At 47.8% G+C, this 140,615-nt stretch overlaps 3 protein-coding genes across 3 annotated transcripts; 1 reads left to right on the top strand and 2 right to left on the bottom strand.

Moving 5' to 3' along the window:
* Window positions 1-11,933: 11,933 nt before the first annotated feature.
* LOC128047432 (ubiquitin carboxyl-terminal hydrolase 17-like protein 6) lies at window positions 11,934-26,057 on the bottom strand. The gene is made up of 2 exons (XM_052639634.1): window positions 25,882-26,057; window positions 11,934-13,281 (listed from the first exon to the last, which is right to left on the bottom strand). The coding sequence occupies exons 1-2, from the start codon at window positions 26,055-26,057 to the stop codon at window positions 11,934-11,936; spliced, it is 1,524 nt and encodes a 507-aa protein (XP_052495594.1).
* Window positions 26,058-26,091: 34 nt separating this feature from the next.
* Window positions 26,092-70,007, top strand: COG2 (component of oligomeric golgi complex 2). The gene is made up of 18 exons (XM_052639798.1): window positions 26,092-26,255; window positions 35,885-36,046; window positions 37,157-37,222; window positions 41,059-41,139; window positions 42,914-43,017; window positions 44,528-44,636; window positions 45,650-45,829; window positions 47,481-47,605; window positions 51,400-51,526; window positions 55,535-55,674; window positions 59,923-59,984; window positions 61,218-61,369; window positions 62,963-63,160; window positions 63,958-64,030; window positions 64,289-64,431; window positions 65,920-66,059; window positions 67,256-67,439; window positions 69,203-70,007. Exons 1-18 carry the CDS (start codon window positions 26,184-26,186, stop codon window positions 69,302-69,304), a joined length of 2,220 nt encoding a protein of 739 aa, XP_052495758.1. The 5' UTR covers window positions 26,092-26,183; the 3' UTR covers window positions 69,305-70,007.
* Window positions 70,008-73,504: 3,497 nt separating this feature from the next.
* On the bottom strand, window positions 73,505-84,992 carry AGT (angiotensinogen). Its single transcript, XM_052640691.1, has 5 exons — window positions 84,962-84,992; window positions 79,569-80,425; window positions 76,436-76,703; window positions 74,893-75,037; window positions 73,505-74,161 (listed from the first exon to the last, which is right to left on the bottom strand). Exons 2-5 carry the CDS (start codon window positions 80,395-80,397, stop codon window positions 73,973-73,975), a joined length of 1,431 nt encoding a protein of 476 aa, XP_052496651.1. The 5' UTR covers window positions 80,398-80,425; window positions 84,962-84,992; the 3' UTR covers window positions 73,505-73,972.
* Window positions 84,993-140,615: the final 55,623 nt, after the last annotated feature.

A 140,615-nucleotide genomic window follows, 5' to 3' on the forward strand; every position in this document is an offset into this window, starting at 1 on the left:
TGCATATCTCCAGTTTTCTCAATGAGCTCTCTAGTCTTTCCTAATCTATTGCTTTTCTCTATTTCTTTGCGTTGTTCAGTTAAGATTTTCTTACCTCTCCTTTCTATTCTTTGGAACTCTGCATTCAGAAGGGTATATCTCTCCTTTTTTCTTTTGCCTTTCACGTCTCTTCTTTTCTCAGCTCTTTGTAAGGCCTCCTCTGACAACCATTTCTTTCTTTGGGGGATGGTTTTGGTCACTGCCTCCTGTAAAATTTTATGAACTTCCATCCGCAGTTCTTCAGACACTCTACCAGACCTAAATCCCTTGAATTTATTTGTCACCTCCACTGTATAACCATAGGGATTTGAGTACATCATACCTGAATGGCCTAATGGTTTTCCCTACTTTCTTCAATTTAAGTTTGCATTTTACAATAATGAGCTCATTATCTGAGCCATAGATAACTCCTGGTCTTGTTTTTGCTGACTGTACAGAGCTTTTCCATCTTTGGATGCAAAGAATATCAGTTCAATTCAGTTCAGTCGCTCAGTCATGTCCGACTTTCTGCGACCCCATGAATCGCAGCACGCTAGGCCTCCCTGCCCATCACCACCTCCCGGAGTTCACTCAGACTCACGTCCATCGAGTCCGTGATGCCATCCAGGCATCTCATCCTCGGTCGTCCCCTTCAATCTGATTTTGGTACTGACAATCTGGTGATGTCCATGTGTAGCCATCTCTTGTGTTGTTGGAAGAGGGTGTTTGCTATGACCGGCATGTTCTCTTGGCAAAACTCTGTTAGCCTTTGCCCTGCTTCATTTTGTATTCCAAGACCAAACCTGCCTTTTACTCCAGGCATCTCTTGACTTCCTACTTTTGCATTCCAGTCACTACAAACAAAGCTAGTGGAGGTGATGGATTTCCAACTGAACTATTTCAAATCCTAAAAGATGATGCTGTGAAAATGCTGCACTCAATATGCCCCCCAAATTTGGAAAACTCAGCAGTGGCCACAGGACTAGAAAAAGTCAGTTTTCATTCCAATCCCAAAGAAGGGCAATGCCAAAGAATGTTCAAACTACTGCACAATGGCACTTATTTCACATGCTAGCAAAGTAATACTCAAAATTATCCAAGCCAGGCTCAACAGTATGTGAACCAAGAATTTCCAGATGTTCAAGCTGGATTTGGAAAAGGCAGAGAAACCAGAGATCAAATTTCCAACATCCATTGGATCATAGAAAAAGCAAGAGAGTCCTAGAAAGACATCTACTTCTGCTTCCTTGAGTATGCTAAAGGCTTCGACTGTGTGGATCACAACAAACTGTGCAAAATTCTTCAAGAGATGGGAATACCAGGTCATGTTACCTGCCTCCTGAGATACCTGTATGCAGGTCAAGAAGCAACAGTTAGAACATGAAATGGAACCAACTGACTGGTTCAAAATTGGGAAAGGAGTATGTCAAGGCTGTATATTGTCACCCTGCTTATTTAACTTATATGCAGAATACATCATGCGAAATGCTAGGCTGGATGAATCACAAGGTGGAATCAAGATTGCTGGGAGAAATATCAATAACCTCAGATATGCAGATGACACCACCCTTATGGCAGAAAGCAAAGAGGAACAAAAGAGTCTCCTGATGAAGGTGAAAGAGGAGAGTGAAAAAGCTGGCTTAAAGCTCAACAAAAAATAAAAATGAAGATCATGGCATCCAGTCCCATCACTTCATGGCAAATAGAATGGAAAACAGACACACTAACAGACTTTATTTTCTTGGTTTCCCAAATCACTGTAGTTTGACTGCAGCCATGAAGTTAAAAGATGCTTGCTCCTTAGAAGAAAAGCTAGGATGAACCTAGACAGCATATTAAAAAGCAGAGAGACTTTGCCTACAAAGGTCCATAGAGTCAAATCTGTGGTTTTTCCAGGAGTCGTGTATGGACGTGAGAGTTGGACAATAAAAAAGACTGAGCACAAAAGAACTGACGCCTTGGAACTGTTGTGCTGGAGGAGACTGTAGAGAGTCCCCTGGACAGCAAGGACATGAAACCAGTCAACCTGACAGGAAATCAACCCGGAATGTTCACGGGAAGGACTAATGCTAAAACTGAACCTCCAGTGCTCTGGCCCTGATGCGGACGGCTGGCTCGTTAGAGAAGACCCTGATGCTGGGACAGGCTGACGGCACCTGATGTGGAGAGCTGGCTCATTAGAAAAGACCCTGATGCTGGGACAGGCTGACGGCACCTGATGTGGAGAGCTGGCTCATTAGAGAAGACCCTGATGCAGGGAAGGACTGAGGGCACCTGATGTGGAGAGCTGGCTCATTAGAAAAGACCCTGATGCTGGGAAGGACTGAGGGCACCTGAGGCGGAGAGCTGGCTCATTAGAAAAGACCCTGATGCTGGGAAGGACTGTGGCCACCTGATGCAAAAAGCTGACTCATTAGAAAAGACCCTGATGCTGGGACAGACTGAGGGCACCTGATGCGGAGGGCTGGGTCATTAGAGAAGACCCTGATGCTGGGAAGGACTGAGGGCACCTGATGCGGAGGGCTGGCTCATTAGAGAAGACCCTGATGCTGGGACAGGCTGAGGGCACCTAAGGCAGACAGCTGGCTCATTAGAAAAGACCCTGATGCTGGGAAGGACTGAGGGCAGGAGGAGGAGGGGATGGCGGAGGATGAGGCAGTTGGATGGCATCACCGACTCAGTGGACATGAGTTTGAGCAAACTCTGGGCGATGTTGAAGGACAGAGAGTCTGTACTTCAGTCCATCGGGTCACAAGAGTCAGACACGACTGAGCGACTGAACAACAACCCCTATGATGAAAAGAACTTTTTTTTTTTGGCGTTAATTCTAGAAGGTGTTGTTCTTCTCCAGCATTAGTGGTTGGGGCACAGACTTGAATTATTTCGATGCTGAATGGTTTGCCTTGGAAATGAACCGAGATCATTCTGTCATTTTTGAGATTGCGCCCAAGTACTGCATTTCAGACTCTTTTGTTGACCTTGAGGACTACTCCATTTCTCCTAAGGGATTCTTGCCCACGGTAATAAATATAATGGTCATCTGAATTAAATTCGTCCATTCCCATCCATTTTAGTTCACTGATTAAAATGTCGATGTTCACTGTTGCCGTCTCCTGTTTGACCACTTCCAATGTACCTTGATTCATGGACCTAACATTACAGGTTCCTATGCAATATCGTTCTTTACAGCATCCAACTTTACTTTCTCCATGAGACACCTCCACAACTGGGCGCCGGTTCCACTTTGGCTCAGCCTCTTCATTCATTCTGGAGCTATTTCTCCACTCTTCTCCAGTAGCACACTGGACTCCCACTGACCTGAGCGGGTTTTCAGTGTCATATCTTTTTGCTTTTTCGTACTGTTCATGAATGCCAAGTCACGGAAAATCTCAGTGCTCAGCCTATCTGCAGAGTGCACTTGTGATGCTCTGATCCAGCCGTGCCTGCTCTCATGCCTAGGGTGTGCCCGACTCCTTGGAGCCATGCTTGAAGAATAAGAGGGTCACCTGGCTTTTAGGTCTTCGGGGGGGTGGGTGGAGATGCCTCTATTCTGTGCCACAGTGACCATATCCATTTCAATTCCTAGAAAAGAGCCCCCAATATCCACCATCAGATTCTCCACTGGATGTTTAACCCATTAGACACAGAGGACAGCTGCTGTGCTTGGAATAAAATTTTCTAAACTACTATACAGCCTTGATCACAACCACAAATAACTGAAACAGAAGGTGGGAGTGGAAAATCTATGGACTTTTCACCATTTGAAAATAGGAGTCCAAAGTTAATTCCAAGGAATCAATAGCTATCTGAAGCAATGGGATACAGCCGGTATACCTTGGAGCTTGTCAGGTAGGGAATCAAAGTGTGCTTTTCCCTCATTTAGCGAATCAGCTGTAGCCACGCGTTCTGGGAAACAAACTCACTCAGAAGGACAATGCAGATAGTTCAGTTCAGTTGCTCAGTCGTGTTCAACTCTTTGCAATCCCATGAACCGCAGCACGTCAGGCCTCCCTGTCCATAACCAACTCCCAGGTCTACCCAAACCCATGTTCATTGAGTTGGTGATGCCATCCAACCATCACATCCTCTGTCGTCCTCTTTTCCTGCTGCCCTCAATCTTTCCCCGCATCAGGGTCTTTTCAAATGACTCACCTCTTCGCAACTGGTGGCCAAAGTACTGGAGTTTCAGCATGAACATCAGTCCTTCCAATAAGCACCCAGGAGTGATCTCCTTTAGGATGGAATGGTTGGATCTCCTTGCAGTCCAAGGGACTGTCAAGAGCCTTCTCCAACACCACAGTTCAAAAGCATTAATTCTTCAGCGCTCAGCTTTCTTTATAGTCCAACTCTCACCTCCATACATGAATACTGGAAAAACCATAGGCTTGACTAGATGGACCTTTGTTGACAAAGTAATGTCTCTGCTTTTTAATAATGCTCTCTAGGTTGGTCGTAACTTTCCTTCCAGGAGTAAGCATCTTTTAATTTCATGGCTGCAGTCACCATCTGCAGTGATTTTGGACCCCCCCCCCCCCCAAAAAAGTCTGACACTGTTTCCACTGTTTCCCCATCTATTTGCCATGAAGTGATGGGACCGGATGCCATGATCTTCGTTTTCTGAATGTTGAGCTTTACGCAAACTTTTTCACTCTCCTCTTTCACTTTCATCAAGAGCTCTTTAGGTCCTCTTCACTTTCTGCCATAAGGGTGGTGTCATCTGCATATTTGAGGTTATTGATATTTCTCCCGACAATCTTGATTCCAGCTTGTGCTTCTTCCAGCTCAGCATTTCTCATGATGTACTCTGCATATAAGTTAAATAAGCAGGGTGACAATATACAGCCTTGACGTACTCCTTTTCCTATTTGGAGCCAGTCTGTTGTTCCATGTCCGGTTTTTTTTGTTGTTGTTTTTTGTTTTTTGTTTTTTTTTCCCGTGTCCAGTTCTAACTGTTGCTTCCTGACCTTCATACAGGTGTCTCAAGGGCAGGGCAAGTGGTCTGGTATTCCCATCTCCTTCAGAATTTTCCACAGTTTATTGTGATCCACACAGTCAAAGGCTTTGGCATGCAGATAGTGGAGTGCAGTTTATTACACCGGCAGGCCCAAGGCAGAGTCTCCTCTTAGCCAAGGACCCCGACCTACTTTTGTGAAAACCTTATATACCTTAAGTGTACTCATCCCCAAATTCCTTAAACCTAGCCTGGGAAGTGTTAAAGGGAGATACAGTCAGGTTACAGCCATGATTCGTAACCAGAAGCCAGCTGGTGAGACATTGCAGCCTACACCAGTGGGTGCCATAAAGCTTACAAAGGTGACTGACTGTAGAGGGGAGTATTACAATCTTTTTGGCAATGGGAAATCTTGGTATGGAATCTCATGTTTGTCAGTCTGGGAGGCCAGTTCGGCCAAAGGCGTCTTATTCCCATGGCTACCAGGTACATAGTCCTGAGAGAAGAGGACTCTTGAGAGTCCCTTGGACTGCAAGGAGATCCAACCAGTCCATCCTAAAGGAAATCAGTCCTGAATATCCATTGGAAGGACTGATGCTGAAGGTGAAACTCCAATACTTTGGCCACCTGATGCAAAGAGCTGACTCATTTGAAAAGTCCCTGATGCTGGGAAAGATAGATTGAGGGCAGGAGGGGATGACAGAGGATGTGATGGTTGGATGGCATCACCGACTCAATGGACATGGGTTTGGGCAGACTTCATCTCAGGTAGAGAGATGCCTCCAGGCTGAGGGAATTTCACCAGGCCCCTCTCCCACAATAAGCATTTTTGAGATAGAATGGCACAAGGTGTGTCATCCCCAGCCAGAAAACAATTGACATGAATACTGATTTGTTGAGCCATTATCAGCCCAAGGTTTGAGACAAAAGTTAGTCTTAGGCAGAATGACTTGAAGAAAGTGAGATCCCAAAGCAAGTACATAGTTTCATTAGCATAGCTTAAGAAAAACATTTCCATAAGAAAAACGCATTGGTTAGCTCAAGGTTTGAGAAAAGTTAAGTTCAGACAGAACCAGGTGTCACTTGCAGCTTATTTCTTCCTGCTGCTTTGGGGCCCCTGGCCTCCCTACCGAGGCTGCTAACACTCTCAGTTGTTACCATTAGCACCACCTGGTAAGCTCTCTTCGTTTAACAGCTCAATAAAAATAAAATAAAAATCACTTTCAAATGGCAAGTGATTCTTCTTGTTGATTTTCCTCCAGTCAGAGATTCTGGGACCAGCAATCTTTAATTTGTGGATTTTCCATCATCAACATGTGCGTTCAAACACAGGTATGTTCCTTGGGCTTATTTCACTCGGTCGTAAAGGGGAAATGTATGGCACATCACGGGGCGTGTTTCCATAGCCTGAGCGTATACACGGCAAACACCCCTTTCACATTCCATTTACTTGCTGGGAACCACTTCCATGTGAATTATCTGTCCTTAGGGCTCCAGAAAATGTGTGCCTTTTAGAGGCTGCAGGTGGGGTATCCGAAAGAACTCACCTTCTGAGCAGAGCCCTTGGTCCAGTGTTGGTGCCTGTGCGGGGAGGCGGGGCACAGGTGCGCTCACTGTCCCCGGGCCTGCACACGCCCTCTGGCTGGTGCTGGGACGGGGCAGGTGTCCTGGCCATCCTGCTACAAGCTCGCCTGCCTCTGCCCACATCAGGAGCACAGGCCTCCTGAGACCACCCGGGCCAACGACCCATCTATTGTTGCTGGAGTCAGAGGACACGTTTGCCTGTGCCTGCGCTTATGCAGCTTCTGATCCAAGCCCTCTCGGTACAGTTTGAAAACTAAAGCCTAGAAAGAGGCAGATTGTCCGGAACACAGTGTGTGAGCAGAGGCCGGTAGGAAGGCGAGGACCCCAGCTCCCTAAGCCAGTTCGCAGTCCTATCCTTCATGCTTGCTTTGGAAGTGAGAGACCCTAAGTTCCTGGTGAACTCTACCAACCTGGCCCCATTTGGGCCATTATTCTCTGTGCATTTTCATGCTCACACAAGCAGGCACAAACAGAAACAGGGTCCATGGTGGGGGACGATGTGAGATGGTAAAGGAAGAGAGCACACAGTGTCAGTGCTGGGAGCGCAGGAAGGGCTGGAGGCAGCTCTGCCATGGAGCAGGGGCCTGCACACCCCGCGCCTGGCAATGGGCGAAGCGTCCAGAAGCCCAAAGCGCGAGGGGATTCTCCACGCTCCCTGAGTCCTGCCGGGGCGTGGGCCCTCTCCACAGTGTTCTCCAGTGAACACTGGCTCAGTCCCACAGTCCACCTTTCCGGGCTTTGAAACCCAGGCCGAGCACACACCCCGTTCCCCAGTATAGACGGTGCTACAGAACAGAGGACTTGCTTTCCTTTCCTAAACATTGTGTGCTTGCTATTGCACCCCCCAAGGGTTCACTCAGTACGCTTGGGAAATCTGTCGACCTCGGTTCTCCACCTTTGACCCCTGTGTTCTGAGAGCTTGGAAAAATGCTTTCCACTCACAGAGGCCCCTCAGACGAGAGAGGAGCTGAAGGAACAAGGGCTTGTGGTGGGCAGGAGAGGGCACAGTTGTGGACTCCGAGTCAGGGTTCCAGAAAGGAGACCAGCCCTAGCCGGGTTCTAGAGGTTCTCATCTGAAAGCAGGAGGAAATGATTGCCCTGTGTGAGCCGAGGATGCAACAGAACGAACTAAACGCCAAAGAGAGGAGAGGAAATGAAACATCAGAAGGCGATTCCTGAGTCTCTCCACAGCCCTGGAAGCCTGCCTGAAGCACACTTTCATCTCTGGAACTCTGGAGCGCCTCCGCCTTGAAGACTCAAATGAAGGTTCCGGTTAGTCCTGCAATGCTAGCGCGGCCACCAGGAGGCACCGGGTCGGGGCTGCTGGCTGAGCTTTGCTGGAGCAACTGGAGAGAGAAAAAGGATGGCGGAGGTCATTGTGGCCATGCTCCCGCCTCAGAAACAGCATGTGCTTCCTAGTAAGAGTGATCATCTCAAGAAACTGACCTGGACCGAAGGGGAAGGGGAGCCCCAGGACCTCCCGTTTATTTACTCAGCACCCAGGCTGTGAGTACTCACTATGCCAGGTGACTCAGTGGTACCGAGGACAGTGCTGAAAATGACCAGCGGCCCCTGCCTTTCAAGGAGCTCTCGGTCTGGAGTGAAGAAAGAGAAAAGTATGGAACCCAGACAGGGGAAGGAAAAGAACAAGAGCTCTACAGAAAATAAAAAAGGGCGTTGTGAGGGAGGGCTTGGAGTCACTGGTCAGGAGGGTCTAAAGCGCCTTGCTGCGGGGACCAGGCTGAAGGGAAGGCGCTGGGCCGGCACAGTTCTAGGAGAGGCGCGTCTGAGAGCAGGCGGCCCTCACACAGAGACATGGGGGCCGCAGTGAGCCGCCAGCTGAGGCTGGGAATGTGGGCGTTGTGTCTGGAGGGAGGCTGGTGGGCGATGGTGCTCGGGGGTGGGGTCAGTTCCTGGTTCCTGGTAGACTGTGCTTTCTGTTCCTCTCTGACAGCATTACTCCAAGACTGCACTCTTCAACCTTGCCTATTAAACTGCTCACAGTCTGTGAGCCAGAAATGGCTTATTTGGGGGTTTCTGCCTCAACGTCTCCTTGCTGCTGTGGCGGAGAACTCAGCTTATATTATTTTGGAGCTTCAAAATGATTGCAGACGGTGACTGTAGCCAGGAAATTAAAAGATGCTTGCTCCTTGGAAAAAGAGTTATGACTAACCAACACAGCATATGAAAAAGCAGAGACATTATTTGCCAACAAAGGTTCTTTGAGTTAAGGCTATGGTTTGCCCAATAGGCATGTATGAATGAGAGAAATGGACTACAAAGAAAGCTGAGAACTGAAGAACTGATGCTTGAAAACTGTTGTGTTGGAGAAGACTCTTGAGAGTACCTTGGCGGCAAAGAGGTAAAACCAGTCCATCCTAAAGGAAATCAGTCCTGGATGCTTACTGGAAGGACTGATACTGAAGGTGAAACGCCAATAATGTGGAAATCTGATGAAAAGAAATGACTAATTTGAAAAGACCCTGATGTTGGGAAAGATTGAGGCAGGAAAAGAAGAAAACAGATGATGAGACCGAAGGATGGAGCCAACAACACCAAGAATATTAGACTGAAAACTCTGAGACTGTGCGAAGGATATGGAAGCCTGCCGAGCGGCAGTCCATGGGGTTGCCAAGAGAGGAACACTAGTTACTACATAACTGAAATGAAATGAATGAATTCATGCATGCAGGGGAATTCCGAGGGCTCACCATTCACATCCTAAGACACTTCTGGAAACATATGTCCGCCCACCTACCCTCTCCCCGTTAGGGGTCTCCCCACCCCAGACCCCTGCCTGAGGACAACCCCTCCCCAGACAACAAGAAACCCTTGCCTCAGTTTTGCTCTCCAGTGACGTCCACTCTGAATTCTATGCTTTCTCACTGGACACTCTTCGAGCGTTCAGGGTCCTAGAACCAAAAGCTGCCAGGAGACGGACACATATGCTTCTCTCCCTTCAGGGCCGTTGGTCAAGCCCCAAAGCGAGCTTGTTCCGAAAGGCATAGGCTTGCTGCAACTCTGGATTCATTGCTTCAGCTCCTTTTGTGTCTCCGTTGCCTATTTTCCTTCCTTTTCCTTCTTCCATTTGTTCTGATTGTTGTTGTTGTTGTTGCTGCTGTTTGTTTTGGGTTTTTTGAGGGGTTTTTTTTTTTTGGTTTTCCATTTATTTTTATTATTTTTTTTAATTTTGTGTTCATTTTGTTATTTTTTTGTTGCTTTTATTCTCTTTTTCTATTTTATATACACTAGTGGACTCATACAGTCGTCTTTCCCATTCCAGGGCTCAAGACGCCTTATAACTCAAGGTATACAAAAGGTTTCCCTCCTGGAGGAGGATGACTGTCGCTTTCCTTCTCGGTGTGGGACAGGTGTGTTTGTTTGCTCTCCCGTCCTGGACATTATGCTTGCCTTCCAGGACGATGGGGGTTTCACGGTCCACGTGTTTCACATACTTAGCTGAAGCGTTGATTCCGTTGATCCTTCCTAGGAGAGAACGGCCCTGACCCCGCTTTCTTCCTTAGCCTCTTGCACCCCTCCCACGTCCCGCTTCCCCATCCCATCCCAGGACCCTACCACTTTGTGCTTTATCGTCCAAGTGCTCACACCCTTGCTGTCCCCTTGCCTCTTTCCCTTGGCACAGAGAAGCGAGATCAGCCAGTGTCTTTCTCGCTTTGGCACGGATTTGCCCCAGCGTAAGGCCACCTTCCCACTCGCTCTGCCACGCCGCTCCAGTCGCCACTCTTCTCCTTTTCCTCCTTCTCCTCCTTCCTCTTCTCCAGAGGGGGTGGGTGGGGCAAGCAGCAAGTGCGTTGGAGACGATGGGGCGGAGGAAGATGGGTGGTGATGATGAGGGAGGGCTGTGGGTGGCTCCACGTCCTCGCGCGGGGCACGCTTGTTCGTGTTCTTGGGGGAAGATACCGCTCATCATTCTTTCTCCTCTCCGCGTGTGGAGGGCATGGCGCGCTGTAGGGAACCATGCGGGGAAAACGAGCCATCGGAACGTTCTCTGTTCCTTGCCACGCCGACTCGCGCAGTCAGCAGCCAGAGTTGTCCCTCGAGGTCTGAGATGTTAAACCGCACATTCCCGGTCTGCCCTTTGCTGGAGGGTTTGGGGTTCGCAGCCGTCAGCCAAGAAACAGAAATAAAACGCAAGAGGTGATCGATAAAGGTCCTCAGGCCCCCCTCCACCGGGTCACGGGAATCATGAGGCAGTCGAGAAAGCAGCTAGGGGAGGAGAGTTTCCCCCTCCGCCCCGGGCACTTTGGAGGCCGGCCGCATCTCCTCGCGTCCAGCGGCGTTTGTCCGGGGCCCAGCTGGAAGAGACAACTGACTGCCAGGCAGGACGGGCAGAGTCGGAAGTCCAGTTGTCTTGCTATCCCAATCTAGGGTAGGCTCGGGTCTTTCCTCAGTGCGGGGAGGACCTTTGCTTTCAGAAATGAACGCTGCGCGACGGATCTCCACCTAGGCCCCGGTGCAATGCTGGTGGAGAGGTTTCTTTGGGACTAGCTGGCTCGCCTTTCTCCCCTCGACCTTCGTGTCGGTGCTGGCGGTGCCGTCGGTGGTGCTCATGGCATCGTGGATCGCTTCTCCTGTTTGGCACTCGGCGCTTCTCCAGCATACTCCTTGCACCGGAAATGGAGCCCCAGGGAACTTTGCGGATGAGCGTCCTGTCGGGGACACACGGATCCCCGCCTCATTCCTGCCGGACACTCTGCCTAGGAGCACGAGGCCTCCCGAGGGCAGCCACCCATAAAGACCGCCTGCCCATCTTCTCCGCAGACGCTGCTCGACGTTTGGGGCATTTTCGAGAGCCTGGCCGGCCGGAAGGACACGGTTCGTGGACCTGCATCCGCTCTTCCCTGCACCTCCCCCACCCCCCCACCCCTCCACCCCCACCCCCCGCCCCTCCCAGCCCCGAAGGGCTCCGGAGATCGTCTCCTTGCTCGGCTGGCTGTGAGCGTTCTGTGAGGCGTCTCCAGGCCGCGTCACTCACCAGAGGCCAGCGGCGCGGCCAGGGACTGGAGACGGGGGAAGAAAGGCAAAGCCACACCCAAAGTCCCATCCCCGGAGGACTCTCCCAGGCTCGCAGAAGTGGGAGGCCCTCGCACCGTGCTCAGACCCGCTCACGCACCCCATTCGCTCCGGCGACTTCCCAGCAGAGCCAGCCCTCGAGAGCTGAGCCGCTCGGGCACGAACCCGTTCCCCGGGAACGCCGAGACCCCGGGCTCACTGCAGGCCCCGCCTTTTCCCCGGAGGCCGCATCGTCCTCACCGCCAGAGAGGAACTCGCTCCTCGTCGGCACTCTTGCTGCGTCGCCCAGGGCGTGCCGCACACAGAGTGTGCCTGGGCGTCTGCACGCATGTGCATCGGAGCCGGCCTACCGCCACAGCCCCAGAGATGGCCGCGGCTTCTTGTTCCTCCCCTTGGTCGCTCTGGCCCTCCCGCTGGCACCAGGGCCCTGGCCGACGTCCGTCGGCCCCGGAGGCGGGGTGTCCGTGCTGGGCCGGTCGAGCCGGTGGTGCTCCTGTGCGGGCGGCGGGCGGTTTCTCCCTCCTCCGTGTCTGGACCGGTGAATCACGACTGCGCCGGCAGGCAGGGCAGCCTGGATCTCGCGGAGCTCCAAGGCCGGCTTCGGTCGGTCGTGTTCTTGCAGGCGTCTCCACTGCTCTAAGCTCATCCCTTCGGCCTCTGTGTCCCCCGGGGACTCCTGCGACCCAGGAGCTCTGCCGCTGGCGTCTCCTGCAGGCTGCCCGGGGTCTGTGGGGTCAGCCCCGAGGGGGGCCGCCGCCCCTCGCCCAGCGCCCCCTTCCCACGCACCCTCCCGGGCGTAGAACAGGACGTAGGCGCCCTGGCTCAGGGCAGCAGTCTCGGCACAGGCGGTCACCTTGGCATCGTCCATCTCATACCATTGGCCGTTGCCCGCTCGGACGTAACAAAAGTAGTGTCCTCGCTCACAGCTCCACCCGGAGTGCACCAGCACGGCATAGAGCACGTAGCCCAGGGGCCCTGCCTTCCGCTCAGACGTGTAGGGCTGCACGTCCAGGCACTGGGGATAGCGCACCTCCTCAGCCCTTTTGGCCCCGCTCAGCTGTGTGAACCGCTTCAGCACCAGCACCAGGACCTGGGACGTGCTGTGCAAAGTCAACCTCTTGGTGGCAGGCACCTTCCGGAGACAAACGCCACAGTCATAGGCATTTTCCGCCTCCAGCTTCTCGGGCTTGACCAGCTCTCTCAGAGCTTGCTCCGCACTCGGAGCCGCCGTGATATCCAGGCTGATGTCCAGATAAGGGTCGAACGTGTCCGAGACACCGAGGCAGTGGAGACACTGGATCCGAGACCTCCACGTCCCGCCGAAGATCTGACGGACGACGCTGGTGTCCTCGGAGGCGTGGCCCGACAGCTGGGATGCACTCAGGCACCCTTGCTGCATGCCATCCAGAGTGAACATCAGAAACTCGTGGGCATCTTCCTGCTGGTGTCTGTGGAAGCCCGCCAGCAGGTCCTTGCGGGGCCGGATCACCTCTCCCGCGTGAAGGAGGGCTCGGGTCACGTGAGCTCGCATGGCACAGAGCGTGCAGCAGCCGCCGGCCGGACAGAGGGTGGCGGGCTGCCGGGACACCAGCCAGCTGGCCAGGGGCGGCGTGTGGCTCAGACACTGCAGCGCCGCATTCACGTAGCAGGTGTTCCCCAGATTCTGAAGCCCAGCGCCCACCCCCCCACGGCCCCTAAGCAAAACACATAGGAGAAAGGAAAGTTATAAGCATCTGAATGCAGACTTCAAAAGAATAGCAAGGAGAGATAAGAAAGCCTTCCTCAGTGATCAATGCAAAGAAATAAAGGAAAACAATAAAATGGGAATGACTAGAGATCTCTTCATGAAAACTAGGGATATCAAGGGAACATTTCATGCAAAGATCGGCTCAATAAAGGACAGAAATGGTATGCCCCTAACACAAGCAGAAGATATTTTAAGAAGAGGTGGAGAGAATACATAGATCTGCACAAAAAAGATGTTCATTGCCCAGATAATCACGATGGTGTGATCACTCACCTAGAGCCGGACATCCTGGAATGCGAAGTCAAGTGGGCCTTAGGAAGTATCACTACAAACAAAGCTACTGGAGGTGATGGAATTCTAGTTGAGCTATTTCAAACCCTAAAAGATGATGCTGTGAAAGTGCTGTACTCAATATGCCAGCAAATTTGGAAAACTCAGCAGTGGCCACAGGACTGGAAAAGTCCGTTTCCATTCCAATCCCAAAGAAAGGCAATGCCAAAGAATGTCTAAACTGCTACACAGTTGCACTCATCTCACACGCTAGTAAAGTAATGCTCAAAATTCTCCAAGCCAGGCTTCAGCAATACATGCACCATGAAATTCCAGATGTTCAAGCTGGTTTTAGAAAAGGCAGAGGAACCAGAGATCAAATTGCCAACATCTGCTGGCTCATCAAAAAAGCAAGAGAGTTCCAGAAAAACATCTGTTTCTGCTTTATTGACTATGCCAAAGCCTATGACAGTGTGGATCACAATCAGTTCAGTTCAGTCACTGTCATGTCCGACTCTTTGCGACCCCATGAATCAGAGCACACCAAGCCTCCCTGTCCATCACTAACTCCCGGAGTTCACTCAAACTCATGTGCATCGAGTCGGTGATGCCATCCAGCCATCTCATCCTCTACTGTCCCCTCCTCCTCCTGCCCCAATCCCTCCCAGGGTTAGGGTCTTTTCCAATGAATCAGCTCTTCGCATGAGGTGGCCAAAGCATTGGAGTTTCAGCTTCAACATCAGTCCTACCAATGAATATTTAGGACTGATTTCCTTTAGGAAACCCTTTGATCTCTTTGCAGTCCAAGGGACTCTCAAGAGCCTTTTCCAACACCACAGTTCAAAAGCATCAATTCTTCAGCGCTCAGCTTTCTTTATGGTCCAACTCTCACATCCATACAAAACAACTGGAAAAACCATAGCCTTAACTAGATGGAGTTCTGTTGACAAACTAATGTCTCTGCTTTTGAATATACTATGTAGGTTGGTCATAACTTTCCTTCCAAGGAGGAAGCAGCTTTTTATTTCATGGCTCTGCAGTCGCCATCTGCAGTGATTTTGGAGCCCCCCAAAATAAAGTCTGTCACTGTTTCCACTGTTTCTCCTTCTATTTGCCATGAAGTGATGGGACCAGAGGCCATGATCTTTCTTTTCTGAATGCTGAGCTTTAAGCCAACTTTTTCGCTCTCCTCTTTCACTTTCATCAAGAGGTTCTTTAGTTCCTCTTCACTTTCTGCCATAAGAGTAGTGTCATCTACATATCTGAGGTTATTGATATTTCTCCCTGCAGTCTTGATTCCAGCTTGTGCTTCATCCAGTCCAGCGTTTCTCATGATGTACTCTGCATTTAATTTAAATAAGCAGGGTGACAATATACAGCCTTGATGTACTCCTTTTCCTATTTGGAAACAGTCTGTTGTTCCATGTCTCGTTCTAATTGTTGCTTCCTAACCTGCATATAGATTTCTCAAGAGGCAGGTCAGGTGGTCTGGTATTCCCATTTCTTTCAGAATTCTCCACAGTTTATTGTGATCCACACAGTCAAAGGCTTTGGCATAGTCAATAAAGCAGAAATAGATGTTTTTCTGGAAGTCTCTTGCTTTTTCCATGATCCAGCGGATGAAGGCAACTTAATCTCTGGTTCCCCTGCCTTTTGTAAAACCAGCTTGAACATCTGAAAGTTCATGGTTCATGTACTGTTGAAGCCTGGCTTGGAGAATTTTGAGCATTACTTTACTAGCACGTGAGACGAGTGTAATTGTGTAGTAGTTTGGGCATTCTTTGCCTTCGTCTTTCCTAGGGATTGGAATGAAAACTGACCTTTTCCAGTCCTGTGGCCACTGCTGAGATTTCCAAATTTTCTCGCATATTGAGTGCCACACTTTCAGAGCATCATCTTTGAGGATTTGAAATAGCTCAGCTGAAATTCCAACACCTCCACTAGCTTAGTTTGTAGTGATGCTTCCTAAGACCCACTTGACTTCACATTTTAGGATGTCTGGCTCAAGGTGAGTGTTTACACCATCATGATTATGTGGGGCATGAAGATCTTTTTTGTACAGTTCTTCTGTGTATTCTTGCCACCTCTTCTTAATATCTTCTTCTGTTAGGTCCATACAATTTCTTTTCTTTATCGAGCCCATCTTTGCATGAAATGTTCCCTTGGCATCTCTAGTTTTCTTGAAGAAATCTCTAGTCTTTCCCATTCTGTTGTTTTCCTGTTTCTTTTCATTGATCAGTGAGGAAGGCTTTTTTCTCTCCTTGCTATTCTTTGGAACTCTGCATTCAAATGGATATATCTTTCCTTTCCTCCTTTGCTTTTTGCTTCTCTTCTTTTCACAGCTATTTGTAAGGCCTCCTCAGACAGCCATTTTGCTTTCTTGCATTTCTTTTTCTTCAGGATGGTCTTGATCCCTGTCTCCTGTACACTGTCATGAACCTCCATCCATAGTTCATCAGATAGTCTATCAGGTGTAGGCCCTTAAATCTATTTCTAACTTTCACTGTATAATCATAAGTGATTTGGGTTAGGTCATACCTGAATGGTCTAGTGGTTTTCCCCACTTTCTTCAATTTAAGTCTGAATTTGGCAATAGAGATTTTATGATCTAAGCCACAGTCAGCTTCTGTTCTTGATTTTGCTGACTGTATAGAGCTTCTCCAACTTTGGCTCCAAAGAATATAGTCAATCTGATTTTGGTGTTGACCATCTGGTGATGTCCACATGTAGAATCTTCTCTTGTGTTCTTGGAAGAGGGTGTTTGCTGTGACCAGTGCGTTCTCTTGGCAAAACTCTATTAGCCTTTGCCCTACTTCCTTCTGTGCTCCAAGGCCAAATTTGACTGTTACTCCAGGTGTATCTTGACTTTCTACTTTGGCATTCCAGTCACCTATAATGAAAAGGACATCTTTTGGGGGTGTTAGTTCTGGAAGATCTTGTAGATCTTCATAAAACTGTTCAGCTTCAGCTTCTTCAGCATTACTTGTCAGGGCATAGACTTGGATTACTGTGATATTGAATGGTTTGCCTTGGAAACGAACAGAGATCATGCTGTCGTTTTTGAGATTGCATCCAAGTACTGCATTTAGCACTCTTGTTGACCATGATGGCTACTCCATTTCTTCTGAGGGATTCCTGCCTGCAGTAGTAGATGTAATGGTCATCTGAGTTAAATTCACCCATTCCAGTCCATTTTAGTTCGCTGATTCCTAGAAAGTCGATGTTTACTCTTGCCATCTCCTGTTACACCACTTCCAATTTGCCTTGATTCATGGACCTAACATTCCAGGTTCCTATGCCATATTGCTCTTTACAGCATCAGACCTTTTTCCATCACCAGTCACACCCACAACTGGGTGTTGTTTTTTTTTTTGCTTTGGCTCCATCTCTGCATTCTTTCTGGAGTTATTTCCCCACTGATCTCCAGTAGCATATTGGGCACCTACCAACCTGAGGGATGTATCTTTCAGTGTCCTATCTTATTGCCTCTTCGTGCTGTTCATGGGGTTCTCAAGGCAAGAACACTGAAGTGGTTTACCATTCCCTTCTCCAGTGGGCCACTTTTTGTCAGAACTCTCCACTATGACCTGTCCATCTTGGATGGCCCTACACAGCATGGCTCATAGTTTCATTGAGTTAGATAAGGCTGTGGTCCATGTGATTAGATTGGTTAGTTTTCTGTGATTATGGTTTTCAATCTGACTCCTCTCTGATGGGCAAGGATAAGAGGCTTATGGACACTTCCTGATGGGATAGACTGACTGAGGGAGAAATTGGGTCTTGTTCTGATGGCCAGGGCCATGCTCAGTAACTCTTTAATCCATTTTTCTATTGATGGCTGGTGCTGTGTTCCCTCCCTGCTATTTACTTGGGGCCAAATTGCCAACGTCCGCTGGATCATCAAAAAAGCAAGAGAGTTCCAGAAAAACATCGATTTATGCTTTGTTGACTATGCCAAAGCCTTTGACTGTATGAATCACAATAAACTGTGGAGAATTCTGAAAGAGATGGGAATACCAGGCCACCTGATCTGCCTCTTGAGGAACCTATTTGCAGGTCAGGAAGCAACAGTTAGAACGGGACATGGAACAACAGACTGGTTCCAAATAGGAAAAGGAGTACGTCAAGGCTGTATATTGTCACCCTGCTTATTTAACTTATATGCAGAGTACATCATGAGAAACACTGGGCTGGAAGAAGCACAAGCTGGAATCAAGACTGCAGGGAGAAATATCAATAACCTCAGATATGCAGATGACACCATCCTTATGGCAGAAAGTGAAGAGGAACTCAAAAGCCTCCTGATGAAAGTGAAAGACAAGAGTGAAAAAGTTGGCTTAAAGCTCAACATTCAGAAAACGAAGATCATGGCATCTGGTCCCATCACTTCACGGGAAATAGATGGGGAAACAGTGAAAACAGTGTCAGACTTTATTTTTGGGGGGGCTCCAAAATCACTGCAGATGGTGACTGCAGCCATGAAATTAAAAGACGCTTCGTCCTTGAAAGGAAAGTTATGACCAACCTAGGTAGCATATTGAAAAGAAGAGATATTACTTTGCCAACAAAGGTCCATCTAGTCAAGGCTATAGTTTTTCCAGTGGTCATGTATGCATGTGAGAGTTGGACTGTGAAGAAAGCTGTGCGCCGAAGAATTGATGTTTTTGAACTGTGGTGTTGGAGAAGACTCTTGAGAGCCCTTGGACTGCACGGAGATCCAACCAGTCCATTCTGAAGGAGATCAGTCCTGGGTGTTCATTGGAAGGACTGATGCTAAAGCTGAAACTCCCGTACTTTGGCCACCTCATGTGAAGAGTTGACTCATTAGAAAAGACTCTGATGCTGGGAGGGATTGGGGGCAGGAGGAGAAGGGGACAACAGAGGATGAGCTTGCTGGACGGCATCAGCGACTTGATGGACATGAGTATGGGTGAACTCCGGGAGTTGGTGATGGACTGGAGGCCTGACGTGCTGCAATTCATGTTGTCGCAGAGTCGGACATGACTGAGTGACTGCACTGAACTGACTGAAACTATGGTGGAGGTAATGATGATAATGGTGACCTCTCTAAAGATCCCATGCGTATACTGCTACACTCAATGTCCCCGACCCTGCAGCAGGCCAATACCAACCCACACCTCCACTGGAGACTCCTGGATGTCCGGGACAGTCTTTTGTGGGGTCACTGCCCCTTTCTCGCGGGTCCTGGTGCACAAGGTTCTGTTGTGCCGTCCAAGGGTCCATTTCCTGGTGCGGTGTAAGTTCTGGCAGCTGAACGGTGGGCTAATCACAGCATCCTCAAGAGGGCTCCTGCCACTCCCAGCCCTGCTGCACCCAGAGCCTCTGCCCCTGTGGCAGACCACAGCGGGCCCGCATGTCCAAAGCAGACGCTCAGACACTGGAGAGTGCAACGGTTGTCAAATCACTAATCACGCAATCAAACTCTCTTTGGCATACATCTTCAGTATTCTAATACAGTCTTCTATTAGAACCTGACAGCAGTCTCCTTTAAGATTGTCTAAGCCATCCCCACATTTTTTGTTTGTTTGTTTGTTTTTTGCTGTATTTCACATCCGTCTCTATCATAGTGAACATGTTTGGTTCAGCTTGACTATTTCACATAATGTGTCCCCATCTCTGCCTCCTAGAATGAGCACATCTTTTCCAGTGTAATCTTCTTTTCCACTGTCCCTGATACCCTGAAAAGTGAAGAATGAAAGTGGTTCAGTCATGTCCGACTCTTTGTGACCCCATGGACTATACAGTCCATGGAATTCTCCAGGCCAGAATCCTGGAATGGGTAGCCTTTCTCTTCTCCAGGGGATCTTCCCAACCCAGGTCTCCTGCATTGCAGGAGGATTCTTTACCAGTTGAACCACAAGGGAATCCCACAATGATAGCCTGGGGTATATGCCAAATCACTTTCCACCAAATTAACAACCCCACTGAGGATAAGAATATTTCCAAATTGTTTTATTTTTTCATTTTTATTAATTTATTTTTTTATTGAAGGATAATTGCTTTACAGAATTTTGTTGTTTTCTGTCAGACTTCAACATGAATCAACCATAGGTACACATATAACCCCTCCCTTTTGAACCTCCCTCCCATCTCCCACCCCATCTCACCCTTCTAGATTGATACAGTGCCCCTGGCTTGGAGAATTTTGAGCACAACTTTATTAGTGTGAGATGAGGGCAATTGTGTGATAGTTTGACCATTCTTTGGCATTGCCTTTCTTTGAAATTGCAATGAAAAGTGACCTTTCCCAGTCCTGTGTGGCCACTGCTGAGTTTTCCAAATTTTCTGGCATATTGAGTGCAGCACTTTCACAGCATCATCTTTGAGGATTTGAAATAGCTCAGCTGGAATTCCATCACCTCCAGTAGCTTTGTTTGCAATGATACTTCATAAAACCAGTTGATTCACACTCCAGGATGTCTGGCTCTAGGCGAGTGATCACGCCATTATGTTTATCTGGGTCGTGAAGATCCTTTTTGTATAGCTCTTCTGTGGATTTTCGCCACCTCTTGTTAATACCTTCTGCTTCTGTTAGGTCTATACTGTTTCTGTCCTTTATTGAGCCCATCTTTGCATGAAATGTTCCCTTGGCAACTCTAATCTTCTTGGAGAGAGCTCTAGTCTTTCCCATTGTACGGTTTTCCTCTGTGTCTTTGCACTGATCACTGAGGAAGGCTTTCTTCTCTCTCCTTGCTACTCTTTGGAACTCTGCATTCAGATGGGTATATCTCTCCTTTTCTCCTTTGCCTTTCACTTCTCTTCTTTTCTCAGCTATTTGTAAGGCCTCCTCAGACAACCATTTTGCCTTTTTGCATTTCTTCTTCTTGGGGATGGTCTTGATCCCTGTCTCCTGTACAATGTTAGAAATCTCTGTCCATACTTTTTCAGGTTTAATTCCTTGAATCTATTTGTCACTTACACTGTACAATTCTCCTTGGAGGGGGAAAGGCTGCCCACCTCAATATTCTGGCCTGGAGAACTCCATGGATTCCAGAGGACTGCAAAGAGTCAGACACGACTGAGCAGCATTCACTTTCACTTTTTATTGTGTAATCGTAAGGGATTTGATTTAGGTCATACCTGAATGGTCTAGTGGTTTTCCCTACTTTCTTAAATTTAAGTCTGAATTTGGCAATAAGGAGTTCATGATCTGAGCCATAACCAGCTCCAGGTCTTGTTTTTGCTGACTGTATAGAGCTTCTTCATCTTCGGCTGCAAAAAACTATAATCAATTTGATTTCAGTATTGGCCATCTGGTGATGTTCATGTGTAGCGTCATTTCTTGTGTTGTGGGAAGAGGATGTTTACTATGACCAGCGGATCCTCATGGAAAAACTCTGTTAGCCTTTGCCCTGCTTAATTTTACACTCCAAGGCCCTAACTTGCCTGTCACTGTAGCATCTCTTACTTCTTACTTTTGCATTCCGGCCCCTATGATGAAAAGGACACCATTTTTATTGTTGTTAGTTCCGAAGGTCTCATAGGTCTTCATAGAACTGTTCAGCTTCCGCTTCTTCAGCGTTAGCGGTCGGACATAGTCTTGGATTGTGGTGATCTGACTGGTCAGCCTTGGACACGAACAAAAATCTCTTTGTCACTTTTGAGATTGCACCCAAGCACTGCACTTTGCACTCTTTTGTTGACCCTGAGGGCTACTCCATTTCTTCTAAGGGATTCTTGCCCACAGTAGTAGATTAATGGTCCTCTGAATTAAATTTGCCCATTCCAGTCCATTTTAGTTCACTGATTCCTAAAATGTTGATGTTCACTCTTGCCATCTCCTGCTTGACCACTTCCAATTTACCTTGATTCATGGACCTAACATTCCAGTTTTCTATGCAATATTATTCTTTTCAGTATCAGAATTTACTTCCATCACCAGTCAAATCCACGATTGGGCATTGTTTTCACTTTGGCTCAGCCTCTTCATTCTTTCTGGAGCTATTTCTCCACCCTTCTCCAGTAGCATATTGGGCACTTACTGACCTGGGGAGATCATCTTTCAGTGTCATATCTTTTTGCCTTTTTTTTTTTTTTTAACTGTTCATGGGATTCTTAAGGCAAGAATACTGAAGTGGTTTGCCATTCCCTTCTCCAGTGAACCACGTTTTGTCAGAACTCTCCACCATGACCCATCCATCATGGGTGGCCCTACGTGGCATGCTCATGGTCTAACTGAGTTAGACAAGGTTGTGATCCAAGTGATTAGTTTGGTTAATTTTCTGTAATTTTGGTTTTCATTCTGTCTGCCCTCTGGTGGATGAGGATAAGAGACTTGTGGAAGCTTCCTGATTGGAGGGATTGGCTGTGAGGGAATCTGGGTCTTGCTTTGACATGCTTAGTAAATCTTTAATCTAATTTTCTGTTGACGGGTGGGGCTGTGTTCCCTCCCTGTAGTTGGCTTGAGGCTGAACTATGGTGGGGTGATGGCAACCTCCTTCAAAATGGTTTATGCCAGGACTGTTGTACTCAGTGTCCCTGACCCCGCAATAGCCATGTTGGCCCGTGCCTCCCCTGGGGACTCTGGACACTCACAGGCGAGTCTGCCTCAGCCTTGTGAGGGTCACTGCTCCTTTCTCCTCATCACTAGTGTGCTCAAGGTTTCGTCTGTGCCCCCTAAGAGTCTCTTCCACCAGTCCCATGGAAGTTCTGTAATCAAACCCCACTGGCCTTCAAGGTCAAATTCCCTGAGGGTTCTCAGTCCCTTTGCTGGATCCTCATGTTGGGAAATCTGTTGTGGGCCTTAGAACGTTCTTTGGAATAATTGATGTCCAGTGTGTGAGTTGTCTACTCGGTGGCTCTATGGTGGGGCTCACATACTGTGCTTCCCCAGTCTGCTGAAGCCACAGCCCCGGTCCCCGCAGCAGGCCACTGCTGACCCATGCACCTGCAGGAGACACTCAGACACTCACAGGCAGGTCTGGCCCAGATCTGCATCCGTGTTTTAAAAATGTGACAAGTTTCCTTTTTGCACTAACTTGAATGCAAGAACCTCATTTTGAGGTGTTGTCTTCCTCTGTCCCACTCTTCCTTAAGGACTGTTAGGGGTTAACGTTATCTCCAAGGTAGGAGCAGCCCACACCTGGTGCATAAAGGCAGAGTCTGCAGGAAGAAGAGTTGCAGGGTGGAGAGTGTCGAGTGGGGTTTGTAGTCTGAGTTATCAGTCCCAAGGAGGAAAAAAGAAAAGCGGACCCTCACCATTTGATCATGGTCTTCAGAGCCAGAGGCAGGGACCTTGGGAAAGTGAAAAAGAGAAAAGGAAAGAAAACTGTCAAAATAAAATTGGGATGTACGGGGGCAAGAGGAGGGAGAAAGTCTGAGAAGACGGGGTTGGGTGTATGATCGCATTGACTCGCCCCTGTTGTTTAGTCTCCAAGTCGGGTCCAACTCTTTTGCGACCCCACGGACTGAAGCCCACCAGGCTCCTCTGTTCATGGGATTTCCCAGGCGAGAATACTGGAGTGGGTTGCCATTTCCTTCTCCAGGGGAATCTTTCCAACCCAAGGATCAAACCTACCTCTCCTTCATTAGCAGATGGATTCTTTATTGCTGAGCCACCAGGGAAGCCCAATCACATGGTTACTGGCCTCAAACACAAAAATTTGTTATTCCTAGTGAAAAATGGAATCAGCTCATTTGAGTCACTCAGTCCTGCCTGACTCTTTGCAACCCCATGGACTGCAGCACGCCAAGCCTCCCTGTCCATCACCAACTCCCGGAGTTTATTCAAAGTCATGTCCATTGAGTGGGTGATGCCACCCAACCATCTAATCCTCTGTCGTCCCCTTCTCCTCCAGTCTTCAATCTTTCCCAGCGTCAGGGTCTTTTCCAATGAGTCAGTTCTTCGCATCAGGTGGCCAGAGCATTGGAGCTTCAGTTTCAGCATCAGTCCTTCCAGTGAATATTCAGGACTGATCTCCTTTAGGACGGACTGGTTGGATCGTGCTGTCCAAGGGACTCTCAAGAGTCTTCTCCACGACACAGTTCACAAAGCATCAGTTCTTTGGCACTCGACTTTCTTCGTAGTCTAATTCTCACATCCATACCTGACCACTGGAAAAACCATAGCGTTGACTAGATGGACCTTTGTAGGCAAAGTAATGTCTCTGCCTTTTAATATGCTGTCTAGGTTGCTCATAACTTTTCTTCCAAGCACCAAGTGTCTTTTAATTTCATGGCTGCAGTCACCATAGATAGTGATTTTGGAGCCCCCCCCCCCCCCCCCCAAATAAAGTCTGTCACTGTTTCCATTGCTTCCCCATCTATTTGCCATAAAGTCATGGGACCAGATGCCATGATGTTAGTTTTCTGATTGTTTAATTTTAAGCCGACTTTTTCGCTCTCCTCTTTCACTTTCATCAAGAGGCTCTTTAGTTCTTCACTTTCTGTCATAAGAGTGGTGTCACCTACGTATCTGAGGTTATTCATATTTCTCTCGGCAATCTTGATTCCACCTTGTGCTTCATCCAACCCAGCATTTCTTATGACGTACTCTGCATAGAAGTTAAATAAGCAGGGTGACAAAATACAGCCTTGATGTACTCCTTTCCCAGTTTGGAACCAGTCTGTTGTTCCATGTTCAGTTCTAACTGTTGCTTCCTGATCTGCATACAGATTTCTCAAGAGGCAGGTCAGGTGGTCTGGTATTCCCATCTCTTTCAAAATTTTCCACAGTTGATTGTGATCCACACAGTCAAAGGTGTTGGCACAGTCAATAAAGCAGAAATAGACGTTTTTCTGGAATTCTCTTCCTTTTTTGATGAGCCAGTGGATGTTGACAATTTGATCTCTGGTTCCTCTGCCTTTTGTAAAACCAGCTTGAACATCTGACAGTTCATGTTTCATGTACTGTTGAAGCCTGGCTTGGAGAATTTTGAGCATTACTTTACTAGTGTGTGAGATGAGTGCAATTGTGCAGTAGTTTGAGCATTCTTTGCCATTGCCTTTCTTAAGAATTGAAATGAAAACTGACCTTTTCCAGTCCTGTGGCCACTGCTGAGTTTTCCAATTTTGCTGACATGTTGAGTGCAGCACTTTCATAGCATCATTTTTGAGGATTTGAAATAGCTCAACTAGAATTCCATCACCTCCAGTAGCTTTGTTTGTAGTGGTGCTTCCTAAGGCCCACTTGACTTCACATTCCAGGATGTCTGGCTCTAGGTGAGTGATCACACCATCGTGATTATCTGAGTTGTGAAGATCTTTTTTGTATAGTTCTGTGTATTCTTGCCACCTCTTCTTAATATCTTCTGCATCTGTTAGGTCCATACCATTTCTGTACTTTGTTGTGCCCATTGTTGCATGAAATGTTCCCTTGGTATCCCTAATTTTCTTGAAGAGATCTCTAGTCTTTCCCATTGTATTGTTTTCCTCTATTTCTTTGCATTGATCACTAAGGAAGGCTTTTTTTTTTTAATTTGATCACTGAGGAAGGAGATATGGAATAGTTTCTGTCATATCAATAAACAAAGGATATCGCAGTCATCAGCAATTGCAGCCACCATGGAAGGTGAGCTAGTGAGCCCTGAGGGTAGTCAGGATGGAAATAGTGCCCGCCGTCTAGCAGCCATTAAACTGCAGCCTTTCCCTATGGTGAGTCCTGAGGGAGCACAGACGTGTAAACAGACTGCTGGCCCCAGGTAGTTGAGGGGCGTATCAAAGGAATAACCTCAGTAAGCCTAGTCTCTTGCATCCTCCTTTACGTAGAAAAGCACTAAATTTCTCAACTTGGGACATCTGGTTTTCTTTAAGTTACAAAACATTTTTGACGTTCAGACTACCTACACTTGGTTGCAAAACTTCTGTGTAACCTGTCCCCCACCTCCCTGCCTCCTCACAGCAGTTCTCTCACGGTCACTTGAGCTGCTATCTCCCGGACTTGAAGTCCTAAAAATTCTCACCGAATAAAACATAACTCTCAACTTTAAGGTTGTGAATGGTTTTAAGTAGATACTGGCTTAGATTAAAAATAAGTATGCATGCACATGTATTTGTGTGCTATGTTCTGACTAGGTAGGTGATGAGATGCTCTTTAAGAAGAGTGAAGACCAAAGTTATTCAAAGGTGCTCCCTTAAGAAGAGTGAAGGCCCAAGGGTACTCCGACCTCCCAGCTGGGTCTGAGCCAGACCTGGAGCAAGATCAGGGAGAAGATCCTGGAAGAATGCTGCAGGTACATTTTTCCCAGTGGAAACGGTGGCTGGAGAGGAAGCCGCAGACTCCTCCAGCCAGTGCCCTTCAGCCTCAGACCTGCCTCACTGGGAGCCAGACTGCCCAGCCCAGCTTGCCTGAGCTGCAGTGCCGCCCTCCGCCGAACGGAGGCAGCGTGACCTGCGGCGCGGCGGCGCGGCGGCGCCCTCGCCCCTCTTGGCGGCGGCGGGCGGAGGCCGGCCCGCGGCGCCCTCGCTGATTGGCCCCGGCGCGGCCGCTGCCATGTTGGCGGAAGTGGCGCTCTCCGCGCCGCGGCAACCGGCTGCGGCCGCGGCCCCCGGGTCGGTGCGCGCCGGGTCTGCCTTCTTCCCCTCGCCCGGGGTTGGCGCTGAGAGGCGGCGTCCGGCGGGATGGAGAAAAGTCGGATGAACCTGCCCAAGGGGCCGGACACGCTGTGCTTCGACAAGGACGAGTTCATGAAGGTGCGCGCCGGGGCTGCGCTCCCCGAGCCGAGGCGGGTGGCCTGCCTGCCTTTCCCTCCGGGGCCTCCTCGGGCTGCTCTTGCTGGGTCCTGGGCCGCGCACACCCCGGATCAGCTCCCGGCGGGACCTCGCTGCCTTCGCAGTGAGTCTTCGGGCCTCAGGTGTGGCCGGGGCAGCCTTCTGTGAGAAGGCACTTCTGTGAAATTGTGCATAGTGACGAAAAGGCCTGAAGTTGTGAGCAAGTGGTTTCGAGCCAGGTGTAAAAGCTCCTGTTATTACCCGAGCCCGTTACCATGCAGTGCAGTCGGAATTGCCAGATCCTGGGCAGACAGAAGTTTGTCGACCGCCGCCTTGCACCTAGAAGCTCAGTACCAATGTATTGACCAAATCTCTGGACCCACGTCCCTACCCAGGGATTCAGTTCACTTCAGTTCAGTCGCTCAGTCGTGTCCGACTCTTTGCGACCCCATGAGATTAGGTGGGTGGAAAAGGCAATCGAAAGTTTTTCCTTAACGTTCGCCTAAAGTTTCTGAATGCGATATTTAAAAGATTAGAATCTTATTACTGATTTTGTTGCAGTACAACAAAACAAACCCCAGAAACAGAATTGCTGGATCGGATGGTAGGCCTATTTTTTAAAAGGTATATACACTTAAGGAGTATAGCATTATACTTCAACATCTGTATAACTACAAAGTGAGCACCATCACAAATTTAGTCACCAGTCATCACCATACAGTTGGCCCCTTTCTCCTCTGGTAACCACTAATCTAATCTCTGTATCTAGGAGCTTGTACTGTTTATAAGGTGAACTTGAAGTTGGTCTGCAGGTAAATATAGGACATAAGCTTACATAAACAGAATTGAAATATTATGGATATTAAAGGTTTATCAGGCACAGCCTTGACAATGTCCAAGATTTGAATCAGAGCTGGGTGGAACTTTGCATATTTTTTTGGTGTAATGCTCTGGGACTGTACATACACTGTCAAGAAATACAGTTATGCTTTATTTCTAAGGACTGAGGTTTTTGATACCACTTAGTGGCTGCTTTCAGTGTTAAGAAGTTAAACGTTTTGGCTCAGTAGACACTTAAACTTTTGAGCAACTGAATTTAAGTCTTACTTTTCTTGTTTTTTTGATGACTTCAAGTCATAGTATGTTTTTTTCTTTTTAGCTTCATGAGTTTATCTTTTTGATACTTGCATTCAGTTCACAGTATCTGGTTTTAGAAAGTATTTACATGTGTTCTTTTTTATAGCTGAGTAGTATGTACCACCAGAGAAGGCGATGGCACCCACTCCAGTACTCTTGCCTGGAAAATCCCATGGATGGAGAAGCCTATTGGGCTGCAGTCCATGGGGTCATGAAGAGTCGGACACAACTGAGTGACTTCACTTTCACTTTTCACTTTCATGAATTGGAGAAGGAAATGGCAACCCACTCCAGTGTTCTTGCCTGGAGAATCCCAGGGACGGGGGAGCTTGGTGGGCTGCCGTCTATGGGGTCGCACAGAGTCGGACACGACTGAAGCAACTTAGCAGCAGCAGTATGTACCACATGGACATGAGCTTGGGCAAACCTGGGGAGACGGTGAAGGCCAGGGAAGCCGGCGGTGCTGCACCTCCATGGGGTCGCAAAGAGTCAGGTGTGACTTGGGGACTGAACAACACCGCATCTTCTTTATCCATTCCTGTGAACTTTTAGGTTGTTTCCATGTCTTTGCATCTCAAATAGTGCTGCAGTGAATATTAGGGTGTGTGTATCTTTTCAAATGATGAGTTTCTTCAGATACATGCCCAGGAGTGGGGTTGCTGAATGATGTGGTAGTTCTGTATTTAGTTTTTAAAGGAGCTTCCATGTTGTTCATAAAAAAGAGAAGGATGATGCCATTTGCAGCTACGTGGATGGACCTGGAGATCATCATACTAAGTGAAGTAAGAGAAAGACAAGCACGCCATTGACGTCCGGGCTCTAATAAAGGCGACGCGTGTGCGCGTGCATGCCCAGTCGTAAGCGACGCTTTGCAACCTCATGGACTGTTGCCCGCCAGGCTCCTCTGTCCATGGGATTCTCCAGGAAGGAACCCTGGGGTAGTTTGCCGTTTCTTTATCCAGGGGGTATTCTTAACCCAGGGGTGACACTCAGGTCTCCCATGTTTCCTTGCTTTGGCAGGTAGTTGATTTACTACAGAGCCACCTGGGAAGCCTGAGAAGTGATAACAAAGGAACTTATTCACGAAGCAGACGCGCAGATCTCAGCATTAGATGTATGGTCCAGTTCAGTTCAGTCGCTCTGTCGTGTCTGACTCTTTGCGACCCAATGGAGTGCAGCACACCAGGCCTCCCTGTCCCAGAGCTTACTCAAAGTCATGTCCATTGAGTCGGCGATACCATCCAACCATCTCATCCTCTGTCGTCCCCTTCTCCTCCCACCTTCAATCTTTCCCAGCATCAGGGTCTTTTCCAACGAGTTAGTTCTTTGCATCAGGTGGCCAAAGTATTGGAGTTTCAGTTTCAGCATCAGTCCTTCCAGAGAATATTCAGGACCAATCTCCTTTAGGACGGACTGATTGGATCTCCTTGCAGTCCAAGGGACTCTCAAGAGTCTTCTCCAACACCACAGTTCAAATGCGTCAGTTCTTCAGTGCTCAGCTTTCTTTATGGTCCAGCTCTCACATCCATACATGACTACTGGAGAAACCATAGCCTTGACTAGACCTTTATGGTTAACAAAGGGGACACATGGGGAGAGGTGATAAATTAGGAGATTGGGATTAACATATACACATTACTATAGATAAAATAGATTAGCAAAGGCTTACTATATAGCACAGGGAACCCTACTCCGCACTCTGTAGTGACCTACATGGGGAAGAACCCAACAAAGAGTGGATTCATGTCTGCATCGAAACGACCTACTTTGCAGTACATCTGGAACTAGCACAACGTTGTATGTCAACTAGAATAAAAAAAATGAAGTGATGTAGTTTTTTTTAAAAAAGCGTTTCCACCTGGCTCTTCTCCAGGGTGGCCATGCCGTCTTTTTTATGCAGGCCATCTAGACCCAGGAATGATGTGCTCTTGTTCTTGTACAGTGATGTTCCTGCTTAGCCTCTGTAACGAAGGGCGTAATTTGAAAGGGAGTGCAGAGTGAACTTGCTGATCTAGAAACACTTTGTTCCATGTCCTGGCTGAGGGCTGTCCTAGAGCAAGGGGTAGAAGGAGAGCGTGATGAGGAGAGGTGTGATGGACGAAGCCGAGGCACAAGCAGTGATTAGGGGTTTGGCCTGTTCAGGAATCTCGGAACACAGAGAGCTTAACGTGAGCAACTGTTGCCTCCTTCAAGGCTTCCTTCAGGCTCAGCACCAGCATTCTTTCTGACTTGCTAGCCCCACCATATTTCTTGCTCTGAACTGATAGAATGCCTTTGGGAAGAGAGGCTTCAGAAAGTAGAAACCTCAGAATAAGTTCGAAAGTAGAACCTGATGAAGGAGAGAGCAGACTGGGGAGGTGGCTGAAATGGCAGCAGTTTCACATTCTTTCATGCCTCTGAGTGTGCTCTGTAATTTGTGGTGCTAATAAATGTGACCACTTCACATGTAAAAGAAAAATACACAGGACAGCTGCCCTGTGTTAAATGTTCGTTTCCTAGGTGAGACTTGGAGATAAAGGTTACTTGCAATTTATGTTTCCTTCAGAGAGACATTTTAAAAGTTTTGGTCACATGGCAGAAATGATAGAGAGTATGCCTTCGGGGTTATATTTCTTAAGTCTGTCTGATTCAAAGCATATTGTAATTTGTGTCTGTGAGAAAGTTAGAGAATGTCCGATTTGCATTAGCAGAGTGGAGTTTACTCAAAAAAAATCCAGTCATTGGAAACTTCGTTTCCAGTCAAAGGAAACTTTGTCACACACACGTGATGAGGCCCTGTTGGGACAATGGCAGCAATCATTCATTTAATAAACAGGCACTCATTGATCACCTTGGAGAAGGAAATGGCAGCCCACTCCAGTATTCTTGCCTGGAGAATCCCATGGACGGAGGAGCCTGGTGGGGTACAGTCCACCGGGTCGAAAGAGTTGGAGACGACTGAGCGACTTCACTTGACTTCACTTCAGATAAGATTTAGGCTTTTGAGTATGGTCACAGAAAGACCACAGTGTGTGCTGAGAAACTGGACTTAGTCCAGAGAAGCTGGGAGGATGACCAGAACTGAGACGGGAAAAGTAGGACAGCTGGGTGGGCCGCGAGTTGCTCTTGTGTGCTGCACTGAGGGGCTTGCGCTGGATGAGCTGCACTCAGGTGTGATGCAGGGAATGACGTAGTCATGTCTGCTGCATTGAAGCCGTGTTAGAGGATGCCGTGCCACTGGTTACTTCAAGTTAATATAGGGTTCTGTTTCAAGGGGAAATTATGGTGCATTTGAACTGATGAGCTAGTATTTTGGTTTGGGCCATTCTTGCACATGTGTTTCAGCCCTAACTCAATGTCGTAGTGGTATCTCAGACTTTTAGGAAGTTGTTTAATAAAAGCTTAAGAAACAACCAACTACCTTTCTGAACTCAGAAAAAAGAGGCTGCTGAAAATGCTTCAGTGGTCCTTGTAAGATCTAATGAGAAACACAGAGCAGAGGACGGACTTGTGAAAGCTGTAGTGTGATCAGAAGACGAGAGTGGCAGATGGTGGTAGGCTTCTATCGCTTGGTGATAGAGGTGGTGACAACATCACAGCATTAGTTTTGTCAGCTTAAAAAATACAAAAGTCCTTAGCGAGGGTTGATAGCCAACTAATACATGAAATAGGACCTAAGATACTAGTAGTACGGGAGAGAAGAGGCTGCTGACAAAGACAAGTTAGACCCATTCACCTAGGGGTGCTGTTGAAATCTATCCTTCTATCCCAGCATATGATTTCTATTTTATAGAAAAAATAGTGCCATCGGGTGGGAACGTCTTCATCTTAACTGATGACAGCTCCATTCCTGTGTGTGTGCCCATCCCCTTTCTCCTCCTCACCTGTTTAGGAAGGGGTTTCCTTCCTGAGGTTGGTCCTTCCCACCCCACTCCTCCCCGTGCTTGCAGCCCAGACCCCCTGGTGCTCTCCTCTGACCTCACCCCCAGGGGCTTTTAAACACGCTCCTGCTTTGGTCTCTTCCTCTTGGCCCTCCTGCCTCTAGTCACTTCCATATCACTCTCTTCCGCATCACAGCCAAACTCTTGAGTAGTTTTTAATTTCTTATATGCTGATCGGCTATTTGTATGTCTTCTTTGGAGAAATGTCTATTCAGATCCTTCGCTAATTTTTTAATTGGTCTGTTTGTCTTTTAACTGTTGAGTTGTAAGAGTTTTTATATTCTGGATATTAGACCCGTGTCAGATACATGATTTGCAGATATTTTCTCCCTTTCACTGGGTTGTCTTTTCACTTTTTAAATAATGTGTTTTGACACACAAGTTTTAGTTTTGATTGCGTTCAGTTTATCTGTTATCTTGATGCTTTTTGTGTCAATGACTGCCTAATTCAAGGTCACACATATTCTCACCTGTTTTCTTCTTAGAGTTTTATTGTTTTAGCTCTTCTATTTGTCTTTTAATCTATCTTGAGTTAAATTTTTGTGTATAGTGTGAGGTTGGTATCTAAATCCACTCTTCCATATGGATATTTTCTGGATAATAATATCAATTGCTGGATGTTTAGTAAATCTACAGTATAAAGTGAAACTTTCTGGTAAATGAAATGTGGCAGTTATTATATGCCACTGTGAGTTTGAAGTTGTTTGCTTTCATAGCAGAAGCTGCCTCATCCAATATCCACACGTGTTCTAAGTCATTTTCTCCTGTGTAGTGCAACATTTGTCTATCCAGGAACAAACAGATAAATGGCAAATCGAGCACTAATATTGGCTAGTAGCATGTGTTAGAGCTCAGGTTCTGTGATCTAGAATGCCGCCATGAAGCTCAGATCTGAACTCCATCCATCTGGAGTTCATGCTTTCAGAGTAACAGGCCGAGTGCTCCGCGCAGTCATGCGGCGGGTCAGTACCTAGGCCGAGATGTCAGGCTGAGCCCTGCCCCCACATTCTTTCTGTGATTGTTGTGTAACTGTGAGTCTAAGGTGTTATCTGAGGTAGTCTCAAGAAGTAAAAGAAACAGATGGTTTTTCACTAGGTGGCTGTGAAATTATAGTTTGGTAAGAAATTGCTTATCTGACACTGTTACAGCAAGTGTTTGGGTGATTAGTTAAGAAAGTCCGTTTTTGTAAGTACTCTTACAGAATGGTGCATGTTGTCCTTAACATATGCATACATCTGTTCTACATTGATGTGGCATGAAATTCTTTTCTCTGAAAATCTGTCAGTGAATTGGACTTTTTTTGTTGTGCTTCAAGTTGAATGAGAACCCTAAGGCATTTGCAGAGAATCTGGTGGAGAATCCTTCAAGATCCGTGTGATCCTCCTTCCCACAGCGCTGCCTGGCTCGTGGTCATCTCGTATATCTAATGTGATTCAGCAAAGACTGTCTTATCAGTTTCTCAGCATCAGGTCTTTGCAAAGCATCTGCCTTAGTTTTCATGAAAACAGTTATCATTTTGTACTTATATTTTGTTGGTTTATACAATGTTTAATAAAATTATGTAATTTTGGTGATAAGTATAAGTGGCCTTAACAAGTTTGGGAATCATCATACCTGATACTTGATAACCAAACAGCTCAGTTAGTACCGAAGTCATAAGTAGACAGTGATTTGCTGTCTGTGTGCCTGTGTGCCTACCAGGGGCATCAGAATGTTATAGAGGGAAACCGGGCATAATGATTCTGTGAACAATGCTTGGAAGTTGGTTTTGAAAGATTTTGAACATCTGTTCAGTTGAATACTCAACATCCATATAAAATGTCAATACCAATTAATATGTATTATGAAAAGACATTGGAGTTATATGTAAAAGGAGAAAAATAGCTTAGAAAAGGTTCATTAAGATTCTGTGTATGTGTGTGATTGTGCGTGTGTGTGTGAACATAAAGGTCAAGGGTTTCATTCAAGGAGGATCCTACAACACTTACCTGCTCCCGTGGACACATGAAATCAGTAGCTAAACCTGGAATAGTTTCCTCCTCTGAGCAACTCCTGCACATCTGGCCAACAGCCCACATCAAAGTGGATAGGAAAGGCTGAGACATGGTCTCACCGTCCACCCAACTCTCAGCATGGTGACCCACAATTGGAAGGAAGCTACCATCCCCAGCTGCTGCCTGAGAAGTGAAGGGTGTGAACCCTAAGCTTGGCACCCCTCCTGTAAAGACTTGCATCTGGGAGCTGAGCCCCCAGACGTCTACCTTTGAAAGTCAGTGGAACTGGCATCTGCAGGACCCACCAGGCTCATGGTCGGAGAAACCGCTTTTGAAGGGCAGCGTGAATTTGGTCACCCTCCTGGGGCCTGGCACGGAGACGGCAGCTGAAAAGGGCCCAGACTTTCTGTGAAAGAGGCTTGTTTATCTCAAAGCATCATCAGCCTGAGGAGCCGACCTCTAATTTAACACTCTCTAGGGGCTTGGCGGCGGGCAGGAGCCGTCTTTGCGCTCTCTGCCTTGTTCCAGCTGGACAGTATCTCCTAGAAAGGAGCTTGAGTACTTGTCTGGTGCCCTGATGTTTGCAGTTGCTGCCCGGAGACAACTCTAGGTCACCCGGCTTTGGTGGCCAGTGAGGCTTACACTTGTAGGTCCCCAGTGTTCACTGCAGGATTATTTGCAATAGTCAAGACATGGAAGCAGGCTTAGCATCCATTGACAGATGAATAGATAAAGAAACCATGATCTATACACTCCGCACACACAGAGGAATATCATTCAGCCATGAAAAGGAGATAAACCTAGACTCCCCTGGTGGTACTGAAAAGGAAAAGTCACAATTTTACATAACCTCCTGCTCGTTCTGCCTGTGTAACTCAGCTTGCTCCTTGCAAAGTCGATCACGTAGGTCACGTAGTCTCAGAAAGTGGGGACTCAAAACACTAGGAACTGGAGCTTATCTCGCCACCCTTGCCCTGCTGTCTGCAATTCCCCAGCCCCTGTAAACCTGCTTAATCATGCCTGTCCATGTAAAGGTCAGGCATTCCCCCCCCCCCATCTTGACTGCTGTTCCCATGCACACAGAACTGCTTAGTTTAAACCAGCCTATTAGCAGCTAGTGTAGCCCGCCGTAGTCTCTCTGTGGAAACTGTGTAACCCCTTTGTTTGGGGCCCAGAGCTTGGAGTGTTAACTGCTCTGGGCCCGCTGGCGTCATAAAGCTGAGCTCTCAGCTCTCTGAGTGTGCTGCTTGGTCTCTCGATGACTGGTTTCTGCAACAGTCCAGTGGCTAAGAATCTGCCTGCCAGTGCAGGGACGCAGGTTTGACCCCTGGTCCGGGAAGATTCCGCCTGCCACGGAGCACAGGAGCCTCTGAGCCACAGCGGCTATGCCTGTGCGCTGGAGTCCATTGCCCACAACAAGGGAAACCACCACAGTGAGGAGTCTGCAGACGGCAATGCAGAGCAGCCCCTGCTCGCCACAGCTAGAGAAAGCCCGCCCGCGGCAGTGAAGGTGCAGCACCGTCAGGAACAGTAAACAAAGGTGTTTTTAAACAAGAAAGAAATCTTGCCATTTGTGGCAACGTGGATGGACCTTGAGGGCATTAATGCTACGTGACATAAGTTAGGGAAAGGTGATCATGATCTCACTTTTATGTGAAATATAAAAAACAAAACAAACGTTAACTCAAAGGTACTGAGGACAGATTGGTGGTTGCCAGAGCAGGGGTTGGGGAATGGACGAAATGGGTGCAGGGGTCAAATGGTACAGACTTACAGTCCATTAGTTAAATGACTCATGGGGATGAGATGTGAAGCATGGTGACTGTAGTTAATAATACTGTACTGTATATTTGAAAGTGTAAGAGAGTAAATCTTAAAATTTATCATAGCAAGAAAAGGAAATTTGTAACTGTGTGATAGATGTTACCTCATCGATCCTCACAGTGAAAATATTTGGGAAAAAAAATTCCAGAAAGTTTCAAAACACAAAATTTGAATTTGCTGCAACAAATAGTTGGCAACTATTTACATAGTATTTTCCATTATCTATGTGACATTTACATTTTATTAGGTGTTATGTAATCTAGAGATGATTTAAAGTGCATGTAAGTACTGTGCCATTTTATATTAGAGACTAGGACATACTAGATTTTGGTGTCCTCGGAGGTCCTGTAAACAGGCCCCCATGGATGCTGAGGGATGGCTTTATTTATAGGTTGAAATTGTCACAGTGAATATTTGTTACTTTTAAAACTTGAGGGAAAATAAACTATTTCTGTTTTGAGAAGAGCCTATTTAATGTGTGTAGTTAAAAACGAATGAAATCCCTTTTAGGATTTAGGCAGCAGGAGAGAATGCTCTTGGTCAGGGGCCTCCCTCTGGGCACCTTGATCGTGTGCAAGCGCCTTTATGTCCTGTGTGTTTAAAGGGCTTTATCCTGACAGCAGTTAACCTTTCAAATGAACAGAATGGTGTTTCTCTGTTATTCTCTCTCCTTTTATTTTTATATGTAAGATGTGATGTTGTTGCGATAATTCTTTTTTTCTGGCTTTATTTTCAGGAAGACTTCGACGTCGATCACTTTGTGTCTGACTGTCGGAAGCGAGTCCAGCTGGAAGCGCTTAGAGACGACCTGGAGCTCTACTATAAGCTGCTCAAAGCAGCCATGGTCGAGCTCATCAACAAGGACTACGCAGACTTTGTCAACCTGTCAACAAACCTGGTAACCCTGGCATGCGCAGCCCTGCCCGCCAGTGTGCTTACACAGGCGCTGCACACTTCCTTCCTCAGTCATGTTCATTCTTAGCAGCTCTGAGTCGTTTTAGAAACCTTTTAGTTATTTTTTTTCCCCAGAAACTTGAAGGGATTGCTAATCTTATTAATAAAGGAACGAAACTTTCTTGATACACATTTCTTGTTTTTAGTTTAGTTTGATTATTTTTTGAATGACTTACTAAGAAGTGTTAAAAAGTAAAGGATAGCAATACCAAGAATGTTTGATTTTGTTAGTTGCTAATTGATTACCATGAAATCTCACCAGTTTAGACTAATTTCCGAGAGCAGATATCAACTCTTCTTAAGGAAATGTTTAATTTACTTTCAGGTACATGTGCTAGCCAGAGGTAGGTTGAGAAGACATTGGCCAATATTAATCATTAAGAAGCCTATTTTTACACATTTTAGAAAAGTGTAGGAATTGTTTATAAGAAGCATATCAATTGCTTGGAAAAGTTGCTTAGAAATACTTGAGTTCTCATGGTTGTGAAAGTCTTCTTCATATTTTAAGTCTGTTTGTCAAAAGACAAATGGAAAATAGCCATCTCTATGGGAATTTCAAGAAGCATTGAGAATAACGAGCCATAGTTGCTTTTGAGAAATACACCACTAAGATAAATGTTCCAGTAGGATTAGAAACCCTGAAAATTTTATTTCCATCCTGTTTAATTTGGATTTTTCTGAAGGGTTGTAATAATGCTTAGGAAAAATGTAGTCCATCAGACTTTCATATCAGTTGGTTGAATATCATAAACAACAGATATAGCTATTTTTCCTGTTAGTTTTTTAAGTCATTTAAAATTTCATCCAAAGGCAAATTGTGCATAGGAATTTTTGATTTATTATGACTTTCCTTATTTTTATAGTTCTTATATATCAACAGGTTTTTCACATTCAATGAGCAATATTTATGGCAGAGTAACATTTTTGTTACGTGGTTGCTAGCAGCGTATAATTGTGCAGAAAGAATAGCCTAAGTCTGGTACAGCTCTGATCGTTAAGCGTAGGCTTCACTGTTAGTCCTGGCCCTGATGTGTTTGTGCCAACTTGCCTTTAGGTCGGCATGGACAAGGCCCTCAATCAGCTTTCTGTGCCTTTGGGACAGTTACGAGAAGAGGTTCTGGTAAGTCCCCAAATAACAGTGAACAATCTGCCATAAGGCGTATTACACTTGTTTGCCTTCTCCAAGAATTCTTTTATTAATCTGTTAGATTGTTGTCGTTGGTGTTTTTTAATGTTCCATGATTATAGTATAATACTTTCAAAATGTAAATGATTTGCATGTGATCTTACAGCCTAAGAAACATATTTGGTTTGAAGACGGCAAATTCTCAAGAGTAGACACTTTTAAATGTCGGAGAGGAGGAGAAGGGTATTTCAAAATTTAAATTTGTTAATACCACCTCACCCAGTGGTCTCCAGCTTAGAACTGGCTTACTTATATTTTAAAATTTGTCATTTTACAAGTATTTTCCCAGGCAATATTTTATATGTAGTTAGATTCGTGGACCAGTTTATACCAGCCATTTAACCCCTGATGTAACTGAAGGATAATATAAATGTCATGTAATGCCCAGTTTCTCTGAGAAAATCTCCCCCTTGGGAATGGAACTGTCTGCCTCTAAGCCGTGAGAACAAGGGCTTCATCCAGATGAACAGTGGAGAGGGAGTTTTGGTATCATCTCCGACAGAAAACTGTGCCGCCCTGTCCCCCTCACCCTCTAAGCTGTGCTGGGCACCTGGACCTCCATCCTCCCTTAGCTGTGAAGCGCTGCGCCGTCACTTCCTGTGTGTGTCAGCGCTGGACCATGCCGGACCAAATGGCCTTACGCACCTTGCCTCGAGACAGCAGCTGGCACACGCAAGGCTCTCAGCAGATAGTGTGATAAAGAGGCTTTGCTTAGATAAAGCTGCAGGAAATGCAGGACAATGGGAATGTCAGGGGCTGAGAAGTCCCGAGGAGGCTAGGCAAGAAAAAATTCGTAAAAGAGGTTAAGTTGTGAGCTGTGCCTTGAACTAGCAGGTTGTTTGAAAGTTTGTGTCTTGTTTGAAGTTTACAAAGCTTATTACAGTGCCTTTTGTTGGAATGGAAAAGAAAGAAGTTCTTGGTCTGCTGCTGGATTCCACACCAGCCTCTGTGTGGCCTTCCTGCCTCCTTTTCAGGACTCCTCTTCCTTCTCCTAACCTGTAGCCATGACAGTTCCCGAACCCCGTCCTTTATTAACCTTCCACTCTTCTCTGAACTCTCTCCACTCTGGTGACCTGTGCTTGAACTTCCTCGACGGCTCTCATACCTTCAGGCTCTTGTCCTACACTGCCAGCTGCCAGCCCCACCTCCCGTCCCTTACTCTGCAGCTGTCTTTATAACCTTCCTTCTCCTCATCAACCATAGACCTCACCTGCCTTTTTATTCTCAACTCAAGAAGCTTCTCTGGGATTCTGAAATCATTGAGAGAGAAGACTGTTTCTGTCCAATTCATCAAGTATCCTCATTGGCTGACAGTTGGTAGACATTTCATGGTTGCTGAATGAATTAATTCACTTTTCTGTAAAATCTTTGTGATTTGGCTGGTGGTGGTGGTTTAGCCACTAAGTCGTGTCTGACTTGCGACCCCGTGGACTGTAGCCGCCAGGCTCCTCTGTCCATGGGATTCTCCAGGCAAGAATACTGGAGGGGCTGCCATGTCTAGTTTATTCTAATTGTTTTTTTTACCTTTGTTTTGGCCTGATTCTTCATATATTGTTTAATTTATTAGCTTCTGGACATGTTTCTCCACCTGTGAGCTGCCTTTTCCTGGCCCTTCTGTCCCTTACTCCTTGATTCTTAATATCCTTAGAACAGCATGGCATCGTGGTGTATCAGTGCTTAAGGATTGCTTAATTCCTGATAGAATCTAGTCTAACATTCTCCTAAATCAGCCCCCCACCCATTTATTTCTGCTTCTCTCCTAAAGGAAGCCTGCTGTGCACGCGGGTGTACCCTGCAGCCCCGCGTGTGCCCTGGAAGCTCTGCCCCTTCACCCTCTGTCTTCTAACGACTCCTCCCCTCCACCGTCGGCCTCCTCAGCTCTCCACGGCAGACTCGAGCTCCATCCCCTGTGCCAGATCCTGCTGTTCTTTGATTCAGATGATTCTTTCTGTTCTCTGACCAAGTATGACGGTGATCGTATATGTATTGGGTTGGCGAGCAAGTCCCACTGGTTTTTAGGTAAAAATGAAAGCACGGTTTTCGTTCCGACCAAGAACCTTACTGGACAGTTGTGTTCACAGCTTTGCTCCACTACCTCCTGCTGCCTTTGCCAGGCAGCTTCATAATTCCATCTCCCCAAAACTTCTCATATTTTTGAGCAAAGAACTGTTGCGAGTGTCTCTTATGGTCTTCCAGGGAATTGAAATTTTTCCATTAAGAGAATTTTGTAAAGACCAAAATAAGTGAAAATCTGAAGGTGCAGTGTCTGGTGACTGTGATGGATGAATCAGAACTTGCCAGCCAAGCTGTAACTGTTTTTGCCTGGTCATCAAAGAAACGTGGTCTTGAGTTATCCTGATGCGAGACTGTGCGTTTTCTGTTGACTAATTCCAGATGCTTTTCATCTAGTGCTGCCTTCAGTTTGTCTGATTGGGAGCAAGCACTTGTTAGAATTAATCATTTGGTTTTCCAGAAGGAGCTCATAATAGAGAGTTCCCTTCCAATCCCACCATGTACACAGCATCACTTTTGGATGAAGAGCAGCCTTTCGTATGATTGTGGTGGTTCGTTTTGCTTGCCCCACGAGTGCTTCCATTCCGCACAGTTGTACAGTATCCACAGGGGAAGAGATGGTTGGATGGCATCATCGACTCAATGGACATGAGTTTGAGCAAACTCTGGGAGATAGTGAAGGACAGGGAAACCTGGCGTGCTGCAGTCCACGGGGTCACAAAGACGGACACAACTGAGCCACTGAGCAACAACAGCAGTCCAGTTTTCTCTCTCTTGTCACAATTTGTTTTATTTTTTAAAATATTTAATTATTTTAATTGGAGGTTAATTACTTTACAATATTGTATTGATTTGCCATACATCAACATGAATCCGCCACAGGTATACTCGTGTTCCCCATCCTAAACCCCCCTCCCACCTCACAATTTGTTTTTAAAAATTTTTTTTGTTACTTTTAAGTAGAGAATTACCTGTGGAAATACGGTCAAGAAGGTTCTTTTTTCACTTCACTTATGTGGAACCCAAACATCAAAATGATTCACATAACCAAACTGGTACAAATGGTATTCAGCAGTTGATTTGAATGTTTTGAGTATGTTGGCCATCTCCTGCATGGTATAATATTGAGTGTTCTCAGTTAAGGTCTCAGTTTGATTGCTGTCAACTTCAACTGCTCATCTCAACCGTGGCGAAATCTATCCAGTTAGAAGCCTCCAGCACAGAACTTGGCAAGGCATTCTGACACTTGAGTCAGTCACAGCGGCTTCTCCATACGCTGCACAAACCTTCCTTGCATTTCAGTTGCGTTTTTACCTTTCTTGAAATAATAAAGCATGACGCGCAGAAAATGTTTATTTTTTTCCTCCTTTGATGTTAAAATGACTACACAAAAATTCAGTAGTCTTGATTTTTTTTTAGTGCACATTGATATGACAGCTGTCACAATACAGTCTTACAAAATTATTTCTAATGAAATTAAAGACAGCCAAGCACTACTAGAGCCATCTTATGATAAGTAAACTAACTTTTTGCCAACCCAATATTATTATTCTTTTGGCCGTTAATCCTAGCTTTATATGTCATTTTGCCCTCAATTCATGAGTACCCTCAACAGCAGTTGTATTTGATATTATGTATTTTTGTCAATATCTACATAATACTGGCCCAAAGATAATTAAGTTACTTGGAATTTAATGTATAAGTTTCGTAATGCCACAAAACAGTTTCTGCAGTACGTTTTCTTTATTCTTTTAAAGAGTCTTCGGTCATCTGTCAGTGAAGGGATTCGGGCAGTAGACGAACGACTGTCTAAGCAAGAGGACATTAGGAAGAAGAAGGTATCCTTGAGCGTCAGACTGGTGAACATGGGCTTATGGTAGCACCTTGGCGCTAGCGGCACTGTCATGGATGCGGTGTGGTATACTCCTCTTGGTACCTTTGCAGAGAGGAGTGTGGGACCTCCCTTTCTCTTTAGGCATCAGCATTCAGCCAGGCTCCTGAGGGGTTCAGCCGGAGCTGGAGCCCAGGTCTCCTCATTCCTTGGCTGATTAAAGTCCTATTAAGAAGGGTGTGGTGAGGTGACTAATTGAAGAAAAAGACACAGAACATTGCATATTCTTCTTGTGCTTTATTAATGATAGCGTTAAGATTTAAATGTAGATTTCTCATGCTACATGCCAGCTAAAAGCCTCATGTCTTCTCAACTTCTCACCATATGAAACTTTTTTTTTTCTTCCCAAAACTGTTTCTATGCTTCTAATGTCATGTCAACTGTCTGAAATAAAGCAGAATTTTAGAGGTACCCAAATGGGCACAAAATTAACATTCCTCAATTTTTCCAGAATAAGAAACAGTAATAACTGGTATCAGTGAAGCATTTTACAGTTTAACAGGCATGAAACTAATTTCTCAGCACCCTCAGCAATTTTAGTGATTAGGGAGCAAGTAGGCCTCTACGGCCAGCTCTCCCGCTGCTCTGCTGCAGGTTGAATGGCTAGTGAGTCGCTCTCTCTTTCTGCCACGTTCGCTGCTTTTGTTTCCACTTCGTAACTGCGCCTCTGCATGCACTGCTTTTAATTTTTAGCAGTCTTACGTTTTGGTTTTATTTTCTGACTTTAATGGATATATAGCATTATATATCCGTTATTCTATATATTATAATAATATATAATATGTATCATATATATCCATTACTATTGGATATAATAGGATTAGAATTTGAGACAATTATCAGCTTTTGTCCAGAGATGTCAAGCATGTAGTGCCTTTCTAGAAAGGCTGTGAGCTCTATGAGAGCAGGGACTCTCTGACTGTTCCATTCCGTCGTGTCCTCCCTGTCTGGAACAATGTCTGGTGCACAATAGGTGCTCAGTAACTATTTACATGTTTTATTTTGTCTTTTTTTAAATTAATTTCTATTGGCGTATGCTTGCTTTACCATGTTTTAGTTTCTGCTGCACAGCAAAGTGAATCAGTCACACAGTGTGTCGCATATGTCCCCTCGTCTCTAGGTTTCTCCCCATTCGGGCCACCGCAGAGCACTGACTAGAGTCCCCTGTGCTCTGCAGTAGGTGCTGGCAACTGTCTGTCTAATGAGTGACTTCATATCTTTCTGTTCTTTTAAGGATGGGTGTTTTCATACTGCTCAACTTCTTCGATAATGTTGTGTAATAGTGTCAGTAATGAGTTGGTGCTTAAGCATATACTTGTGTCATATACCTGTAAACAGGGTAAAGATGATCAGAAGCTACAGTTACAATGTGAAAAAGGCTCATAAGAGGAAAAATGTAGCACCTATAGAGAGGGTCGTTTAAGACAGGAAGAGAAAGGAATAAAAGTGTGGGAAATGAGAAGACAAACAGCCTGGTTTTCTTCTTTTTTAACTATAAACTTGCAGCAGAATATTGAAAATGTGCTTCTTCTTGACACCTGAAATTAAGATTTGCATTCTTGGGAATTCAGTTTTATGTAGAAATATTCAAAATATAGAATGCCCTACATGCCCTAAGTTGACTTTTTGCTTTGTATTTCCCTGTATTTAGAATGGGGAAATAAGATGATTAAGATTAAATATCGTGATAACTTTTTTTTTGCTTAATTATTATTTTATAGATATGTGTATTGCGGCTTATACAGGTTATTCGATCAGTTGAGAAAATTGAAAAAATCTTAAATTCTCAACATTCTAAAGAAACAGCTGCTCTAGAAGCAAGCAGGTAAGTATTTTCTTTACTAAATATTACATAAATTAATACTTCACATCTAGCCTAATTTTTCTTTTTTTTTTCCTTCAGTTAAAATTCATTTCTGAAAGAGAAGAAAAGCCAAGTCTGTGGTTCAGTGTTTTTGAGTGTAGCTTGTGGAAAGTGGAGGGTGTGAGATGGTTAAGTTTGTAATACATCCTTATAAAGCCTTTATGGTTATGGGCCACAGTTCCAATACATCACTTCACAGGGAATCAGAGGAGTGTGTTTTATTGCAATAATTTTATCTTTGGAATTGCCTTGTAGAAGCACTGGCAAAATTTTGTTGATCTTCAAGGTGTGAAATAGCTTTCCTCCTTCCTAAAGTCGTTTAGACCAGAGTGATGCCCAGAGTGTTGCCACTTAAGTGTCTAACCCTAGCATCACATCATTAAGAAGCAGGATAGGCACGTTTAGTTAGCATTTGTCAACAAGGAAAAAAAAGCTTGTGAAATTAGAAAAAGATGACCATTTTCTTTTTGTTATATACTGCGACTGTCTTATCTTTCTAGTCTGAATTTTAAATCAGCCAGGTAGGTGAGTGACTCGGAAAACGAGCAGCTCACACCAGCGCCATGGGAAGCGCCGTGGTGCCGGGGGCAGGTCCGTGCTGTGTATTCCACTGGGCGGCCTGAGCCTTGGAGCCCAGCTCCTGGTGTCGTTGACAGTGGGAGGCCAATGGGAGCTCCTCTGGCAGGGCTGTGACACTGAGATACCACCAGCCCCTACCTGGCACACAGTAGGCCCTCAGTTCAGTGTCGTTGCCCAGTCATGGTTGGCTGTTTGTGACCCTGTTTGATGGGTCATCCCTCCTGGCCCATCCAGGGGCGCTGTTGGTCTCAAACTGTTCCAGGTCTCTCGCCCTCAGCCGCCTTGGCAGCTCCTGCCGGCTTATCCTCACTCGGCGTCCGCCGTGCCTGCCTTGCTGTTTCCTCTCCGTTTTTGCCCATTCCTGCTCTTCCTTTGATAGAAGTGCGTCACCAGGTCTTTTTCTGTAATGCTGTCCCTTAGTGATACTCCATCTTTAATGTAATAGATACCATGCTGGTTCTTGCTCAGAATCACCTTCGAGGACTTTTTAAAAATTCAGATCAGCAACTTTGGGTCGTAGAGGAGGGAAACCAGGGCAGTGTGATGAGAATAACAGGGCAGAGCTAGAGGGGAGGAAGTTAGAGTGACGAAGGCCCGAGCGGGAGAGGCTGGGGCAGCGGACGTAGACACCCACGCTGGCCTGGCCACTCTTGCTTCTCGGCTGGACCTGTGGTGGGGCTGGCAGTGGCGGGCGTATGCTTAACTGTTAGAGTTTTCCGCTGCCCTAGAACAAGCTGTAAAAGCTCATGGCACAAAGGATGCTATAGCTACTACCTTATAACAGGGGGGCTATGGAAAAGCACAGTGAAAGCATCAGGATTGCTGATCATGTGATGTATTCTTGGAAATTAAAAACCTTTAGGAATTAACTCTTTTCAATTGTCTCCACTAGCCCACTTTTGACTGGACAAATTTTGGAGAGAATTGCCACAGAATTTAATCAGTTACAGTTTCATGCTGTTCAAAGCAAAGGCTTGCCTCTTTTGGACAAAATAAGACCAGTAAGTGTTGTTTTAGATTTTCACACTTTAGTATTTAGGAATTTGCTAAATGGTACAGGCAGACCTTGTTTTATTGCCCTTAGATTTATTGTGTTTCACAGATATTGCACTTTTTTTAAACAATTGAAGGTTTATTCAGCTCTGCGTCAAGGAGATCTATCACCATGCCAGTACCCTTTTAACAGCACTTGCTCACTTCATGGGCTGTTATCTCTGTATCTCATTCTGGTAATTTTCACAGTATTTCAAACCTCCACCAGCAAAATGATTATAGCTTACTGAAGGTTCACATGACGATGGCATTTTTTAGCAATAAAGCATTTCTTAATTAAGGTAAGGTCTGTATCTTGTTTTTCTACATATAATGCTTTTGCAAACTCGGTATGCTACCTGTAGTACAGTATAAACATCCCCTTTATATCTACTTGGAATCCAAGAAGCCCCATAACTGGCTCTATTGAGGTAGTCGTCGGCTCACTGCGGTGGCCTGGAGCCGCCCCTGCAGTATTGCCAGGGCGTGCCTGTGTTGTTCTGACAGTTGTGGTCTGCAGCATTTTGAAACTAGCTTTGAATTTTCTCTTTCAGTTTTTGTTTTTAGGCCCCTGCCTCCTAATGTGTCACACATTATAGATTTTGTGTAAAGACACAGGCATATTCTCTGAATTATAAGGGTAAAATTAACTCTAAATTTCATGTCATTGACACACTATATGATTTAGTCAGAATTAATTTATCCAAAACTCTTGACTGGACTTTAGAATCATGATGTTTGTCAGATTTACTCTGTAACTTAAAAGAACCTCATTCTGAAGTGATATCTAAATCCTCCTTTGATACAGCCAAGATTAACTTACAAAGAGATGTGAGGAGGAGGAGAGATTCATTGTTACTCTCCAGAAAATGTTAATATATAATTTTACGTATCTTCTGTTGGAATAAGAAATGTGTTATGTATGTGTTTGGATCTTTAGAAATTATTTCAACTGGAGCTTTTTAACCTGTCTGTCTTGCAGCGTATAGCTGGTATTACAGCCATGTTACAACAGTCACTGGAAGGCCTCCTACTAGAAGGTCTTCAGACTTCCAGTGTTGATATTATTCGGCACTGCTTACGGACTTACGCCACAATTGACAAGACCCGGGATGCAGAGGCTTTAGTTGGTCAAGTCCTCGTGAAACCATACGTAGATGAGGTTTGTGTACTGTTGGATAAGGCCTTCATTCAGCAGATGTTTGTGGAGCATCTGCTCTGTCTTAGATGCTTTACTGGGTGTAAGGGGTAGCTTAGAGGCCTTTCTGTAAAGATTCTCAGTTACTGTAGTACCATCAGTTGTGAGAAAAGGTTGGTCCCTGGTGGTTACAACCAGCATGCCGGAGTCAGGCACCTTCTCAAGTGTTTTTAGTGATGCTATAGCCCAGGGGTCATGTTAATTTAGTGGGAGGAGGGTCTTGTCTAGGGAGAAGGAATGTATCAAAACATTTTTAGGTCAGTTTTATGGTATGTAAATTATTTGCCACTAAATTCTTAAAATGAATTTTTAACTACTGGTCTAGTGGGTAAAATGGAACGAGTAAGCAGATACCAAACCTACAGTGTTGCTGGTAAAGGAGCCTGCTGAACCCCGACCATGGAAAGCCTGTGCTGAAGGGCGTCTTCACAGAGCTGTGGCCTAAGTCTTGAATACTGAGGAGTCTCTTAGCCAGGAAGGTGGGAGGGAGGAAACAGTCACTCACGCAGGCCTTTCATAGGCAGATGAGCGGCACAATACCCTAAGTCCAGAGCTTGCCTATCCAGTGTCCTTCATCTGCAAGGATACAGTTCAGCTTTGGAAAGTGAGCATATTCTTCCTTTGAGCAGCCAGAATATAAACTGTACCACACGAAGCTGCCAATACTCAACATTTTCTGACACACAAAAATGGCAGCTGCATCTGGTCCAAACTGGTGAGAGTCGCAAGCCCGCCCTCAGTGTCTGCGGGCTTCTCCAGTCCTCCGTCGGTGCGGACGCTCTTTCTGCCCAGTAAGCAAAAGCCCTGCTCTCCGTGACTTTGGGTGAAAGTCTCCCATCTATAAATGGGGGAAATTGAATCTCACTGATAAAAATGAAATTTGAGGATTAACGTCAGTAATCCTCTCAGCTTTTACTAAAAATAAATGATCTGTCAGACTCCTCTCTTCCTATCCTGTTATGTTTCATATCTAACTTGATAAGAACGAAAAAGACAAATTACCTACATTATTTCTTTATCAGTAAGTGAAAATCGTTACTAACTTATGCCTTTGTTTTTCATTGAACTGAACCTAATGTGCTAACTTAGAGAAACATATGATGTTTCAGTGGCATATTATATAAACTAAGGCCACATTTTAATTTTTTTTTTAATTCATATGCTTATCTTGTCATTAACCTTTTAACTCTCAACCTTAACTCAAAAGATAAAATAATAAACTAAAATATATATTTCCATCTTTCTCTGTCTCACACCTTCCCCTGATCTAAATTATGGTAGAAGAAAAGGCCAAGGTCAGTACAGGGAGGGGCTGTTGTTATGGGAAATTGTCATTTTATTTTGTTTTCAATCTCGGGAGGGAAGGAGGCAAATGTGCTTGGCTTCCCAGCTTCAGGCCAGTCTCTGTCACCCAGCCTGTGTCTCCCCTGGGTCAGAGCTGTGCTTCCAAATCCTGAAACTAGTTCTGAGTATAGCTGTTACTGTTAGAAAGCATGTTAGCTGGGGAGGAGGGGCATGAGGAAGCATACTTTTGAGGTTTTCTCTATTTTTCCTGTAGTGTGTAATTCATACCTCTCTTTTAGATGCTTTTTAAAAAATGCTGTTTGTTTAATAGGTGATTCTAGAGCAGATTGTTGACAGTCATCTGAGTGACCTCCAGCTCATGTATGATAAGCTCTTGGAGTTCGTTCCCCATCACTGCCGCCTTCTTCGAGAGGTCACAGGAGGAGCCATCTCAAGGTAGTGTAAGCAGCTGTACTTAGAGCTTGCGCCGGCTGATTACCGCTGCCTTGTTTGGGGCGGGTTCCTCTGCACTCCCCTAGTGAATTGTTAACGTGGCACTGCGAGGTGGGTGTGGGTCATCCCCTCAGAAGGTCATCGTCTTAGAAGGGAGCTGTAATGAGCAGGGCAGAGGTGAAGGGAGCATCTTTCTGAATTCACGACCCATACTTTCCCCTTTTCTATACTTTTTCCTAAATTACTTGTGAAATAAAAGTTGGTTTCCTTACATTATTCTAATGTTGTAATCTGTTTATAAATATCAGTTCAGTTTAATTCAACAAGTTTTACATTAATTGTGGTTGAAGTCATCTTCAGTGTTCCCTCCTCTTGCCTGATTTCCATACTTTTAGCTTTGTTTCATAAATACCCGACTGCCTTTTACCATCACCACTGGCCTGATCTGGGCCTTTGTCATAGTTTTATCCAGAATAACAGGATCTGCCCACCTCTTCTCCCTGCCTCCACCCTCTCCCTTCTCACCCTTTCCCTCTGCCCTTCGGCTGTCGGATTTACCCGCAGTTCTGATACTTAGGCACTGCCTTCTTCCTAGGTCTTCAGTGGCCTCTTGCTGCTTGGCGGGGAAAGTCTAGGCTTCTTGACGCGGCACTGCCCTCTCCCTAAGCCTGCAGTGGCCTCTTGCTGCTCATCGGGGAGTCTAGGCTCTTGACGGGGCACTGCCTTCTCCCTAAGCCTGCAGTGGCCTCTTGCTGCTTGGCGGGGAAAGTCTAGGCTTCTTGACGCGGCACTGCCCTCTCCCTAAGCCTGCAGTGGCTTCTTGCTGCTTGGCGGGGAAACTCTAGGCTTCTTGACGCGGCACTGCCCTCTCCCTAAGCCTGCAGTGGCCTCTTGCTGCTCATCGGGGAGTCTAGGCTCTTGACGGGGCACTGCCTTCTCCCTAAGCCTGCAGTGGCCTCTTGCTGCTTGGCGGGGAAAGTCTAGGCTTCTTGACGCGGCACTGCCCTCTCCCTAAGCCTGCAGTGGCCTCTTGCTGCTTGTCGGGGGAAATCTAGGCTCTTGACGCGGCACACGAGGCCCTGCGTGCTCTGGCCTCGGCGGTCCTTGCACGTGGCACTCTGCAGGCTTCCCTTGCTCCGCCGGCCCCCAGCACACATCCCGTGGGCCTGGGTTTTCCCTCCGAGTTCGCTGCCTTTCCCTTTCTTTTTGTTGATCTGTCATTCCGTGTGAAGCCCCAACTCAGATGCCATTTCCTTCAAGAGACCACCTTTCATCCTGCAGCCTAGCTTTAATCCTGTTCTCTGCAGGCGATTGCATGTTGCTTTTACTTCTGTTGAGGACTAATTTCCATCTTAACAGCTTGCTCCCATCCTGCACAACGCATACTCCCCACCCTTGGCACAGTGTCTTAAGACAGCAACTATCCAATGGTTTTGAAATGAAAGACTCAGTCAATGTGCAGCATTAGAAAGGCAAATAAAGTCCCTTTCTTCACGGAGTAAAAATTATTTTTAGTCTTGAATTTTTTCTTTGAAAGGAGAAACCTGGGGAATAGATGTGCCGATAGGCGGTGAAGCGCCGTCTCTGTCTCCACTAGATGATTTCAGATGGAGCTTTGTCTTGCCACTTTTGTTTAATACTCATGAAGATTTAGTTGGATTTGGATTTGGGGTAAGAATTTAGCAGAAGTCATCATGTGAAATTAAAGAGGCCACAGTAACGAAACAGCCAGTCATTAGATTTGACAAGCCTAGTCTTGGTCCTGAAATGTCCAGTCTCATGCCTCACGTTTGTTCTTTTCCACAGTTTTCAGGGTGGCAGAACTCACGTAGAAAGCTCAGAAATTTGAGTGTCTAGACTGTGCCTTGGTAGGTCATCTGCCTTTGCTTCACGCCCCATCGTCTGTTGCCCTGGACCCTCCCTTGCTCAGCATCTGCCTTTGGGTGCTTTGTATACCTGGCAACACCAGTGATGTTCAGGAGTTATTTTCCAGAGAACGTAAATTAGCCTTTCTAATGGTTGATCTTGCAGATTTAAATTTTCTTTTTGAGGCTTTAACTGTATATTTAGTTTGGAAATGAGGTGATCTTGTCATTCATTGTTGCTCATATTATGTGCACTTTTATTATAAAATCTTCAATTTTGTTCTCTCTTCCTACACCTGATTAGAGCTAGTTCTTACTGTGATTAAAAGCATGATATGATACGTGGAATTGGGTATGTGGGATGTAGGCGTCTCCTTCCCCTCACTAAATGTAAAGAGGATTACCTTAACATAGAGCATGTTAACAGGGCACCACAGTGGGCAGGTCAGTGAGGGGGTGTTGCCTAAAGACATTTACAGACTTTAAGTGCAGAGAAACTTACGGAGCCCTCCTCTTTTATTCACGTACTGTGTATTTCACCCTGTTAACATAGTACTTACTGTATGCTGCTGCTGCTGCTGCTGAGTCGCTTCAGTCATGTCTGACTCTGTGCGACCCCGTAGACGGCAGCCCACCAGGCTCCCCCGCCCCTGGGATTCTCCAGGCAAGAACCCTGCAGTGGGGTGCCATTTCCTTCTCCAATGCATGAAAGTGAAAAGTGAAACTGAAGTCACTCAGTCGCACCTGACTCCTAGCGACCCCATGGACTGCAGCCCACCAGGCTCCTCCGTCCATGGGATTTTCCAGGCAAGAGCACTGGAGTGGGGGGCCACTGCCTTCTCCCTACTGTATGGTAGTAAGTTCTAAATGCTTTACAAGTCTTATTTCATATAATGACCCTGTGATTTTAAAGATGAGGAAACCAAAGCACAGAGAAGTTCAGTGACCCGAGGTTTGAACTGAGCTGCTGTGGCTCCTGAAAGCGTGGTTTCATCTCGGAGCTCTCTCACCTAAGCGTGTGAGTTAGAGAGTCAGAATCCGGCCTTTCCGCTGCCAGTGCAAAATAGAGCGTGTGCGTATGAGGCCGTGAACGTTAGCAGCTCTCTTTGTTAAGGTTTGTGATCCAGATTCTACATGGAATGAAATTTTACATTAGACCCGAAGATGATCAGAGGCAGCTGAGTCACAGAGCTGTTAGGGATTGGTAAATTAGTGTGATTTATAGTGTTTTAGAGTTGAGTGTGGAGAAGGCAATGGCCCCCCACTCCAGCACTGTTGCCTGGAGAATCCCATGGACGGGGGAGCCTGGTGGGCTGCAGTCCACGGGGTTGCGAAGAGTCAGGCACGACTGAGCGACTTCACTTTCACTTTTCACTTTCATGCATTGGAGAAGGCAATGGCAACCCACTGCAGTGTTCTTGCCTGGAGAATCCCAGGGACAGAGGAGCCTGGCGGGCTGCCATCTATGGGGTCGCACAGAGTCGGGCACGGCTGAAGCGACTCAGCAGCAGCAACAGCAGCAGAGTTGAGCAGTGTTAAGATTGAATACAAAGATTGCTTTTCTTGGGGTACTAGATTGCTGCTTTTTCAAGATAGAGTGTAAACGTGGTAGCCCATTTTAGGGGAGAAAGCTGTGCCATGGCACGTCGGCGTACTTTTCCGTTACCCTTGACCCCAGCTGTCTGCTCTGGGATAATGGTAGGAGTCGGGACACAGAGCGTGTGTCAGGTTCTAGGTGAGAATGAGATCAAGGAGTGAGAGAGAAGCTTGGGCCTAAAACAAAATAATTGACAAATACAGCTGTTTTCAAAAGGTCAAAGTAAATTTTAGGCTGAGGAACTTTTATTTTAATAAAACACCACAATGGAATTTTGCTTTTTGTGAGTAGATGTTTCTGGTGTATTTGACTGAAATTTTTCTCTTATCTCACAGTGAAAAGGGGAATACTGTTCCCGGCTATGATTTTTTGGTGAATTCTGTCTGGCCAGAAATAGTACGAGGATTAGAAGAAAAATTGCCCTCGCTGTTTAATCCTGGGGACCCTGATGCATTTCACCAGGTACCTTTTCCTCTGCTGTCTGGACTTTTGATGGTGCTGACCTGAGATAATTATGTCTTTTTTGCACAGTCTTGGTTCTGTGGTTCATGGAGCCAGCATTTACCTTAAAAATACAGACATTGTTTTATTCAAGTCATCGTCTCTGATACTTTGGGGACTAAGAATATTTTTTAGGATGTAAGGTAGAATTCAGTCGAGAAGCAGTTATGGCTAGATATGGATGTTTTTTATCTAAATTTTAAAAAAGATCTTAAGGGCCATTGGAAACAAACCTCTCCACAGTTATTTTCGATGAAACACTAAGCTTGTAGAACTCTGCTGCATCAGTTTGAAGGAAAACAGGAAGCAGTGATTGGATTGTAGCCCATGTTGTATCCAGTCACTGCTTCTTGTCTTCCTTCAAAGTGAGGCAGCCGAGCTCTACAAGCTTGATTTTCATCGAAGACAGCTGTGAAGAGATTCATATAGTCAATATTATAATTATTAATGGAGTATAGAAGTGTCCTATATAATTTGAAAGGTTAGGAGGCCTTGATATGGTGGATAGATCAAAAGTGAGCCCACATGTTGCCTTCCCATTCTTTGAAGATGTCGTGCAGTGCGCTGCAGGGGAGCGAGGGCTCTAGGCCCCACGGCCTGAGGCTGCACCCCGCTCTCCTGCTCAGTGCCCTGCTGCTCAGCCTCTTGCTGCCTCTCCTCCTCTTCCTGCTCTGGATTTTGATTTTTGTTTTTTTATTCTTTTAGTCAGTATGACCATCTCTGTCTTATAATCAGGTAACTTATTAACTTTGCGTGACCGTAGTGACTGATATACTTGTGGATTTTTTAGTTCTTCCTATGTGTCCCATTTTTCTTCCTTCTTTTCCTTTCTCCTTTTTTTTTTTCTTTTCCACCTTCTTTGTATTTTTCACTTTGGGGAATTTGTTTTCTCTCATTTAGTCTCTTTCACCCCTCTACTAATTTAGAAGTTCTGCCCTCTATTTGTTTGTGTATTAAGTAACCTTAGTGGTTACTTAACAGAATTTAAAGTTGCTGGTGTCCTTCAGCCTCCCAAACAGCACAAGGATCTCAGACGCCGATCATGCCATTCCGTAGTGTATGTTAGTTACCAGGGTCTTATTTCTATTTTGATTTTTTACGCCCCCAATTGGGCATTTTTTCATTGCTCTGACACGGCCGTCATCCTCCTCTGAAAGTCCTTCCGCATGTTCATCGTGTGCTCTGCTCACTGCTGCGTCTTGGGTGCTAGGCCTTTTCTCTTGGATCATTTTCCTTCCTCCTGAAATCCATCTGTTACCAATTTCTGTTGGTAATAAATTTCACTTTTTTATGAGAAACGCTCAGTTAATATTTGTTTGAAAATAACTTTGCACCTTTTATGTTTGAAAGGTGGTTTTGCTGGAAGCAGAGCTCTCTGCACTTTGAACTTTGTCACTTGAAGGCAATAGTTGCTGCTGTCTCTTGGGGGTCACAGCGGCTTCTCCCCCGGCTGCTGCCGCTGAGCCGCTCAGTCGTGCCCAACTCTGTGTGACCCCACAGGCGGCAGCCCACCAGGCTCCCCCGTCCCTGGGACTCTCCAGGCAAGAACACTGGAGTGGGTTGCCATTTCCTTCTCCAGTGCATGAAAGTGAAAAGTGAAAGTGAAGTCGCTCAGTCGTGTCCGACTCTTAGCGACCCCATGGACTGCAGCCCACCAGGCTCCTCCATCCCTGGGATTTTCCAGGCAAGAGCACTGGAGTGGGGTGCCAGTGCCTTCTCCGCTTTTCCCCCGGCTCCTTTTAAAATTTTCCCAGTGACTTGGGTGTGCTGTTTCATTATGCTGTATCTAGTGCGGACTTCTTTTTATTTGTTGAACTTAACATTTGTTGGGTTTTCTGAATCTGAGGATTGGTGGTTTTTTAAATCGTTTCTATATCATTTTTATTCATTAACTGAATTGTGCTTCTGTCTCATTCCTTTATTATTTGCTTTTAGAACTCTTAATTATCTTCGCTTTATCTTTCACGTTTCCTGAATTTACTTTTTTATTTTTATCTCTTTGTGCTACGTTCTGGGTAATTTCTTGGGACTTTTCTTCTAGTTCAAGAATTCCTTCTTCAGTTGTGTCCAGATTCTTTTTCACCTGCTTCAAATTTATCACTGTTTTCGTTTCTAGAAGCTCTGTTTGCCTCTTTTTCTAATTGTGCTTGGTCGCTTTGCTTGCCAATTTTTAAAGCGTAGAGAGGCAGAAGTTGAGTGTGGTGAGCCTGGGCCTAATAACTTCACAACAGATAAGACACCAAATTTGGAACTTTATTATCCCAGAAATACCACTCATCTGTTCTCTTGGCCCTTGTTACAGTGTGTTGAACCATATAATTAGGTAATACGATTTTCAGCAAGTTGTGTGACACTGAGTTTTGTGAGTTTATAAAATAAACCTTTATAAATAAATAAAGTAGGGCTTTTAAAAATAGATACCATAAGCAGAATGAAGTAATGGTCTTAAGCATTAGCAATTTAGACCCTTTACATCCGTCTTTGAGAATCATATTGATCATGTTAGGCTCAGGAGATTTTTCAGCTCAGAAATGAAGCTTTCTGGTGAAATGTTGACTTTAAAATTCTAAACCAATACTTAATGTTCATGGTTAAACATTTCTTGCAAGAAATCCTTTCAGTTTTCAGTGTTAATGGGACATGCTTTTGAGAAGAGAGAAGTATTTTTACATTTCTTTAACATCCATTATATGCAGGGGTGTAGTTTTATCCCAAAAGGGATGAGTAATACTTTTCTTTGTCTCGGCTCCTCACATCTAGACCACACTTAGGAAATTCAATAAGTGTAGCTAAGAGTCTGACACGACTGAGCAACTTCACTTTCACTTTTCATTTTCATGCACTGGGGAAGGAAATGGCAACCCACTCCAGTGTTCTTGCCTGGAGAATCCCAGGGATGAGGGAGCCTGGTGAGCTGCCGCCTATGGGGTCTCACAGAGTCGGACACGACTGAAGCGACTTAGCAGCAGCAGCTCAAAACCGGCTGAAAGGAATTTAACACTATTGTAGTGTTTGCGACTACAGTTCCCATGCAATCACAGGCGCCATATCTAGGTGACTGGTTTGGTGACCCGTGTAGTCACAGGCGCCATATCTAGGTGACTGGTTTGGTGACCCAGAATAGAGCTTCTCTTAAATGGGAAGTGCATGGGAAATCCTGCAGTGTTCTCCCGAGAGCCTGGGGATTCAGAGCCCTCGCCAGAGGGTGTGCAGCTGCAGTTCTGCGCTGCTGACCGGCTGGGCTGCTGGTTCCTCTATGTCCTTGCTTTGTGTCTGAGTAAATTCTCTCTGAGCCTGCGCAGAAGAGGAGGTGCCATCTCTGTGGGAGATGGTAATGAAAGCAGCGGCCTAGCAGTGGGGCTTTCCGGGTCAAGCAGCGGCCTAGCAGTGGGGCTTTCTGGGTCAAGCAGCCGGCCTAGCAGTGGGGCTTTCCGGGTCAAGCAGACACTGCCGCTGTGCGCACGGTGCCCAGAGGCCCAGGCTGGGCGTCGCCTGCGGCTCCTAGTGGTGTTGCTGGGCGCCCTCGTCAGCCTTCATGGCGGCCCATCTACAGAGACGGTGTGACTGCCCACATGGTTTCCGTAGTTTCTCTCCTTTCTTTAAATTTTCTACTTCTTCTCGAAAGGCAGTGAACATTATGCCACTTAGTCTGTGGTCTCTTGTGGTTCCAGTGGACAGTTAGGGGGGCCCTAGGAAACGAGTGAGAGCTATCCCTAAAGACCGCTGGACTTAGAGTGCCTGGGTCTCTCGAGGGGCTTGCCACCTAAGACCTTGAACAAGTCGTAGAACCACTTCGGGCGTTACTCAGTGTGGGGACCTTCAAAGGAAGATCCTGTAAGGCCCTAATGAGATCCTAAACTTGGGATTCTGTGTGTTGATCTTCATCTTGATTTCCATTTTTCAGTATTTGATCCCGATGCTGGTTAGTTTACTTAAAATGAAAATTCCACCTGTTTGTTCTTATTTTAGAAATATACCATAAGTATGAATTTTGTGAGAGCGTTTGAACGGCAGTGTGGATCACAGGCCAGTGTCAAAAGATTAAGAGCGCATCCTGCCTATCACAGCTTCAATAATAAGTGGAACTTGCCTGTTTATTTTCAAATAAGGTCAGTAATTTATTCCCATCGCCCCGACCCTTCTGAAATAGAATGTGAACACCAGTTCAGATGGACTGAACTCCGTCTCACAGCCCCTTCCTGGAGATCATCATATTATTCCTGGGAAACAACTTAGAGCAGAAGTGCACAGAAGTATCGTGATTGCCAAAGTTCTGGCTTATAAGACAGAAGGGTCGCGCTTCACTCCTGTGTCCTTGGCAAGCTGAGAGCGCTAGTCCAGGGGAGCGAGCCCGGCCCGGCTTCCTTCCCAGGGGCTGCGCCTCACTCGCCATGCAGAGACCGCGGGAGCTGGCCGCCTGGCAGCTCCTCCCCCTTCCCCTCCGCCAGCGCCAGCTCCGCGTGGCAGCCCTGCCCTCCATCTGTAGCTCTGCCCAGCTGTGACAGTTTATCCTCAGAGGGAATCACGAAAAGTATCCCGTCTTGAAATATTTTTTGTAGCTGATTCCATCCATCAATTTATAAGAATTGTAGTTATTATTTTGGCTTCCTTTATAATCTTGGTGAGTATTCTGGAAAATGGTGACACTTTCCTTCCAGATAGCATAGTGATATCACCAGTGTCAGTTAAGTGGTCCTGTAGACAGTTTGGGGCAATTTAGGATAAATTCTTAACAATATATGTTCCTCTAGAAAAATAGATGATAATATAGCCATTTTTGCAGATTCTCTTGAATGAGGTTGCAGTAAGTTCCTCCATAAAACGGTGTTAACTAGAGCATTTTAGGTAGGATGGTCTTAAAGACTTGCAAGCTCTGTGTTTAAATTGTGGATGCTTCCATTAATCATGGTGGAGCCCTTCCCTGGAGTTCTGAGGGGTAATTGACAGAGGGAAATACATAGATACCTTGACTCGTAATCACTTGCCATGATTGGGAATGTGTATAGTCACCTTTCGATGATGAAGTCAAAGCTGTCAGACTGTTAGTATGGTGCTCTTTTACATATAATACTGAGCTTTATACTTAATTTTTCAAGGTTATATTATCATGTAGCTAAGAAATTAAGGATTTGTTTGTCGGAGATACTCATGGACCGCATGGGAAGTAATCGTTATGTGATGATCAAGGTGTAGCCAGGGCAAGAAGCCCTTTCGGTTCATGAGAAAAATTTAAAATGGTGAAGCATCATTTTATAGTGTAAGAGTGCCATAGAGAAATAATACTTAGACTTTCCGTGTCTCCTGTAGTCTACGTTTTGGATTAGGTTGCTTTAGATCCCTAATAACCATCACAGCCCATACCCCTGCTCACTGCCTCCAGACGCCTCTTATCCAGTCACTTCCCCAGGCCCCACACCCCCACACTTGGTCACCTTGCACTCTCACAGCATTCCGCCTTCCGGAGTTCTGGGCCCTGCAGGGTAGCACAGCCTGGCCTCAGCCCGTTCTCCTCTCATCATAGGTTCTCTCAAAGCTGGTAATTGAGTCTTAAACTATGCTGAAACTCAGCCAGTCCCATGAAAAACATTTTTAATCTTCACCAGAGTTTACCATAAGCATTCAAAGGAATTGCTTAACTTTTCTTTGTAAATAGTTTTATTCAAAATTTATGAAATTAGAAAAGTTACGTTTGAGTTATGAGGTGTGGAACCTGTTTTCAGTACAGTTGCTCTTCCACTTAAAAAGAAATTCAAGTAATACTTTGTAGAATGCCACTCTGTTGATTTTCGTCAGTGGTTGGGTTATTTATTCTCTGGGATAAGAGAATGTTTTGCAAACATGGCTAGTGTCAAAGCTGTATTGCTATCTGATTCGCTTCAGGGTCATTTAAAGTGAGCCTGAATGCCAGTAGGGTGGTGATGTTTCAACAAGTTTCTGGGAAGGAATATCAGTACTAATACTGCACTCTCAGTAGCGATCAGATAGTCCCGGGTCTGACTCTGCCTGCGTCCCCATCATCTTCAGGAAAGAAGGCCCGCCTCCCGCCACCACTGTTCTGTGAGCCACGGGCACCCCTTCCGTCTCTGGCACCCTGTTGTGTCAACACTTCATTTGTCACGGGAGTTTTGGAAAGTAGGGTTAGGAATTAGTTTTCGTAGAAAGAGATTAAATATACATGGGCCCCCAACAGTCTCAAATGGTAGTAGATCAGTGGCTGCCTGGAAGCAGGGTGTTAGCCCCTTAAATGCTACACGCAGTGTTATCTCTTTTTAAATTGAACTCTCGCTGGAGTGTTCTGTGCCTCCAGGATGGTCGCATGTGTGCTCTGTTCCATTCAGCACGTGCTTAGCAGGGTGTAGGTCTGTCACAGCATGAAGTCTGTGTGGTGCTAACCTGCCTTCCTTCCCCTCCACCCTCCTCACGTTGTGTCCATGCGTCAGTAGACCCGTGCTTGGGGAAGGGGGTGTGTGTCTCCAGATCATCCCCATACCCAAATGTGAGACTTCAGGAGTGTTTGTACTTGGGGTGGCCTTTCTTACAGATCCTCTATCAAGAGTAGGATGGCACCCCATATACATGTGAAACTACAGCATAACTTTTCAAATTTCACCAAAGCAATATCTCGGTGAATTTGTTTATTTTCTAAGAAGAAGTACAACTTAACACTTCAATCCTGGAAGTTACTGGCCAGCAAAGCTACTTGAGGGGCTGGTGCTGGGCTCCTGGAGGGCAGGGCGAGAGGGCACCTGGGTCACATGACACGGACAGTTTAGTTTTAAGGGTCTCAGGCCTGGTCACACGTAACCTGCACGTCTGTGTAAAAGGCATTAATGTTGGGGGTCTGCTGCGTTTGTTTCTTGCACTTTCTCGTTTGTATGGTTTTCAGGTTGTTGTAGCATACGTGTAGTTTTATCCTGTGTCTTTACTTACACTGGATTATACCTGTTCCTCTCATGGCCACAGAACTTCAGGCTGACCTCTCTTCACGCTGCGTTCAGTCGGAACTGTGCCACACGTTACAGCAGCCTTCCCTTCCTGGGGCTGCGAAGGTTGCTTCTGGTTTTCCGTGCTCTGAACAATGCTGTGTTAGTGTCGGGCCTTTTCTGTGTTGAAGCTTACTTCCTGTGTTTTATGTATTAATAGATTTGGGCAAAAGGTGGAATTAGGGTCTGAGGCTAATGCAGGAGCTGGTCTGCTCTCTTCGCCGCAGGGCAGCCCCTGCCCTCTCCTCCCCGCTGTGCTCGGGGGCGCCGCCTTCTTTGCGGCTCTCCAGCGCTCTCTTCTCTCCCTCCACTTTCTCTTCTGTCACTTGTTCCCTCCGTGCCTCTGCCTGCTGCCTGGAGAGACCCGCCTTTCGCAAGCTGCACGGGGCAGTTGCTGAGTTCTTTCCTCCGCGTGGGGAGCGGCCCGCTCCAGCAGTCAGGGTGGCCCAGAGCCCGCTGCTCTCAGCCACCCGTGCCTTTGCGGGCAGGGCTGCTGCTCTTTGTATGAAGCGCTGCTCCGTTTACGCTCCAGTTTCCTGAAGATCAGTCTCTGAACCGCTTTTAAAAAGCGTATAAGTACTAAAAAGAGCCAAGGTTATGGATTAGGTAAATTGATGTTCAGTGTGTGTGAGAGTTTCTTGGTGGCTAGGGAGCTAGTGGCTGACAGGAGAATGTGTGGTAAAGAAGGAATGGACATGGAAGGTTATATAGGTGGGAAGCAGGGTGCTACACAGGCAGCTAAGTAAGGAAATAGACACACACAGTTTCAGTTCACAGTCATGACAGTGTGTCCACATCAGATATCAAAACAGAAGTCTGTGAGAAGATGGTGTGCAATGACAAGTGGCTCAGCAGAGAAAACAGGAAGCGCGTCGAGGAGCAGACCCTGCGCCTCAGGGTGGGCACGCAGTTCCCAGTGGCAGCACGAGAGACGGGCAGCAGGCGCTTGGTGAGCGCCAGGCAGAGACTTGTTCTAGCTAACTGCCTCCTTTCAGTGACATGTCTCAAGCTGCAAACAAAGATACAGAATAGAGCTTCTCCAGTTCTTAGTTTGAGGGACATTTGCTTTCTTCTCATGGTGTGGAGATAAGAGGACTGGAAAAACCAGTCTTAGGGTCCTGAAGTGATTACCTGATTATAGGTGGTGGGACTTACCAGAGCTGGTTTCCCGGTCAAGTAATTCGGGTAAGTTTATTTCCTGCTCAGATAAGAAAAAAAGCCTGGAGGCCAGGCATCAGGGCTGCTGGGACGTCTCTGAGGCCCTAGCCCCACGAGCGAGCAAGAGAAGGGTCCTGTTGCCTAGGGCGGGGGAGGCTGGGGGACAGGCACCTGGAGCAGAAGAGACAGCTGTTTACACTCTTGTTTTTCTCTCAGATTTAGAGAAATAGCGGGATCCTTAGAAGCAGCACTTACAGATGTCCTGGAAGAGGCACCAGGTAACATCCTCACAGTGACGAAGGCCAGCATTAGGAGGGTTAACTCCATTCGCCGAGTCTTCTTGGCGGCCTGAGCGCCCTGGGAGCCCCTTGACCTTTTGCTGTCTTCCAGCAGTGTTGCTCGCTCAGTCGTGTCCGACTCTTTGCCACCCCACGGGTTGCAGCCTGCCAGGCTCCTCTGTCCATGAAATTCCCCACGCAGGATTGCTGGAGTGGGCAGGCATTCCTGACCAGGGATCAAACCCAGGTCTGGTGCCTTGCGTGCAGGTTATTTACCATCAGAGCCACCAGGGAAGAGAGTTAGGCCCTGAAGATAGGGTTTAACTTCTTTTTAAAAAAAAGGTTTATAGAGCTTCCGGCTGTATAGAGACGATGTAAAGGGTGCTTAAGAACACGGGAAGGAGGCCACATTTCCGTTTCTGAATATAATGTGTCAAGGGGATATAACCCCTGCTATGCTTAAGTGACAGCCTTTTTTGTAGCCACGTGGCCACCCTCCGCTCCCCTCTCAAGCTGAGGTAAAGGATCAGAATGACCCTTCCCTGTAGAGGACGACTCAGCCCGGACTGTTGCCTCAGGCCTCCAGAGCCCTTGGCCCAGCCCTGGGACAGTGGGCAGGTGACTGGGCTCAGCCTGCACTTTGCAGACATGTCTGCGTCTAGTCATGCCTTAGGCGTCCCTGGTGACTGCTCACCTAGGTGTCTGTTCCTGGAGCCACCAAGCTCCACTCCACTGTGCTCCCTTTTGTGGAGCCAAGTTCCATCTAAACTGCGCTCTTTTAGAGTCAAAAGTTTATGTTCAGCTGTCTTTGCAAAAGTAGCCATGTGTAACTGACTTCCTGTGTTTAAATAGCATATTCAGGAGTGGAAGAGAAGACAGGACAAATTCAAGACCAAAGATTAAACCCTTGCAAGTGATGGCCACTCCAATTCGCATGTGCTGATTTATCATAAAGTACCTGTTAGCTGATTATTTCTGATTGTTATGCATGTTTAATATGTGTCAAACGCCTGGGAGAAGAAGTCATATAAAATTGGAAGACAGCGTTTCGGGAGAGAGGCAGGGATGTGTCCACGTTATGGCCTCTTGGCTGTGCACGCCGCCTCCCTAGAGCTTTGCTGACCTCATAGGATTCCTCAGAATGTCATCGGCTCCACTCTTGGCGTGTCCATTGAAGATTTTAGCTGTTAGCCCTTCTGCTGCGGCTCCTTAACTGTGCGTTTTTACCTCTAGCTGGGAGCTCGTATCGCCTTTTGGCTTCTCATAGGACGTGGAGCAGCCTTCAGAGGTGCTGGTCTGACGAGATGTTCTTGCCGCTGCTGGCGCATCGTCTGTGGAGACTGACGCTGCAGATTCTGGCGCGGTACTCCATATTTGTCAAGGAGGTGAGGGCTGGCTGGTGCTTATCCCTAATCAAGACTGAAATGAGTTACAGATAGGTTAAGCTAAACGTGCCAAGATTTTTAAAGCCCATGTGGTCATGAGAGGTTGATGCAAGGGCTATAGTCCAACTTCCGAAGTTTCTATCCTTTTCACTGGATTTCCTTTTCACTCTTGTTTACGTGACCTTTAGGGGCGTCAGTTGTCACATATTCATTGCTTTGTCTTTTTGAAAAGCACCGCATTGGCCTTATTTTCCCTTAGGAAAACCAGAATCTTTGTATGGTGCCTCCAGTAGAGAGGCACCATAAAACAGAGATGATTGTTTTAATGAAGATGATAAAAATATGCATATTTTTTCCTTAATATTTGGAAATTTAAAAATACCAAATGGCTGAGATTAGAAGGTCGTAGAATTGATTAATCTTCCCTTTGTTTCAGAAACCCTTTTCAGCTTGGATGTGTTAGGTATTCACATGCCTGTGATGATTGATTAGTTTCTGTGCATAAAGCCACAGGCGCATTCGTGTGGTCCAGTGCTGAGCGCCTGGCCCCAGCTGGTCTGCTCCAGGTCTCAGAGATGCCTGCTGCACAGACAGCTCAGTGACAGACACACACCCCAGCCAGTGCAAGGTGATGGGTCTAAGAGAGCGTGAGCAGTTTAGGAAAGATGACACGGAGAAGCCATCATCCGCGGACACGGAGGCCCTCTGTCAGCTGGAGGAAGCATTTCAGTGGAAAAAGCGCAGCTTCAAGTCAAAGTCAGACCTTGGCGCTGCTGCTCTTTAATTTCGTGGTCTTAGGGAAATTGGCTGAATCTCAGATTCTTCATCTGTAAAATAGGAAAACAGCTTCTACAGGTGCTTGTTGTGAGGAGTAAAGAGATTTCTTGCCCAGCAAAGTGATAACGAAGGTGCCCAGCAGATAATGGTGCTCCATCCAAGTTCCTCTCCTCTTCCTCCTCTGCCTCCCTCTGCTCAGAGGGTTCTCAGTAGAGCACCCTGCCCTGTGAACCTGTTCACGAAGATCGTGCAGTTCCTGGGACACCGTGGACTCGATACGATTCTGTGAGGCCTGGGCTTGCCTCAGCATCCCCAGCAAGCTGCCAGCCAGCGATCATTCTTACACCTAGAATACTCCGTCCTTTCCTCGATGCGAGTGCTCTCCTCAGGTTTTTTCCCTTGCAGCAATGCAGATGACATACGTGTTCATATGCAGAGAACACGTATGTCGTCTGCATCATTGGAAGCATAACTGAGGTTGAGACTTGTTTTTTACCCTTATGATAATAATTTATCAAGTAAATACAGTAAATTGTTTACTTTTTAAAACCTATGAGGTTCCAGGTCTTAATTTTCCTTTAGTTTGGGACCTCTTGCTCTGCTTCTGACTGTTACTTCAGTCAAGGAGGGGAAATGCACGTAGGGTCCAGGTGTGCCCTGCTCCTGGTTTCACACCTACCTGGAGAGACAGGATGTGGTGTCCTTGCCTGAGTCAACTTTCACTAAATACTTTGTGGACAGCTGGCATTTTGTGTTGAGTTACATGCTCATGTATCTCGCAGGTGGAAACATTTTATCACTGAAATCTTTTTTCAGCTTTTACTCAGGCCCATCTCTAATGAAAGTGCTAAGGATATTAAAAAGCCTTTGGTAACTGGCAGCAAAGAGCTTTCTATCACCCAAGGAAATTGCGAAGACCAAGCAAGTGGCCCGTCTGAAACAAAGCCCATCGTCTCCATTTCCAGCACTCAACTTGTCTATGTGGTCACAGACCTGGACAGGCTTCAGGAGCAGGTGGGCGAGCCTCTGTCACAGAGGATTCTAAATGTGGGGTTCCGTGTTCTCACTGTCTGGCCTCATGGGGTTTAGACTTGTGGGCCCAGGGCCCCCGAGAGGGAGCATCCATTTACCTCCCTTCTGGTGTTGCCTCCACCCCCCACTGGCGTGCTCTCCTCCTTGGGTAGCAGCCTGTCTACAGCGTGCCTGCCTGGAGCCCTGGCTTCCCCTGAGCAGTGACGCCACAGGCCAGGAGCAAGCCAGGCCCTCGTTAGCTCAGCTTGCTCTGTGGCGCCATGGTCTTTAATGGGTTGGATTCTAATTATTTCCAGTCTGCTTACCCAGTACTTATACTTTGAAAGTGCTGAACTATTACAACGTCTTCCTGTTTCGTCCACATAGGTTTCATGTTCTTGCTTTTACCATTAACAGGACTTGGTTTAAGAACAGAATGTGTTTAAGTGCTGTGATACATAATTCTGCTTTTTTCAGGCTTAAGTGTTTTGTGGTGCTTAGACAAATACTGTATGTGTTGAGCAAAAACATGGTCTTTATCATAAGGTTTTTTTGGTATTGAGGGGAGCTACAGAATAGTGTTAATAGCTGTGAAAATTTAATTTTCTTTGTGGTTGAATTATTGTCTAGTGAAAGCATTAATTAAGAATTTTGTTTTCTTCTGATGAAAGTTATTGAAAGTTCTGAGTTTAGTTTTATCATTAATTAATAACATTCTAGAGTTGTAGGTGCATATAGAATTGCCTCTTCCTTTGATTAATAAAAAGTAACTGAATATATAAAGTACATATTTATTTCAGCTTCCAGAACTCTTAGAAACAATCAAGCCAAAACTTGAAGTGATGGGCTTTAAGAATTTTTCTTCCATCTCAGGTAAAAATGAATCTTTAGATTCAGCAAATCTTTGAATAAGAAATAACTTAAAATAGAATTTTAGAGACTGAGATATATTTAATTAACAGTTCTTTCTGGTCGAAATTCTTGGTTGTTTCCGTATTCTGCTCTGTGGTTTGTAACTTCTCTGAGTGAGGTATTTGATTTCTAATAACTTGATTTGATTTGGCTTGCTGTATGCTCTCTTTAGGCCTGAGCCTGAATAGAGCGATGAAACGCGTCTTCCCATCTCCGCAGCAGCCCTGGAGGACTCCCAGCTGTCTTTGTCTGCCTGTGTACCCGCCTTGAGTGAGAAAATCACCCAGGACTTAAGTGAGTCTTGCTTTAGTCATCTGAAAAGTGCCCTGGAGGTTCCCAGGCTGTACCGAAGAACCAATAAGGTCAGTGCACTCATTGAAAAGCATTTTGAGGTGGGGAAATATGTATCAGGAAGGCCAGGAGGGAAGAAATGGTTAAGTGAGAATAGAAATAGGTTCTCCAGGGGAGACTCCATCTCATTCAATTGTGAGAAGGAGGCTCCTCAGTAGATGGCCAGGGCCTGGGCACAAACATAATTCAGGTAGCTGGACTTAGGCAGTATGGACTTTGGGCCTTAAGGAAAAATAGTATTTTCAAAGAAAGCGTTTTAATAAAATATTTTAAGTCCTGTACTTCTTTTGGGCTCCATATTCTATGTTTGAGAAGATCTGAATTTACCTTATTTCCTTTATATTGCCATTGGAAGTACCTGCTTCTGTCTTTTACTGGATATGGTATAAAAAAGTTACATTAAAAGATATTAAAGGTATTTATAAAGCGAAAAATTGAGCTTATACTGGTATCCAAAGTCAGATTCTCCTTTGTCTTCACTTTGTGGAATAGGAATTGGGGATTTGTTTTCAGAGTGTTTCAGTCTTTCTCTAGAACTCTCATTTTCAGCTGTTTACACTCATCTCATTCTTGCTAGTTCTTATTCTCCTTCTAATTCTCTCTTCTCCTGGTTGTAAAGTTGGACTTTAATTTGCAACTAAACTCATACTCAGGAGCTGTGAAAGCATCCTCAGCGCTGCGCCATTCTGGAGCATCCCTGCCGTTTGCACACGCACGCCGGTGTGGGGCCTGGCTGCTGCTGGTGTTGCGTCTCCCACGCAGCCCCCACTCTGGATGCAGGGAGTGGCTGGGCTGAGTCCTGAGACGAGACGAGCTCATCTCTGTGGCTATTCTCCTTTTCCTTGTAAAACCTAGGGCGTATCCAGACTTCCCACTCCTGGGAACATCAGCAAGAGTATCTAATCTCCTGATGTTCTGTTCTGAAGTGGGAGAGACAGACTTATGTTAGTTTTCCAAGTTTATCACTTCTTCTTTAGGAATCTACCAGCTTTCCCTTTTTCATCAGCAGGGTGTTATTATATTTACCAAGTGCTTGCCTCTGGGTCAGGCACTGTACTAAACACGTTATACTGCCATCCGTCCTGTGAAGTGAGGGCCAGTGCCCTTATTTACAGATGAAGAAACCAAAATTAAGAAAAGTCTTAGCTTGTTATAAATGCATGGTCTCAAAACTCGGCCCCACTCACCTCCTGCCCAGAACACACACACACAAAATCAGACCTGGAATTACTGAAGTGGCCAGGCGATCCGTGTGGACACAAGGTCAGGGCGCCTGAGTCCAGGCGATCCGTGTGGACACAAGGTCAGGGCGCCTGAGTCCAGCCTCTCTGGACACCGCCCTCTGTGGCTCCCTCTTGGTCCCCAGGGTCTTTCTGTAGACAGCACTTGTATGTGTCTCAAAACTGGTACCTGAGTAATGTCCTTTGGAACATGAGGTTTTTGAGTAACTTACTTTCTCTTTTTCTGTTCATCTTTAACCTCTACCAACATTGTCCCAGGAGGTGCCCGTGACAGCCTCCTCTTACGTGGACAGCGCTCTGAAGCCATTGTACCAGCTTCAGAGCGGGCACAAGGACAAGCTCAAGCAAGCCACAATTCAGCAATGGTTAGAAGCCGCCCTCTCTGAGAGCATGCATAAGTAAGTAACTTACAAGTAGACTATTCTGGACTTTCTTAGAAAAGTTCTAAGTCAGAGATCACTGGGGCCATCACAAGTTGCTGTCTGTGGCCTCATCACTGGACAAGGCTGGATGTGGGCACCCAGCCGCTTCCCATCTGTGCTCACTCGACCCCAGCCAAGGCTCTGCCTGGCCTGCAGCCCCGCCAGCCCCGCCTCCCACAGCTCTCACACCTTGCGGGACCCAGGCATACGCCACAGTCCCCCTGAGTGCGCTGCCTTTGGCTGCCCTTGATGTCACTTCATGTAGGAGTGCTCTGCAAATCTAGGCACACTTTCTCCTTTCAGGTCCTTTCTCCTCAACTCTGCCGGTCCATCGTGGCCCCAGTCCTGCCGATGGTCAGCAGACTTGCCCTGGGACAACCAGGGTGATCAAGGGAGCAAACGTGTTCATTGTGAAGCGCAGTTATAACTCTTACAGGACTGCTGTCAAATCTTCAAGCTGATGAGGCCAGAGCAGGTCTTCTGTCTGGTTGAATGTCTCTTCAGTTCTAGTTCAGCCAACTATTTTCCCCAAATCCAGCATTGAGTTACATCAAAATATATTATTTGATTTTGTTGTTCAATTTTAATTATTAATTTTGCAATAATACTTTGTTTCTTTCTACTGCTTATGAATTAAGCAGCATTTGTGAGTTACTTTAGACCACAGCAACGAGTTACAATGCAGTTTCTGTGGGCAAATGGATTCTAAATGCCAGGTAACCAGCTTGTAACTAAACTTTTGAAATATATCTCATTTATAATTTGGAAATCATTTTGAAGGCAATTAGTTTTCTTTAAAATTTTTGAAATGCTTTTTACTCTTTAAAAAAGATAAGCTGTTCCTAGAACTGATTGTAAATGAATTTGCTAATTACATTTGTGAATTGAGCTGCTGTTCAGCCTTGATATAGGAAAGACTTTGGCCTGTGATTTCTCTTAGTGTTCAGGACAGACATTTTAGACAAAATTCATATACATAGTTGTTAAATTCTGAGGGAATACAATGCTAGAGAGTCAAAACCGTGTTTTCCTTTCAGTCTTAAACAGTACTTGCCGTGGCTGATCTCTTATTGGAGTTGAATTTTTAACTAGACAAATCCCTCTTCTGGTCCTCCAAGCTCATGGGTGTGTTTGGTGCCACCTCTCTCTGACCACTCTGTCTTGTGTTCAAGGTACTATGAGACCGTGTCGGACGTCCTGAACTCTGTGAGGAAGATGGAGGAAAGCCTGAAGAGGCTCAAGCAAGCCAGGAGAGCCACTCCCGCCAGCCCGGCTGGGCTCAGTGGCGGTGGCATGAGCGATGATGACAAGATCCGACTGCAGCTGGCCTTGGACGTTGGGTGTTTAGGAGAGCAGGTGACTCGCGCGCCGCTGCCCTTCCAGGGGCCTGGCTGCATTCCAGGGGCCCAGCAGGCACCAGGCGGCGACTGGGAGAGACCAAAAGTCCATTCCGGTGCTAGAAGAGAGGACCAGGGCCCCAGACACTTAAGGAGGAGCCTGTGCACCCAGCGATATGAGAAGGGAAAGCAGACTCCGTGAGCCCAGTGAACTGGCCTTCTGTTGGCTCGCTGGTGCTCCTGTTCCCAGAGCTGCTGGGACGTGAGCCCGTAGGCAGAGGTGGTGTCCTTTCGGTCCAGTGCCGGAAACGCGCCTGATATGGCCTTGGTGCTGGGTGCTGAGGCTCCTTTGAGGTATTTGTCAGTTTGGCTTTAGAATAACTAGGGAAGCATCAGGCCACTGATTTCCCCGAGTGGTGCTTGAGAAATCATCTCAGCACGGTTTCTTTGCCTCCCTGCCTGCGGTTTTTAGGTTTTCTATAAAACATAAATTTTGGTCTCACACAGTGGATGGGTGCACATTCATGTAGGTACCATCACCTGTGGGCAAGTGTGGATCCTACGCAGGGCCTTCCATCCTTACTGAGTGTCAAACTTTTGAATGTTCAGAAACTGGCTTTCTCAACTGCTTAGGTTTTCTGTAGCAATAAATCCTCAAGAAAGACCTGTTTAAAAATGGTCTATTCATTCATTTTTGGCTGCACTGGGTCTGTGCTGCTGCTCACGGGCTTTCCCTCGTTGTGGCAAGCGGAGCTGCTCCTGGCTGTAGCACACACTTCTAAGACAGCGGCTCCTCCTGGTGCAGAGCACAGGTTCTGAGGCCCATGGTGCTTCGGTGGTCATGGCTTGCGGGCTCAGTTGCTCTGAGGCATGTGGGGTCCTCCTGGATCAGAGACTGAACCCACGTCCCTCGCATTGGCAGGCAGATCCTTGACCACCGGGCCGACAGGAAGACCTTTTTGCTGGGAAGAAGTGGCGTCATAATGTTCCCATCACAAGACGCTTGGTTTTCTAGTCCATCTTTCTTACGGCTCAGTGTCACCACTGAAAATCCAGATTTTTCCCTTTTCAGGTGGATTTACAGGGACATCCTGGCAGAAAGTCTATTACCTTCTTCTGTTTACTTACTCTATTTCACAGAGAAACTTAAAAGTCTTTTTATAGGCAGAAAAGTTGGTCATAGACAAATGAAGAGCAAATAAGCAAAAGAACAGGGAGGTGGGTTCCTCCCAGCCCCCAGACAAGCCACAGCATGCCAGCAGAGGCGACATAGTCGGTCTGGAGTTTTCCAGACTCTGCTGTGCGTGGGCGCACGTGTGCTTGGTGGCAGCGTGGAATAAAGGGTGACGGGCGCCGTGCTGCAGCTCTGTTGCCGTATGCCTGCTGTGCCAGAGCTGTTTCTAAGAAAAAGTTGTTAATGATATGCTAAGCGCTTAAGACCGCAGACGAGTGTCTTTTGAGAATTCTGCACTTAAAAAGTTCCTTTTCTTAGTGTGAATTTCCTTTCAGCCTATAAGAGAGGCTCTTATCCTGGTGAGAGTATGATTTAGTGAATGGAGATAAATTGACACTGACTTCTTAGAATGACCTTCAGAAATAAATGTTATAAGTACACTTTTTAACTTCATTTATTTGAAAGTAAAAAATTATTGTACCAGTCTTCAGGAAACTGCCTTTTTCTGGTTTAGTGGAGGGTGAGGTAAGGGTGGATATCTTGTTTTCTGCTTTGTAAGGGTCTCTTCCACATTCAGCTAACTTGATTCATTCCTGTGGCCTTTACAGATAGAAAAGATGGGCCTGCAAACAAAGGACATAAGAAGCTTTCCAGCTCTTGCAGAGCTCGTTGCTGCTGCCAAGGACCAGGCAACGGCGGAGCAGCCTTAAGCATCTTGGAAGAGCCCAGGGGAATAGAAAGTTGGACCTCATGCCTGCAGGGAAGAAAGCAGCTCTGTTCTCTCTCAGGCTGCGGCGGGGGCACACACCCGCTGGGCCCCGAAAGTGCACCAGGGCAGCTTCCCTCAGCGCCCTTGGGTCTTCTTTCACCCAAAAAGAATGCAGAAGCCTATTCCGTTGTATGGAAGATCATTTTAAGATGTTTGACCCTTTCTACTATAGTTTACAGAGCAAATTATTTTATTCTTATTGTAAATCTTAGCGTGAGATGATTTCTAAAATATGATTGAAGTAAATACATGTAGGTATGAATATAGAAAGTCATCTTTCTGGTCCTGCAATGATGTTTGACCCTTTCTACTATAGTTTACAGAGCAAATTATTTTATTCTTATTGTAAATCTTAGCGTGGAAGAGATGATTTCTAAAATATGATTGAAGTAAATACATGTGTGTATGAATATAGAAAGTCGTCTTTCTGGTCCTGCAGTTAGAAGTGACTGGCTGCAGAGGGGTGCCTACCCTATACCAACACCCTTCTCTGTGATGACTCACTGCCTTTCTAGGCGGAGCTATACTGGTGGCTTTCCATTCTCCCGCTAGGTGTTCAGAACTGTGCTCATCGCCTAGACCTCTGTCAACAGCAAGAAGCAGCAGGTGGGTCAGTGTCCTAAATAAAAGAGTCTGCCAAAGCATGCGCACCTCTTATGTGTGAATTCCGCAGTCAGATGCCACGTCCCGTCTCCTTCGCACCTGCAGGGTCCTGTCCATCATGGGGTGCCCTTCAGCCCTCCTGCAGCCCAGCACACCTTCCTGCTGAAGTCAGCAGGACCCCTTCCTAGCAACCTGCCCCTGCGTGTGGGAGAAGCGGGCGAGCTGGGCATGTTGGGAGGCGGCACTGGAAGCATGTGGTCGCTTTGTTCGCCCCCATATTCACACTCGAGTGCAGAGCACTTGGCGTGGCTTTGGCTCTGCCCCTTCAGCCCCACACTGACAGGAGGGCAGGTGCACCTCCTCTGGGTTACCTGTAGGGGGAGAGAAGGAATCAGTGACGGAAGGAAGCCAGCAGTCCTGGGAGCTGGCGGGAGTGACAAGACGGAGCTGGAGAAGCGGGAGGGAGCGGAGCAGGGCCCCGAGAGCAGTGAGCACCGCAGGCGGGGCACGGCCATCCAGGCTGCCAGCCTCCAGCCGGGCGTGCTCTGGCATCTCTGCTCTCTGTTGGAGAACAGGCACCCTCATCTTAGCAGGGAGGGCCCTGCCCTGGGACAGATGTGTGTCTGAGTTTTAGGAAGCTGGTGAGAGGAGCAACACTGAGTGAGACGGCAGGAGGGACCCACCCTGAGGGCCTGAGCCCTCGTCCAAGGAGCCAGCTCGCCAGGCTAGGCTGTGGTGCCGGACACGTGGGCAGCAGGGGCAGGACAGGGAAGAGAGCTGGGTGTACAGTGGAGCGCTGCTGAGCTGGCACCTGCAGGCTGAGTGGGATGCTGCTCACCCTGGGACTCCGTGTTCAGCGCTGGGGTGCCTGGCACACACACGTAGGATCTGAAGAAGCTAAGGGAAAAGGCCTGCGGCGCCCACAGCCTCATGCTCCAGGGTGAGCCTGTAGCAGCATAACAGGGTGCGTGGCACAGCCTGCGCCGCCTCATCTCCGAGGCACACCTGTTCGCTGAGGCCCCGCCGAGCTCTCTGCAGCAGCGCGGCTGCCCCGGCAGCTGTGCCGTCCGGCCTTGGGCAGAGCTGGGCTCCAGCACTGTCTCCAGCCTCTCTACCTCTCTTGACCGTTTCTGAGCGTGGCGGACAGCACTCAGGTGTACCGCCACTCGTCGCCAGCACTGCTCTTCCCAGTCTGCAGGAGAGGGGGCAGAAATTAGGGCGTGAAATGAGTAAGAGGTTTGGGATCTGATGGCGTTCTTCATGGGGCCTTGAGCTGGCTGCGCCCGGCTGGCCCCAGGCCAGGGCTCGCGCCCACCAGGAATAGCAGATCGGAGGTGACTGGCTGCTGGATGGCGACTGTATCTACTGGGTAAGCAGCTGCAGCCCCAGGGAGATGCAGGACTCGCTGCGGAAATGCTGAGGAGGAACCTCTACAGTTAGTATTTGTGTGCTGAATAGACCATGCTGCTATTGAGTGTCCTGGCCCAACTTTCGCGCTGTCAGTATAAAAGCTCCGCAAGGACAGCGAGCGCATCAGTCTGCTGCCAGCTGCTTCCTGAAATAAAGTCAGAAACACCAACCTTCCTCTTCCTCCCGGTGCCGTGGCAGTGCTGTCCCCGGCCTGTGCAGACAACTTCAGACCCCAGTTACGACTCAGGACAACTCGCCCGGCTGGGTCCCCTCACCCAGCACAAAGCTGGGCTTTCAGTGGGCCCCTCACAAGTATATGTCAAATGAAGAAAGGCATTTCCTGGGAGGCTATTTTTTGACAGGCAGCTCTGAATCCAGTAATCACATATTTTGAAAATGACCATTTTTTGTTTGAAGTTGTCTTAGGAATTACAGAAGACACTGAAAAGGTTCTGCTCCTGATTTGAACATGTGCCCCTTTGAGACCCTAAATCCAAGAGGCAAGCCCTGACCGGCTGTGGCCACGTTCCCTTCTGGGGGCCTGTGTTTGGAGGAGAGGTGAGCCCTGACCGGCTGTGGCCACGTTCCCTTTAGGAGCCTGTATTTGGAGGGGAGCCTTTGAGCATCACTTAGACCAGTGCCCCCTAAACTCTGGTGTGACCCCTGGGCCTCCCGTAAAGGTGTGCATCGTGACCCAGGAGGTCTGAGTGGGGCCTGAGGGCCTGCCTCTCACAGGCTCCCAGGGCAGTGCTCCCATGAGGCTCTATGGGAGGGTCCTGTCCTTGCCTTTCAAGCTTCTTGGGGCTGTGCTCCCAACTTGCACTGTGGCCCCGAGCCACGTATGCTTTCTCCTCTTCCAGTCTCTCTGTTCCTCCCTCTGACAGTGATGGCTCTGACCGCGCTGAGAGCTCACCAGCAATCCCGGGTTACCTCATCTCAAGACCTCTAATCACGTCTGCAGAGCCCCCTTTGCCATCTAAGCTCATGCTCATGGATGCTAGGGCCTGGGACTTGGCTGGCTCTGGGTGCCATTATTCAGCTTGCTGCAGCTGCCCACAGGTAGGCGCCCCAATCCCTGCTGTAGTTCTGTGGAACAGGGCTTCTAGACAGGGTGGAGGTCATGAACTCTGTCTGGACTAAGTTGATTATTATTCATTTATTCACCCAAGCGTTTCCCATGTTACAAATAAGGGTGGGGAGGCCCAGAGAGCTGAAATAAGTGGCTCTGGGTTAGTATCTGGACTCCCGCCAGCCGCTGTCTCTGGAACCCCTGCTCCTAAGCGATCCCATGCTGCCTCGTGTGCCTGGCGCAGCAGGCTAGACGCCTCTGAGGCCCACAGAGCTGGGAAGGACAGCCGTCTCCCCTGATGCCGAAACTAGGCAGAGGGGTTTCAGCGGCAGAAGGGGCACTTGGGTGTGTGGGTGGAGAGCCTGAGATGCTGGCCTGTGCTGGCCTTGGGCCAGGCGCAGACCCGGCCTCCATCCTCACAGCTCCCTCTGGGCGAGCCAGACCCTTGGAATAGCTGCCATGGCCCAGCCAGGGCAGACTGGGCAGCTCCTACAAGCAGACCGCAGACACCACCCGTTTCCACCCTGCAGCCTCCCAGCTCCCCTGTCCCCCACCCTGCTCCTTGACCCCTGTGATAGTGGCTACACTGCACGCCCACTTGGTCCTCCGAGTATTCATGGACGCGAGGGAGAGAATGTGCTTTCTGTCCATTTCACAGTTAGGGGGAAACAGCACGGGCCCACCTCCTTCCCAGGATTTAGAAGGTGGGGACCCCGCTGAGGGGGACATGCGCCCATGTCCATGGGTGAAGATCTCTTTCTCCGTCTTCCGATTCCAGGCACCGGGTGAACAGCGCTCCGGGGGGTCCAGGAGGACGAGTGACAGCTGTCCCCTGCCCAGTTTTGCCAAGCGAGTTCTGTGCAGCTGCTCACCACCGCCAAGAACTTCTCCAGACAAGGCTGAGGACAGCCTGTGCCTTCATGAAAGCCCCATGCAAACAGGGCCCCAGGCCCTGGAAAGCCCTTCCGGTGCTGCACTGCAGCCTGCTGCTGCCCCACACATATTTGTCCTGCTGCTGCCAAGTGAAAGAATTTTCCTTTTTTGTTTATTGTTGCAAGACATTTATTAGTAACACAGGGACTATCAGCCAGGGATTACAGATTAACATACATTCAGACACTTGTGTTTTTTTCATAATGTGTTTTTCAGAAACCGCAAGTATCAGGGGAAGGGAAAACAGAAACCCAGAGAAAGGAAGGCATTGGGGGACCACTTGCAGGTCATCGTCACCGTCAATAAGCCAAAGGTAAGCCTGCGGCAATGAGAAAGGGGTGTTTTAATTTTAATGCCCAATTTTATTCTCAGTGAAAGAGGAAACCATTTTTGGTTTCACAGTCAAGCTGACGTGATCCAACTCTATCAGAAGCGATGGCCCGTGCAAAACGTGGGCTCGAGGCCCGGCGTCCACCACCACCACCCGAAGGCTGCTCACTGTACACAGTGTGCGTTTCCTGAGGAGCGGCCGCTCTCAGCTCCAGGTGGACGCGTGGAAGCGAGCAGGGGTGTGCACCGACACGGGTGGCGACCTCACTCAGCGCTCAGCGGGCGGGACACGCGGCCCAGGAAGTGCAGGGCGGCCGAGCTTCTCTCCAGGACAGCCAACAGGAACGGGCTGTTCAAGGTCACCTCCAAGGCCTCTGGCCCGGCCGGCTGTGGGACAGACCCTGGGGCCTGCTCTCCATCTGCTTTCAGTTCGAAAAGAACACTGTTCAGCACCTGCAAAGCAGTGAGCCTAGGCGTCACTCCTGAAGGCCTGGGCCCCAGGGGGGCCCATTCTCCAGCCTGCCCACCCTCACTCGACCCAACTCACGGGACACGGCGGCTCCTCTCCAAAGTGTCCCTCAAACCCACCCGTCTCCACTCTGCCCTGCTGTCCCGGGCAGGTGGAGTCTGGCCCCTGGCCCCTGGCATGCCAGGGCTTACTCCCCCTCTCTGCTAACACCACAGAGAGCTCCGAGGCCAGGACTGTGAGCCACCCCCACGTCTCACCCTCCCCGCATTAAGGCACTTCTCAGCTATGGGGTTGCATCACCCCTGTGCTCCTGGGACAGTCCGTCCACTGCTGTGTGCTTCCCTGAAGCCAGGAGCTGAGTGCCAGGGCCGGCGGCCAGCCTAAAGGCTCTGCTCTCCAGGCCCTAGTCCTGACCCTGCTGTGGGATCTGGAGAGGACCCAAGGCGAGGCCTGGCTGCGCAGAGCCATGAACACATGCAGGGGAGGGGTCCCCTGCTCTGCAGCTGTCCTTGGGAAGACCCAGAGAGCGCTGGCCACTTCCCCACCCCGGGCCAGCAGCCTCCTGGCCACCTGCTCACTCCTCCCCATCCCAGCTGCCTCTACCCAACCCCGCACCCCACCCCTCACCGAAGCCTCCGCTGCGTCCCTCTCGCGGGTGCCTCCCACCCCACGAGCACACAGCCTACGGCAGGCATGGATGCCACCCGCCCAGTACCTTCCCAACTCTGAGGTTGGCATCGCTGATTTTGCCCAGGTTTGCCTCGGCGCCCAGCAGGGTAGGCAGCTTGGCCTGGGCAAGCAGGTCCTGCAGGTCATAGGATGCTTTCAGTGTCAGCTGGGGCACGGTCAGGTGGATGGCCCTGTGGAGACGACACATGGTTACCAAGGGTGTCTCACAGCGTGAGGCCCTGGGCACGCTGGGCTCACAGAAGACCCGGAAGCGTGTGCTCCCGAACGAGGAAGTGTCTCCACGCTCACTCGGCTAGGGTGTCTCAGGAAAACGCTCAGCAATAAGTACACTGGCAAGCTTCCATGTTCTTTGAAACACTGTGAAAGGGAGGCGCTGAATTCAGTGGTGGGCTCTCTGAGGGACTGGTGTGAACAGTTGTCAGTTCTGTCTTCTGTTCCTTCTCTCGGTTGGCTGCATTGAAAGTGTCCTCAGTGGATAATTCTCAAATGGTGTCCTCTAAAATAGTGCCATGTCTCATTACCTTCCGGTGCAGTGGTGAGCTCCCCGCGGGAGGGAAAGGGGAGGGGCAGGCGCAAGGTCAGCCTCTGTGTGGGCGTGTCACTTAGGCCAGTTCGCCCCCACACAGAAGCCCTGCCTCCTTGGGCGCCCCTGAGAGCCCATCGATGTCTCCAGTGACTGTACATGGCCGTCAGCACGCCGTGTCTGTAGCAGTCTATTCACAGGAGCCAAGAGCTAGACGGGACCCAAGTGTCCCCGCAGGGGACAGATGGACACACGGAAGGTGGCGATGCACAGAATGGAGTACTGTCGAGCCTTAAAAGGAAGGGAACGCTGACACATGATGCAATATGGATGAGCCTTGAGGACGCAGTGCTAAGAGAAACAACCCAACACGAGAGGCCAAACACTACATGGCGTGCCACTTGCTGGAGGCACACAGAGGAGTCGGCACACGGAGACAGGGAGCAGAAGGGCGGTTGTCGGGCTGGGGGAGGGGAAATAGGAGTCAGTGTTCACTGGGCACAGAGTTCCCGTTTGGGAAGAGTAAACGTTTCTGAAGATGGAGGGTGTAGCACCAAAACGTGAAGGTATTGATGTCATGTTGATAAACACTTAACAATTGCTCAGGTGATCGATTTTATGTTACGTGTCTTTCACAGTTTTTTAAAATGACTTAGAAAGTGTTGACCACAGGAGGCCCCCTGTGCCCCTTAGTGCCTGTCTCAGAGCAGAGGGCCTGTTGGATGTGGGCCTCCCAACCCTGCAGCTAAGTGTCAGCACACGGGGAAGGGGATTCCTCCTCCCCTACCTCTTCTGTGCCCAGAGAGAGATGAGAAGAGCTGAGTCTGTGCCTGGAGAGGGTGCTTGTGTGGGGGTGCCCAGGCCTCTACTCACCTTTCCCACCCACCCCCACCCCTTGCCTGCTGGGCCCCCAAGACTCAGCCGACACCATGCCCTTGCCCACCCATGCCCCCCGACTCCCTGGGCAGAATAGCCCACGCAGATCCCCGTTCTCCGGGGTTGGGGGGCAGCCCAGGAGGGTCCAAGCAGTTTCCTGGAGCCATACCGAGGAGAGAGATTCTTCATTCGGGTCAGGAAGTTGTGCTGGAAGATGAGGGCCTCCACCTTTCGCAGGTCGAGGGTGTGGTGCGGCTGGATGAGCAGCAGGTAGCCGTTGGCACTCAGGGGCACGCGGGTCATGGAGAGGTGGTTCTGGTTGTCGCTCCAGTAGTGGAAGGTGCCAGTGCCGGAGAGCATGGGCACTGACACTGAGGTGGTGTTGTCCACCCAGAACTCCGTGAGCCCTGGCAGCAGGGAGAACCCCTTCATCTTTCCTGGGGACCCAGCAGGAGACAGGAAGGGGAGAGTAAGGGAGAGCATGGGGCTCCGGTGGAGCAGAGGGGCAGGGATGCCTCTAAAGCCTCCAGCACCACCAAAGCCTCCTTCCTGGCCCCACAGCTTCACCAGCCCCAGGGCACCCAGCAAAGCCTTCCTCCTGCAAAATCCACCGGCGGCCAGTGTTGAAAACGTGGAACACGCCAGACCCCAACCTGAGGCCCACAGAGGAAAATCCTACCCCGCTATTCACAGACCAGGTAAACTCAGGCCCAGAGCTGTCCTGGCCCCAAGCCTGGGCTCTGCCTGCTCACTTTAGAAAACAAAACCACTATTTTTTAGAGAAGCTTTAGATTCACAGCAAAATTAGGAGGAAAGTGCAGATATTTCCCATATACCCCCTACTCCCCAGCAACACACAGCCTCCCCCACCACCAGCCCCATTAGATGGTACGTTTGTTAACACTGGCGAACATCATCACCACCCAGAGTCCATGGTTCACATCAGAGGTCACTCTTGGACATTTCACAGGTTTAGACAGACACACAATGACGTATCCGCCATTGTGCCGTTGTGCAGAATTCCTTCGCATTTCTCGGTACCGCTTGCTGCTAGAGACCCAGGATGACCTGTGGATGTGAGCTGTGTGAACCTTTGTGCTGGGCCCAGAGGGGACGGGCAAGCCCTCTGCTAGCACCCCTGCCAGTAGGCTGTGGCCTTGGGCTTGAGGAGCTGAGCTGCCAGCTGACTCGGCTGCTATTGAGCAGACTGTTGAAAGCACTGATGCTTGGGCTGTCTCCGTAGCAGCAGCTGGGCACACCAGCACACCCCTCCCTCTGCAGCCTTCCTAGCCCCTTGAAAGGCCCAGTTTTGTGGTTGTTCCTGGGAGAACAACGTGAAGTTGAGGATGAGCCCATCATGGAGTGGCCCCGGATGCCTGGCACTTGGAGGTCTGAACAGAGGTGACTAAATGAGTCAGAGCTGTGAGTCCTCGGAGGAGCGGGAGTAGGGAGCTGGGGAGGGCGCCCAGGTGTTGTGAGACAGGAGTGGCAGGGTCCCCAGCCCTGCCTTGTCCTCTAGCCTGGGATCCCTGTGTCTTCAGGCAAGTTCAGCTTGCAGGGGGGTTGCACGCAGGAAGCTGGCCCACGGGACTGAGAGGAGGCTTGTTAGTTTATGGGGGAAAAAAGGACACTACCTCCAAAAAGATGTGGGAGTCTGAGACGAGGGTGGCTTCTGCCTACTCTGCTCATCTCATCGGACAGCATCCTGTCCTCATCCAGAGGTTAAGAACATCTCGCCAGGTTAGGACAACAGGTGTGGCCCATTTCTGGCGCAGAGGCTCTCTCTGACTTTGCCTTTTGGGAAGCAGGCCTTTCTCAATGAGCTCTCCTGCTGGGCACCTGTTAGCGACTCTTGGCTCAGCCCAGGGGCCCCCTCGGTCCTACATGGGGTGCAGCCACCCTCCGCTATGTGGTCCCCGACTGGACGCTGCTCTCAAGACCTGTCAGTGCCGGGATCTGTACGATCCTGGGCTGTCACCTTCCTCCTGCTCCCGGGGGCAGCCTGCTGCCTCTTCTCGGCAGCTTTTCAGACTTCCAGGTTATTGTCAGAGTAAGAAAACTGTGTTTTGGTCAACCTTCCTCCGTCCCCACAGTTCTGCCTTCCGGCCGCCGACGTCCTTGTCTCTCAGTCCTACTTGCATATATTGATGGGACCTCACACACAGCTTCCCTGGCCCACTCATCCATTCACAGAGCTTCAGAGTCTTGTTCCTGGAACCGTTTGCTGAGCAATTGCATAACCTTCCAACCACTCTCCCTGCCTCCAGTCCCCATAGCACAGGCCAGGGACCTCTGAGCAGAATGCCTGGCGCCCAGCTCCCAGCCACCCACAACTCCAACCTCCCATTAGCACATTCAAAGTCTCAAAATCTGGCCTTGACCCATCTCTCTGGCCTTGCCTAACACTGATCCCATTCTCTTCCTCTGAGCTCAGGCCAAACAAAATCGCCCCTGTTCTGGTTCCTCGCCCTGACCTTTGCAGTCTTGCACCATTTCCCAGCCTGCCTTCTGTCCTCTCCCAGGCGACAGCCTTCCCCGAGCACCCTGAGCCCCAGGCACCTGCACAAAGCACCTTACCTTCAGCTCTGGGGCTGAGGCATTGGCCTGTGGGATCCAGCCTTCTGGTTAACCACAGTCAGCAAGCTGAGTCGGGGCTTGTGCTGTCTCCCTGTTCTCCCCTCTGAAACATCAGCTCAGACTCTTGCAAGTAATACTTCCCCAATCATCATTTCTGAATGAATGAACATCTTGTGTGTGACGCATTATTTTGGTAATAACCTTCTCCCAATATGAAAATGACCCCAGCAAACAAACTGGATATTTTTGCATGGGACAGTGAACTTCTCAAGGACAAGATCCCTTGACCTCAACAGACATGAGCCCAGCCCTTCTGTGTGTGGAGCTGGGCCACGAGCTATGTGTTTAGAAAGTAGGCCCGTGCTTGTGGGTGTGGCATCAGGAGTGGTCACTTTGTCTGTCTGAGTCTTCTTCGTCACTGATAAACAAAGGCAGTCATACCTCCTCACCGCATCTCTAGGGGGTCCAATGACACAAGTAAAAGGGTTCAGCACAGCAGGGGCACAGAGTAGCGTGGCAGATGGGGAGGCCAATGCTCAGATGATGCTCGTCCAAGGAGCCCCGTGGGGCAGCCACTTGGTACTTGCTCATCTGCCCCCGTGCCCATCTCTAGGCGTGGCCCTGCTCAGCGGAACTGAGATGCTGGACACTGAGTTCACACAGAAAGAAGACTGCCACCCTCCTGCGCTGGCCAGGGGCAGAGCCCCGCCGAGGGCCGGCCTTACCTTGGAAGTGGACGTAGGCGTTGAAGAGCAGGGTGCTGTCTGGGCTGGCCGCTGCCAGGGGCCTGCCCATGTTCCACCCCGTCGCTGCCTGCATGAACCTGTTGATCTTCTCAGCAGCGAGATTTGGGTCCGTGGACAAGTCTAGTGAGCGTGGGAGAGTGATGGGGGCGAAGGAAGAGAGGCCCTGCACAAAGGGCTGCTTCAGGTGCAGGCCAGGGGCTGTGAACAGGCCAACCACTGTGGACAGGCGCAGCCTGGCCTGACTGCCGGACACGCCCGGGGCGACCAGAAGGCCCTGGATGGCCTGCAGGGAGGACAGGACCTTGCGGCCGTCCAGCCGGGAGGTGCAGCCCTGACCCTCCCCAGGGACACCCAGGAATGCCTGCAGTCTGCTGGCCGTGGGGTCTAAGGCCCCCGTGTAGAAAGAGGCCAGGGTGCTGAAGAGGGCCACTGGGGAGAACACAAGCCCACTGGCCACGCTCCATGTATCGCTCAGTGTCTTGTACACGTGGAAGCCCATGAAGTTGAGCAGCAGCCCCACCTCGGAGGCCCGCAGCCGGTCTTCAGCCTCTAGCTTCTCAGTGGCTCGAACCAGCTGTTCCCACAGGGCCTCTTCATCCACTGGGGATGACTTGGTCTGAATGGGTGCAGGTGTGAAAGTCGGGTCTGCAGGTGTCTCCACATCGGGCTTCTCCAGCTGGTCACAGTTGCTCTTGCTGTGGACGAGGAGGTGGAAGGGGTGTATATACACCCGGTCACCAGCAGCCAGGCCAGCCCAGGCCAAGAGGCAAAGGACGGCGGCTCCTAGGCTCAGGCCAGCGGGAGCCATCTCTGACCGGGCACTTGCTTCTGCTATCCTGAAATATTTTGTGAAGAGTTAAAGGGGATTATTACGTGTCTTCCAGCAATATTCCCTGCAGCCAGTCAGCACATGAGACACCTATCCCTGTCTCATGCATTTCAAGGAGAAGGAGTGGCTCAACGCTCTCTGAAAGACATCTGCAGAGGCGCTCCAGCTGCAAGCACGCTATCGTGGGCTGAGCTGTGCTTTTGTGGGGCTTTATTTCAGGGCTGGGTTTGGGTTTTGTTTTGTTTAGATTTTAAAGTGGTAAGCATGTCTGAATATTAAGACATTTGTGGATTTTAAAGAAAAATACGAAATGGGGTTATTTTTAATGTAAACACATGTTTTCACAAAGTACTGCAGGTATTTTTTGTCAAGAATATGTAAGCGGCTGATACATTTTTACCTTTGTTAATTAGTGGTATGATGCTTCAGTCAATAATTACATGTTTAACAAAAGAATAATATGGAAGCATCTTAATTTATTTTTAAAGGAATACTTTGAGTGAAAAAAGTATCATGATAGTTGTTATGCAAAAATTTAAAAATTCATATGTCAAAGTTGATGGAAGAAATTTTTACATACTGAAGTATGGAGAAGTCATTCTGGTTTATCCAGAATGGAGCTGGTGGCCATTGTGGATGTTGTCTCAGACATGTTCATATATCACTGAGAACTTGAGTTTTCTGAACGATAACAGACCATAGCCGTAGCTGCCAGCTGCAACCTTCTGGTCTCAAGGTCTCCCCTTGTAACTATGCAACCATTTTGAATCCCAAACAATCCTTGCTTAACAAATACCCTTACTTGCCAGTTCCAGTCCTAACTCTTGACAAACAACGTATGTAATTTTGCAGTTCCTGCCTTTATAAGCCTCCTCTGTGTTTCGTCTGGTAGAACACAACTCAGGTGCTTCCTGAATCTGTGTCTTTCTGCGATAGGCCTCAGTTTGGCTCAAATAGAACAGTTGTCTATTCTTATTATAGATTATTTATTGATTATTTTTGCTAACAAAGTCCTGACCCCTAGTGCCTCAAAATGCGACTGTATTTGGAGACAGTCTTTAAAGAGGTAATTTAGGTTTAATGAGGCCTTTAGGGTGGGCATTAATCCGGTCTGACCGGTGTCCCTATAAGAGATCAGGACACAGGGAGAACCGCATGAAAACATTAGGGGCAGACGGCCAGGAGACCACCTGCAAGCCCAGGAAAGAAGCCTCAGAAGAAACCAACCCTGTCAACTCCCGGCCTCCAGAATCAAGAGAATACAGATTTCTTCTGTGTAAGACTCCAGTCTGTGGCTCTGCGGTGGCAGCCTATAACACCCATATGCCCACCTGTTCAAGGCTATAAATTTTCCCCAAAGAACAAAATGTGAGGCAGCAAGGGTCTTTGTGGGGCTCCAAGCCCTAGGGTAGGTGGTAAACCATTTTGGAATACAAGACCAACTCACACAGAGGTTTCTCCTGTGTTACAAATTAGCCTGACAAGAAAATAATCCAGCTGTGTGGGAAATGTTCCCTTATTTCCCCAGCCAAGTTGTGTAATTTAGAATGGAGATCTCGTATTTGTTTGGCTCTTTCCCATAGATTATCCAATCTAACGTGTCACGTGAGCTAAGATTGTTCCAGTTCTTTGCAGACACAGAAAGGGGAGTTCTGGGATACAGAGAAACATCCCCAAGCTCATGTTACAGCCAGGATGTAACAGAGATCCGATTCCAACCTACATTACCCTCACAGGTTATTCTCCACCCCAGTGCTCACAGGACTCACCCAGAAAGCCTGAGAAACTATCACAATCTGAGTCTCACTTCCAGAGATGCTAATTAAGTGACCCTGGGAAGGGTCTGAGAAAGGGTTTTTAGTCTCCCGGTAGTCCTAACCTGCAGCTGGAATTAAGCACCGTAGACTCAACCTGGGGAAGCCCAGACATCCCTGCCTGTCTCAACCCCCTCCCTAGCGCGCACCCGCCCTGCAGAGTAGATCCCCGAGGGGCTCCGCGTCGTCTGTGCCCGGGCCCATTCATCAGCAGCCAGATTTCACCGGTCTGTGCCCAGTTCTCCCAGGAGGCGCAGACGTGCCTCCACAGTGTAGAAGCTCTCCCTGCCTCACCTGGGGCAGGTGAGGTGGGACAGTGCTCAGCACCTCTGCCTCAGCCTCACTTCTAGCCAAGAGAACGGGCGTGGGCTGAGCTCCTGGGAGGAAAGGCTCCCGGGTCGGCTCTGCTGGCTTTTTCCGCGATGGGTCTCACTGAGGGAATGAATACTCCTTTATGGGTTCACTGCGCTCTGGCGGCTTCTATGTGGCGCCGCCTGCATTTTGAGGGAAGGCGAGTGCTGTGCTACCAGGTAGCTGCCCGGCCTTCCCACCCCCCTCACTCTCCCCTGCCCTCCCAGAGCTGGCCTGGGCCTCCTTGGAGCCATGGGCCATCACCACCAACTCCAGGTCGCCTCGAAGCCTAGCTGGTTCCTGCACACCCACGCGTGCCTGGGCAGGTGCGGCGCCTGCAGCCGCTGGGTGAGGGCTGACATGCGCTGTGTACCCACTCTGCTCTAAGTGTCAAATTGCCAAGGGAACTCTGACCTCTGACCTCAACTCCCACCTACTCTCCTTCCAAGCTGTTTGACTCCACCCACTGTTCCCACAAGGAGTTACACAACACGGAAAAAAAGGACAGAAACTTCTCTCTTTATAGGCCTTCCTGTCAGGCAGGCCTAAGTTGCCCAATGACACCTCTCCAGGGGAAACTGGCGGGGCCTGAGTGTGGAGAATCCTTCAGGAACAGGCCTAAGGGTCCTGGGCGGGGGCCGTGCAGGTGATTGCAGCCGCCTCCCAGCTTCCTTCAGGCACAGGCCCCGTTTCAGGTGATTTACCAGGTAGAACAGAGGCTGTTGTTTGCTCTCGGTTGTGGTCTGTCTCACTGGCCTGGGTGCCAAGTTAGCGCACAGCTTCCCAGCCTGACAGCCGCGCCTTGGGTTTTCTCTTCCACCTGCCTACACCTGGCCTCCCCCTTGACCAGCCTCTCCTGCACGGCTTCCTACATCTCAGGGCTTGTGCTCAAGGCTGATGAGGATGGTAGCAAACACAAGTGCAAGGCTGCTCACAGCTTCAGTGACTTCAGGGGCCAAGCCTGAACCCTCACAGCAGCCTACCTTCTTGTCTGGGCCTCCTCACTACCGATTCCACCCTTCGACTGGCCCTCCACGCCTGGCACTCTGAACTCACCCCCCCTGCCCACCTCTCCTCACCCTGTGGCGCTGCTGCTGCTAAGTCACTTCAGTCGTGTCCAACTCTGTGTGACCCCACAGACGGCAGCCCACCAGGCTCCGCCGTCCCTGGGATGCTCCAGGCAAGAGCCCTGGAGTCGGTGCCATTTCCTTCTCCAATGCAGGAAAGTGAAAAGTGAAAGTGAAGTTGCTCAGTCGTGTCCGACTCTGTGTGACCCCACAGACGGCAGCCCACCAGGCTCCCCGTCCCTGGGATGCTCCAGGCAAGAGCCCTGGAGCGGCGCCAGGGCCTCCTCTGCCCGTGGCGCTAGTCCCCTGCAGCTCTGATCACTGCGTCACTCATGTGTGTCTTATGGTCAGCGTGTATCGCCGTCTCCTCCCACACGGATGCAAATCCTGTAGGACTGAGGTTCTTGCTCTGTTTTGCTTACTGATGTGTCCCACATTCCCAAAAATACAACAAGTGGTGGCTAAAGGATGCTGTCCTGCAGATGAAGAGACACAGGTTTGGAGACTTGCTCAAGTTCACACAGCTGGTAAGAGACAGATCTAGTGGTCGAGCCCAGAGCCCCTGACTCCATACTTCATACACTTAGGCACTGATCTATACTGCTTCTGAACAAGACTGTATCTTTTTAGTTTATTCTCAAGTTTAGAAAGCACTATCAGGTGTTAGCACTCTTAATTTATAGCATAGTTCCCGAGAAAGGGGGACCAGGTACTGCCGCTGGTTCCATTTAATAGACAAGCAAACCGAGGCTCAGGAGGCAGAGTGACGAGCCTGACTGCTCAGACCCGGGCCTCGAACCCAGGACCAGAGCCGGCACTGCCTCCAAAGAGCGGCAGGAAAGTAGACCACTGCTCCCCTGAGCCCTGTGGGGGCGCAGCCCCAGGCTCACTGAGCCTGCCCTTCTCCCCAGCTGCACTGCCTGCACAAGCCTTGCTCGTCCTCGGGCTGGAGGAGGACCCAGGGGACTCCTTCTGCGCCAGGCCCCTAGGACCCAGCCCTGCTCAGAGGGAGCGGAGGACCCCGCCAGCCTGCCTGCTGCTCAAAGGAGCAGTTCCTCTGGTGAGACCCATGATGCGCTCAGGGGAGGGCCAGCCTGTGCCTCGGGGAGAGGCACCCTCCGAGTCTGGTAATGCCACCTGCAGCCCGGGTCAGCGCTGTCCCCTGGTTCCTGGGTGCAGTTTAGCCACAGGCTTCCAGCAGCTCTCCCCCATTCCTGTCCACCAGAGCGCCCAGATTTCTCCTACCAGCAAACAAGGCAGCTGTGTGAAGAGAGCTGGGGAGGGGTGTGTGTGGAGAGGGCCCCCACTCACCTTCCGCTCTTGTCCTCAAGACAGGGTGGCCTCTTCCTCTGGCTGGGCCACCGAGGCCCTATTTATGTCTGAGGGGTGGGGATGGAGCGGTTCCCAGACCAGCCTGTGCTCAGGCCAGGGGGAGGGTGTTTACATGACTTGGCCAGGCCGTGGGGGTGGGGGCCTCATCAGCCTCCCAATAGAGGGACAAATGCCAGGCCAGGCGACTCTCAGGATGGGCCTCCTTCCAGGAATCCAGGGGGATCGATGCACTGTTGCTGCTGACAGTGAACTGGTGCACAGTCAAGTTACACATTTACTGAAGTTTGCTCGGCCTGGGGCTGCTGTTATGGGACACAGGAGAATCCCATGTGGGTTGTGATGCATCTCTGCCCCTGGGTGTGATGGCCTGAGGTCAGCCACCCAAGCCTTGAGACTGAGCCCCCTTGGGGTGTGATTCGGAGAGGCCCCAAGAACATGTGGGCTCATGGGCCCAGCGGGAAGCAGAAAGCCCTGTTCAGGTAGCCTGGGGGTCACCTGACCCCATGGCCTTGAGTGGGTCAGCGGTTGTCCAAATAGCCATTGGGTACCCACTCCATGGAGAGGCCTCTGATGGAGACACACACAACCCAGCAAAGCACACTCTAGAGAACAGAGATTTATCTGGGGACACCACTAGACACCAACAGTAGAGAGACGGGAAGGTGCTCACAAGAGCTTTCAGATTCTGAGACAGTTTAGTCTGTTAGAGCTGGAGAAGCTTTCAAAGTTCTCTCTGTCATTTGAGTCACACCTTGAAGGATAAATCAGTTGGTTCTTTGAGGCTCAGTTCAGTTCAGTCACTCAGTTGTGTCTGACTCTTTGCAACCCCATGAATCGCAGCACGCCAGGCCTCCCTGTCCATCACCATCTCCCGGAGTTCACTCAGACTCACGTCCATCGAGTCCATGATGCCATCCAGCCATCTCATCCTCTGTTGTCCCCTTCTCCTCCTGCCCCCAATCCCTCCCAGCATCAGAGTCTTTTCCAATGAGTCAACTCTTGGCATGAGGTGGCCAAAGTACTGGAGTTTCAGCTTTAGCATAATTCCCTCCAAAGAAATCCCAGGGCTGATCTCCTTCAGAATGGACTGGTTGGATCTCCTTGCAGTCCAAAGGACTCTCAAGAGTATTCTCCAACACCACAGTTCAAAAGCATCAATTCTTTGGCGTTCAGCCTCCTTCACAGTCCAACTCTCACATCCATACATGACCACAGGAAAAACCATAGCCTTGACTAGACGGACCTTTGTTGGCAAAGTAATGTCTCTGCTTTCGAATATGCTATCTAGGTTGGTCATAACTTTTCTTCCCAGGAGTAAGCGTCTTTTAATTTCATGGCTGGAATCACCATCTGCAGTGATTTTGGAGCCCCCAAAAATAAAGTCTGACACTGTTTCCACTGTTTCCCCATCTATTTTCCATGAAGTGATGGGACCAGATGCCATGATCTTCGTTTTCTGAATGATCTTCGTTTCTTTGAGGTTCATTCATTCATTTCATTTCAGTCGCTCAGTCGTGTCCAGCTCAAGAAGGGCTTTTCAGAGGTAGAGGCTGATAAGGCAGTAACAGAGGTGGGAGAGCATGGGGCTTGTCTAGGGGCCGCCAGCAGGCCCGGGGCTGAGAGGGAGGTGCAGTGGCAGCAGCGAAGCTGCTCCTGCTTCTGGGCTTCCCCGCCCTCCCCAGTGGTGAGAGAGGACCCCAGGGAAGTAGAGCTTCTGCACAAGATGTCAGGCTGGGTCTGGGCCGCGTAAAGTGAGTGAGGGAAGGAAGGACACTGATTAGTGCCAGACACCATGCGGGAGGGGAGAGACGCTGCTGAGGAAGGGCCTGAAGACGCCTGGGTGAGGCGAGGCGCATGATGCCTGACTTCTGCTTTAAGAAATGTTCTCTGAAAGCGATACTGTCATGAGGAAAGATGGAGGGGGCCCGGGCACCACATTGCCCAGTTCAGGCTCCTGAGAGAGTGAGGAAACCAAGAGCCCCGAGGTGACACAGGAGGCACGAGAGCTCTGGCGAAGGGCCGTGTGAAGCTGAGTTCGGACGGTATCCTCTCGAGGTGTCTATTGGAACTCGGTGCTGAATACTTGCTTGGATGGTTCCGATGCTCAAGAGGGAGATCCAGGCTGGGGCCACAGATGTGGAAGGCAAAGGCACCATCATGCAAACCCGAGGCCTGTGGGAGGAGGTGTTTTACCCAGGGAGAGTCAGAGCAAGGGGAGGACAGGAGAGGGGAGGGGAAAACCTAGTGAGAGAGGGAATGGGGAGGAGTCGGCCACCACAGGGGGGACCCAGGAGGCATCGAGAGACACAGGGAGCGGTGTCCAAGGAGCCGGGGGCAGTTGTGATAGGCGAGGACTTGGGGCCTGAAAGAGGTCTTTTGGGCAGAGTCATTACTACTGAGATGTCTCCTCCCAAACTGTTTTTGATCCCTCATTTACTAACATTTTATTGCTCAGCAAAGGCCAGGAGGAGGTGAGTGGAGATCATGGGCAAGTTGGAAAGCAGCCTGAGGGAAGGGTGAGGGAGGGACCAGGCTGACGGGTTGATAAGACCTCGAAGAGAAGCAGGCAGATTGAACAGTGGGCTGCTCTTTGTTGAAACGGGATCATGAAAGAAGAGGATTATTCCATATTTTCAACTTTAAAATAGAAGGATGAAGGGATTAACATTTATTCAGTGGTTGTTACATGCTGGGTATATAGATCTTTCAACGTGGCTACGATATAGATCTTACTAACCTCTCAGGGGAAGCACGCTGATGGAAACAGCCCACCCTGGCCAGGCACCATAGTAACCGTTTGCATGAGTTGTTTTAGGACAGGAGGTCCTGATAAGGGAACTGATAAGCCACCACCCACCAGGGGAGTTCAGGAAAGGGCCAACACTGTGTGTCTGACACTGCCACCTCCCAGAGCCCTTCCTGCTGGCGTCCATCTTGGCTGAACAAGGCTTGCACCACCAGAAAGGACTCTTGAGTCAGAATGATTGGCTAAGGACAACCCGGAAACTAACCCCATCACCATAAAACCCAAGACTGCGAGCCACGTGACAGAGCTGTTCTCCTGGTTCCCTTCCCCTCCTGCTCTCCACCCGGGTGCCCTTTCCCAATAAACTCTCTTGCTTTGTCAGCACATGTGTCTCCTCCGACAATTCATTTCTGAGTGTTAGGCAAGAGCCCACTTTCAGGCCCTGGAAGGGGGTCCCCCTTCCTGCAACATACCCACTTTCCAGGGAGAGAAAACTGAGGTCCAAAGAGGCTCAGCTATTTTCTAAATGTCACCCCAAATGAGTGACAGGTTTATCCGAAACCAACACCCGTTCTTTTCATAGCACTTTTGTGCATTTGTCCATCAACTGTTTATTGAAAACCCGTGGCATGCCAAGATTGGAATTCACCTCTGGGGTGACAGCTGGAGGCAAACCAGGGATGATCACCACCCTCATGAAACCTACAGTTTGGCAAGGTGTCAAGATTAATCAATTGTCACATAAATAATGACTTATTTGCAGCTTGGATAAATGTTAGGAAGAAAAAGAATCGCGAGCAGCCTGAGGATGTAACAGTAAGCCTGGTCTAGCCCGTACAGTCAGGACAAGACCTTGAGGATGAGTGGAGTGGTCCCAGGAGCAGGGCTGGTGCGGCTGGGCCCACACTGCCCGGATCGACCTGGACCCACATCTAACAGTCAATGATTGGTTTTAAGTTTTTGCTTTGTATTGGGGTATAGTCGGTTAACGATGTTGTGACAGTTTCAGGTGAACAGTGAAGGGACTCAGCCATTCATGCACATGTATCCATTCTCCCCCATACTCTCCTCCCATTCAGGCTACCGCATAACACTGAGCAGAGTTCCATGTGCTAAATGATCCGTCCTTGTTGGTCACCCATTTTAGATACAGCAGTGTATACACATCCAAACTCCTTAACTACCCCTTCCCCCGTCCTTCCCGCCCTGGAACCATCAGTTTGTTCTCTAAGTCTGTGGTAACAGTCTGTGATTCTTGCAGAGATGGGACAGACTAAGGGATGACATAGTCCCACACCAGCCTGGGCCGGTCTCTATCCTGCTGGGCTGTGAGTGTTTTCTCATCCTCTCTCTGCCGAGTGACCAGGAGCGCCCTTCTAGCCCTAGGACTCGCTTACTATCTGTTTAGTAAACTCACCTGGCCCTGCAGGGGCACCGAGAAAAAGATGCGCTCAGCCCAGGGGAGGGTCTTGGCTGAGAAATGTGCTCTCCCACTTGGCAGTCCGCTTTCCCTTCAGGCACTTGGTTTCGGCATCACAAATAAAATTTAGATTGTGCTCATCAATGTAGAATTGAAATAAATGGGTCTTAGCCTAGCTCTCAAAAGCACCAGAATGTTTCACCAAAATGACAGTATTGAGTTGTGGGGGGATATCTGCCATCTAGACGAGTCATAATGTGCACGTTTATTGAACTAGTGAATTCGGGGAAGCGCCTTGAACCCCAAATATGCGTGTAACCAGATTTTGCTGCATCGTTTCAAACTGGCTCAGCAGCAGTGGGGAAACTGAGTCCCGCAGGCTGGAATCTTGGGACCAGAACTAGAAAAGGCCTCCCGAAAGTTCCACCCTTAGATCCCACAAGCCACTCTCCAGGCACGTTCCTCTAAATGTTCTACGTTCTCTGACTCCTGGGACCGGTGGAGTGGGCGGACCATGGCCTGTCTCTTCCCTGGTTCCCGTCTCTCCCCTGCAGGGCACTCACTCTTCAGATGTGCCAGGGATTGGTCACATGTCCAAGTAGCTCTGAGACTTGTGCCTATAGAGCATTTCAGTTAGAGGGAGGCTGTCTACTAATGAGATCACTCTTGCTGGCTGGCACAAGATTGGTTTCACTGTCTGTGTGTAGCAAGATGTGGGATGCGTGTGTGTGTGCAGACTTCCGTGGTGTGTGTACAGACGAGTGGTATGTATGGTGTGCTGCATGTATTCATGTTTGGGTGTGGGTGTAGTGTGGTGTGCGATGGTTTATGTGTGTGATGTGGTATGTGGTATGAGTGATGAGGTGTGCGTGTGTATGTGGTGTGTGTGTGTGTGTGTGTATGCCATAGCATGGTGTGTGCATCTGTGTGTGTGAGGGGAAGTGCCGTGTGTGTGGTATGTGCCCATGTATTCATGGCACGTGTATATCTGTGTGGCGTGGTGTGCATGTGTATATGTGTGTGGTATGGTATGTGTAGAAGCAGAAGATATTAGGAAGAGGTGGCAAGAATACACAGAAGGACTGTACAGAAAAGATCTTCATGACCCAGATAACCTCGATGGTGAGATCACTCACCTGGAGCCAGACATTCTGGAATGAGAAGTCAAGTGGGCCTTAGAAAGCATCACTACGAACAAAGCTAGTGGAGGTGACAGAATTCCAGTTGAGCTATTTCAAATCCTAAAAGAGGATGCTGTGAAAGTGCTGCATTCAATATGCCAGCAAATTTGGAAAACTCTACAGTGGCCACAGCCTGGAAAAGGTCAGTTTTCATTCCAATCCCAAAGAAAGGCAATGCCAAGAAATGTTCAAACTACTGCACAATTGCATTCATCTCACATGCTTGCAAAATAATGCTGAAAATTCTCCAAGCTCAGCTTCAACAGTATGTGGACTGTGAGCTTCCAGATATTCAAACTGGATTTAGAAAAGGCAGAGGAACCAGAGATCAAATTGCCAACATCCGTCAGATCATAGAAAAAGCAAGAGAATTTCAGAAAAACATCTACTGATGCTCTATTGTCTGTGCCAAAGTCTTTGACTGCGTGGATCACAACAAACCGTGGGAAATTCTTAAAGAGATGGGAATACGAGACCACCTTACCTGTCTCCTGAGAAATCTGTATGCAGGTCAAGAAGCAACAGTTAGAACCAGACATGGAACAATGGACTGGTTCCAAATTGGCGAAGGAGTATGTCAAGGCTGTATATTATTACACTGCTTATTTAACTTATATACAGAGTACATCAAGTGAAATGCTCGGCTGGTTGAAGCACAAGCTGGAATCAAGATTGCAGGGAGAAATATCAATAACCTATGATAGGCAGGTGACACCACCCAGATGACAGAAAGTGAAGAAGAATTAAAGACACTCTTGATGAAAGTGAAAGAGGAGAGAGAGTGAGAAAGCTGGCTTAGAACTCAACATTCAGAAAATTAAGATCATGGCATCCTGTCCCATCACTTCATGACAGATAGACGGGGAAATAATGGAAACAGTCAGAGATTTAATTTGGGGGGGCTCCAAAATCACTGCAGATGGTGACTGCAGCCATGAAATTAAAAGATGCTTGCTCCTTGGAAGAAAAGCTATGACCAACCTAGACAGCATATTAAAAAGTAGAGACATTACTTTGCTGACAAATGTCTATGTAGTCAAAGCTATGGTTTTTCCAGTAGTCATGTATGGATGTGAGAGTTGGCCTGTAGAGGAGGCTGAGCGCTGAAGAACTGATGCTTTTAAACTGTGGTGTTGGACTCTTGAGAGTCCCTTGGACTGCAAGGAGATCAAACCAGTGAATCCTGAAGGAAATCAGTCCTGAATATCCACTGGAAGGATTGATGCTAAAGCTGAAACTCCAATACTTTGACCACCTGGTGAGAATTGGCTCATTGGAAAAGACCCTGATGATGGGAAAGATTGAAGGCAGGAGGAGAAGGGGATGACAGAGGATGAGATGGTTGGATGGCATCACCGACTCAATGGACATCAATTTGAGCAAGCTCCGGGATTTGTTGATGGACAAGGAAGCCTGGTGTGCTGCAGTCCATGGGGTTGCAGAGAGTGTATGCGGTGCACAGCTGAGCAACTGAACTTACTGACTGATGGTCTGTGTGTGTAATTGTGTGGTAGGGTGTGATGTGTGTGTGGCATGTATGTGTGTGTACAGGGCATATGCATATTCATATGGGGTGTGTGTACGTGTGTGTGTGGTGGCATGTGTGTGCACGTGTGTAATATATCTATGTATGCGGTGGTGGTGGTGGCGGTTTAGTCACCAGGTCATGTCCGACTCTTGTGACCTCATGGACTGTAGCCTGCCAGGCTGCTGTATCCATGGGATTCTCCAGGCAAGAATACTGGAGTGGATTGCCATTTCCTTCTCCAGGGGATCTTCGCGACACAGGGATCAAACGATCGAACAGGTCCCCTGCACTGCAGGCAGATTCTGTACCGCCTGAGCTGTGAGGGAAGCCCTGCAGGGTGTGGTGGGGTGTGTGTGTGTCTGTGGTGTGTTCTGTGTGTGTTTATGTGCGGCGGACAGCGTGGCTGTTTCTGTTGTATGTGTGTGTGTGTCTGTGGTGTGTTCTGTGTGTGTTTATGTGTGGCGGGCAGTGTGCTTGTTTCTGTTGTATATGTGTGTGTGTCTGTGGTGTGTTCTGTGTGTGTTTATGTGTGGCGAGCAGTGTGCTTGTTTCTGTTGTGTATGTGTGTGTCTGTAGTGTGTTCTGTGTGTGTTTATGTGTGGCGGGCAGCGTGCTTGTTTCTGTTGTATATGTGTGTGTGTGTGTGTTTGTGTGTTTGTACGTGTGTGGCAGGCAGTGTGCTTGTTTCTGTTGTATATGTGTGTGTGTCTGTGGTGTGTTCTGTGTGTGTTTATGTGTGGCAGGCAGTGTGCTTGTTTCTCTTGTATGTGTGTGTGTCTGTGGTGTGTTCTGTGCGTATTAATGTGTGGCGGGCAGCGTGCTTGTTTCTGTTGTATATGTGTGAATGTGTCTGTGGTGTGTTCTGTGTGTGTTTATGTGTGGCGGGCAGTGTGCTTGTTTCTGCTGTATATGTGTGTGTGTCTGTGGTGTGTTCTGTGTGTGTTTATGTGTGGCGGGCAGCGTGCTTGTTTCTGCTGTATATGTGTGTGTGTCTGTGGTGTGTTCTGTGTGTGTTTATGTGTGGCGGGCAGTGTGCTTGTTTGTGTTGTATATGTGTGTGTGTGTTTTTGTGTGTTTGTACATGTGTGGTGGGCAGTGTGTGTGTGTGTATGATGTGGTGTATGGATGTACATCCGCAGTAAAGGGTTTGTGTGTGCTCTGGTGTGTGTCTGTATGCATGTGGTGGGCTCTGTGCAGTGGTGGGGAGCTGGGCGTGTGGACTGATAGTTCCCCACCCACACGAACATCACGCGGCTCTTCTGTGAGCCCACTCCTCCCCGGATGCCTCACCCAGGTGTTTGGCTCCTGGCTTTTCCCCCAGCACTCTCTAAACTGGAGGGGAAGAAACACCATGTTTACTCCCAATAAACATCCAGTTCCTTCCTCTGTCCTCCAGTCTTTCCCTGAGCCCAGGAATTGCTGGTCCTGACCTCTTCTAACCATCTTCCTGGGGACTCACTGGTGCCCCAGGTCATGCCCAGGTTAGCCCCTGACTCTGCTGGATGGCCGCTCCTTTCTGGGCTCAGCTCAAAGGCTCTCCTCCCATCTCTAGCCTTGGCCATGTTCACCAGACCCAGCTTTCCTCCACCTCCTCTGGGAGCTTCTGCAAATCCTACCCTTGCATAATTCTCCTTGGAGAGTCCCGCTCACTCTCAGCTGGGAGGGAGCCTGCCCACGATCATACATCTTTTAGTATATTTGAAGCAGCTTCTCAGGGATCGCAACTCATACCAAAGTTCATTTCAGCTTCGTCGTGACGAGAAAGGCTCTAAACCAATGAAGAAGTTTCTGTCTTGGTGACGATATGTTATTGGGAAAAATAAGGAAGTAACCATTGTCAGGTAGAACAGAATAAACTGTATTTGCTCACATTTTCTGCAGGATTGGTTCAAGTTCCTTGATCAGCTTTTAAGGGTGACTATCAGCTGGATGGGTTTCCTATGTGAGGCTTTTAAACTCATTAAAATAAGTCAGAAAGCTGCTAGAGCACCTTATCAGCATTTTATCAAGAATGTAAATTATCCTTGGCTGCTGCTGCTGCTAAGTCGCTTCAGTCGTGTCCAACTCTGTACGACCCCAAAGACGGCAGCCCACCAGGCTCCCCCGTCCCTGGAATTCTCCAGGCAGGAGTGCTGGAGTGGGCTGCCATCGCCTTGGAGCACCTATTCCAACAAACCACAGAATTTTGACGCAGTCAGATTTAGGACAGGTGGTGCTAGTGGTAAAGAACCCTGCCGCCAATGCAGGAGACACAAGAGACACGAGTTCCATCTCTGGGTCGGGAAGATCCCCTGGGGAAGGTGGCAACCCGCTCCAGTATTCTTGCCTGGAGAATCCCACGGACAGAGCAGCCTCACAGGCTATAGTCCATGTGGTCCCAAAGAGTCAGACACAACTGGAGCAACTCAGTGTGCACGTAAGACAACTTCTTTCCAATAGGTGCTCTTTCTGTGCTTTCACTGCAGCAGTGGAAGTTAGGGACAGTTTATCTGCAGCTGAATAAAGATTTGAATGAAAGTAAGTGTTGGCTGTGGAGGACTTCACTCAGAGTTGGATCCACAGACCCAGCGTGGGACCAGTCGGCAGTCGTGGGCTGCAGTGGCGCGGTGGTGAGGGATGTACCTCAGGCCGATGATGTTCAGGCCTTTGTGGCTCAAGTCTGTTCCGTGCTTGTGAGATGAGGCTTGATCCAAACCAGAACTCCAGCTTCCCCAGTTCCTGACCAACCACCCCATCATGGGACAAATGCACACAGGACTACTGCGAAGTGAAGCAGCCAATCCAGGGAAGGAGAAGTGATTTATCTATGCATGTGAGGCAGTCCCATTTGGAACCAGCTTGCAGGGGGTAAGGAAACAATGAAAGGTAAACACAAGAACTGGGTTTCTATTTTTATACCAGGACAAAGCTAATTGTTTCACAGAGGATTTGTCTCGGCCTGAATCAGACAGTTTTACTATGAGCATGCTTTGTTCAAGACACATAAGCACTAAACTCATTATTTACTGAAACCAGGGGATGGGGAGAAGCTCCCTGTCCTACATCCAAGATTTTCTGTTTGTGATGAGGACACTCCCACCCTCTCTGAGTCCTCATTGCTGCTCACCTTCATCAAGTGAGCTGGGACAGACCTGAGGGTCTGCCTTTGCAAAAAAGGCTCATCAGGGGAAAGTCCATTTCTTTCCAATAAAGAGCACTCACATATTAATACAAAGAGTTTTCTCAGTTGGCTCAGTGAGCTTTAGATTTCCGGTAAATAAAACAAAATAGTCCCAGCCTCCCCATCTCCCCAGGAGGAATCCGTAGGGGGAGAAGACAGTTCCTCATCTGTGTAACGATGCTTGGGGCCGCACCTGCAGACTGCTGTACGCAGCCTTTGCTGGCAGAAACATGGCTGCTGCTTCGGATGCAGCAAGCCGTGGACTAGAGCAGATAGTAGTCTGGGTTAGCAAGCTCTGGGAGATGTGATTGGATCCTGTTTCAGGAGTTAGAGCCAAACTGATGGCTTTTCTTGGCCATCGAGTGCAGCTGTATAAATAAGAAGTGGGTTATTCGTCCCTATTAATTTTAACATTAGATGACAAAATTTGTGAATTCAGTTCCACGTTCTTGTGAAAAGTGGTGATAAACTTAATGCCAAACACAAATGGACACTGAACCCTCCCCCTACACTTTTCTCCTTTGTCCACATCCGCGTAGAAATTGAGAAAAATAAACACTCACTTTCCTAGCCTCCTCTGTAACGATTAGTAGCCAAGTAAGAGACTTGTGGCCAGTGGGAAATAAGCAGAAATCTGCCTAGGGCTTCTGGACGTGCTTCTGCTTTCCTTTTATTAGCAGAGTCAGTGGCTCAGACCCCACCCCTTCTTCCTCCCTCAAATGTTGATGTGATGTCTGGAGGCAGGGCAGTCATCGTGCAACCCTGAAACGGCAAAGCTGAGGGCCGAGGCCAGCCAGAGCGCTCGCATGGAGGGGCAGAGCGACCTGGGCTTCCGGCCGACATGCGGAGCTGCCAGTCTAGAGCCAACAGTTGTCGTGTCTAACACCTGCTTGTCTGGACACAATTAGGGGCATTTTTAGATGGTTACATGAAGCTGAAAACATCCATAAATAACGCAATAACTGAAATTTTAATCCCATCCAGAGGCCAGAAGAGCATTAAAAAAAAAAAATTCAATTCCACTGATATAGTGTATTTCCTGTCAAATTTCAACCTCTTTGCAGTGGGTTTTCCATTTTACATTTGTTTCAGTTGGTTTCATTTTAAAGGGAACATGCAAAGTATAGTGAAGTATAGCAATTTCCCAATTAAGTTCAGAACTTAATCTGCTATGCCCAGATGAGGTTAATGACTCTAAACCTTGAATGAATAATAAGGTTAGTGTTATACCTTGCTTTGCTATTAGTTTTTATTTTATCATATAATATGCTTCATCCATAATTAACCCTGTGATGAGGGTCTCGACAATATTTCTGCCTCTATTTGCAATAAGATTGGAAAATGATTACCATCCCTATATCCACTCACAGGAAGTGAATTGTTCTTAATGTAATACTGCAAGGTGTTGAGTCCTTCTGAGAAAGCTAAGTGTGACTTTCATGATACACACATTGTTGGTGTACAATGTTTCAATCACAGCTGCCATCCTGAATGACTAAGCGAAAAGAAACCATCTCTAATGTGTATTCTAGGAGCTCCCTACGTAAAGCCGCCTGTGGTCAATCCTGGCATGTAAAGGATACTTTTATAAAATAAATAGAATGAACATCCATTCCAGGAATTTGCAAACTATAGCCCATGGGCTGAATCTGGACCATGTGTGAATAGCATTTTAAGGAACACGATCACGCTCATTAGTTTTCACAGTCTGTGACTGCTTTCAGGCTACTACAGCAGAGATGACTGGTTGCCGCAGAGAACATATGACCTGCAAAGCCTAAAATATTTATTACCTGGTCCTTTTTAGAAGAAGCTTGTTGACTCTAACCTAATCTGTTAGTTCAGATTGCCAATGAAAAACTTGTATATTCTCTCCTTTTAGTTAAAAATTAGCTTTGTAGGTGTATGCTATATTTATAGCCCTTATTTCATGTATAATTTACATTATTTCACTTCTAGATGAAGGAATTACTACCCAGAGAATTCTGAACATAATGACACAAACAAAGTCAGGTAACATGATGACTGTGACAGGTAGAGAAAGCCTACATAGCCTGTCCACAGAGAACGGCTAGAACATCACGTTATACACTCAGTCAACGACGAAATTTGATTTTAAAAAATACAGTTGGTGAAATTTAGAGCTGCAAAGTTTAAGCCTTGGATACTGGACTTGACCAAAGTGGGGAAACAAAGGAAAACAAAGGGAAATTGTGTGTCTGGCCAGAAAAGAGGACTTTCAGTCGCAGAAGCTGTCATCAGGAAAGCTTAATGGTGACAAACAGAATCTACTTGATTGGCCAGCTCTTCACTATAAACTCTAAACGGAAAAGAATTTATCCTTATGAAGGGTACTTCTGAGAAATCAAAATGGAAAATGTTTCTTTAATTAATTTTAGAAAAATAAAAATGATTTAACCACAGTATGTAGAAATTGATTAAGGAATTAAATTGGCTTGTGATGTGAAAGTTGTTCAGTTGTGTCCAACTCTTTGTGACCCCATGGACTGTATAGTCCACGGAATTCTCCAGGCCAGAATACTGGAGTATAGCCTTTCCCTTCTTCAGGGGATCTTCCCAACCCAGGGATTGAACCCAGGTCTCCTGCAGTGCAGGCGGATTCTTTACCAATTGAGCTATGAGGTAATTTATTCCAGAAAATACTTTTTTCAATGAAAACTCATTAGGAGTCATATGATTGTGAATACAGTGTTCTCATTTAAAATGGCACATTCCCACGTACCCTGTTTGTTTTGTGGGTGCCTCCCTAGTTCAGAAATGGCCCTGAACAGACCTGAAGAGATTTTCTGTGTCAGTAGAGTGAGGTGCTGTGAAAGCAGACACAGAAACACTATTTCCAAGTCTGCTTTTCCGTTCAGACTCTCTTGCCCCTACACTACGGCGAGGGAGGTGGCTGGACTCCGTGTGTTTGTTTTGGCGCTCGCGCAGTGGGAAAAGTCTACCAAGGACAGTTCCGCTCACCGTTCAATAAGTTTAGATAAGAAGCAGCTGTCGAAATGGAAAAATGTTATCACCCTGTTCCCACTGAAGCCCAGCATTGTGAGGATAGAAATTCTGTGCTTGTGGGCCTGAGATGCTATCTCTTATGAAAACCAAGCTCCAGAAATATTTAATTAATGATCAGTTTCTCTTCTTTGAGAATCATGGCAGAGAAATTTGGAAAGAGAAAAATCAACGCCTTTCTACTGCACGTGAGAAGGGGCAGAGGACTCTGAGTGTGGCGGGCCTGGCGCTGCCAGCCTGTGGGCAAGACCGCCAGGACACCCGCAGGGAGTCTGGGTCCCTCAACACCCCCGCCCCCCGCAGTTCCGTGCAGAGAGCTGAACGGCTCCTCCTGTCTGAACACCTGTGTGAGAAGTACCCATGAGCGCCGCTTTGGTCATCTTCACCATGAGAGAGTCCAGCTGCCTTATAACTGGTTCAACGGCAGATGGTCAAGCTAACTGGACATAAGCCTTGGCCTTACATGTCACACCAATAGCCGAAGTGAGAGAGAGCTCTATTTGGTTTGTACGTGCAATATTTTAAATAATGAAATGAAATAAAAATGATTTAATTGACTGCTTATATTACTTTATTATATGCGTAATCAATAGTAGATGATGTGAACCTCCTCTGGCATCCTTTCTGAATATCCTTGTTCCATAATTCAATAAAGAGTCATCTGTATATGTTTTTCAAAAGAGTCACAAAGTCCAGACGACCCAGGGTCCGCCATCCCATTCTCCCTCCTGTCTTCCGATTGTTCTCACTCCCCACCTCTCGACAGGGGCTCACTGAGCCCAGGTGCCGTGCCCCCAATCCTTCTCTTCCCCCCTCACCATTCCGTTGGATCTCAAAATATTTTGCAAGAAGACACCTGGGCTATCTGAGTAAGGAATAAGAAATTTGGATGAAAAACCCAGACGTCTTCCCTTCTCCCTCTCTTCTAGATAATCATGTCTTGGGGTCCTTCTCAAGTCAAAGTTGCCATCTCATAATCATAGTCATGTCTGTACCATGATTGATGAGTTCTGGGAGTTTCTGGCACCCCAGCAGGCCCTGAGGAGCCCAAAAATCATACCAGTGGTACCCAGGTGTGACTTTGATGCTCAGAAAAGACTATCTCTCCTCCTCAAGATTCTAGACAAGAGGAAAATACAACTTCGCTTAGCTCTCTGCTCCAGATATTAGAGATACCCTGTGCCAGGAACTGATGCTCATATGTGAATCCAATTGGGTGACCCACCAGGTCAGGGCAGAGAGAGCATCTCATAATACCAAGCAACCAAACTGAGAATCCCAGATGTCTTCACCAGGGTGCAGATATCCAACCGCACTCACTGGGTTATTCCACAGCCGTAACCGGAAACTATCAATCGACTGTCAACAAGTATTTACTGAGCACACATAAACAGACCACAGTTGCAGAGGAAACCGGAAAAGTTGAGAGGGAATTCTAAACACAGTTCTAAGCCATGAAGGGGGGAAACCTAACTGACATGCATAACCCATATAATCAATACATGTTCAAGATGAAACAGAAACCCCAAGTAAATGAGCAGAACATGAAACATTCAGTCAAAATTCTCCCCTTTTAAGACCCCATGCTGGAGTGGGAAAATGACAAGTTCTCTCCACTTGTAATGAACCAGTAATTCTCATCTTTTGTGAATCTTTATTGAGCACCTACTCTATGTTAGGTCTTGACCTAATGCTAGGGGACATACAAAACAGGAAATTCTCCAGCCTTCTCCTGTCTTATGCCAAGCTGAAAAGGCAACATTTATACACATGAAAATATAGCCAGTGATCTATTAGCAAGAATGATGAGATGCTGTCGCGTGCTGGGCACTTCCGACATCCTCACAACGCTACCAGCCACTCTCCGTCTGCTCCCCGTTCCGTCCTCCGTCACACAGCGTGCAGCACGGGGTGGCCGCACCATTCGCACTGTGGGCCTCTCAGGGCAGGGGTTATTTTTGCTCTTGCATCACATATTCTTTAGATAAAGTCAAGGAACATATCTGGCACATCTTGGCATTCCATGAAATCCCCAGGAGAAAAATTCCTAGTTCATGGTTTATTGTGAGGATAAAATTAGTTAACATATGCCAGGGTTTGGAAGAGGGCCTGGCTTGCAGTGAGTGTAGGTGAAGCCTTAGCTGAGCTGCCTTCACTCATTAGAGGTCAGCTGGTGGCATGATTCTCAGCCAGCAAGCTGGGGAAGGAGAGGAGACCCCCCAGAGCTAACTTGTCCAGGCTCACAGCAACAGCAATGAGTAGGCAGGCTGACACTCCCCTGATCTGGAGCCCACTGCCTCTGCGATTTCTCCACCAACTGCCTTACAGACCCCATTGCCCTTTGGCCACCACTTTCCACCTGCTCCCTGGACTTTCACCTACTCTCAGCAACAGCCTGACTATGCCTGCCCTCTGCTCTCCAGGGCTTCCAACACCCTGTGCAAGGACAGATATAAGTCTAAAATCCTTCCTGTTCAGGGTGGGAAAGAGATTCCCCTCCCATCATTCTTCTCAGAGCATTCATCCTAGAAAATGCCTCATTGTAAGTGCTTTCTCTTCCCTTTGGAATATAAACATTAAATGAAACATAAAAAGTTAAAAAAAAAAAAAAACATTAAATGAGACAGCTCCCTACCTCCCAGTTCAGTGGGCACCTGGCTCCAAGTTGCAAAACTGCCTCCTGTCGTAAAGATGTGAGTTTGTTTTTCCACTGCTCTTTCATAGTGAAGGGGCTTGTGTAACTCGATAAAGTTGTGAGCCATGCCGTACAGGGCCACCCAAGGTGGATGGGTCATAGCTGATAGTTCTGACAAAGCGTGATTCATGGAAGGAGGGCAAGCCACCCCAGTATATTTGATGTGAGAACCTCATGAACTGTATCAAAAAAGATATGACACCAAAAGATGAGTCCCACAGGTTTGAAAGTGTCCAATATGCTACTGGGGGAGATCAGAGGGGAGCTACTAACAACCCCAGAAAGAACGAAGTGGCTGCGCCAAAGCAGATACCACTCTCAGTGTGGGTGTGTCTGGTGATAGAAGTAAAATCTGATGCTGCAAAAAACAATATTGCATAGGAAACTGGAATGTCAGGTCCACGAGTCGAGGTAAACCGGACGTGGTCAAGCAGGAGATGGTAAGAATAAACATCAGCGTCTTATGAATCAGTGACCTAAAATGGGCGGTAATGGGCGAATTTAATTCAGATGACCATTATATCTACTACTGTGGGCAAGAACCCCATAGAAGAAACAGGGTAGCCCTCATAATCAACAAAAAGAGTCTGAAATGCAGTACTTGGGTGCAACATCAAAAAAGACCAATGATTTCAGTTCATTTCCAAGGCAAGCCATTCAACGTCACAGTAATCCACATCTATGCCCCACCATCAATGCCAAAGAAGCTAAAGTTGATCAGCTCTATGACGACCTAAAAGACCTCCTAGAACTAACGCCAGAAGAAAAGATGTTCTACTCATCGTCGGAGATCGGAATGCAAAAGTAGGAAGTCAAGAGATTCCTGGAGTAACAGGCAAGTTTGGCCTTAGAGAACAAATGAAGCAGGGCAAAGGCTAACTGAATTCTGCCAAGAGCATGCACTGGGCGTAACAAACATCCTTTCCAACAACACGAGAGATGACTTTACACATAGACATTACCAAATGGCCAATAGTGAAATCAAATTAGTTATGTACCTTGTAGCTGCAGATAGAGAAGAGGTATTCAGTCAACAAAAACAAGACATGGAGCTGACTGTGGCTCAGATCATCAGCTTCTCATAGCAAAATTCAGGCTTAAACTAAAGAAAGTGGGGAAAACCAATAGGCCAGCCAAGTATAACTTAAATCAAATCCCCCATGAATATGCAATGGAGGTAATGAATAGATTTAAGGGATTAGAACTTGTAAACAGTGTGTCTGAAGAATTATGGATCAGTTCAGTTCAGTCACTCAGTCGTGTCTGACTCTTTGCGACCCCATAAATCGCAGCACACCAGGCCTCCCTGTCCATCACCAACTCCTGGAGTTCACTCAGACTCACGTCCATCGAGTTGGTGATGCCATCCAGCCATCTCATCCTCTGTCATCCCCTTCTCCTCCTGCCCCCAATCCCTCCCAACATCAAAGTCTTTTCCAATGAGTCAATATTGCACAGAAGGCAGAGAACAAAGCCATCTCAAAGAAAAAGAAAAGCAAGAAGGCAAACTGGTTGTCTGAGGAGGCCTTACAAATAGTTAAAGAAAGAAAAGAAGTGAAAAGCAACGGAGAAAAAGAAAGGTATATCCAACTAAACCCAGATTTCCAAAGAACAGCGCGGAGAGACAAGAAGGCCTTCTTCAATGATCAGTGCATAAAACTAGAAGAGAACAACAGAAGGGGAGACTGGAGATCTCTTCGGGAAAACTGGAGATGTCAAGGGAAGATTTTGCCCAGAGATAGGCACAATAAAGTGTATGAATGGTAGAGACTTCGCAGATGCTGAAGAGATCAAGAAGAGGTGGAAAGAATACAGGGAGCAACTGTAGAGAAAATCCGAATGACCCAGAGTGCTACGGCGGCGTGGCCAGCCGCCCAGAGCCAGACGTTCGGAAGAGTGGCCGTCTGGTGGGCCTTCGGAAGCACTGCTGTTAATAAAGCTAGTGGATGTGATGGAATTCCAGTAGAACAATTCAACACCATAAAAGATGGTGCCCTCAAGGTGTTGCATTCAATATGGAAGCAAATCCGGAAAACTCAGCAGTGCCCACATGACTGGGGAAAGGTTGATCCTCATCCCAGCTCCCAAGAAGGGTAGTACTAAAGCACGTGCTAACCGTCGGACAAGTGCACTCATCTTCCATGCGAGTAAAGTCATGCTTAAAATCTTTCATGCTAGACTTCAGTGTTATATGAACCAAGAACTCCCAGATGTCCAAGCTGGGTTTAGAAAAGGAAGAGGGACCAGAGATCAAATTGCCAAACTTCACTGGATCATAGAGAAAGCGAGGGAATTCCAGAAAAACATCTGCCTCTGTTTCATTGATTATGTCAAAGCCTTTGACTGTGTGGATCATAGTAAACTGTGGAAAGGTCTTAAAGAGATGGAAGCACCAGACCCTCTTACCTGTCTCCTGAGAAACCTGTATGCGGGTCAAGAAGCAGCAGTTTGGACCCTGAACAACTGATCGGTTCAAGATTGAGAAAGGAGTGTGGCAGGGCTGTCTGCTGGCACCCTGCTTGTGTACCCTATCTATATACTGAGGTCATCATGAGAAAAGCCAGGCTGGATGAGCTACAAGCTGGAATCAAGACAGGTGGGAGAAACATCAACAACGTCAGGTATGTGGATGAAACCACTCTATTGGTAGAAAGTTAAGAAGAACTAAAGACCCTCTTGATGAGGGTAAAGGAGGAGAGTGAAAGAGCCAGTTTAAAACTAAATATTAAAAAAAAAAACCTTAGATCATGGCATCCAGTCCCATTCAGTTCAGGTCAGTTCAGTCACTCAGTCGTGTCTGACTCTTTGCGACCCCACGAATCGCAGCACACCAGGCTTCCCTGTCCATCACCAACTCCCGGAATTCACTCAGACTCACGTCCATTGAGTTGGTGATGCCATCCAGCCATCTCATCCTCTGTCATCCCCTTCTCCTCCTGCCCCCAATCCCTCCCAGCATCAGAGTCTTTTCCAGTCAGTCACCTCTTCGCATGAGGTGGTCAAAGTACTGGAGTTTCAGCTTTAACATCAGTCCTTCCAATGAACACCCAGGACTGATCTCCTTCAGAATGGACTGGTTGGATCTCCTTGCAGTCCAAGGGACTCTCAAGAGTCTTCTCCAACACCACAGTTCAAAAGCATCAATTCTTCAGCACTCAGCTTTCTTCACAGTCCAACTCTCACATCCATACATGACCACAGGAAAAACCATAGCCTTGACTAGACGGACCTTTGTTGGCAAAGTCATGTCTCTGCTTTTGAATATGCTGTCTAGGTTGGTCATAACGTTCCTTCCAAGGAGTAAAAGTCTTTTAACTTCATGGCTGCAATCACCATCTGCAGTGATTTTGAAGCCCCCAAAAATAAAGTCTGACACTGTTTCCACTGTTTCCCCATCTATTTGCCATGAGGTGATGGGACCAGATGCCATGATCTTCGTTTTCTGAATGTTGCGTTTTAAGCCAACTTTTTCACTCTCCTCTTTCACTTTCACCAAGAAGCTTTTGAGTTCCTCTTCACTTTCTGCCATAAGGGTGGTGTCATCTGCGTATCTGAGATTATTGATATTTCCCCGGCAATTTTGATTCCAGCTTGAGTTTCTTCCAGTCCAGCGTTTCTCATGATGTACTCTGCACATAAGTTAAATAAGCAGGGTGACAATATACAGCCTTGACGTACTCCTTTCCCTATTTGGAACCAGTCTGTTGTTCCATGTCCAGTTCTAACTGTTACCTCCTGACCTGCAGACTTCATGACAAATAGAGTGTGAAAAGGTGGAGCGAGTGACAGATTGTCCCTTTCGGGGCTCTAAAATCACTGCAGATGGTGACTGCAGCCATGAAATCAGAAGACATTTGTTTCTTGGCAGGAAAGCTACGACAAACTTAGACAGTGTGCTGAAAAGCAGAGACGTTACTTTGCCAACAAAGGTCCATATTGTCAAGGCTATGGTTTTCCCAGTGGTCTCCTGTGGTTGTGAGAGCTGGACCACAAAGAAGGTGGAGCACCAAACAATCGATGCCTTTGAACTGCAGTGCTGGAGAAGGCTTCTGAGAGTTTCTTGGACAGCAAGGAGATCAAACCAGTCAATCTTAAGGGAAATCAACCCTGAATACTCATTGGAAGGATGATGCTGAAGTTGAAACTCCAGTATTTTGGTCATCTGATGGAAAGAAATGACTCATTGGAAAAGTCCCTGATGCTAGCAAAGATTGAGGGTAGAAGGAGAAGAAGGCATCAGAGGATGAGATGGCTGGATGGCATCCCTGCTGCCATGGACATGAACTTGGGCAAACTTGGAGATGGTGAGAGACAGAGAGGCAATCCATGGGGTCTCAGAAGAGTTGGACATGACTGGGCAGCTAAACAATAGCAGGGCCAAGTGGCCAACACAAATGGTTCCCCAATTACCAGGTAAAGCTGCGATGAACTCTGTGTGACCAAGATGCAGTCCAGTCCGTCCACATGAGGTCTGATTACTGTTTATCATGACAACATACATGGGATTGGTTATATTTGCTTGTCTATGGAAAAAGGGCAAGGTTGCTTCTTGTTTTTGAGGTCCCTTAGTAGGTTTCCTGTGATACCCACAACATTCTGGTGTGATGCTTGCTCAGTAGTAAAAGTGTTTGCTTTCCCAGCTACTTTGTGGAGAGGATTTGGGGGGTTGGGAGATGACTGTGGCCCCAGCAGTGCCCTGTAACTGAAAGGTTGTTGCTGAACCCACGAAAGATGCTGGGATTCTTGGCCTCCAGAGGAGAAGAATTCAATCTGGGGCCAGAGACGAGGCTTGATCGCTCAGAGCTTTTGTGCAATAGAGTTTTATTAAAGTATAAAAGGGATAGAGAAAGCTTCTGACATAGATATCAGAAGGGGGAAGAAAGAGTACCCCCTTGCTAGCATTAACAATGGAGTTATACACTCTCAAACTAGTTATTACGGTGAATCAAAATAATGTCTGGAGGTTGTAAAGACCTCACCAGACCTACTCCCATAATTTACATTTTGAGATAAGAGAATTAGCCAGAAGGTTTTCTGACTGTCCTCAAGCAGGGTACATTATTGTCATATGAGCCTAAGGAACGGAGAGGGGAAAGACTTTGTCCTTTCTTCCTCCTTGGGAATTCCAGAGCCTTCTCCCCTGGGGACCCCTGGACTTGCTACCAACCTGCCCAGGAAATGGCTCTCCCATAACCCTGTCTGATGTTTGCGTGGCTCCTTCCACAGGCCTCCTGACCAGGCTTCCTGCTTTCCCTGCTGCCCCTGCCATCTATTATTTATGCGGCTTTCAGTGGAAATCAAATCACATCATATCCCTTCGCAGAGTTAAAGTCCCCAAAAGGCAGCATTCCCATGAGCCAGCTGCTGCCTGTCTCTAAGCCTCACCCTGAGCCCATCCCTGTCCTCTGGACTCCAGCCATGCTTTCTCTGTCCCCTGAACACAGAACCTCAGTGTTGCCCATCTCCCCGCCCCTCTGCGCCCCTCCCCACCCCACCACAGCGAGGTTTCTTTCTGGATCTGAAGCAGGGGGTCCTAACTACTCAAATCTCAGTTTCTTTGTTTATGAGGGTGTGCTTTGCTGGGCAGTGTACCTGGAGCAAGCTATTTTTGGAGCACCTCAGAGGCCAGGCTGTTAACTTAGACCTGGAGTACTTTCAGCGTTTGCATACTGGTGTTTAACTCTTGTTCTGTTACTACGGAGAGACTTAGGATTACTTTTTCCAATTCATAACCTCTGAAGTTTGGGAGCAAGATCTTCAGTGCTGAAAAGAACTCGGAGTTGTGATACAGAAGCAGGTTCTCTACAGTTTCTTAACTGGCACAGTTATATGGCACCAACATCCTGAACGAAGAAGCCCAGGTTTGTAACTTGGTTGGCATTTGGGGTGAAGGATTTGGTGACAGAAGAAGCCAAGTGCCCAAGTCTACAGTGTCCAGGCCACTGAGATGGGAATGCTTTAAGTAGTTTCCACATAACATTTTTAAAAAGCATGGTTTGCCAACAAGCTTAGAGTGGAGTCTGTAATTTCCAGGGTCTAGAGCATTCTGTGGCCACTATCGTTGGCGTCCCGAGACCTCCATTTCCCACATGCTTCTGCCAATGTCTGAGAGCAAAACATACTTGCAAAATAGCTGGTGCCGGAGGCCCGTCATTGGGTTTCGGTAGATGTACAGTTTGGTTCTTCCACTTAACCAAGTAAGTCCAGACTTTTGATCTACCCATATATAGTCTGGGGATTGGTCAGCTTAACTATGCGGGGTAGGTACAGTTCCTCCAAGTTGTACAAGGATGGTTTATGAGCCATTCAGAACATGTGATTTGGCAGACATTGGCACCAAAAAGGGTGGTGCTGGAGTTGCTCACATTTTTATTGAGAGGTTTGAGGATGCCACCCATGGGCTCAAACTGCAGGGTGTGACTGCAACATTGTCCTGGAATGTCACACTAGGAAGGTCCAGTATCTCGTTCATTTCGGTGAAAAGGGAAAGTTTCTATTGTCCTTATCTGAGTAAGTGACAGACAGGGCTTCTGCGGAGTTTTCTGGGGTCCAAGTGATACTCCAGAGAGAAGACAAAACACGACACTGGGCCATTCCTGGAGTGAGTTTTCTTCTGAAGGCCCTGCTGTACACCCAGTCTCCTGGTCTAAAGGGATGGGAGCCTTGGCAGTCGGTGGAAGCCACACCCTGTTTACCTGCTGGCAATGTTAGGCTTCAGCGACACTTGTTTGTTCTTATATCTAGTGAGTCATTGCATCAGATGCTCACTTAAGTCTCAATAATGTTCATTTCATCCAGGAATGGCAGGTTTACAGATGCCAGTAGGCATTGGTTGTCCAAATGCTAACTCAAAAGACATCAATTCATGTTCCCTATTTGGAGTATTACAGATCACAGAAAACTAACCAAGCTAATCAAACGGATTACAACCTTGTCTAACTCACTGAAACCACGAGCTATGACAGGTCCAGCCACGCAAGACAGACAGGTTATGGTGGAGAGTTCTGATGAAACGAGCTCCACCGGAGAAGGGGATGGCAGACCACTTCAGTATTCTTGCCTTGAGAACCCCACAAACACTATGAAAACGCAAAAAGATAAGACACAGAAAAATAGATATGAGCTACCCACACACACACACAAAGATAGGGCACGGGAAAACCTCCCCAGGCCGGTAGGTGCACAACACGTGCTGGAGAAGAGCGGGGATACAGCCCCGGGAGTAGGAACCTGGAATGTCAGGTCCATGAATCAAGGCAAATTGGAAGTGATCAAACAGGAGACGCCAAGAGTGAACACCACCATTTTAGGAATCAGCGAACTAAGATGGACCCGAGTGGGTGAATTTAATTCAGGTGAACATTATATCTGCTACTGTGGACAAGAATCCCTTAGAAGAAATGGAGTAGCCCTCGTAGTCAACAAAAGGGTCCAAATGCAGTACTTGGGTGCAATCTCAAAAACAACAGAATGATCTCTGTTCATTTTCACGACAAACCATTCAGTATCACAGTAATCCAAGTCCACGCACCAAACACTAACGCTGAAGGAGCTGAGGCTGACTGGTTCAATAAAGACCTACAGGAACTTCTAGAATTAAACCAAAAAAAGAAAAAAAAAAAGATGTCTTTTTCATTATAGGGAACTGGAGTGCAAAATTAGGAAGCCAAGAGATACCTGGAGTAACAGGCGAGTTTGGCCTTGGAGTACAAAATGAAGCAGGGCAAAGGCTAACAGAGTTTTGTCAAGAGAATGCACTGGTCACAGCCAACATCCTCCTCCAACAACACAAGAGATGACTCTACACATGGACATCACCAGATGGCCAATGCCAAAATCAGATTGCTTATACTCCTTGCAGCCAAAGATGGAGAGGCTCTGTAGATTCAGCAAAAATGAGAGAGGGAGCTGACTGTGGCTCAGACCATGAACTCTTTTTTGCCAAACTCAGACTTAAATTGAAGAAAGTAGGGGAAAACCTGAGGCCATTTAGGTATGAGCTAAATCAATTCACTTACAATTATATAGTGGAAGTGAGAAATAGATTCAAGAGATTAGATCTGATAGAGTGCCTGAGGAACTATGGACGGAGATTTGTGACATGGCACAGGAGGTCTTAATCAAACCATCCCCAAGAAAAAGAAATGCAAAAATGCAAAATGGTTGCCTGAGGAGGCCTTACAGATAGCTGAGAAAGAAGAGAAGGTAAACAACAAAAGAGAAAAGGAAAGATATACCCATCTGAATTCAGAGTTTCAAAAGAATAGCAAGGAGGGATAAGAAAACCTTCCTAAGTGATCAGTGCAAAGAAACAGAGATTAAAAATAGAATAGGAAAGACTAGAGATCTCTTCAAGAAATTTAGAGATACCAAGGGAACATTTTGTGCGAAGATGGGCTCAATAAAGGACAGAAACAGTATGGCCCTAACAGATACAGAAGATATTAAGGAGAGGCGGTGAGAATACACAGAAGAACTGTATAAAAAACATCGTAATGACCTAGATAACCACGACGGTGTGATCACTCACCTAGAGCCAGACATCTTGGAGTGAAAAGCCAAGAAGGACCACTATGAACAAAGCTAGTGGAAGTGATGGAATTCCAGCTGAGCTATTTCAAATCCTAGAAGATGATGCTGTGAAAGTGCTGTACTCAATATGCAAGCAAATTTGGAAAGCTCAACAGTGGCCACAAGGACTGGAAAAGGTCAGTTTTCATTCCAATCCCAAAGAAAAGCAATGACAAAGAATGTTCAAAGTACTGCACAGTTGCACTCATCTCACACGCTAGTAAAGTAATGCTCAAAATTCTCCAAGCCAGGCTTCAACAGTACCTGAACCGTGAACTTCCAGATGTTCAAGCTGGATTTAGAGAAGGCAGAGGAACCAGAGATCAAATTGCCAACATCCTTTGGATCATTGAAAAAGCAAGAGAGTTCTAGAAAAACATCTACTTCTGCTTTATTGACTATGCCAAAGCCTTTGACTGTGTGAATCACAACAAACTTTGGAAAATTCTTAAAGAGATGGGAATACCAGATGACATGACCTGCCTCCTGAGAAATCTGTATGCTGGTCAAGAAGCAACAGTTAGAACTGGACATGGACTGGTTCCAAACTGGGAAAGGGGTACAGCAAGGCAGTATATTGTCACCTTGTTTATTTAACTTCTATGCAGAGCACATCATGTGAAATGTTGGGCTGGAGGAAGCACAAGCTGGAGTCAAGATTGCCGGGAGAAATATCAATCACCTCAGATACGCAGATGATGCCACCCTTATGGCAGAAAGTGAAGAGGAAGTAAAGAGCCTCTTGGTGAAGGTGAAAGAAGAGAGTGAAAAAGCTGGCTTAAAACTCAAGATTAGAAAAACTAAGATCTTGGCATCTGGTCTCATCACTTTATGGCATATAGATGGGGAAACAATGGAAACAGTGGCAGAATTTATTTCCTTGGGTTCCAATAACTCTGCAGATGGTGACTGCAGCCGTGAAATTAAAAGATGCTTGCTCCTTGGAAGAAAAGCTATGACAAGTCTAGACAGCAGATTAAAAAGCAGACATTAATTTGCCAACAAATGTCTGTATGGCCAAAGCTATGGTTTTTCCAGTAGTCATGTACAGAGGTGAGAGTTGTACAAGAATTCCTGCTTTGAACTGTGGTTCTGGAGAAGACTGTTAGAATCCCTTGGACTGCAAGGAGATCAAACCAGTCAATCCTAAAGGAAATCAACTCTGAATTTCATTGGAAGGACTGATGCTGAAGCTGAAACTCCAATACTTTGGCCACCTGATGTGAAGAACTGACTCATTGGAGAAAGCCCTGATGCTGGGAAAGATTGAAGGCACAAGGAGAGGGGGCAGCAGAGGATGAGATGATTAGATAGCATCACCAACTCAGTGGACATGAACTTGAGCAAACTCCAGGAGAGATTGAAGGACAGAAGAGTCTGGCGCGCTGCAGTCTATAGTGTTGCGAAGAGTCAGACAAATTCAGCAACTGAACAGCAACATAGATGAGGAAGTTTGTCAAAATTAGGTAAGTTGAGAGCTGGGGGTGTGGATAAAGCTTATTTCAAGGCTTCAAAGGAGATCCATGTCTCTGGAGGTCAGGAAATGGGCTCTGGGGTGGTCTCTGGGAGGCATCCATGCAGAGGCTTAGCAGAGGCTTAGCACAGGCTGCAAAATTAGAATTCCACTGGCAGCAGTAGCCACTGCTGATGGCTACTAATGTTTAAAAATTCTGAATCACTACACTGTACACTTGTAACATATAATATTGTACATCAGCTCTACTTCAGCTTAAAAAAAAAGGAGAGGGGAGTCTATATGGCTTCAATTCCTGGCTTTGCATCCCTGGAGAGGAGGGTTGGACCACATTTGGAAATGCTCTCTTCTTTTTTCAAGCAGCATGAATATGTTCTGCACTCAGTAACAATCCTACTTCATTTGCTTGTGAAGCCCACAGTCTAACTGGGACAATTTTTTTAATTTTAAGAACTCATCTCTTCAGAGACATTTAAGTCAAGATGAGTTTCTAGTAAGAAAAGTAGAAGATTTGAGATTTGGTCTGAGAGCAAGGATGAAAAAATGCTTTTCTCATTACAATGTACAGTGGCATTAAATGTACATAACAAATCTGTGCTGAAAAGATTTGCTGGTGAGCAGTTAGAAAGTAAAAAAGTGGGTGCTCAGAGGACCTAACATTGTGGGGAAGAGCTGAGGTGTGTGCAGGGACACAGCCCAGAGGCTCCGACAGCTTGGATTGTATCAGAAGTGACAGGTGGAGAGAGAGCCTCTGAGCAGAAAGTCACACCAGTGTCAGCTGCGCTATCCAGGTCCCAGGCCTCCATCTTAAATGGCAGGCTCTGGGGTTTGACCGAGGATCTGCTCACACCCTCACTTTAGAGAAAACTGTCCCTCAGGTGGAGAAAATGAAAATTCTGGGGGTGCTGAGGCCTAGGAGGGCTTTTCTTTAAACTTCCCTTTCTTGTAAGTTCAGTGCAATTCCTCTCTCGAGGTTCTGCCTTCTTGAAAACCGGCAATTGTCTGCAGGTACACGGGGAGGGCACTGCCTGGCCTTTAAATTATCCTCAGAGTCTTACTTCTTTTTCCTGAGGGTTCAAGCTGCAAAGCAGGAATGTGCATGTGTGTGTGCTCAGTTGTACCTGACTCTGCTACCCCAAGGACTGTGTGCAGCCTACCAGCCTGCTCTGTCCGTGGGATTTTCCCGAGCAAGAATGCTGGAGTGGGTTTCCATTTCCTTCTCCAGGAGATCTTCCCAACCCAGGGGCTGAACCTGCAACTCCTGCATTGGCGGGAGGATTCTTAACCATGAGGGCCACCTGAGAAGCCACCTGAAAGCAAAGCAAGAATGGTCGCTTTCAATTCCTTTTCCCTCCTGCTTTCCTATCAGCTGTTTTCAAAGAATTACGCGGCAGCCTCCACTGTCGTGTTTAATGGCTGTCCTGATTAATTAACCATGCTATTTTCAATTCGTTTTTTTTTTTTATTATCAAGGAGAGAATTTCCTACTAAGTAGAAATTAGGAGACTAATTTCTGAAGCCTCTGCTAGGGCTTCCAGATTTAAATGCAGTGAGACTTTGAAAGGTTTGTACAAAAGGTTCAACAAATAAAATTTTTAAAAGTTCAACAAAGGCTTTTGGATGTTCTCTTTTCAGAGTGCACAATTTCAATCTCCGACCAATTAACTTCAGGAGGAAATGCCTCTGAAATTGCCCCTGCTAAGCTATGGTTTTTCTAGTAGCCACATATGGATGTGAAAGTTGGACCATAAATAAAGCTGAGCACCGGAGAATTGATGCTTTTGAACTGTGGTGTTGGAGAAGACTCTTGAGAGTCCCTTGGACTGCAAGGAGATCAAACGAGTCAATCCTGAAGGAATTCAGTCCTGAATATTCATTGCAGGACTGATGCTGAAGCTGAAACTCCAATACTTGGGCCACCTGATGTGAAGAACTGACTCATTGGAAAAGACCCTGATGCTGGGAAAGATTAAAGGCAGGAGGAGAAGGGGACAACAGAGGATGAGATGGTAGGATGTCACCACTGACTAGATGGACATGAGTTTGAGTAAACTCCGGGAGTTGGTGATGGACAGGGAAGCCTGGCGTGCTGCAGTCCATGGGACTGCAAGGAGTCAGACATGACTAAGCCACTGAACTGAACTGAAGCCTTGAATACTAGCTTGCAGTAAAGCCATCGCTGGACTTCCCTGGTGGTTCAGAAGGTAAGGAATCTGCCTGCAATTCAGGAGACCCAGATTCAATACCTGGGTCAGGAAGATCTCTGGAGATGGGAATGGCTACCCTTTCCAATATTCTTGCCTAGAGAATCCCATGGACAGAGGATCCTGATGGGCTACAGTTCACTGGGTCACAAAAGAGTCGGACACGACTATGCGACTAACGCTAACCAAAGTCACCTTCCGGTCATCGACAAAAGGCCTGGAAGAGGGTGTGGCCGTCTGTCGCCTCTGGGGGGTGCAGGGCTTCTCCAGGGGCTGCCTAACCTGTCTGGTAACTACAGGCTGTGTGCTCAGCCCCTCAGTTCTGCCCAGCTCTTCACGACCCCGTGAACTGTGCCTTCCCTGGCTCCTCTGTCCATGTAATTCTCCAGGCAAGAATACTGGAATGGAGTGCCTCTTCCTACTCCAGGGCACCTTCCTGACCCAGGGATTGAACTTGTCTCTTGGGTCTCCTGCACTGACAGGAAGATTCTTTACCACAAGCACCATCAAGCTACAGTACAGTTGTGGGCAGAAAGAATCCCTGCCAGTAGCCAGTCAAGGGGTCTACGAGTGGGGTTAAGAATAGCAATTAATCTTTCCAATTCCTCTATGAATTTTGTTGGATCCTCTAAGTGGCGGTAAGAGCATTTTAGATTTTCACAGTCAGCTGCTATCCAGGGGTCTGTAATTCTCTGGCCTGGGGAGGATTTCGGGGCCTGAGCACAGAGCCTTGGAGAGTGGAAGGAACCACAGGGACGGCAAAAGGCGCTGCCCCGCCCTTCTTGGTTACTTCTGCGAAGCTCACGGCTGGCTTCAGCATCGACACAGGTAACCTCCGAGGCCCTGGCTACAGGCCAGGCCCGAGCGCCCCCTGCAAGTTTCTTGAGGAAAGGAGGCTGAAACCAGCAGTGAGGCGTCTTCTGTAGAAGCTGGGGTCTTAGGATCTGAGGGAACCGTTTGAGGGTTTTGCGGTGGGGGTTAAACCAGGGACCCAGAGATCCAGAAGGCCTTCTGGGGAGTCAGGGAGTTAGGGACATAGGGGAGTACAGAGCGGAGGGAACGGAGGATTTTAAAATTTTATTTTTTTTTAAATTGAACTACAATTGCTTTACAGAATTTTGCTGTTTTCTGTTGAAAGGGAGATTTACATCAGATTTAGTTTTTAATTTTCTTCTAAGTCTGACTGTGTTCTTTCATTTTATTAAGGGATTCCCTAAGCCTAGGTATTATAGCCCTTCTTTGGGTTTTCTTTTCAATTTGATCCTCCCAAAATACCAGTAAGGCAGCTGCTTGCTACTGCTACTGTTGCTAAGTCGCTTCAGTCGTGTCTGACTCTGTGCAACCCCATAGACGGCAGCCTACCAGGCTCCCCCGTCCCTGGGATTCTCCAGGCAAGAACACTGGACTGGGTTGCCATTTCTTTCTCCAATGCATGAAAGTGAAAAGTGAAAGTAAAGTCGTTCAGTCGTATCCGACTCTTTGAGACCCCATAGACTGTAGCCTACCAGGCTCCTCCATCCATGGGATTTTCCAGGCAAGAGTACTGGAATGGGGTGCCATTGCCTTAGTGTTGATGAAAACTTAGTTAGTCAATGTAAGAGAGGAATGGAAAATTTTCATTTGAGCCAAACTTGAGGCTTATTAACTGGGAAGAACATTTCAGAAAGCCCTGAGAACTGGTCTACCCATTATCACAGTTATGTTAGTGTTTTGAGGCAGAAGGCTGGACATCAAATGACATATTACTGACAGTTTACACAGTCCAGATCTAAAGGTCATTGTGGCCCCTTAGAAGATCAAGAAGGAATGTGATCTTTAAGGAGTTGCCTTGCTGATGCTGGGAGAATGTTGCTCCTTATGGTTGAGTGGGTGTTTCTGCCGCAGGAGAGGTTTGGTGAATGCCTAATGCAGATACGCACGCGCAGTATGGAGAGAGGAGGCCAAAGTGTGAAGAAGATTTTTTTTATGTTTAAAATTTCTTGTCTTGCCATAAGATATGAATCTTTATTTCACATTAACCCTGAAATTTTTTTCCAGTTTCTTTTCCAGTTCAAAAGATCTGTCTTCTGGCCACTGATGAGTAAGAGCTCCATTAGAGTATTTATTCCAATAGCAACTCAATCTGAAACTTAGCCAGACTCTATGAGGCTCCTGGGATAGAAGCCTTTCTGTGTCCCCTGTTACTTGTTTGTAGGGGACAGACTCCAGCTTCCATGATCTTTCCTGAGTTCCAAAGGGCAGATTGGAACGGTTGCGAATCAGGAAAGGGAAGGGATGCAGAAACCAGGGAGGGACAGTAAGAAACAACGCTGCAGCCTCGAGGCAGAGTCCTGCTTCCACCTCAAGGGATATCAGTTCAGTTCAGTTCAGTCGCTCAGTCGTGTCCGACTCTTTGCGACCCCATGAATTGCAGCACGTCAGGCCTCCCTGTCCATCACCAACTCCCGGAGTTCACTCAGACTCACGTCCATCGAGTCCATGATGCCATCCAGCCATCTCATCCTCTGTCGTCCCCTTCTCCTTCTGCCCCCAATCCCTCCCAGCATCAGAGTCTTTTCCAATGAGTCAGCTCTTTGCATGAGGTGGCCGAAGTACTGGAGCTTCAGCTTCAGCATCATTCCTTCCAAAGAAATCCCAGGACTGATCTCTTTCAGAATGGACTGGTTGGATCTCCTTGCAGTCCAAGGGACTCTCAAGAGTCTCCTCCAACACCACAGGTCAAAAGCATCAATTCTTCGGCGCTCAGCCTTCTTCACAGTCCAACTCTCACATCCATACATGACCACAGGAAAAACCATAGCCTTGACTAGATGGAACTTAGTCAGCAAAGTAATGTCTCTGCTTTTTTTCCAAGGAGTAAGCGTCTTTTAATTTCATGGCTCCAGTCACCATCTGCAGTGATTCTGGAGCCCCAAAAAATAAAGTCTGACACTGTTTCCACCTTTTCCCCATCTATTTCCCATGAAGTGATGGGACCAGAGGCCATGATCTTTATTTACTGAATGTTGAGCTTTAAGCCAACTTTTTCGCTCTCCTCTTTCACTTTCACCAAGAGACTTTTTAGCTCCTCTTCACTTTCTGCCATAAAGGTGGTGTCATCTGCATAGAGTAGTGTCATCTGCATAGCTGAGGTGATTGATATTTCTCCCAGCTATCTTGATTCCAGCTTCTGTTTCTTCCAGTCCAGCGCTTCTCATGATGTACTCTGCATATAAGTTAAATAAGCAGGGTAACAATATACAGCCTTGACATACTCCTTTTCCTGTTTGGAACCAGTCTGTTGTTCCATGTCCGGTTCTAACTGTTGCTTCCTGATCTGCATACATATTTCTCAAGAGGCAGGTTAGGTGGTCTGGTATTCCCATCTCTTTCAGAATTTTCCACAGTTGATTGTGATCCACACAGTCAAAGGCTTTGGCATAGTCCATAAAGCAGAAATAGATGTTTTTATGGACCTCTCTTGCTTTTTCCATGATCCAGCGGATGTTGGCAATTTGACCTCTGCTTCCTTGTGTATCAAGGGATATACACAAGGCATATTCCTCAAGGGAAACACTTTTGGGCTGTTTATAGAACTAAAAACCCCAGAGAATGGAAGATGAACCAATCCTCATTCCAGAGGGAAGGTCATAGTTTGATAATCATGAGAACAAGAGAAGTTTATCTGGAGACCAGCTAGACCAGATTAAAGGAGTCCAGGCTCTGAGCATACCATAGTATTATCAGCAATCCCACTCTTGAACCACTGCTACAAAACTCCTTGACCAAACCTCCCAGGTCAGGAAACAGTTTTTGAGGGTCACAAGCCTGCTGTCCCCCGCTTTGACTGGCAAAACAATAAAGCTACCCTTTCCTACTTTAGCTAAAACTCTGTCTCTGAGATTTGATTCAGCACCACTGCACAGAGCTTTCAGGATCAATTTCAATAAGCCTATTTATGAAAATAACCAGAGGTCATTTTCCAGGTTTAGAATAAATCTTTGCCACTGATGTAAGAAGCATCCCTGGTGAGGGGGCAGAGGTAGACCCTATGATTCAAAAAGGTATACTCCCAGAAATAGTCTAACGAAGTAAAGACCTCCATTGCATAGGTGGTAAGGCTGGTATAGTGAAAACAGTACCCCTGGTTTCCAGCAGAAATGTGGGGTAAAGAAAGCGTTATCCCTCAGTCATGTCCTACTCTTTGTGACCCCATGGTCTGTCCATGGAATTCTTTAGGCAAGAATACTGAAGTGGATTGCCTTTCCCTTCTCCAAGGGATCTCCCTGACCCAGGGATCAAACAGGCCTCCTGCATTGCAGGCAGATTCTTTATCATCTGAGCTTCCAGGAAAGCCCCAAATGTGGGGTACCTCTGCCTACAAAGCCACTAATTTATGGCCCTGGGCAGGTTCTCCTGGAATGGGGCATTTCCAGCAGTAACAAGCAGCGAATGTTGAGACAACAAACATACAAGGACCAGCGGTGGGAGCTGGAATGGCTGGACACAGAGACTGCTGCTTGTGACTCTGTCTCAGAACCCCAGTCTACTCAACTAGCCATGAAAGGCACCCCCTCTAAATGCACCTTCTAAATGGCAGAGACCAGAGAGAGTTAGCCAGATCCTCACTGGCTAAGCAGTCAAACTCTTCGGGACTTAGAACAGGACAGAAGGGAAAATTTCACCCAGTTTTTTTTACATGCACTTGAACAGCTTTGCCTAGGTCTTGGGTTTCTTGGAATCAAGATAATGCCTGAGGGGTTGGGGGCTGAGTAACCAAAATTTTTCTCTTCAAGAAAATTAGAGATACCAAGGGAACATTTCGTGCAAAGATGGGCTCGATAAAGGACAGAAACAGTATGAACCTAACAGAAGCAGAAGATATTAAGAAGAAGTGGCAAGAATGCACAGAAGAGCTATATTAAAAATATCTTAATAACCCAGATAACCACAATGGTGTAATCACTCACCTAGAGCCAGATAGCCTGAAGTTCGAGGTCAAGTGGGCCCTAGGAAGCATCACTTTGAACAAAGCTAGTGGAGGTGATAGAATTCCAGCTGAGCTATTTCAAATCCTAAAAGATGATGCTGCAAAAGTGCTGCATTTAATATGCCAGAAAATTTGGACAACTCAGCAGTGGCCACAAGACTGGAAAAGGTCAATTTTCATCCCAATCCCAAAGAAAGGCAATGTCAAAGAATGTTCAAAGTACTGCACAATTGCACTCATCTCACACACTAGCAAAGTAATGCTCAAAATTCTCCAAGCCAGGCTTCAGCAAAATGTGAACCGTGAACTTCCAGTTGTTCAATCTGGATTTAGAGAAGGCAGAGGAACCAGAGATCAAATTGCCAACATCATAAAAAGGAAGAGAATTCCAGAAAAATATCTACTTCTGCTTTAATGACTATGTTAAAGCCTTTGACTGTATCACAACAAACTGTGGAAAATTCTGAAAGAGATGGGAATACCAGACCACCTGATCTGTCTCCTGAGAAATCTATATGCAGGTCAAGAAGCAACAGTTAGAACAAGACATGGAACAATGGACTGGTTCCAAACTGGGAAAGGAGTTCTTCAGGGCTATATATTGTCACCCTGCTTATATAACTTCTATGCAGAGTACATCATGTGAAATGCCAGGCTGGATGAAGCACAAGTTGGAGTCAAGTTTGCTGGGAGAAATATCAACCTCAGATATGCAGATGACGCCACTCTAATGGCAGAAAGCAAAGAAGAACTAAAGAGCCTCTTCATGAAAGTGAAAGAGGAGGATGAGAAAGCTAGCTTAAAACTCAACATCCAGAAAATGATGATCCTGGCATCTGGTCCCATTGTTTCATGGCAAAAAAAAAGGGGGGGGGGGGAACAATGGAAACAGTGAGACTTTATTTTCTTGGGCTCAAAAATCACTGCAGATGGTGACTGCAGCCATGAAATTAAAAGACGCTTCCTCCTTGGTAGAAAAGCTATGACTAATCTAGACAGCACATTAAAAACAGACATTACTTTGCTGACAAACTTCCATCCAGTCAAAGCTATGGTTTTTCCAGTAGTAATGTATGGATGTGAGAGTTGGACTATCAAGAAAGCTGAGCACTGAAGAATGATCCTTTTGAACTGTGGTGTTGGAGAAGACTCTTGAGAGTCCTTTGGACTGCAAGAAGATCAAACCAGTCAATCTTAAAAGAAATTAGTCCTGAATATTCACTGGAAGGACTGATGCTGAAGCTGAAGCTCCAATACTTTGGCTACCTGATGTGAAGAACTGCCTCATTTGAAAAGACCCTGACGCTTGGAAAGATAGAATGCAGGAGGAGAAGGGGAGAACCGAGGATGAGATGGTTGGATGACATCACCAACTCAGTGGACATGAGTTTGAGCAAGTTCTAAGGGTTGGTGCTGAACAGGGAAGCCTGGCCTGCTGCAGTCCATGGGATCACGAAGAGTCAGACATGATTGAGCAACTGAACTGAACTGATCATGTAATATGCCTGGCTGGATGAGTCACAAGCTGGACTTGAGACTGCTGGGAGAAATATCAACAACTTCAGATATAAAAATGATAGCTCTCTAATGGCAGGAAGTGAAGAGGAGTTAAACGGCCTCTTGATGAGAGTGCAAATACTGGTTTAAAACTCAACATTCACAAAAAGTAAGATCATGGCATCCGGTCCCATCACTTTACGGCAAATAGAAGGAGAAAAAGTGGAAGCAGTGACAGATTTTCTTTTCTCAGGCTCCAAAATCACTACAGACAGTGACTAGCCATGAAATTAAAAGACACTTGCTCCTTGGAAGGAAAGTTATGACGAATCTACACAGCATAATAAAAAGCAGAGACATCACTTTGCTGACAAAGGTCCTTATAATGAAAGCTATGGTTTCTCTAGTAGTCATGTACAGATGTGAGAGTTGGACCATAAAGAAGGCTGAGCAGTGAAAAATTGATGCTTTCGAATTGTGGCGCTGGAGAAGACTCTTGAAAGTCCCTTGGATGGCAAAGAGATCAAACCAGTCAGTCTTAAAGGAAATCAACCTTAAATATTCATTGGAAGGACTGATGCTGAAGCTCCAATACTTTGGTCCCCTGATGCAAGAGCCAACTCATTGGAAAAGACCCTGAAGCTGGGAAAGACTGAAGGCAACAGGAGAAGGGGGTGGCAGAGGATGAGATAGATAGCATCATGGAGTCAGTGAACATGAATTTGAAAAAACTCCTGGAGATAGTGAAGGACAGCGGAGCCTGGCATGCTGTGGTTCACAGAGTTGCAAAGAGATGGGCATGACTTAGTGACTGAGAGACGACATCAACAATGCTTAGGGGTGGAAGTGCCAGGCTATACAGCACGTGTTGAGAAATAAAACTCACATTTCATGGCGAGAGAAGCAAAATTTAATCCTAAAGCTCTTCTCTGCCCCTTGACCTTCTCTCCCCATCCTGTGCCCCTCTGTTGTTGTTCAATCACTGAGTCATTCCTGACTCTTTGTGACCCCACGGGCTGCAGCCCACCAGGCTCCTCTGTCCATGGGCTTTCTCAGCACGAGGCATTGACCAAACCTCCCTCCATGAGCAGAAATACCTGCTCAACTGTAAGGAGCAACATTCTCCCAGTATCAACACCTCCTTAAAGATAGTCATCCTTTCTTGGTTTCTTAAGGAGCCACTTAGATCTTCCTTGTGTAAACTGTCAATGTGCCATCTGGCGTCCAGCCCCCTGTCTCAGAAAACTTAGATAACTATGCCTGGACTGCTAGTGGGCAGAAGAGCTCTCAAGGCTTTTAAAGATGTTCTTCTCAGTTTATAAGCCTCAAATTCGGCTCAAGTATAATTTTTCATTTCTTTTTTTAAACTGACTGATTAATTTTTTGTTGACTCTGTTTAATCATTTGAGGAACTGCCAGACTGTTTTACAAAGTGACTGTATCATTTTAAATTCCTACCTGCTTGCACGTTTTTAATTACTTAAATTAAATAGGAAATTATATTCATAATCAGTCATAGTAACTGAACTTGTTACTGTGATAGCTCACACCATAGTTCTCTGATGAAAACATAAGTCCTATCAAAGAATAAATGATTATTATGTTACTTTATGTCCTTACAGCTATGACTGACAGTGACTTTTAAATTATCTTCTCATAGGAACCTAAGCTGATACATTCCCTTAGAAAGTTGAATCATAAAGATTTCTATAAGAATCTATGAGAGTTTTCTCATTATCAGAGAATTACAAATCAAAACCACAATGAGGTACCATTTCACACCAGCCATAATGGCTGCGATCCAAAAGTCTACAAGCAATAAATGCTGGAGAGGGTGTGGAGAAAAGGGAACCCTCTTATACTGTCGGTGGGAATGCAAACTAGTACAGCCACTATGGAGAACAGTGTGGAGATTCCTTAAAAAACTGGAAATAGAACTGCCTTATGACCCAGCAATCCCACTGCTGGGCATACACACTGAGGAAACCAGAATTGAAAGAGACATGTGTACCCCAGTGTTCATCGCAGCACAGTTTATAATAGCCAAGACATGGAAGCAACCTAGATGTCCATCAGCAGATGAATGGATAAGAGAGCTGTGGTACATATACACAATGGAGTATTCCTCAGCCATTAAAAAGAATACATTTGAATCAGTTCTAATGAGGTGGATGAAACTGGAGCCTATTATACAGATTGAGGGAAGCCAGAAAGAAAAACACCAATACAGTATACTAATGCATATATATGGAATTTAGAAAGATGGTAATGATAATCCTATATGGGAGACAGTAAAAGAGACACAGACGTAAAGAACAGTCTTTGGGACTCATCGACTTGATGGCCATGGGTTTGAGTGAACTCCGGGAGTTGGTGATGGACAGGGAGGCCTGGCGTGCTGTGGTTCATGAGGTCACAAAGAGTCGGACACGACTGAGCAACTGAACTGAACTGAACTGGAGAGGGGGAGGATGGGATGATTTGGGAGGATGGCATTGAAACATGTTGAAACATTATCATATGTGAAACATTATCATATGTTGAAACATGTTGAAACACGTTGAAACATTATCACATGTGAAACGAATCACCAGTCCAGGTTCGATGCATGAGACAGGGTGCTCAGGGCTGGTGCACTGGGATGACCCAGAGGGATGGTACAGGGAGGGAAGTGGGAAGGGGTTTCAGGATGGGGAACACGTGTACACCCGTGGTGGATTCATGTCAATGTATGGCAAAACCACTACAATATTGTAATTAGCCTCCAATTAAAATAAATAAATTTAATTTTTAAAAGGACTTTGTGAGTGTTCGTTATCACTGAGCCACCTGGGAAGCCCTAGCTTAGAGGAGACAAACAGTTCTTTCCCTGAGTCACTCACCCACACAAATGTGGCATGTTTGCTGCCTACTGCTGCCTTCCCAAGGCAAGAGGATACACGATTTGTGGGAATCTGACAATGGATATTAAAGAGAGGAAATAGTGACAAAAGAGAAGGCACAGGAGGAGATGCTGAAGGTAAATCTTTACCACAAAAAGGTAAGAATCAAAGAAGACCTGTGTCCCATAATTAGACATGCAACTGTAGTCGTGAGAGAGAGCTCCAATGAGGCGCTTCCAGTTACCTCAATTATTTTAACAGCCCAGGAGTATTATACTTGGAGAATACATCACTTAAGTTCAGTTCAGTTGCTCAGTCATGTCCGACTCTTTGCAACCCCATGGACTGCAGCATATCAGGCTTCCCTGTCCATCACCAACTCCTGGAGCTTGTGTAAACTCATGTCCATAAGGTCAGTGACGCCATCCGACCATCTCATCCTCTGTTGACCCTTTCTCCTGCCTTCAATCTTTCCCAGCACCAAGGTCTTTTCTAATGAGTCAGTTCTTCGCATCAGGTGGCCAAAGTATTGGAGCTTTAGCTTCAGCATCAGTCCTTCTAAAGGATATTCAGGACTGATTTTATTCAGGATTAACTGGTTGGATCTCTTTGCAGTCCAAGTGACTCTCAAGAGTCTTCTCCAATACCACAGTTCAAAAGCATCAATTCTTTGGTGCTCAGCTTTCTTTATAGTCCAACTCTCACATCCATACATGACCACAGGAAAAACCATAGCCTTGACTAGATGGACCTTTGTTTACAAAGTAATGTCTCTGCTTTTGAATATGCTGTCTAGGTTGGTCATAGCTTTTCTTCCAAGGAGCAAGCGTCTTTTAATTTCATGGCTGCAGCCACCATCTGCAGTGATTTTGGAGCCCTGAAAAATAAAGCGTGACACTGTTTCCACTGTTTCCCCATCTATTTGCCATGAAGTGATGGGACCAGATGCCATGATCTTTGTTTTCTGAATGTTGAGTTTTAAGCCAACTTTTTCACTCTCCTCTTTCACTTTCAAGAGGCTCTTTAGTTCTTCTTCACTTTCTGCCATAAGGGTGGTGTCATCTGCATATCTGAAGTTATTGATATTTCTCCCGGCAATCTTGATTCCAGCTTGTGCTTCATCCAGCCTGGCATTTCACAGGATGTCCTCTGCATAGAAGTTAAACAAGCGGGGTGACAACACACAGCCACGAAGAGCTCCTTTCCCAATTTGGAAACAGATCATTGTTCCATGTTTGTTTCTAGCTGTCGCTTCCTGACCTGCACGCAGATTTCTCAGGAGGCAGGTCAGGTGATCTGGTATTCCCATCTCTTGAAGAAGTTTCCACAGTTTGTTGTGATCCACACAGTCAAAGGCTTTGGCGTAGTCAACAAAGCAGAAGTAGATGTTTTTCTGGAACCCTCTTGCTTTTTCTAGGATCCAACAAATGTTGGCAATTTGATCTCTGGTTCCTTTGCTTTCTCTAAATCCAGCTTGAACAACTCTCTATAATGAGAGGATTTTTTAAAATTATGTCTCCTTCAGCTATAGGAAAACTGCACAAATCTTTATCTCAAGCAGCAAAGAGCCTGATTTGCCAGCAGCGATTCATGTTAGCCATGCTCTTGCTGCTCTGCCTCGCTTGCACATGTCAGTGACTCCATTGCTGTTCCCTGTAAGTGGGAGCACCAAATGCCCAGTCATTGATATTGTTGGTAATAGGACACATGGGAGGAGAGAGTGATCTCTTTTGTTCTGCTTATCATTTTGTGTTACTGAATCTCAAAAATCACAAAAATGTCAGGACTGGAAAACTATTTGGGGAATAAGTGGTTTTTAACCCAAGGGGAAACAGGCTCGTTTGGGAATCTGCTGAAAAATGTGCACTTTTGGCTGGAAAAATGATTAGCAACCATCAATAGTATCTGGGTTGCTAGTCAGCTCTCCCTCACTCAGCTCAACCAGTAGGGTGTGAGTGACAACCAGAAGCCCTTACCCGCAAGAGTCTCACAGAACAGACGTCCTTAGAGTCTGCTGATGGGGCAGAAAAAAAGCGCAGGTGGCTTCTGGAGATTAACCCCAGGGCAGGCGGGCAGACTGCCTCCAGTGGCAGACAGTTGCCCGTTTAGAAAAATGACATATGAAGGGATCTTCGGGAGCTGACTGTTCCAAGTGTAGTCTGAGACTCAGGCTCAGAAAGAACAAAGCCAGAAGCCACAATTGACCGTAAGGAAGCTGCCTTAGAGAAACGGTGTTGTCACTGACGCTCACAGAAACATTGCTCTCCAGCCAGTCCTTCCTTCCTATTTCTTTCTTCTCATCACCGGCTCTGGATCAGCCTCACACAGGAACATCTGATGAGCAGGTCCTGAGTCAGGAAGCCGGGCCACCAGGAAGACCCAGGAGTGAGATCTGCTTCCAGTGAGAGCCAGGAATGAGACATGGGGCTTATAAAATGAGAAACCCTCTAGTTAGGGAGAAGGATGCCAGGCAGCCCAAACACAACAATTTCCACTGTTGGGGAGGGGATGGCTGAGACTGAAGAGTTGGGGAAGCAACTGATGGACCGACCTGGCAGAGGTTTCTCATTGGAGGAAAATGTTGGATCCAGGCTGAGCCCAGGGAAAGGGCAATGCATGGTCCCGGAGGAGAAACTGAGGTGCCGGTTACACCAGCTTTGGTCCTTCCCCAGAGGCCCCGAGGTCCCATCCTGGTGCCCTGGATACCTAAGATCCATCTCCCATTCCTATGCCACTACTGGAAAGAAAGGGAAAGGAAGATGATGAGTGGGAGAAATGCACCTTATGGAGTGTTCAAGCTTTCGAGTGACTGCTGATTTACAGACAGAGGGACCGAGAGGGGGAGGCTATGTTAGAATGGAAGGTTGTGACATGCAGCAAATTTGAAATGGACTTTTAGCACTGTGTGGAGCGGAGCTTCAGAGCAAGAGGAGATGAAATATATAGCTTAAAAATTGCAGTTAGAATGTTTGTACCTTAAATTATGTGGAGTAAACACCCAGGGTTCCAGTCACCCTGACCGCTGAGCACAGGGGCCTCTGACAGCCCCTGGAGTGAGGTCAAATGGCAGAGAGAGCAGTGCGGGGCAGGAGAAGGAGCTGCGGAATATCTATCTCCTGCAGCACTTTTGTTTTTACTTTGTTTTCGTTGAAGTATAGTTGATTTACAATAGTACATTAGTTTCAGGCGTACAGCAGAGTGATTCAGTATTTTTATCGATAATACTCCATTAAAAGTTATTACAAGATAATGACTATAATTCCCTGTGCTATAGAACATATCCTTGCTGTTTATCTATTTTTTCTATTTTTTATTGATGTATAGTTGATTTACAATATCGTGTTAGTTTCAAGTACAAAGAAAAAGTGATTCTATTACACATATATATGTATATATCTAAATGATATTTTGATTCTTTTAATTGCAGTTTGTTACATGACACTGAATGTAAATCCTGCTGTTTATCTACGTTATACAGGGTAGTGTGCGTCTGTCAATCCCAACATAGGAGTTTTGAAGAGTAGAGTTCCTTCTCAGGGATACAAGGGCAATTTCAACAGTGTCAGCAAGCCTCCAGAGGAAGCTGTGTTCCACAACAGAGCCTTCAGGCAGCTTCCTCAGCTCTGGGAAGTGGGAGGGAAGTTCATGGTCTGTATGTCCGAACTAGAATCCCTCTGGAGCCAACGAGGCCCATGACTGGGAGGAGGGCATGGGGGCGCTGGGCAGACGCCTGAGGATGATCTCCGACTCTGTGATGTGATGCCTTTGCAAGGCTCGTTCCCGCCCAGAAGATGGACTTCTGCAGGGGAGGGATGCACAGCCTGATGAGGGATGGCAGGCCCCAGGGAAGAGAAGCGGAAGCCTTGTCTGGCGGCTAGGTTTGCTATATGAACTTGGGAGGTAAGAGGCGGGGCACAAGCCCTCATCTCATAGGGCATGCAGTGACGTGCATGCCCACAACTGGGCCTCCTGTGCAAGCCCAGACTTCTGGGGGAGGCCCAAAGAGGGAGGCAGAGCTCAGCCAGAGCAAGGACATCACTGCTCAGCACTGAGCTTCAAGCTAGACTTTTAAGTCTATGGTAAGGCTTTGGACAGAGGATGAGATGGCTGGATGGCATCACTGACTCGATGGACGTGAGTCTGAGTGAACTCTGAGAGATGGTGATGGACAGGGAAGCCCGGCGTGCTGCAATTCATGAGGTCGCAAAGAGTCAGACACGACTGAGCGATTGAACTGAACTGAACTGAACTGAAGGCTTTGGACAGCTGGACTGTCGATTGAGAGCAAAGAGTTTCTCAAAATCCACAAATGACACTTTTTCAACATCAAATCTTGGAGGAGTAACTGGAGAGTAAAGCAAATCACCAAGGGACAACAGTTGTAATGTAAAAGTCATTTCCACCTAAGAAAGAAAGCCTCCTGGGGCTGGGCGCCATGAGGACTTGGGGAGGACGGCAGCAGCGGGTGGGCTGAGCAGAGGCCCTCTCCCTGCACCTGCAGGCTGACAGAGAGCGCGCAGGAGCGGAAGCACTGCAGATGGTGCTCGCTCTGAGATGACTCGGCTTTCGCTGTGAGAGTAACTGAGACAGTCATACTTAAAACTGACGGGAAACTTACTGCATTGGACTGAACACCCTGTAAAGGGCCAGGGTGTCTGTGCGTTCCGTGCAGGTCTGGAGCTCAAGGGCTAGCGGGGAAGCAGGTGCTGGAAAGGAGAGAATAGCATCTCTGTACGCATGGGACGCAGGGTGGAATTTTGCGACACCAGACCCAGCTTATGGCAGAAACTGATGCTTCTCACCCTGGGTGTGTGGAGCTCCTTTGTGCCTGCTGTGAGTGCCAAGTACTGGGGCACAGGTTGAAGGAGGTGGCCAGGACAGCCAGTAAGGGGAAAGCGCAGAGTGCTCTGCGCTGAGGGAAGGCAGCCACCAGGATCCGCAGGCAGGGGCACTGGGAGCAGGAAAGAGACAGACAGGGCATTGGCCAGGGCCGCCTCCTCTGGGAAACTTCCCTGTTGTCTAACCACCACTGGGAGTTACCCTTCCATGGACATCTCAGTGTAAGAAGAAAGTCAACCGAATGAGTCTAGGGAGTTCCAAGTGAAAGCATGTCCCTGTACTCAGCCCACCCCTCTCACTATGCCGCGTGTAGTTCCCTGGCTCTGCTCTGTGGCTGCCTGGCACCCATTTCCTGGTTGGCTGGACCATAACTGATTTATTTATCATTCCCCCCGGTGGGGTACACTGCGTGCCTTCCAGCTTGTTTCTGAAGTGAGTAATGCTGCAGTGAAATGGGTTAACTTGCACATCTTCACTTTTCAGGGGTGCAGGTTCGTCTGCAAGATAAGTTGCTAGGAGTAAGTGGTTGGATTAGAGAGTCTGTGTGTTTGTAATTTTGATATTAATAAACTGCTCTCCAAAAAAAGTTATTCCCATATCACTCCCACCAGCTATTAGGAAGCTGTTTCTGTCTCAAAGTTTTGAAGCTGCCTTCCAGATCCGCCCCTCCTTTCTCCATTTTCTCAGGTCCCATCCTGCCCTCCGTGAGGAAGCCCAGGCAGGGATTTTCTGAAGACAATCAGCCTCTTCCTCTCGCCTTCTCTCCTACCACACCTGGTGTGAGCCATGGCCCCACTCACTGGACGCCTGTGTGGGCCCCCCACTCGCCTCCTGCTTGTACCTTCCTCCACCTCCTCTCCACACGCAGGCAGCGGGGTGCACACCTCACCCAGAGACACAGGCAGGCTCCTTGTCACTTCCCACAGGCACCCACAACAGAGCAGTTCCCCCTGCAGGGTCCTACGTTTTGCACACCTGTCCAAGCCTGGTGAAGAGTCTGCTCTGCTGCAACCTCTGAGTCCCCCTGAGTCCCAGGACGAGGCCTCTGCACCCAGGTGAGGTTCAGGGCATCGTTCTTGGGTTTTGCCCAGAAGCCTCAGAGATCTACCCAGGGAGCTTCTTGAATCCCACAGCCCTGCCACACACACGCACACACACAGACACAGACACACACACGCACGCACACACACAGACACACAGACACACATGCACACGCACACGCACGCACACAGACACACGCGCACACACACACACACACACAGACACATGCACACACACACACAGGCTCACTCAGGCCTCTTTGCTGGAGAAAGAGAAACATGGCTGCCTCTGCAGGCCGAGGGTGTGGAGGAAAGAGGAAGAGAGCACGGGGAGTCCCTAGGGCCAGGGTGAGGGCCAGTTAACCTGGAGGTTACTCTAGCAGTCGATCTTTAAGGGAGGAACACGGCTAAGATGATGAGTGGTTCCTATGGGAACCTCGAGGTTCCCACCTCTTGGCTGCTGCCAAGTGGATAGAGCTTGTTACAGGAAGCGTGCACTGTCCTGCCCTGTTGGTGAGCAAATCTGTGGGCCTTGCCTTCCAGAGGGCACTGCTCTTCCCAGCATATGTTTGGGGCTGCACGGAGGAGGCTGAGATCCCCCTGGGCCTCCAGATGGCATGGCTTGAGTTCCTCTGAATGTTCCACCCAGTGAAGAAGCAAAGGTTTGGAAAATTCAGCTGAGAGGCTCAGGTACGGTATCTGCTTTCTGTGTTCCCACGGCAAATCTGCATCCAGCTACTCTTGCTGGGCTGAGTGGAGCGGGGCTCAGAGCCCAGGGACACAGCCCTAAGTCAGGGCAACAAGCTCTGTGGAGTGCCTGTGCCTGCGGCACGGTGAGGGGAGGAAGCGGGGAACGGCGGCAACAGGCGGCCACGCAACTACAGCACTCTCTCCTATGGACCCTGCCAGCAGCCCCTTGCAGGCGCAGGCCAGCAGGCCTGCCAGGGAGGAGTCCTGGCAGCAGGCCTGTCCCTTGCACTGCGATGACGGTCCTGGAGGGCAAGGGGGCGGGATGACCTATAGGGGGCTAGGGCATTGCTCAGTCCTTTCAGTGAATTTCCCACTCCCAGGCATTTTTCTTTAGTCACAAATGACAATGCAGTCTCTGATTATCTAAGGTACGCTTTAAATAAAAAGAGGAGTTCATCCAGTCCACAGGAGAGACCAACACGGAAGGGCAGGACCCCTCACCTGAAGGGTTGGGGACACTGTATTCAGACGCACATTCCTAGAGTCTGGGGAGCGCCCAGTATCCCAAAACCCTTTATGACATTGAGGTTGTGTTGCATTTCACTCCAAGGTCCTTTCCCCCAGGCTTGGGGAGAGGGGGTGATTTGAAGGGGAAATTCTGAAAAATCTGGGCTGAGGATCGTTTCCCAGACCAAGGTGTCACCAGAAGTGGGTGACATTGTCCATCCTCGCATTGCCGCACGGGTCTCCCTGGCTCTTCTCCGTAATCACCTGGAAACAGATGTCTGACAGGGTGCCGGCAGCCCTGCCATCTCAGTCCAGAATCCTTTATTGTTTGGTCAAAGAATCGTAAGAAGTCTTCATTAGAGGCAGCAAGGGAGGCCCAGGAGGGGCGTCCTGAGACCTGGCGTCTAGGATGGGGCAAGGGGCAGACGGGACAGGGGAGGAGGCACCCGCAGCTCCCGACCCAGCCCACACACCTCAGCCCTCAAAGTCGCCTGTCGTCCAACTCACTGCAGAACCGGGGGCAGAGGGGTCTTGCCCAAGGTCACCTCAGGCGGATCTGGGCATCCAACACAGATGTCCCCAGCTTCAGTGTCTGTACATCCCTGTGGGCCATATGCAGGATTTGTTTGATGGCAAGTGTGTGAAGTCAAGTGAACGTTCCTGGGAATGGGGGGCCATATGAAAGCTCATGCCACAGTTTTCTAACCTCAGGTGTTACTCCGCGCTAAAGAGCTTAGCAGCCCAGCGTTTCACACGGCAGCTGATTTTTATTAAACTGCTGCCACTGAACATCATTTCTTCTCAAATGTGAGAGCCTATTTGTAGAGTTTGGCAGGGGAAGGAACTTCATTAATGCAATGTCTGTCTTTGCAACTACTTTCCAAGACCAGCTGCAGGGGATGATGGAGACGGAGGAATCCACGTCCTGGGAGTGGGGAGGTGGATGGATGTCCCCTGCAAGCAGCCCCACATCAGGGCCAGGGCCACCCAGTTCCAGGCGGACGAAAGTCAGCCCTTCTGCCGGGTAAACGGAGTTGGACTGGCCGCAGCCCTGCCCTCTCATCCACGCAGCATCGCGGCTGCTCTTGCTCTACAGCCCAAAGCTGAATCGTCGCAGCGCAGGCCGCAGGGCCCACAGGCCAGAAAGGTGTACTCTCTGGTTTTTCACAGAAAAAGTCTTTTAAATGTGAGACTGTGAGTAATCTGTCCACGTACCATGGACTATTGTGACTCACTAAGATCCCCTTCACCAACAGAACGCCACGATTCACCAACAGAAAGCCACGATTCTCGGATTTAAGAGGTGATTCAAGATCACCCCACGGCCTCTCCCCACAGGAAAGCCAGCACTGCCTGCCACCTGCTGGACCAAGTTGGTATGGTACGCTCTTTCTCCATAGAGCAATGTCTCTCCCACCAGGTCTCCCCCTTAACTAAGCAGACAGCCCTGCCTCCACCCAGGACTGGCCCAGCCTCAGAGCTCCCTCTGTGCCTCAGGAGCCTCTGTGAGAGTTTGGCATCAGGGTGTGCCCCATTTCCGCCCCATTTCCGTCTAACAGGGAGGCTCCCAGAGAAGCAGGCAGAGGTCAAGGGCCAGTCAGCCCAGTGCCGCTGTGCTGAGTCGTTTTGACTGGCACATACACCTCATCTCTTCCCATCCATCACTGAGCCTGAGCCCATGGTCTGAGGACAGCCATGCCTTACCTCTACCGGGCCCAGGGCCTCAGGAGCCTGCCACCCCCAAAGAGGCCCGCATCATCTACTCTTCGGGCCAGAGCTTCGAGGAACTGAGGCAGGCGTGCCTGGAGAAGGCGTCCTGTTTGAGAATGTGGACTCCCCAGCCAACAGCACCTCTCTATTCTACAGCGAGCGGCCCCAGATCCCCTTTGTGTGGCAATGGCCAGGGGTGAGTGGTGACAGGAGGGGTTAGGGCAACAGACAGGGGTGTGCAGTTCAGTGCCCAGAATGGGGCAGCGAGGAAAGGATGGGCAGGGGGCGGGGCTACACACAAACTGGACTGAGGCACAGCTGCCGAGCTCGCTGCCAAGGAGCTGTGCGGGCTGAAGGCTGCAGCGGTGCTCAGGGGACAGCCAGCTGCTCGGGGGGCGCCCCTGCCCTCTGTGCCCCCCCATGACTCCCCGAGGCCCGGGACTCAGGGTCAGAGACGGTCTTGTCAGTAGGTGGCGAGTGGTAACAAAGCTTCATCCAGGAGTGTCAGGCGACACGTCCCACTAGAGCCCAAGGGTACACATGCAGAAACGGGTGGGAGGCAGTTCGCTGCGGATCCTTCATGCTATTACCGAGACGATGCCCGGGCTGTGCTCAGTATGGACAGAAGATCACTCAGCAAGCACTTAGGACACGTGTGGTGGACAGACGGCATGTGCCGCAGGAGTTCTCTCCCTGAACCATCTCCCTCTCAGGAGGGAAACCACTGTCTGCCGTGCGCTACCCCACACCAGCAGTCTGGAGGTGACAGTCCCAAGTGGCACCAACTGGTGCCTGGGACCAGGAGTCAATATTTGCCATGCTGGATTAGTCAGGGCTCAACCTCTGACCACGGAGAAGGTGATGGCAGCCCACTCCAGTACTCTTGCCTGGAAAATCCCATGGACGGAGGAGCCTGGGCTGCCGGCCACGGGGTTGCACAGAGTCGGACATGACTGAGCAGCTTTCACTCAGTCACTCAAGGACTTTATTATTTTTTTCTACTGTAGGCTGTGTATGCGTGTGTGTGTGTGTGTGTGTGTGTGTGTACACGCATGCACACACATCTACATGCCATGCTGTGATGGTCCAGGCGTAAGTTGCTTCTGATTGTGTAGTATTTTCCTAAGTCTGATAAGGCTATCACAGAAAGGATAAGCCTTTCTTCTGAGAAATTCCAGTAGCTTCCTTTCCTCCTAACTGGTCTCCATGCCATCAGCCTTGGCCTATCAGGCCACCCCTAGCACCAGCAGGGGCCTTCCCACCCCTTGCTCAGCCCCCTTAGTGGGCTCAGAATTATCCTGGAATGAGGCCCAGGCTCCCCCACAGTCTCTGTCCTGTGTGCAGCCTCCTTCGACCCCAGAGGGCCCTGCACCCTGGGCCCCTCCACATGGTCGGACTCTCCCAGGCATCCCTGCCTGCTCCGGTTGGCATCTTCCATCCATCTGAGAGGCCATCCTCTGCTCAGGGAATGTGGGCTTTTGCTCAGGGGCCTGGCCCACGAAGCCTTCTACGTTGCCCAGGAACTGCTGGCTGTCCTATTTCAGCATTTATGCTATTTTGATGCAATGACCTGCCTGTGTCCCTTCTTGGCACTCAAGTCTTCTGAGAGGCAGGCCCTCGTTGATTCTACCCCACTATGCTCTGAGCTTCCAACATTATCTGGCATCTTCTAAACAATGATAGCAGCCGACAGTTGCTATGTCCAAGGCCACCTCTATTATTCCAGGGTCATCTCACTTAATCCCAAACAGTCCTAAAATTTGGGATTATTATTATCCCCATTCTACCATAGGAGAAGCTAGGTGGTTAATGCCACATGGCCAGTACCTGACAGAACCAAGCGCCTCCCCAGGTGCTGCCCCAGAGCACTGGCCACTGGTGTGACTGGAATCCCGGGTCCAGGAGGGGACCCACCCTTCAGCCTACATGGCCATCTCCTGGCTTCATGTGTCCCTCTGGGGCCTACAACTCGCCATCTCTTTGCCAGAGTTGAAATTTCTCCAAGATAAGAGAAAGACGTTCGCAGGCTAGGCTGGAGAGAGTCTCTGTCCCCTCCTGGAACGAGGGCCAGAAAGCTCTGTGGTTCGGGCTCTGCTTGCATTTCTCCTCAGCACTGATGAATGCGTCACTGCAGCAAGTGCCTGGCCACCCAGTGGGAACCTGGGCGGGCGCTCCGCCAGCACCACCTTCTTGTCAAACACAGCTATGCTTGGGGGTGGCATGCAAGCAACCAGAACCAGGAAAACTCAGGGGCACCAGAGGGGCCGGGTGGCCACTTCGCCCGCCAGAGAGCCCGGGGCAAGAATGCACTGGGCGGAACCTGAGCCTTGACTGGGGTGAGACGGGGAGTCACCCAGGGGTGGGTTCTGAGTGAGGAGGGTGGGCTCCCTAACGGAACACAGCCGGGGTGTGGTCCCGCCGAGGGCCCGCGGCCTGACAGCCCCTCCTCTGCATGGTGGGGCTCACTCTGTGGCTCCACTCACCCCCCAGAGGCTGTTGCTGCTCCAGCCTGCCCCACCAGCCCATGCCCCCTTCTGCCTCCACTGCCCTGGGCACACGTCTGGGATCAGCACAGGTTCTCCAGCCTTGTTAGAAATGTGGTTTTCCCATTTAAAATTAAGTACTTTATAGAAAAATGTCTTTTTGCCTGAGCCCCTAATATGGGTGCAAGGTGAGCCACACGGGCCCTGAAAACTGGATGCTTGACCCCAAGTCTTCCAGGAGAACCACCGCTGGTGCCCCGAGGCTGGCCTCCCTCCTCAGGCCCCTAAGCTGTAGTCTGGGGTCACCTCAGGTCTGTGGAGACCCTCTGATCTTCCCATCACAGAGGGTAACCCTGGTCCTCAAGGCTCCAGACAGCATTTCTCACAAACCAGTACAGCCCTAGGCCCCACAGACATAAGCAGGACTCCCAGGCATAAGTGCCACACACCAGGGCAGACGGGTGGGCACATGGGCCCCACGAGGCTACACACGCTGCACATTCAGCAGAGGAGGCAGCCACACCTGTTAACAGACGTGCCACGTGACACATGGGTGGTAAACGCCCCCTCATGGCGCCCCTTCACACACAGGTGCAGGGGACCCTGTGGCCGGCACAGGGACGCGCGGACTTACAGCCACGCTGGGCCGGCAGAGGCACCAGGCGCACGTGAGTGTCTGGCCAGTTTATACCTGACAGCTGATCTGCACTGGCTGGATGAGAATTTCTGAGTTTTTCTTTTTGCATTTTTCTCTATTAATCCACAGTTTGAGACAATTTGATAAAATTCTCCTGGACAAAAAAAAAAAAAAAAATTGAAAGACAGGAGTTAGGAGGCAAAGGCAGCTTAAGACACAGTTGATGCAGCTGGCTTGGGGGGCAAGCCAGCAGAAGGCAGGGAGGGGAGAGGCCCAGCAGCTGGCCCGGGCTGGACAGGTGTCTGCCAGCCTCCAGACTCCATTCCACAGGTACTGCTACTGATTCGTGCCCTCTGAGAGGGGCTGGGAGTCATGCGACAAGGTTACAGGAGCTCCTTGGGTGAGAAGGCAGCCTGCAGAAGTTAGACGGCCTGTCAGACTCCTCTGCTGATCGGGGAGGACTTCCGGGACCGCTCTTACATTCCTGGTTTGCACCTTCTCAAACACGAACGCCCTTGGAAGCTGAGGTCAAGGGAGAGAGAGCCCGGTGGGGTGGGGGCGATCTTCATGGCAGGGCAGGGCGCAGGCACGGGGAGATGCCCCTCACTTGAAGTCACCTTCCTGCCGTCATCTAACACCAAGATTCCCAAGGTAACTCAGAAAGAAGCAAGAGTTCTAGGATGTCAGTCAACTTTCTGCCAGGCCTGGGCTTGTGGCACATCAGCTGCACAGGGCTCTCCAGAAAGTCCCCTGGCTGGGTTTGCTGGGTTTTCTGAAAACTAATAAATCCCTGGGCTGGCACATCCTGGAGGCTGCAAAGAGGGCCCCATCATCCTACATTTTAGCCTCGGGATTCCTCCTTCCTTCCCAGGAATCACTACCTTCCTCTGGCCCTTCAGGACACAGACCAGGAGAGAGGCAGGGTCCCAGGAAGGTTGTAGACAACAGTTCAGGACAAAGCGATTCCCCAGGCTTCCAGCTGGTGGGGGTGGCTGTGTCCAGCCCTGGTGTCTGGAAATAGGTGGCGACGGTCCCTACCTCACCCTGCATTTGAAACCAGTTAGAAAGATAGTGTGACCGCCATGTGCATAGATGAAGCCAGATAATTCCACAAAAATATCTACTCCTGCTTCATTGACTATGCTAAAGCCTTTGACTGTGTGGATCACAACAAACTGTGGGAAATTCTTAAAGAGACAGGAATACCAGACCACCTTACGTGCCTCCTAAGAAACGACTGCAGGTCAAGAAGCAACAGGTAGAACTGGACCTGGAGCAACAGAGTGCATAAATGTACACATTCGCATACAGTGACACCTGCCCTTTTCCTGCCCCTCCTCCTGCTGAGTCACAGAATCAGCTTTAAAATAGAAACGCCGTATTTATTTTGCATAATACTGCTACAGCAATGGCTAAAACTAACTCTGATATGCTCTTAATAATTAAGGCTGAATACCTTGTTCTAATTGAGAGGTAATTCATAAGCTAATTTGGATGTCCGGGAACTAGTGACATGCAGGAGGTCCTCTCTTATTTTTCTCTCCCTTTCACCCTTTTGTATGCTGCTTTAAAAGGCAAAACCCTGTGAAGCGATAACAGACCCTAAGTAAATGAAAATGGTTTGAAGGAAAAAAATTACACATGTCGCTTTCCTCATATATAATTCATTAAAGTCTTGATTTACAGGGAAGATAAGCTAGGAAATATTCAGATTATAATTTCTTTCTTGTAGTGCTCAATCAATTGCTATGCTTCTATAATGTGCGTGTGTTTGGGAGTCCAGAATTACATCCATTCCTCGTGCTAAACCTATCTGATGATTGCTCCTGTTGCAGCCGTGCTATTTATCCACCATAATTAGAAAAGCAACACTGCTTTCTCTTAGGAATATTTTTTTTTCCAGGTGATATCTATATATCTCACTCTGTCACTCACCAGGGAATTAGCCTGGTCTCGGACTGCTGTTTATCGGTGCTGCCTTCAGCTTTAGCGCTGTGCAAGTATGAATAAGCCATGCTCACTGCATGCGGAACATCATATCTATGTTCCCAAATTTTACATGGTTCTCATGCAACTGTCCCTTCCACACATAACTGTCCCTTCTGTTGGCAAATGACATTTTTAACAGGTAGTTGCTTTTTTCTACGGGGTCAAATTTGTATATAAATAATTTGTGCAGAACTAATCTGTTTACATTTTTTGTCTCCTTCTTTTTCTCCCTCCCTCCTTCTGTCCATCAATCATGTTCAATGTATCAATTCTATGCGAAATACCACAGGGAACAGAACGAAGCATGAGACTCAATCTTGTCCTCAAGCATAGTTCACCACTGGGACTGCCCCAGTGGTGCGGTGGTTAGGACTCCATGCTCGCAAGGCAGTGGTCCCAGGCTCCCTCTCTCTTTAGGGAACTAGATCCTGCGTGCCACAGCTGAAAGAAAAAAACAAACAGAACCCCCTATATTCTGCAACTAAAAAGATCCTACGTGCTGCAACTAAGATCTGCAGCCAAAACGAATAAACAGGTTTTAAAAGCATGGCTTACCATCCATTGAGGGAAAAAAACGCATATGTGCACGTGAAAGATCAGCAGCCAGAATGCTGCATGGTCTATCACAAGCTCCAGCACCAGCTCACAGAGTCTGGGAGATCCCAGGAAGGTGGCTGGGCCGGAACGCTGCGGTGTGCTGACTGGGTCTGAGGACTGGCCTGATATAAAGGAAGAAGCTCAGGCAGCGAACTGGGGGACCCGGCGTTCGCTCCACCACTGACTGTTGCGACCCGAACTTAATCTCCCTCATCTGCAAGCTGGGAACCATGACTATAGTAATACTTCTCTTCCATTTCAATTTGTGAGCCATACAATCAGATGCGGTTAGATAAAGATGTTCTGAAAACGCTAAAAAAATTCCAACCTAAGGGTGTGCTGTTTTAATTTTTCATCACATACCATAGTGTGTATGTTCAAACATCACTAACAATGAAGAAATGTTAAAAGTTCAATAGGAAGAGGGGAGCAATACTGATATATATGTTATTTAATCGGGAGAGAAAATGACAAAATAAAAGACAGGGCTGTGATACAAATATGACTTTTTTAGGTACAATCCATACTATCTTATACCTATACTTAATTAAAAGCTAAAAACTGTTATGAATAATGTGGGGATAATGATAGGCAATACTTACTGAAATGTGCTAAGAACTTTTTATGTATTCTCTACTTTAATCTTCATAACAATCCTAAGAATCTATCAATCATCATTGTTCCCATTTCAGAGGGGGAAACCCTGGGTCAGAGATATTTTCGTTTGGCAAAGTCACAGAGCTACTAACAAGCACAGGGTTTGAATCTATCTGCCTAACTTTTAAGCCTCTATTTGCTTTATTTATTTACTGTTGGCTGTGCTGGGTCTTTCTTGCCGCACGGCTTCTCTCTAGCTGCGGCCGGGGGTGTCTCCTGTTGCTCGAGGGTGCGGGTGGCACTAGCTGCGGAAGGTGGGCGCAGCAGCTGCGGCTCCCTGGCTCTACAGCACAGGCTCAGCAGCTCCGTGGAACGGGGAACTCCCTGGACCAGGGCCTGGACCCGTGACCCCTGCGTTGGCAGGCGGATTCTGTATCACTGAGCCACTGGGGAAACCCTCAGCCTGTATTCTCATCCAGTAATTTCCATAGCGTTGGCATGCCACAAAGAAGGCAGTGATGTGTTTATTAACCCAGATAAGAGACGGATATTAAATAATAAATTATTACAAGCAAAGGTGAAGTGAGGAATGAAGCTTTAGAAGGAAGAGAAAGGCCAGTGCACAGATGACCTAATTTGCCATGTATGACAATTCACATTTGATTCTGTGGGTAATAAGGAGCCACAGAAGGTTTTAAGTACAGAAATGTGATCACTGCCTGCCTGGCATAGTGTTGGTGCTCCATACACACTTCATGACCAAATGAATGATGGGACTTGCCTTTTAGAAAGACTGACCTGGTGACATTGTGGAATGTGGTCTGGAGGGGACTGAGACTGAAAGTGGGAAAGCGCCTGTGAAAGTCTGCGGAAAGACAGCAGAGCCGCACTGGGGCTGGCCAGCACCGGCTTGAAGAGGCAGCCGTGCACACTTCCTCCCAACTTCAGGTTCGGTGACATTCAGTGGATGGTTTGAAACCAGCCCTGGTGGGGTTATCTACACCACAGATCTCAGCAAACACTACAAATCAGGGCTCTCTTTTTGGAGAGCAGATTTACCAACACATTACTGGCCTGAACCAAAGATACAGCAATGGGACAGAAGAGGAAAAAACACTTACTAGAGGGGTAACGAAGTAGAATCAGCAATACGCATCATTAGTTGGTTGATGGGTGAGGAGGGTCAGTGAGGGAGATTACACAATGGTTTATCAGGTTATTGGGTTGCATGATTCCAATAGGATTCTGGTGCATCTTACCAAGAAGAGGAGTTCAAGATAGGCAAAAGATAGTGAATTCTGTTCAGGAAAAACTGAGGAATTTGTGAAACATGATGGTAAAGATGTCCAGAAGACAGTGGCTATACAGATGTGAGAGTAAATTGAGAGGTACGGATTCAACATGAAATATGGGAACCATGAGGATGTGACTGATGGTGGAAGTCAGCTGGAACTGAAACGCTGGGGGTAGATGAACTTTTAAAGCAAAATAAAGGAACAGAGCCCTGAAAACCGCTGCGGTAAGTCTTCAAGTTTTATAAAGTAAATATACATAAAGCCACATGCTCTTTTGTACAAAGACAGTTTGGGTAAGTAGGTAGAATTATATTTTCTGTGTAAACACTGAATTTGGAATAAAATTATCACAGTAATGTATATGAGTCTTAAAGAATATTCACATCTGATGAAAACAGATTTATAGATCAGATTTATAAGAACTTTATAGCAAGATTTATCAAAATATCACTTTAAAACAAGAAAAAGACTAAATATTCAAAAAAGTTTAACTTTATATCTATCAAACATCTGAAAGAATAAAAATACTCTAGCAAAATGTAAGGAAAAGTTGTTGCAGAAATCAACTAAAATGTGATTATAAGGAATCTATCCTACACTTTCAGCTTGACATTGTAATGTTAACTGTTCATTTCTTTGCCTCTCCCATTACAGTTCACTGGCGGTGAGAAGGCTGTGTTTTTTTTATCTAAGTTTGTGGCCTTGTACATAATGTGTACTCAGGAAATAAGCAAACAAACAAAATCCAACCCTGTTTCTTCCATGACAGAGTAAGAGATTTGAACAGATGACCTAAAAGGTCCCTTTCAATCCTGAGAATTTTTGAAAAGGAAGTGGTGGTAGTTGCTTACCACTTAAAAGTGGGCTTGGTAGTAGCCCCGAAGGGTCAGTGAAAGCCTCTCAGCTCAATATGACACTAGTAAGAATTTTCTTACAAAACTATCCGACAGAGAAAAAGCTGTTTCAGGAAGTGGCTCTTTGAAATAAATGGAACCTGAGAGCTAGAAGCGTCCTTAGATAGCTTTAGATTAGGTTTCCGCATCTTTTTTCACGCCATTGTTCACATGGAAAATGGTGGTTTCGCACATCGATCAGTATCTCAAGGCATAATTGTCACACGTTCTCAGAGCTCTGGTTGGGAAGACTGATCTGGCGCAACATCCTCGTCTGCAGTGGGGGAAATTAAATCTTACAGCGGGGAAGTGACATTCCCAGATCAAGACGTTAATGTGAACGATGGGGCTAGGACTCTAACCTCCGGACAGGTAACCGGTCAGTCTCCTCCCCACAAAGCAAGCAGGGCTGGAGGGCAAGCTTGAAGATCAGGTCCGCGAGAGTCTCAGGGGATGGGGCCGTGGTCTGGATCGGTGTTGCTTTGAATGTGGCCCCATAACCACCGGCATCAGAGCTCGTTAACCCCTGAGGAACTTGCTAAAAAAGCTGAGACATGGGACCCACAGCAGCACTGCAGCCGGCCCTGCGGCAAGGCCCGGGAATCGGCACTCTAAGGTTGGAGACCGTGGCCCACCCCGCCTCCCCTGCGGTGATTCTGGACTCTGCGCTCCCGCTCGCACCGAGGGGCTCCGCGGGGCGCGTACCGCCTGACCGCAGAGCAGCGCGGGCGGCTCGGCTACTCCGTCCCGGCGGCCGGCCGTCTGTTACGTCCTAGCCCTTCCCGCCGTCACAGACCAGGCAGCGGCCTGCCCGCGGCGGGAGGCGCCGCGCGCCCATCAGCCTCCCGGCCGGCTGCGGAGCAGGCTGCGCGGGCTCGGGGGGTGGGGTTGGGACGGAGGCGGCTCAGCTTCGGCCCCTGGAGGCCAGGCCCCTCCGCAGGCCGCCCGGCCGCCCGTTTCCCGCTCCGCCTCCGGGCTCCCCGGGCTCCGTAGCCCCGCCCCCCG

Source organism: Budorcas taxicolor, chromosome 5, assembly GCF_023091745.1.
Source record: "Budorcas taxicolor isolate Tak-1 chromosome 5, Takin1.1, whole genome shotgun sequence".
Taxonomy (NCBI): Eukaryota; Metazoa; Chordata; class Mammalia; order Artiodactyla; family Bovidae; genus Budorcas; species Budorcas taxicolor.

What these genes read in the sequence shown, in the direction of transcription:
- LOC128047432 (XM_052639634.1), bottom strand. Translation starts at nt 26,057, where the DNA reads ATGGCAGCGGCCGCGCCGGGGCCAATCAGCGAGGGCGCCGCGGGCCGG. An exon ending in GCTGGGCAGTCTGGCTCCCA is followed by an intron (nt 13,282 to 25,881) that starts GTGAGGCAGGTC and finishes TGTTTTGCTTAG; the next exon opens with GGGCCGTGGGGGGGTGGGCG.
- COG2 (XM_052639798.1), top strand. Translation starts at nt 26,184, where the DNA reads ATGGAGAAAAGTCGGATGAACCTGCCCAAGGGGCCGGACACGCTGTGC. An exon ending in ACCCTGATGCATTTCACCAG is followed by an intron (nt 51,527 to 55,534) that starts GTACCTTTTCCT and finishes TTCTTATTTTAG; the next exon opens with AAATATACCATAAGTATGAA. An exon ending in CTCTCTGAGAGCATGCATAA is followed by an intron (nt 66,060 to 67,255) that starts GTAAGTAACTTA and finishes CTTGTGTTCAAG; the next exon opens with GTACTATGAGACCGTGTCGG.
- AGT (XM_052640691.1), bottom strand. Translation starts at nt 80,397, where the DNA reads ATGGCTCCCGCTGGCCTGAGCCTAGGAGCCGCCGTCCTTTGCCTCTTG. An exon ending in ATGAAGAATCTCTCTCCTCG is followed by an intron (nt 75,038 to 76,435) that starts GTATGGCTCCAG and finishes TCGTCTCCACAG; the next exon opens with GGCCATCCACCTGACCGTGC. An exon ending in CCAACCTCAGAGTTGGGAAG is followed by an intron (nt 74,162 to 74,892) that starts GTACTGGGCGGG and finishes ACTGCTTTGCAG; the next exon opens with GTGCTGAACAGTGTTCTTTT.